General features: G+C 44.4%; 1 protein-coding gene across 6 annotated transcripts; it reads left to right on the top strand.

The window, feature by feature from the left end:
* Nucleotides 1-44,303: 44,303 nt before the first annotated feature.
* On the top strand, nucleotides 44,304-121,684 carry dpep2 (dipeptidase 2). Of its 6 annotated transcripts, XM_078544238.1 has the most exons (12): nucleotides 44,309-44,613; nucleotides 46,716-46,915; nucleotides 47,777-47,903; nucleotides 61,853-61,982; nucleotides 62,091-62,232; nucleotides 77,686-77,752; nucleotides 88,369-88,545; nucleotides 90,599-90,683; nucleotides 91,853-91,928; nucleotides 92,015-92,150; nucleotides 115,809-115,867; nucleotides 121,214-121,316. In XM_078544238.1, the coding sequence occupies exons 1-11, from the start codon at nucleotides 44,611-44,613 to the stop codon at nucleotides 115,833-115,835; spliced, it is 1,170 nt and encodes a 389-aa protein (XP_078400364.1). In that variant the 5' UTR covers nucleotides 44,309-44,610; the 3' UTR covers nucleotides 115,836-115,867; nucleotides 121,214-121,316. The 6 variants fall into 6 exon arrangements, with proteins under 6 accessions (XP_078400363.1, XP_078400364.1, XP_078400359.1 ...); XM_078544237.1 differs by lacking the exon at nucleotides 115,809-115,867 and having other exon boundaries at nucleotides 44,304-44,377; nucleotides 121,214-121,684; XM_078544233.1 differs by lacking the exon at nucleotides 115,809-115,867 and having other exon boundaries at nucleotides 44,309-44,663; nucleotides 121,214-121,684.
* Nucleotides 121,685-121,896: the final 212 nt, after the last annotated feature.

The following is a 121,896-nucleotide window of genomic DNA, read 5'->3' on the forward strand; positions in this document are numbered from 1 at the left end:
CTTTGCTAATTTTTGTTGCTGCTGTTGCTTTAATATTGTTGTCGCGGAAATCGGAGTGAACACTCAGACCCAGGAGGTTTGTCTCGGAAGCCTTTATTAAATCGTGATATCACGGAGAGCCCAGCAGCATACAATGGAGCTAGCTGACACTCTGAGGAAGCATCAGACTACACAAATACTTATAGTAGAAGTTGTACATATCAAAAGAGCTTGAAGGTGATAAGACTGTCTAACTTTCAATGATCAATTACATTGAGCTTTGGCATGCAACACACAATTAGTCTACTCTAAATTTATGACTATACAGGATATTGGGGGAAGCTCACGTAGTAATAAAAAGTGAGACAGAGAATAGATAACCATGCTTGACCTTATCTTTAGTGCTAGGGGGTGTACACACTAGAGAATAGATAACCATTGCTAGATCCTGGGGGCAGACATCCTAGCCTTGTCTCAAGGATTCTAGGAAGCTTGTTTATGATACTCCTTTTCTCCTTTCCTGCTCAGTTAGCTGGCAGCTGCAGGTGTACCTGCTATAACAAAAGAGGGAACTGTGCTGTAGTATTCCACTACGGTTTTAACTGTTTAACCCTTAGTTGTCCTGTAGATGTATTTTATTCTTCCACAATCCCTCCTTGTTAATCTTTCAGATTAATACCAATGAGGAATAGTATCTTCATCATCATAAGGGGGCTCATAACCATAAGGAAAAGGCCGATCCCTGGCAGGGTAAACCTTTTCTCTCCACCAGTGGGTTTCACTGGGGCCAGTGCGCATCAATTGAGGGACAACTGGAGCTCCTCCTGATCCAGTAGAGACACTGTTAATAACCTGGGAACAGCAAATCCGCAAAGCAATACATGCACAACATCCTATAACACATGCTACGACCAACCCAATTAAAACGTATAGCAACCAACTTCCCCAACCGGAGAACCAACCTAGTATTACAGACCACCAAGAATCTTTTTTATAAAAATTACTCAAACTTTCCGTTTCAATACATAATACAAGTTAGATCACTTGGTAACAGCTGCTATATTGTTGCCAGACAATGTCTTTTACAGCGAGTGGCGTGGACCCAGTCTTCCTTCCCTTTAATCTTCAGAGCCGTTCGAGTTGTTAGCAGCACAAGGTAGGGTCCTTTCCACCCTCTCACGCAATTCAGCTGCTGTTTTGCATAGAGGAAAATGAGTACAAATCCAACATTTAGTCCGATTAACTTGCGAGGCTACGGCCTGCATTCGTTGAACCACAGAATTGGTAGTCCATGCCCCCGCAAAGACCACGCAGGACAGGATCCAAATCAGAGTCAGCATTCTGACGGCTCAGTTAAAGTTCTTGCACAAGCACTTCCGTCCAAGGACAGCGTCCGCTTGACGTGCGATGCATGGATTCACAAGGGCATCCTTCAACCTTCACGGCCGTATGGGTGGTGAGCAGGACTTGGAAAGGCCCTTCCCATCGAGGTTCCAAACAGCTCTTTCTCCTGAAGGTCTTTACTAGGAGTAGGTCCCTGGGCTGGTATTGATGGCAGTCTTCAATGGTGGGCTTTTTCTGAGCTTCTACTACCTGTATATGCAAGCTCTTGAGAGAATTAGTGAGCGCTATACAGTATGTAATCATTCCCTCATCCATAGCGTGGATGTCCATTTCCATAGCAGACAAGGGTGGGGTCACTGGGAGGCGCATAGGACATCCCATTACAACTTCATAAGGAGAGAGGGAGGTGGTACAGTTAGGGTGAGAGTGCATAGCCATGAGCGCCAAGGGTAGAGCTTCAGGCCATTTCAAACCAGTTTCTTCACATAATTTAGTTTGTTTTTCAGAATACCATTTTGTCTTTCCACCGCCCCAGTAGACTGGGAGTGGTATGGGCAGGAAAGGTGATGGTTGCATTGTAAGGCCTTCAACAGTTCCTTTATCACTTTAGCCGTAAAATGAGCAACAATTTTACAACAACAACAGCATCATTTCATCGGGTGGGATACACCTCCACCCATTGCGAGAACAAACATACTTGAACTAAAACATAATTATATTCCATACATTTAGGCATTTGTATAAAGTCCATTTGTAGGTGTACAAATGGGCCCCATGGCTGGGGTCCCGTACCAGCAGTCACTGTGGGCGTCTTGCCTGGGTTATGTCATTGACATAGGTATGACAGGTATTACTAATACAATGCCTATTAGCATATTACTATTCACTATACATTCAACATTCATTCTACATACACGTGTTAAACCCCTGAGCTGGCAACCGGTTAAGTCATGATTCTTGTGTCGTGAGAGATTCAATAGATGTTCATTCGTTACCCATGAAGGGACTACCCCTTCTTTAGTCTGTCTTAAATTTTCTCGGGCTTGTTCCAGTGCCCATAGGTGTTGCATACATCATTTCTGCTCGCTTTGTCTGAAATATTTTTTCCTATTTCAATTAATTTATTGATGGTCCCCGCATGACTTTCGAGCACGGTAGCCAGACTTTGGATTAACCAATGATGTCCCTATATTGAATATCATAGTGGCATCATTTATCAGGCTGCGCTTAACACAGTTCCCTCCCAAACCTGATCGCATCTCGCCACTGAACTGAACTGCTTCAGTCATCAATTGGCGCGTCAGAGCCGTATAGAGTGCTTGGGTATGGGTTGAGCACCACTGGGGCAGGACGACACCGGATACATTCAAGAATACGGGTACCAGCTCATGGTGTACATTATCATACAAAACTTCTGATTAACCAGTACCAAACCATTCGTCGGTCCTGGATGCATAGTCAGACAAGATGGATCAGTCGGTGTGGTTTGAGGGGCTTCAATTATCTCTACTCAGACTGTGAAAGTAGAGGTGGGAGGTGGCTGGGTAGTGGCGGACCTCCCATGCTCGATCTGAAGCAAACCCTTACTACAATTTGAAAGCACTTGTTCTCCTACTGTTACATTTATCGTTCCCCGTTGCATGTCGCATTCGGCACTGTCCATGCTGTACCAAAGTTCCTCCTGCGGTGCAGGATGAGCAGTGATGATCCCCGACCTTGTTGCCAGTACTGATACGCCCACGACCAGGATCGTAGATCTGTGGAGACATTAACATCGGCTCCCATTCTCTGGGTTACCGCTTGGTCAATTGTCATGTATCTTTCTCTTTGGATTTGCCTGCTTCCATATCCTTAATCATCTGTCAGTCTCTAACTTCCTCTCTCAACTTATGTAATTGCCTACTTAATTCCCTTACATTGTGCTGTATTTTTCCTTTCAGTGGCCCTACACCTCCTACTATGATACCTTCAGGTAATAGCATGGCTCTTACCTGTTATCATTTCAAATGGGGTGAACCTGTCGGTACTGCTTGGGGTAGCCCACAGCGCATTAGAATATTGGGCTGTTCCCTGTCTCTTGATTGATGTTTTTTTTTAAAGTTCAGTTCATCCTTTCCACCATCCCTGGACTCTGGGAGTGGTAAGGAATATGGAATTTCTGTTTAATCTCCATAAGATTACACACTTCTTTAATGACTCTCCCTGTTGCACCCCCACTCCTTCCAGTCTACTCCCTCCTGCTGCTGTCTCATGTCAGGCCTCAATTCCTTAAACAACTCAACAATGCACCTTCTTATCCTATCTTTCAATGGCTCAGTATTTTCACTTCCAGTGATGGTTCTCTCTGGGAACCGCTTAACTCTGCCTGTCATCAAGGTGTTAATCCTGTGGTTTTACTTTTTGTAGCTCACAGGCACATTAATATAATCAGTAATACATCTATTTAGCCTTTTTCCAGCTTTCCCTTTACCTGTATCCATCTTGTGGTAAATTGTTGTTAAGTATTATTTCTCCTTACATTTCAATTCCTGAACTACAGATTCCACGTAGTTTTACCTCTAGCTTTCTTTCCTGACCAAGATCATCCTAAGATTCTCTTGAGTTCAGTTTCTCTATTGTCTTGATTGTTTAAAATGTTTCCTTACTCTTTAAGCCATATTAACTATTCCATTTCAACGGGGATCTGTCTCTAGATCTTTGCTTATCTTCCCTGTGCAGTTCCAATGCCTCAGTTGATGGCCAGATTATCAATTCATTTCCCTTAAAACAGTTTGTACATTATGTCCTCTTTCCCTAACTCATTCTCCTACTTGCCTCATACCATATTACACTTGCAACAGCTACCACCTTATCTTGTTCAGGTTGTCTGGAGAGACTTTAAAATATTCTCATAACAGTTTTAAAAACAGAAATCAGGTATTGACAAGTTTTGCTTCCTTTTCTTCTTCTCAAAGATTTTATTGTCTTAAAAGAAACCCACTAAATTGTGTCTGACCCTTTTCTTTTAGAATTATCCCAGATGCATTAACTCGGCCAAAAATTGGATTTCTGCCAAACTTTGTCAAGGTCTTGAGCTTAGCTTCATATTTTGGGAACAGACTTACAAACACAAAAGCTTGCAGCATTTGAATTAGTGCCAATTGTTGTCAGACCTTTTAAAATGAAAATTCCCTTTTGAAAACTTTATCAAGAACCAAACCTCAAATTTTTAAACTTTGTAAGAACTGTAATTTACACTATCAAAATTAAAACAACCTCTTTTTCATGTGTAACGATTTGTATCCAAGTTATAATTTCCGTATGTTTATCAACACATTATTTATCTTAGATAGCATCCTAGTGATTCAAAAGTAACCTGTTAAATTACACTGCATTTTACATCTCAAGATTGTCCCAAATTCAAATTCCAGTGCTTTTGGAAAGCAGATTTCCTTTAATATTTAATTCATCTCTTCTTAAGAAACCCCTTTTTATCCATTGGAACCATCTAGACCTTGTGTTTGTGTCTTTTTGTTTTCCTAGAATCCTTCTGAATTTTAAGTAATTTCTTTTTCTCAGAATTTTAGAATACTAACTCGTATGTATTAATCCCAATCAGCTTGGAAGCTGATGATAAGGGTTATTCCCTACTAGTCTGAAAGGGGGTGGTGCAAGGGTTGGTTCATCTCAAACAAAGGCAAGCCCTGTTTAATCTTTACACTACCTTCAAATTACGATTTTTGCCAGAAACCTCAACTCAAACCTTATACTCAAAACTTTGGAATATTTAAATAAACTTTTCCTTTAATCTAATATGGGGCTTTCGACTCTAAAGTGCTCAACTACACACACATAAGACAATTCAGGGAAGAAAACACATTAAAGCTCACATACAAATGCTTCATTGCACACAAACAAACACATAGATAAAGGTATGTATCAGTACTCCTATAATATTGAACTTAACTCTAAACGAAGCTTCGAGTAGCAGTGGGGGGAATAAAGGGATCTTGAAGGCTCCACCTATAGGGACCTTCAAACTGACGAAAGCTCACATTTTCTCTGCTGCTGCTTGTGAGTTGCTCATTAACCCCCTAGGGGTACCCTTTCTCTCTCTCTCTCTTCAGCACAAACAGCTCTTGTAACTTAGATCAATTCAATTTTTTTTTTAAGTTACAGAAAATTCATTCGCGGACTATCTACCTCCCTTAAAACATATTATAAGCGCTCAAATCTGTCCCGATTAAAAGTTCCAGCTGGTGGGAAGCTCTCTCCTTTACTTTGAGTCCATTTAACCCAATCAGAAACATATTGGACAATTTCAGGACTGTAATGGACATACATATAAGCATTTGGGGTTCCCTTCAAAGGGGGAACCTGGGGTTTCTTTGATGTCATATTTCCCATTTTACTTAATAATATACACAAAAGAAAACACAGAAGTTACTTACTTTTCACCTCCATGGGACTTGAACCCCTGGGTATACTACTACTACTTTTTTTTTATACCTCCATCCATTTTTCATTCTGTTTTCTTGCCCATCTTCAAAGTTCCTGATTTAAGCTCCGGTTTCACCGGTTTCGGTTTGTTCTTAGTACTTTGCGAAGCGGGGGAGTGGCAGAGCCCGCTCTGCTGTTGCGACCTCCCATTTATCTGAAAAGGAAACACAGTTAGCAGCGCGGCGCGTTTCCTACCCTATGCGCTCACCGGTGTTTAAGAGTTCCTTGACAAGTCCTCCGATTCTTTGGGTCACTTAAGTCTCTTTGGTCGGTAGCTACCCTTTTACTCGCAGTCCCTTCTCAGCTGGGACGCTGATTCACTGCAATCCCCTTTTCAGCTAGGATGCAGTTCGCACTCTCCCTAACTTGGGAGAGGTATTCCTCCCTTTTTTCCGCGAGGGTTCTTTTTTAGAGATCCGACGGCCCAGGATTTCAATCACCTCTCTAACTTAAGAGGTTACTGGACTTCAGTCGGATCCCATCCTCGTCGCCAATTTGTCGCGGAAATCGGAGTGAACACTCAGACCCAGGAGGTTTGTCTCGGAAGCCTTTATTAAATCGTGATATCACGGAGAGCCCAGCAGCATACAATGGAGCTAGCTGACACTCTGAGGAAGCATCAGACTACACAAATACTTATAGTAGAAGTTGTACATATCAAAAGAGCTTGAAGGTGATAAGACTGTCTAACTTTCAATGATCAATTACATTGAGCTTTGGCATGCAACATACAATTAGTCTACTCTAAATTTATGACTATACAGGATATTGGGGGAAGCTCACGTAGTAATAAAAAGTGAGACAGAGAATAGATAACCATGCTTGACCTTATCTTTAGTGCTAGGGGGTGTACACACTAGAGAATAGATAACCATTGCTAGATCCTGGGGGCAGACATCCTAGCCTTGTCTCAAGGATTCTAGGAAGCTTGTTTATGATACTCCTTTTCTCCTTTCCTGCTCAGTTAGCTGGCAGCTGCAGGTGTACCTGCTATAACAAAAGAGGGAACTGTGCTGTAGTATTCCACTACGGTTTTAACTGTTTAACCCTTAGTTGTCCTGTAGATGTATTTTATTCTTCCACAATTGCTAACAAGTTCTACTATATGGTACTTTGTGTTATGACCACAGCCGATGTTAATTGCTGCACAAACCAAATCCTGTGGGAAAACTTGTCTTACGGGCCATACCCCTTTGAAGAGGAGATGTTACAGTCTCCGATCCCGCAACGACCACAGAGACTCAGGCTTCCTTTAACCGGTTTTATTCAAGCATATGCAAGGGAGCTGCAATCATTCCTAAGAAGGAAGACCCAGCTCCCAGATTGATTACATTTCATTACTTTTGTACTTTTTCTTATCATAATACATTTGAGTACATTTGAATACATCCAATCGGTAACCGACACACCGGTCCCATGCTAACTCTAGCCTATTGAGTACATAAACATGTGATTTTGCTAACCAATTATTCTCAAAGATGTATACATAATTATATTATCCAATCAAAATTAAAACACGTAGACAAAGACCTTGGTCCTTACAACTCAAGACTTTGTGTTTCATCAAAGCCCCCTCTTTGCCCATTGTTCATCTTCCCATATCTAAGCTAAAACCATCTGCCCCTTCCCTATCTGAGAGAGGAGTACACTTAATCTAATTTATGTCATACTTTTGTCCCCAGTCTGACTCTCAAGGCTGTGCAGTGTTCATCTGGTAATCTTCAACTCTTAGCATGTTTAGCAGCGATGTCTGCCTAGAGATTTTAGGGGTTTTTCAGTAAATTCTAACTGTATTCTCTTTTAGCACTTTTACTTTCCCCCTAACAGTCCCCCCTTTTGGCCCTTGGCAAACCCCAAGCTAGCCACATCTTAAATTGAGAATTCCTCTTCTGGAACTTCGGGTGGCCAGTCGTCCAGACCGCCAAAGGAATCCTACACCACCTGATTGTATAACCTAACCTTCCCTTGTCCTGTCTTCTCCCTTGGAGTATGCATAGGTCGGGGAACTGATGCACACCTTTAGGTTTGTTGCTGTCTGTGCCTGAAGAGTCCCTTTCCAGGTTTTAAGTTTGTAGCAGCAGAGTCCGATAGCCCATAAGAGCATGATTCCTGTGACAATCGTCATACCCATTCTAACAATCTCCCACCCATTCATCAATCTTCCGGCCGTGGCATAGGAAGTAGCTGATTGGGCTAACCTGTTGGCCAATTGGGTGGCTAAATCCACTTGCACACGCCCCCTCACAATTTGCTCTCTAGAAGCTTCTACGTATGACTGTGCCATCCTTGTTGCCTCTTGCATGGCTGGGCATGCTATTTTGCCAGGAGTTTGGTCGGTGAACAATGTGTCATCCCACCAAGGGCTAAATAAGTAGCCTGTGGTTCTGCCTAGCAAATGGAAGTCCCCTATGGTTAAAGAATCGGTCACCTGTAGGCAGAAACTTGAGTTGGTAGCACAAATTAGATCCCCATAAAGGAAGTTAGCCTCACTGGTCATGAAGCACCATTGAGTTGAGGACACCTGAATTGCTTTAAATGCTTCCTGAATTGGTAATGTGGTGAACGTGACTCTACTAGTATTTGTAAATACCTCCAGTGTTCGACATGAGCACACAAATGTAATTTCTTGATTCTGTACAACAGTCTCTAGTACTCATCAGTACCATGTCTTTTACATAGGATATATATCCACGTAGCCCCACGTGGAATACCATCCCCCCTTTATCTACTCCTAGGGACTTGAACCTATAGCTGTTCAGGAAAGCCCCGTTTGGATGATGTCCTTGGGGAATGGCCATGATGAATTTTATGACTCCATCTTCTCCTCCACCTTGAGGTTGTGTAATCACCAATTCCTGCCTATCCTTGCGTAAATTTAATTGGTATACTGACTCGAACATGTGTTCGGGAATTGTTCCAAACCTGATATCTTCAATGTCGGATTTTACTCCATCAATTAGATTTTGTGCTAGCATATCGCGTGCCCTCCCTGTGGCTTCTGATTCGGCTTTGTCTATAATCCCGTCTGCAGTCTGCCTAAGAATCTGTAGCAGACTTTCTCCTTGTAGCTCCACGGCTGTCAGGGCATATTCTGTCCCGCACGCATTGAAATGCAAGCCTCGGGCAGTCTCGGAGGCCACCCAGGAGGCATAATCATTTTAGTCAGAGATCTGATCTGAATTAAGCATGGAATTGGCACTCCCAAATAGCCCTCTGATATCGCCTAGTATACTTTTTAACCTATCCTGTGCTTATGCTCTAATTCCCGGAACGATTCGAAATTTATAGTCTTTGACTATCCTCTTCAGTTGGCTTTTAGCCCACTTTATGGAATTCTGGTGGCTGTGACAAGTCATATGCAATACTGACAGTAGTCCTGAGATATTATATGTCACTTCCAGGGAGACCATAGTTACATCATGCAGTAACGGTTTTGACTTTCCTATCCTGACTATCCGATCTGGGGGGCCGGGGGGGGTGGGGGTACTTACTACATCTGGACATTGAGTAGTCAAAGCAAAACATTGTGTATCATAACAACCCTGCCTATTACACATTTACATGTTTCTTGACAATATTGTCCCTCAAGACCCGGTTCCCAAACAAAGGGAGGTAGGTCTGTCCATCCGGCGGTCACATTAATCTCTTGATACGCCCAAATGTCTGTTGGCGAAAAGCTGGTAAGAGGCGCATGCATTTCACATCCTCCATACCACCAACCCAGTCCAGTCATATTGTTATAAATCCCAGTTATTGTTACTCCGCCATTCTTGTCTGTGCTTATGCTTAGCGAGATATTATTGGGCGAGGGTATGAGTATATCCCATTGGGGTAAGTTCCCAAGAGTGCATCTGCTCTTTTTATCCTTGTCCTTGCCCCTGGGTAGGTACCACCACCCCACGAAGTTCCCTTTCCCGCACTTAAGAGGTGTTAGTCGAATCGGCTGTCCTGGCGCTGTTAAACGTAAAGTACCCTTTCAACCCTTTGTGTGATCACATGTGGGATCCTGCTCCCAATTGCTCGTTTGATGTGTATGTATAGTGACTTGATCCCTAATCCAGATATTGGGCTTCCTTATCCATTCCCCAGTTCCTCCTCGGGGGAGTAGTACGTATTGTCCAGGGTGAAGGCAAGTGTCATTGTTGATTTTGACTGTGGGTGCTGCCAATGCCAGCGCTGATGCTCCCATAGTCAGGATCACAAACCTGCGAAAACATTAACATTGGTTCCCGTTACCCGGGTTACCATTACTTCCTTGATATGTTTTAATTGAGAATAATGTTTCCATTTGCTTCCCGTTTTTGTATCCACGAGTGTGCACATATCACCTGTCATAATTACTTCGTATGGTCCGTGCCATCTGGGTGCGAACCCAGTTCGTTCTAGGTTCATCTTGACCATTATCCTAGTCCCCACCTGAGGGGTTCGCTGCTGCTCTTCATACATATCTACCTCTATGTCCCTAATCATCTGTCTGTCTCTAACTTCCTCTCTCAACTCGTGTAATTGCTTACTTAATTCCCTTATATAGTCCTGTATTCTTCCTTTCAGTGGCCCTACACTTCCTCCTCCTACTATAATGCCTTCAGGTAATTGCATGGCCCTGCCTGTCATCAATTCAAATGGGGTGAACCCAGTGGTTCTATTTGGTGTAGCCCTAAGTCGCATCAGAATGCTGGGCAGCACTGTGGTCCAGCTGTTCCCTGTCTCCTGAATTGCTTTGGCTATAGATGTTTTTAAAGTTCGGTTCATCCTTTCCGCCATCCCTGGACTCTGGGGGTGCTAAGGAATATGGAATTTCTGTTTAATCTCCATAAGTTTACACATTTCTTTAATGACTCTCCCTGTGAAATGAGTTCCCTGATCTGAATCCATCTGGGTAGGCACCCCCACTCCTTCCAGTTTACTATCTCCTGCTGCTGTCACATGTTGGACCTCAATTGCTTAAGCTGTCCACACAACTCTACAATGCACCTTCTTATCCTCTCTTTCAATGGCTCACTATTTTCACTTCCAGTGGCAGTTCTCTCTGGGAGTCGCTTAACTCTGCCTGTCATCAGGGTGTTAATCCTGTGGTTTTACCTTTTGTAGCTTGCAGCACACTAATATAATCAGTATTATATTTACTTAGCCTTTTTCCAGCTTTCCCTTTACCTGTATCCATTTGTAGTAAATTGTTGTTAAGTATTATTTCTCCTTACCCTTCAATTGCCTCAACTACAGATTCCGAATAATTTTACCTCTAAGGTTTTTTTCTCCTGACCACGATCATCCTAAGATTCTCTTGAGGCCAGTTTCTCTATTGCCTTGATTGTTTAAAATGTTTCCTTACTCTTTAGGCCATATTAACTATTCCATGTCAACGAGGATCTCTGTCTCTAGATCTTTGCTTATCTCCCCCTGTGCGGTTCCAATGTCTCAGTTGATGGCCAGATTATCAAATTCAGTTCCCTTAAAGCAATTTGTACATTGTGTCCTCTTTCCCTAACTCTTTCGCCTACTTTCCTCATGTCATTTTGCACATGCAACAGCTACCATCTTAAAAAAGAGATAAAAACAAAAAACTACTGCGGATGCTGGAAATCCAAAACAAAAACAGAATTACCTGGAAAAACTCAGCAGGTCTGGCAGCATCGGCGGAGAAGAAAAGAGTTGACGTTTCGAGTCCTCATGACCCTTCAGCAGAACTGAGTATAGTTAGGAGAGGGGTGAAATATAAGCTGGTTTAAGGCTGGTTGGGGGGGGGGGGTGGTGGGGGGTAGAGAAGTTGAGGTGGGGGGGTGGTTGTAGGGACAAGCAAGCAGTGATAGGAGCAGATAATCAAAAGATGTCACAGACAAAAGGATCAAAGAGGTGTTGAAGGTGGTGATATTATCTAAGAAAATGTGCTAATTAAGAATGGATGGCAGGACACTCAAAGTACAGCTCTAGTGGGGGTGGGGTGGAAAGACTGACAAGGTATTAGTTGTAGTTGAGAACTCAAAACGTCAACTCTTTTCTTCTCCGCCGATGCTGCCAGACCTGCTGAGTTTTTCCAGGTAATTCTGTTTTTGTTTTGGAGCTATCATCTTATCTCGTTCAGGTTGTCTGGAGAGACTTTACAGTCCAATAAAGTATTCTCATAACAGTTTTAAAACAGATATCAGGCATTGACATGTTTTGCTTCCTTATCTTCTTCTCAAACAACATCTTATTGTCTCAAAAGTAACCCACCAAATTATGTCTGACTTTTTTTAGCGTTATCCCAGAGTCATTAACTTGGCCAAAAATTAGATTTCTGCCAAACTTTGTCAAGCTTAACTTCACATTTTGGGAACAGACTTACAAATACAAAAGCTTGCAGCATTTGGATTAGTGCTCATTGTTGTCAAAAAACCCTTTAAAATGAAAATTCCCTTTTGAGAACTTTATCAAGAACCAAATCTCAAATTTTTAAACTTTGTAAGAACTGTAATTTATTCAATCAAAATTAAAACAACCCCTTTTTCATGTATAATGATTTGTATCCAGATTAGAAGTCCCATATGTTTATCGATATATTCTTTATCTTTAAATAGCATCCTCGTTATTCAAAAGCAACCTGTTAAATTACACTGCACTTTACATCTCAAGATTGTCCCAAATTCAAATTACAGTGCTGTTGGAATGCAGATTCCTTTAATATTTAATTCACCTCTTCAAAAGAAACCCCTTTTTATCCATTGGAACCAACTAGACCATGTGTTTATGCCTTTTGGTTTCCCTAGAATCCTTTTGAATTTCAGGTAATCTTTTTTTCCCCTCAGAATTTTAGAATACCAACTCGTATGTATCAATCCCAATCAGCTTGGAAGCTGGTGATAAGGGTTATTCCCTACTAGTCTGCAAGGGGGTGGTACAAGGGTTGGTTCACCTCAAACAAAGGCAAGCCCTGTTTTATCTTTACAATACCTTCAAATTTGATTTTTGCCAGAAATCTCAACTCAATTCTTATACTCAAAACTTTGGAATGTTTGAATAAACTTTTCCTTTAATCTAATATGAGTCTTTTGACTCTAAAGTGCTGAACTACACAAACAAATAACAATTTAGGGAAGAAAACATATTAAAGCTCACATACAAATGCTTCCTTGCACACAAACAAACACATATATAAAGGTATGTATTTATATTCCTATAATATTGAACTTAACTCTAAACGAAACTTCAAGTAGCGGCGGGGGTGGGGGGGCATAAACGGGCCTTGGAGGCTCCACCTATAGGGACAATTAAACTGGCTGAAGTTCACATTTCCTCTGCTCCTGCCTGTCACTGCTCACTAACTTCCCTAGGGGTACCTCCTTTCTCTCTCTCTCTTCAGCACAAGCAGTTCTTGAAACTTAGATCAATTCATTTCTTTTAAGTTACAAAATTTCAGTAGGGGACATTTCAGGTCCCCATTATCCTTCCACATATTCCCAATATCTGTTGGTGGCCTCTGGGAGAAATCGATCTGCCACTGCAACGGGCGCAACCTGACCAAGATATTTCTGTATTAGTTTAGTTTGTTGCAGGTACAGACTCAAAATGAGCACTTTAGCTTTGTCAGTTTTGTCGTTAATCTAAGATTTCCACCATTCCTTAGAGTGTAACGGCGGATCACCCGGCTGCCAACCTTGTTGTTTCGTTTGGCTTTTTATGCTTCCTGGCGAGGTGAAGGGACATGGTTCCTTCACCTCCCCATTCTGCAATGAACTCAAGTTCACCCTTCTCAGTCATACTCACATTCACACATTAAACAGGGACCCACCGAGATCTGAGTCTCCCAAGGCTCAATCGCCCCAACTGTCCACCTGAGTCTCCCTGGCTGAAACATTTGGATTCGCCCAATTAGACCTCTGTTCTAATCTGACGCGAACAACTGGAGAGTATCTTTCAAATGAAAATACTCACCTTCACAGAGGTCCACCTTCACAGAGGTCCGGGCGAATCCTGCCGACTACGCCACTGAAGAGACTAGAGATGTTACACTCTCCAATCCCACAACGACCACAGAGACTCAGGCTTCCTTTTAACCGGTTTTATTCAAGCATATGCAAGGGAGCCGCAATCATTGCTAAGAAGGAAGACCCAGCTCCCTGATTGATTACATTTCATTACTTTTGTACTTTTTCTTATTATAATACATTTGAGTACATTTGAATACATCCAATCGGTAACCGACACACCAGTTCCATACTAACTCTATCCTATTGAGCACATGAACATGTGATTTTTCTAACCAATTATTCTAAAAGATGTATACATAATTATATTACCCAATCAAAATTAAACAAGTACATAAAGACCTTGGTTCTTAAAACTCAAGACTGTTTGTATTTCATCAAAGCCCCCTCTTTGTCCTTTGTTCATCTTCTCATATCTAAGCTAAAACCATCTGCCCCTTCCCTATCTGAGAGTGGCGTACACTTAATCTAATTTACTTTTGTCTCCAGTCTGACTCTCAAAGCTGTGCAATGTTCATCTGGTAATCTTCAACTCTTAATATGTTTAGCAGCCATGTCTGCCTGGAGGTTTTTGGGGTTTTTCAGTAAATTTTAACTGTATTCTCTTTTAGCATTTTTAATTTCCCCCGAACACCTTTTTACTATATTCTGAAAATGAGAAGGAGTCCCACTGATTTCAACTGCAAGAAGTCCAGTAACACTTATGTGATTTTAAAAATTCAAAGTAAAGATTTTATTAACAAGAATAAAAGAAAACTTAAGCACACAAGATTACAGTTGCACAGTTTAACATAGGGCAGAATAGTCCCAGATTTGCATTGGAAAAATGACCTTATACCCGTCAGCCGCAATGGTGGCTTTTCCCACCGTATCACCCCAAACCTACTGCATTAATGATGTATTACTGGGAGACACACTGTTTCAATGGCGGGCGGGCTCTGATTCGCCTGCCATGCCATCACTTGGCTGCTTCATCACGCCAGACACCACATTTAAAGCCGCACTCAGTGCTTCCAGCCCAGGAAAGAAGACACAGCCCCAAAAGGCAAGAAGACTGCAGCCCTCAAGTGCCTTTTGGACACTGTGGAGGCCCGCTGTGTTGTCCTCTACCCCCCACTCTGGCCGCAGGAGGGTCAGCAACATTACCACTCCGGCTTGGGAGGCGGTGGCAGTGGTGATCAGTGCCAACCAAGAGGTTGGCCATCCAATGCAGATAGAGAATGAATGATCTCATCCGTGCAGCCAGGGTATGGCAACCATCTCATCACTCTAAACTCACACACCCAAGCGCATCACACATTCACTGGCATCTCACCCACTGCCAGCTCGAGGGGCATCATCACCCATTCTCACACACATACCCTCATATCCCTAACTAGCCTCATCTCCTCTGGAGACTGCCTCCTCAGCCTTCACCATCTTGAGGCCACTTGCACAAATCAACATGTGCCCTCACACAAACCCTGGGTTGCTCCCCTTCCCGAGTAGAATCCTCATCCTGCAGCCTCTTCCCTTGCCTAAGGCCATTTCTCCCACTTCCCCAACCAAGCCCTAGCCCTGCAGCAGTTGAAAAGCCACCATCGCCTTATGGGTCTTCTGGTAGGTAGAGACCTGCCCATGAAGCCCCCTAAAAGTGATTTGGTGCTGTCTGTGAAGCCTGGCACTGATGACTGTGAGTTAAACTTGATATAAAGAGGAAGAGAAAAAGAAAGAGGTCACACCCAAATCAAGGAAACCAAAGCAAGGTAGGCAATCAAACCTTGAAGTCCCGAGAGAAGTGAAGCCCACCAATGCATGCCTCATATATGCTGCTAGTGAAACACGTTGGCATGTTTTTCTGCCAACATGAGTGGACGATCCAGTGGCTGGGGGTGGGGATGAGTCTGGCAGGCTGGCCTTATAATGGAATGCTGATGTATTCCAACCAGGTTCCCGACGTCCAATGGCGGGGAACGTAGCCCACCATCGACGGGCTGAGCAGATGATTGCAAACTGGTTTCACAACGTCATGAAACCGATTTTTGGCCTTCTCTCCATATTGTCCACTCATGCCACCAAACACATTCAATGCCAGAGGGCACGGAAAATCCCGGCCTTAGCTTCACAACACATTCCTCCAAAAAGACTCTCTATTTGGTCAGACCCACAGGTAAACACCTTCCAGGCAACACTCCATTATGGATGTTTAACTATAAAAATCCAGTAATGTTACCCAAGGCACACTGCTGTAGCTTTAATAAAGGCTTACCACATGACTTGTAACTCTCTTCCCCTCTGCTGTGGAAAGCTCAAGACTTTTCTGCCTTGACTGGATGGCTGATTCAAACCTGCATCTTCTCCCACCCCAGAGCTACAGTTCCCAACTCAGCTCCAGCTCGCCCACTATAGCTCACAACTATGGTAACTCTAAAATACCTTTTTTTTAAACCCTTTCATTTCAGATTCTATTGTTCTCACACCTCTTTGGAACTCAAATCCTTCCAAATATAAAATCTGTATGTCTCTATTTTGTCTTTGCTTTTGGAGCTCCTGCAAGATGCAAACATGTTTCTTATTACCTCTGGCTTCCCTTTGATGTTCAGACAAACTATCCATTTATCTAAAAATGCAAATGATAGATCTAACCTGCTCACTTGCATCTCAAACTTAATGTCTCTATACTTTTCATGTTTTAAAGTACCCATACAACCTGCCTCCTATTAATCTCTGCCAAGCTTAATTAAATGATACACATACATACACACACACACAGACACACACAGCCTTCTTCACAGAATAACACAATATTCCCCAAAAATATTTTTTAAAAACACCCATTTCTCACACTTTGTCAATTGTTTCACTTACAGTGAAGTGTTCTCAAAATTCCCACATTTTTCATATCATCAGCAAAGATATGACTTTTGGACTTTTATGGCAGAGGACCCAACTGCTGAGTTAAGTGTAGAACCCTGCAGACAGGAGGCTAGGCCCATGAAGGACTGGGAATGGACATGCCCGGACTTGTTGAATGCAGTATGGATTGTTGCCTGAAACCAGACAATAAGAGGAAACAGAATATGCATTCTTCCCTTTAAAATAATCAACCCAGAGAAAGACTTCATCTTACACGAAACTAAAGCCCATCAAAATCTTGCATAAATAATCGCTACTACCTATTAAGGCAGGAAGGCAGCAATCAATGCAATTATGCAAACCTATCAATACTCCACATATACAATGGCTTTCAGTTCAAGACTAGTTATGGGGGCAGGAAGACAATGATAAACATCATGCGAGCCCATTAAAAACAATGAGACAACAATCACCTGAAGAAGCCCACCAAAATTAGACAAAGAACTAACCTTGATTTGGATTCGGATAAGAAATTCGAAAAACAGTATAACTGGGCCACCAGTTACGAAGGGGAGGAGGGTGAGCAGTTTTGGAGCAGTTGAAGCAGAGTTTAAGCAGGAAGAGGTAGCTGAGCCAAGCAGAGGGAGGAGATCTGGAGGTTTGCAGGCCCGCAGGCAACATCACTGCAAGGGGCACGGGGTGGCAGGCTCAACCGAAGACAACAAGGCCGCAACCGCAGCCCTCCACGAAGATCGACCACCCACAACTGCGCCCTCCACCCAACTGAAGAACCTTCGCAGATTCCACAGACCAGGACCACGTGGGGATGGCAAGCCCCAGAGGACACAGAGAGCGTACCCCAAAACTGCAACCAGCTTACCTGGCTGGATTTCAAACTGTCAAGGAACATGGTGAGCATGATCGCTGACCTCTCCTAGTTCAATTTAGTTAGGTTTTGGGGGTGGGACAAGGGTAAGGGGATTAGTAGCGTGATTTTCCCTCGTTATGCCGTGTGTTCCCATTCTTAACTAAGTGTACTTTGTAGGTCTGTATAATCTCAGTCTAATCCTAATGTTATAAATTCATTTGTGACTTCAATAAACCCAGTTTTTTTTTTCTTGCACCAAAATCAGTTGTCTGCTGCACTTTGTCACAACCCCCAAATAAGTCCAAGGTCTAGAACCCAGGGAGTGGGAGTGATTTGGACCGCTCAGAAGTCAGAGGTGAAGCTGACACACATCACCTACACAGTGGATTGTCTTTAAGTCACTACATAAATGCAAGTTGTTTTCGCATGTTCTGCAGGTAAGGATGCAAGGTGTACATCAATATGTTATTCGCCATTTTCAAATATTGTGCAGGCCATGTGGTTAAGTGATAATAAGCTATTTTAGTTCCTAATATTTAATTTAAACAATTACATTGAACACATAATATAGCTCGCCTGACCGCACAATTAGATATACATTATTCATAGGACAAATTTCCCTGGAGACATTAAACTCAAGCAAATTTGTATCAGATTGGCATAAACAGCTTGCCGTGAGTCTTCTGCTTCCTTATATGAAGAGCACATTAAGAGGAGCATCTCCACTAGAAAGGTCTTGCCGTAACTTAGTGGCTGTGTGTGCAATTATGAAATGTAGTGATGGTATTAGTATCACAAAAACATCAAAACATGACTTGGTTGTGACAATGTGATAGAAACAACTTCCACACTTTAAATGGCTGATGATGATGCTTTCTAAATTTCTCTCTGAATCAATTACTTGATTTGTAGCTGGAGAATGAATTGATTTTCAATCTTAGAAAACCACATGTGCTACACAGGCACATCACAAGGAATGCCTTTTTACTTAGTATTTACTTATTAGTGTTACCAGTATATGCTCATTATGTGAGTCAAATAGTAGATTAATGGTCCTATCAACTCCAAGACTGGTTGACTGAATCAGAAAAAATTAAAAGTGGAGGTTTGCCAATAAAGCATTCATCAATCAGGAACAAAATGTTAAAATATCAGATAAGGAATCTTGAATAATATTTCTTCACAATCTTATTGTTCGAGGATCATAATATGTCATTGTTACCAATCAGAAGTAATATCACATTGGCTCCCAAATACATCAGTTGTGACCCTCAAATCCGTGTGGCTAGCATGAACTGTGGGATTTTGGCTGTGTGTCTATAGATTTGGAATATTGCTTGTATGACCCGGGCCACCACCGGGATCATCCAGTCTTGCCGAAAATCAATGGACTTATGGCTGAGCCGCCAAATCTCCCGGACGGGGCCGGAAAACACCAGCCCATGAGTTTAGGATATCAGTTTATTGTCTGTATGGTTATAATTTGTCATAAAAACATTAATCATCATATTTCCATGTGCTAAACATTTCGTGGAATGCAGCACATTTTCAGTGAAAATTCCACAATCTCCAACAACCAGCCAAAAATTCAAAATCATTGACCACTCTTTTTCACTAGTTCTAATAAGAGGTCATTGAACTGAAATATTAGGCTGCATTTTAACCTTCAGACCAGCTCAAAGTGGGCATAAGGCTGGCAGTGCATTGGAAATCTAAAAGTTGTAGCAATGTACTTGTCTGTAGCTTTATAACCCAGCCACTGTCCTTGTCATAGAGTCGTAGAGTCATAGAGTTATACAGCGCAGAAACAGGCCCTTTGGCCCATCGTATCCATGCCAGCCATCAAGCACCTATCTATTCTAATCCTATTTTCCAGCACTTGGCCCATAGCCCTGTGTGCTAAGGCATTTCAAGTGCTCATCTAAATACTTCTTAAATGTTGTGAGGGTTCCTGCTTCTACCACCCCCTCAGGCAGTTCCAGATTCCAACCACGTTCTGGGTGAAAACATTTTTCCTCAAATCCCCTCTAAACCTCCTACCCCTTGCCTTAAATCTATTCCCCGCTCGTTATTGACACCTCCGCTAAGGGGAAAAGTTTCTTCCTATCTACCCTATTTATGCCCCTATAACATTGTATACCTCTATCAGGTCCCCCCTCAGCCTTCTCTGCTCTGAGAAAAACAATGCTAGCCTATCCAGTCTCTCTTCATAGCTGAAACGCTCCATTCCAGGCAACATCCTGGTGAATCTCCTCGGCACCCTCTCAAGTGTAATCACATCCTTCCTGGAGTGTGGCAACCGGAACTGCACACAGTACTGTAGCTGTGGCCTAACTAAAATTTTATACAACTCCAACATAACCACCCTGCTCTTATATTCAATGCCTCGCCTAATAAAGGCAAGTATTCCATATGCCTTCTTAACTACCTTATCTACCTGTGCTGCTGCCTTCAGGGATCTATGGACATGTACACCAAGGTCCCTCCGATCCTCTGTACTTCCTAGGGTCCTACCATTCATTGTGTATTCCCTTGCCGTGTCAGTCCTCCCAAAATGCATCACCTCACACTTCTCAGGATTAAATTCCATTTGTCACTGCTCTGCCCATCTTACCAGCCCATCTATATTGTCCTGTAATCACAGAATCACAAAATTGTTATGGTGTTGAAAGGTCCGAGGAATACTCTGGTACAAAATTTCAACACTCGGAGTCCAGACGCAATATTCAAGTGGTTCCTTTATTACGCGTGTGGGGAGCAAACGCTGGGCAATCCAGGTGCTTCTCCATCGAGGTTCAAATGAGCAGAGTTTATATATCTTTTACTATCAGTTACAACTTAATGGAATTAGTTAGACAAAGGCCACAGCACAATGACCCCCCGGTGGGCTGATAATTGTGTTCCTGGACAGTAATTGCAGTGCAGAGACTGGGCATTGTCTTTTTTGAAGATGGTTATCAGACGGTGCGAAATGGCCTTCCCCATTTCTTGATTGAGTTATCCCGTGTCCCTGTCCATGTGTCTCCCATTTCCTAATTGCAAATTTACAGCAAAGCCCTTTGTACAAGTTTATAGCTTTCATGTAAGGCTGTGATTGTCTGTGTATGCTTTGGTGCCTTAGCTGCTGGTCCTGGCTGGCACTTTAAAATAAATCCAAATTTTCTGCATCTTCAGTCCCCCCCTTTTGGGTGCGTAACCATTAGGTTAAGCTAGCCAATTAATCTGCGTCCGATGGTTCTGCCATGGCTCCGGTGGTACCGATCTGAGCAAGTCCTACGGGTCATGGCATCACCCGGACCTCTCCCCAAGTTTTTAAGCTTCCTAATGTCCAAGACTCCTGTCTTTCTGGTGATGCGCGGCCACAAGACGGGAGGCTGAGACCCTACTACATTAATATCGTGTCCTGTCCCAGCTGCCGTTGTTGCTCTTTTAACTTTTTTTTGCGCTATCTCTAAGGGCTTTCTTCTTACAGGTGTGACATGGTGCAATTCCCCATGCCAATGCTAACACTAGCTGCACTGCGACAAGTATATGAGAGATTATTCTTATCCAGGGGTGTATATCCACATTCAGCCCCCTGTCCCACACTTGCTTCCACCATGTCGGATTGCTCTTCCGTATCATTGATTAGCCTTTTAAACACCGCCTGTAACTCGTAATACTGTTTCATCACCTTTCGGAAGTCACCTTTAATCTTTGTCAAACTTTCAGGAAGGTGGGGAATTGGGGCCTGATTAGGTTCCTTATACTGTTCCAGGGTATCGTGGACTCTGTTGGAGGCATTGACTGAGACCTAACCCCATTGTTGGATGTACCCCATTCGCGTGTGTCCGATAGTAACTGGTAGCTGGGGTTTAAAGCAGAAGTTGGAGGTGGTAATGTTGCAATGTAGGCTCCCGTATATGTATGACTGCTCAGTAGTTGTCACACAATATTCCCCCTTTCCCTTGTATCCTGAGTGGGTGTGATGGTTTTCTCTGTGGGTAATTTCTAACATACAACCCTCCGTTCGGTTGTATCCACATTCGTCCAGCCCCCCCATTCCGACTGGATGGGGGCAAATTGTGAGGCTACCTTTCCTCCTGCACCCGCTCAGTGATACCCCGTATATGCCCTCATTCTTGCGTATGGCATGCGTGTCTATGGGGTAGTACCAGAGGGAGTCATTGACTCGAATTAACCCAATGTTCTCCACTTGTTACTGAGGGTGCGGTCCAGTGTCTGCTGTGACTAAGGAGATTGCCAATACCATGCCTATCACGTTCATTTGGTTTGTGGTGCACTTCTGAATCACCGGATACACCCTGGTCATTCCTTTCAATGTACAGGCGTCGATGACACCTGGGTTTTTGGCCATCCCCCGCGACCGGGTACTGTTGATCCAGCTCGGTACCTCCCCACTTTGGATCTGGGCCAGATTGTGTCTTAATTGCCCGATCATCCACTGGCCGTAAGCATGGCACAGCTGGCTTTTTTGGGTGCTGTCCTCATGTCTTTCCTCCCTTTCTATTAATTGGTTGCTGGTTTTAGCATGGGTGTCTATAATGTGTACACTTTCCAATAGAGATGCCACACTCTTGCCCCCCAAGGGCCGCTGCCATTTCTCCGCCCCTCGCTGCTCTTATGAGCAGCTGCCTCATGATCCCTTTAAGATTCGTGACCTCGGAGTTGATTCCTTGAATGCCGAGAGAATTTACCAGGGAAGTCCCTGTGTTCACCCCTGTCAGTACATTGTTAACTAACTCTCTCTTCTGGCGGTGGAAAGCAGCATGTCCCCTGAATCTAGTGGCGCCCGTGGCATCGGCTGCCTGATTAATCACAGCCTTACTCAGTAATTTGTATAGTTTTCGTAGGGGTGCTTGGTTACTGCAATACTCAGGCTGTTGTATACCTGCCAGGTTCACAATTACAGGTACAATTTCATGTTTAACGTTATCATACAATAGTTCCTCATTCGTATACAGTACCAGTCCATTCTGTGGCCCAGGGGCCATGTCTGGGTAAGATATTCTCTATGATGTCGTTGTGTCCTGTGATAGCGGGGTGGTGTCAGTCCAGGGGTCCGCCGTTGTAGTCAACTCTGCGTGTTTGGGCCTCAAGATCCAATGCCAGGTATCTGTCATTCCCAAGTCCTCCTCCCTGGGCCAGTGACCCCCATTGTTGTTTTCCCAGGGTGTGAAGGTAAATTGCGAAAAATCTCTCACACATTGTATCTGGACCTGTGCCCCCTTTGCACATGTCCAAGGTCCGTCCGAACCATCGCTGATCTGGAAGCATGCTGGGCCCTCATTTTTCCATCGGAGTTCTATTCCCATATGCGAGCTCTGTCCTAGACTCTCTCCATCGCTCATTCCAACAGATAGTTGCATAAGTCAGGTGCCACACTTGAAGAGCATTGACTTTTCCGTTGTGACATTCACACCTCCTTTCATGCAATATCCGTTGCTGACATTCTTGTAGTATAAGCCCATACTGGCTGCTGCTTCACGGTTTATGTTCTGTATGCTGGTGGCTGCGATAGCCAGGGCCCTGGTAATGATTATCGACAACCAGCTTTTTTCCATCTTGGTGTGGAGGTTACCCGGTTATTGTTATTTCTGTAATGAAGCATACTGCTGGTGATCAGCAGGGGTTAGGTCATATGTAAGAGGCAGCTTTCTCTTTTTCACCCCTCCTTGTGCACAGCCCACGGTGACCCTGCTCGTAGTTGAGGATTCCCCCGTTGTCTTTCGGATGGCCAGTCCTCCAGATCGGGAATGAATCCTAAACCACTTGGCTAACACAGTATGGACTGCTCGTTGCCCATTTTCCCCCCACTGCCCGGTAATTCAGTCTTTCTTACTTATATCATACCTTTTCAGTTGCGACCAGTGTTTCCACCTACCTTTTCCCTTCATACTGACGCAGGCACACGAATCGCTGGTCAAAATAATTTCGTACGGTCCAGTCCATTCAGGGGCAAAACCTGGTTGGCTAGGGGTGATTTGAACAAACACCATGTCTCCGACCTCAGCCGCTGGTTATGGGGGCCCCCCCTTTTGTCCTCTCTGCTAAATCCCTGATAGCCTGTTGGTCCTTCACTTCCTGTTGTAATTCCTTTAGCTGTCCATCCAATTGCTTAATGTAGTTTTTAATTTTATCTCTGATGGGTCCCATATCCTCGCTTCTGGTGGCTATGCCCTCCTGGTCATTAACTAATAAAAGGGTTAACGCAGTTGTTCTGTTAGAGGTAGCCCTCAGCTGCATCAATATGCAGGGGAGCACATCCACCCATCCCCTACCAGTTGCTGTGACTGCCTTTCCAATAGCATTTTTTAATGTGTGGTTCATACGTTCTACTATTCCTGGGCTTTGTGGATAGTAAGGTACATGAAATTTCTGTTTTACTCCGAGCAGCTCACACGTCCTTTTCATAACGCTGCCCATAAAATGTATTCCTTGATCCGAATCTATCTGTAAAGGGATTCCCCACCTTGGTACTACTTCAAAAGTGAGGATTTTTGTGACCGTGGTGGCGCTGCAGTCCCTGGTGGGGAAAGCCTCCACCCATCTAGTGAACTGCTCGATTATGACCAGGCAGTATTTCTTTCCCCTGCTGTCGGGAAGGGGTCCCGTAAAATCTATCTGTAGGTTTTCCCATGGGCCCTTGGGGCGCAGCTGGTGTGACAGCCTTACCTTAATCGGTGCAAATGATGCATCTCTGACAATACTTGGCTATATCCCTGCCAATGCCAGTCCACCACCAGTTCTGAAGCAGTCTACTGAGCATACTGCCCCTTCCGCTGTGGTCTGATTCACGATACAGTTTCAACAGGGTGTATTGTATACAATTCGGGGCCATTTTCCTGTCCTGTGGTAGAATCTTGTTTCCCTGACTGATCTTGTGTCCTAAGTACCTAACCAGTGTTTGCCCTACTTGCGCCTTTTTGGGGCTTATCATAAATCCAGCATTTTTCAGTGTCCTTAAGACTACCAAGAGGGCTCCGATGTGGCCCCTTTCTGATTCTGACGCTATTATGATATCACCTACATATTATAAGATTGTACTGTTGTAAGACTCTACGTCACACTGACTCAGCTTCTCACTAGTGACCGAATGGAAGATATTCGGGCTGTTGTGGAATCCCTGTGGGTGCCTCACCCAGGTATACTGTCTCCCTCCCACTGTGAAAGTAAATTTATCTTGGGATTCCTGGTCCAGTGGTATCGGACAAAATCCATTGGCTATATCTAAAACTGTAAATATTTTATGTTCGGGTTTTTACAATGAAAGCACACCTCGGGTTTAGGGATGGCTGTCGCGGTGGCCACCGTTTCAGTGGGGTCTGTAACCTCCACTGCCGACACCCTTATCTACGTTTTCCCTATGTGGTTATCTACCCCGGTGGCCCATCTTCCTAGCTCATCATATGTGTTCTTGTCTACTAGCCCGGTGTCAAGGATTGCCTGGTGAGCTGGGCTAAGGCAATTATACAATTGCATAAACTGTACATCGTCTCGATTCAGCGCAGCACCTACACCCCCATAGTTACAATATGCCTCAAACTTCTGATTGGCATATTCATGGGCCCCCTTGCCCTTTTCTTGTTTTCTCCAGTCACTATATTCCAAATAACTGGGGCTTGGTCTAAGACTTGTGCTATTTCTGCTCTAAAGGCTCGGAAATCGGCTTGCTGCTGTGCCTGGTCTGCCTGGTTGTCTGGGCACCAGGGGCATATGCTCTATCTTAATTGGGGCCACGGGTTATGGGGGTGCTGATTCCCAACCCACTTCACATTGTTCCTCATATCCTGCTCTCTGTTCCGCCAGCCCGTTCCAATCTACAGTATCTGTGTATTGTGGAGCTACTGGTGGCTGTGTTATAGCTGGCGAAACTGACATATGAGATTTTTTGCCTGTACCAGCTCTTCATTTTGGGATTTGTTGGCCAACATTCTGTTTACTTTCTTACTTAACTCTACATGTTGTCTTAACATTAGGATCCATGCTTTATCATCTTTGTCTTCTTTTTAGATTATCCCACCATTTTCTCTGATCAGTGGGTGAGTCAAATGAGTTCCAATTGTTCTTTATCATTTTGCCTATCAATTTCTTATTTTGTCAGCTAAATGCTGTGTCAGGGATCCCTCTGGTCCCTACTCGAGTTTGTCACTGCTGGCCATCTCTGGGTAAGACGGTCAGGGTATAGTTGCCGTCAGCGGTACGGTTCTTACCTGGGTCCTTTCTGACTGAACTCATTACTTGCAACTAATACCGGATGTAATTATAACAATCTATAATACAAGCGTTTCTACCCCATCCTTACCACCCCTTGAACTATTGCCTGGAGCCTGGGTTTCGGATACGCGGGGCGCCTGACGCTTCCTGGGTTGGAATGGAGTCAGATTTAGTATGAATAAAAATGTACTCACGCTGTGACTTGCCCCAGTTCCCATTCGGTGTCCTGCGTCCTTTGTACCCTGCTCGCAGCGCCAATTGAAAGGTCCGAGGAATACTCTGGTACAAAATTTCAACACTCGGAGTCCAGATGCAATATTCAAGTGGTTCCTTTATTATGCATGCAGGGAGCAAACGCTGGGCAATCCAGGCGCTTCACCACTGAGGTTCAAATGAGCAGAGTTTATATATCTTTTACTATCAGTTGCAACTTAATGGTATTAGTTACACAAAGGCCACAGCACAATGACCCTCCCGGTGGGCTGATAATTGTGTTCCTGGACAGTAATTGCAGTGCAGAGACTGGGCATTGTCCTTTTTGAAGATAGCTATCAGACAGTGTGAAATGGCCTTCCCCATTTCTTGATCGAGTTATCCCGTGCCCCCGCCCGTGTGTCTCCCATTTCCTAATTGCAAATTTACAGCTAAGCCCTTTGTACAAGTTTTTAGCTTTCATGTAAGGCTGTGATTGTCTTTGTATGCTTTGGTGCCTTAGCTGCTGGTCCTGCTGGCACTTCTAAAAAAAATCCAAATTTTCTGCATCTTCAGTGTAGAAGGAGGCCATTCGGCCCATCGTGTCAGCACCAGCTCTCTGAGCATTTTAACTTAGCACCAATCCCCTGCCTTTTCCCTGAAACCCTGCACATTGTTTCTATTTAGATAATCATCTAATGCCCTCTTGAATGCCTCAGTTGAACCTGACTCCACCACACTTCCAGGCTGTGCATTCCAAACTTTAACTACTCGCTGTGTGAAAAAGATTTTTCTCACCTCGCATTTGCTTCTTTTGCAAAACACTTTAAAACTGTGCCCTCCGGTTTTCGATCCATTTACGAGCGGAAACAATTTCTTCCTATCTACTCTGTCCAGGCCCCTCATGGTTTTGAAAACTTCTAACAAGTCTCCTCTCTGTCTTCTCCTCTCCAAGGAAAACAGCCCAAACTTCTCCAATCTTTCCTCATAACTGAAGTGCCTCATCCCTGGAACCATTCTCATAAACCTCTTCTAGCATTCTCTCTAATGCGTTCACATCCTTCCTATAGTGTGGCACCCAGAACTGTGCATAATACACCAGCTGAGGTCTAACCAGTGTCTTATATAACTTCATCATAACTTCCTTGCTCTTGTACTCTATGCCCCTATTAATGAAGCCTAGAATATGTACGCTTTAGAAATAGGTCTCTCTACCTGTCCTGCCACCTTTAATGACTTATGTACATATATACCCAGGTCTCTCTGCTCCTGCAGACCCTTTAGAATAGTATCCTTTATTTTATACTGTCTCTCCATGTTCTTTATACCAAAGTGTATCACCTCACACTTCTCCGCATTGAATTTCATCTGCTACCTATCTGCCCACTCCACCAATGTGTCAATGTCCTTTTGAAATTTTACACTGTCCTCCTCACAGTTTACAATTCTCCCAAGTTTTGTGTCATCCGCAATCTTTGAAATTGACCCCTGCACCCAAGATCTAGATCATTTAGATATATTAGGAGGAGCAAGGGTCCCAATACCGACCCCAGGGGAGCTCCGCTACAAACCTTCTTCCAGGCCGAAAAATCTAAGGCTTTCCTTCTCACTATTTACAACATCATCAATTTTCATGTCATCTTTGCATTTATGTCATTTTCATGACGTACCACTGACTAAGATGTTTTCCCTGATTGGGGAGCCTAGAACCAGGGGACACAATTTCAAAATAAGGGGGAAGCCACTTAAGAACGAGATGAGGAGAATTTTTCTTTTACTCCGAGTGTTGTTAATTTTTGGAATTCATCACCTGCATGTTCCCATTCAAGTCACACACCAAACTGACTTGGAAATATATTGTTGTTCCTTCACTGTCACTGGATCAAAAACAGGGAACTCCCTTCCTAACAATGGCAGTGTACCTACACCAAGTGGACTTTAGCAGTTCAAGAAGGCAGCTTATCACCCACCTACTCAAGGACAACTAGGTAACAAATACCTGCCTTGCCCATGACCCTCACATCTCATGAATGAATATAAAATAAAAGTTGACCTCCCTGGCCACCTCTTCTCTTTGCTTTTGGAGGGTGATCCTTGAGTGCCTCTTGGCTCTCTCAGCAAACGTGGCATCTCTCCCCATGTTCACCTTCCTGATTAAGGCCTCCAGCACCTCAACTACAAACCATGGAGCTCTCTCTGCCCTGGTGCTACATTTCCTTTCTCTCCAATTGCATTAATTGCAGCCTCCTTTTAAGAGGGACGGACTGCCTTTAAGAGCTGGAGGCTAGCTGAAACATGGGCCAAGCTTGCCTGCTGTTAGGTCCCAGATGAGTCTGTTAAAGGATTGTAAAAGGTGACTAGAAAATATTGATTCCCTCTGAGTAGGGAGTCTCAAATGAATGGTCATCAAATTAAAATAGTCACTGAGAATGAAGAAAGAGATGAAATGAAGTTTCTTTGTGCAGAGTTGTTAGAGCATGGAATGTTATGATACAGCATAGATAAGAATGAATTTTATCTTTTATGGATAAAGGAGATAGAGACATGAGGCAGAGTGTGACACAGGACGTCAAGAAAAGTGCAAGGTAATGGGATTAGTTTATGATTGCTCTAGCAAAGCTGGAACAGGAATGATGGAGTGAATAGGCTCCTTCTATTGTGCTGTAAAACTCTATGCTTCTATGAATTGAAATGCTGGTTGCATGTTATGACCACACGGCTGGCATTTACAAGCAGGGAATTATTGACTTACAGCAAGGATTTCAGAGTTTCAATGAATTATTAATTTATTTATTAGACTACTAATTTATTAGAATTAATTGGATATTTGTGTTATTGTAACTTTGTTTTTATATATTGTGTTTAGATATATAAAATTAAAAAAATTGAAATCCAGCCAAGCATTGCATTGACTGCTCTGTAGGGTCTTTTAAGCCATACATAACTTCATATAAAATTTGTAAATTGTAAGGAATTTTCACGTCAACTTACAAGGATATCAAAGAGTGGCTGAAAATATTTGGTTCAAGCCAACTTTGACTCATTCAGCATGTCTTAGTGCTTTTGGCATCTGCACTGCTTATAGTCTTTTTCAGTTGCTCCAGGGCGATATTCTATTTGTTTTGTACTTGTTTTAAGTTTGGGACAAATCATATGCATCAGGATAATGCTGACTTAGCATTCCTTCCAATATTTCAGATTCTGGCATCTAAATATTAGATTTTCATAGCTTTGGGATGATGCATCAAACTGCTTCTGCAAGGGTTTTCAGATGATGAAGGAAATGTGTTAATAATGAGTTTTCAGATGAAGGAAACAATGACCTTTAGTCAGAAAGCCCTTCTGAGGGAGGCGTTGGGTGTGATTCTGATTACATCATTTAAATGTTTTCTTGGATCTGTAATACTGAAGTGTGGAAATGTCTGCTTTTGATGCCAGTGCTTTTCAGGATGAGAGGGCACTTAGGATGAGAATTTCACTTGAAAGACAGAAATCAGAAATTTTAAAAGGAGTGGCCAAACACCTAGAGGTGGAAATTGAAGACACTGAAATGGATTAATTAGCGGCAGAGAAATTAAGATTGGAACAGTGGAAATTAGAAGTAGAATTTCAGGAAAGGGAAAAACAGGCAGGAAAGAGAACGGAGAGAAGAGAGACAATTCCAGGAAAGGGACAGGGAGTTTAAGCTCATACTGGGAAGAGGGATCCCACTATGTCCCTTGAAGACAACATTAGCTCAGGCATAAGGCCTGAGGCACTCAAGTTTTCCCATTTAATCTCTAAGTTTAATGAAGCAGAGTTGGACACCTTCTTTATCTTCTTCGAATGGTTAACACAGCAGTTAAAATGACCAGTCCAACTCTGGTCACATTTGTTGCAGCTGATAGGAAAAGCTCACGAGGTTTACTCCCTCTTGCCTGAGGAAAGTGCCACAAGCTATGAGGCAACAAAAAAAGGCTACTTTAAGTGCGTTCCAGTTAATGCCAGAAGGCATACCATCAGAAATTTTGTGTCCTCAGGAAATGGCCTGACCAGGTGTGCCTGGAATTTGAAAGCCTTAAGCAGCTTGCTTTTGACCAATGGGCATGGGCACTTAAAATAGAAGCCACTTACGAAAACATTTGTGAAATAATTCTCCACGTGGAGTTTAAAAACTCAATACCCTTCCCAATAAGAACACACATAGAGGAACAGAGTGTAAAAGTGGCCAAACAGGAGCAATACTGGCTAATGTTTATGAGCTGATTCACAAACCCTTATCCCAAAGGAAACCCTTCCCTAGTTGCCCTCAACCAACTGAAAAGGATAGAAAGTGGAAGAGTGATAGGAAACTGAGGGCCCATGGGAGAGAAGGGCCCTCCTCAGGCCAGAAAGGATGGTGCTGAGAAGCAATAAGAGGCCAGGAAGCCTGTGTAGGCCACTTTGTGCTGACTGTTGAACGTCATGGGAAAAACCCATGGGATTTATTGAGGCACATAAACCCCATGCAGAGAATGTGTGTCAGCCAGAGAACATAGCAGACCAGGCCTTGGCTCTGATTGAGGCAGCAAATCCCCATAGATGCACTACTGAGAATGCAGATGAGTTTAAACAAATCCCTGAGAGTTACAAGAATTTTGTACCAGAAGGAAGAGTGGCCACATTTCTCCAGGGTGAGGTGAGTAAGCCTATAAGTGATACTGAGGGATACAGGGACCAACCAAACACTACTGCTGGGAAAAGGCATGGCCTTTCCACCAGAGAGTGCAGTATATGCCAAGGTGTTGGTAAAGGGGATTGAAGGATGGTACATGGCCATCCCTTCATACCGGGTGCACCTGGAGTGCAACCTTGCGTCAGAACCGGTGACCATGTGAGTCATCACTAGTTTGCCTGTGGATGGGGTCGACCTGCTCCTCGGTAATGACCTGGTGGGATCAAAAGTGATAGCATCCCCAGTATTCCCAGAAAAGCCGACCAAGGCCAGGAAGACAGAGCAGCTGCAGGAGAATGTGCCTGGCACTTTCCCTGACTGTGTGGTAACCCAGTTTATGGCCAGACAAACTCTGTCAGAGGAGGCTGAAGTGGCACTGCAGACAGACGACCCTACTGTCTCGTTACTTGAGACCTTTTTCAGGAGTTTAGAGGACCTTAAGGAGATAATAAATAGATCTTCCTCGGTTGCAGCTCAGCAAATTAGCTCAGACTGTCCAAACTGAAGCTGAGGCAGAGGCAATCCTTGAATGATCCACCAGGTAGTGGTGCCACAGAGGTATTGTGGGGAAATATTACAGCTAGCACACAAAATTCTGATGGCTAGGCATGTCGGTATATGAGAAACCCAAGTCCACATCAACCAGCATTTTTATAGACCGTACCACCATGGGGATGTAGTAAGGTTTTGCAGAAACTGCTACACCTGCCAGATTGCGGGGAAACCTCCACCCGCAGTAAAACTTGCATCTATGATTCCTGTGCCAACTTTTAGGGACCCATTCAGCAAGGTGCTAGTGGACTGTGTGGGACCCCTGCCCAAAATAAAAAGAGGCTACCAATATACCCTTACTATCATGGGCGTGGCCACCTGCTTCCCAGAGGCTGTTCCCCTGAAAACCATAACTGCCAAAATAGTGGCGAGGGAACTAACCCAATTCTTTACCAGATATCAACCGTCCACTGAGATCCAGTTAGATCACAGTTCAAATTTTGTGTCCAAAATATTTCAGGAGGTCCTGGTTAACCTGTGTGTGACACACAACAAAAGGGAGAGGTCACAGACCTGTGGAGGAATACCCGATATCAAGGTCCTCATTGACTTTGAAAATAGAATCATCCAGCTGGCCAGCGAGGGTCTGGACCAGTCCTGTGCTGATGGTGAGGTTGGCGCTGCTATACCAAGTCCAGCAGTGCATCACCCATCAGACGACCATGCTGTGAGTGGTGTGTCCTGCTTCACAGGTCACTGCCATGCACTAATTATCTCTCCTTGCTTTCACAGGCACATCTGGGAAACAGGTGAGGGAGTCCGCAACCCAGGTCCTCGACAAGCCCCGAAGACACCTCAGAAGAGGAATTTGCTGAAACCGTCATTGAAGTCCCATCACAGTGCTCACCCACACCTCTACCAATGCAGAAATGCACACCTTGGTGGGATCCAGCTTTAGAGTAGCCTCGGGGTCACATTCTAACGAGCACATTGCACTGCCTGATCGACAGCAGGCGGCTGCACCAACTTCCCCGTTTTCTGGCACTTGAAGGACTACTGGAGACCAGAAATCTGCTGAGTCTGAGTCAGATGACGAGCCTCTGGACTCAGTTGCTGGAACTGTAAATGTAAGCTTGAGATCATCAGGAAGGGATGTCCACTGCACTCCTCAGATTGCAAAGCGCATTGGAGGAGTCCATCCGCCTTCAGTCCGAGGTGATAATGCGTCATGCCAATCCACTGAGGTCAACACTGGTAGGATGGTGGCCACCATGGAGACTTTGGTCCAGGACATCGGTCCTGCACTGCTGAGCGGGCTCAACCCCATCGCTGATGCCATGGATTGCCTCTAACAGTGTCAACGCGAGCAGGGTGCAGGGCAGCTAGATCTCACTCCAGCTTCCCCTTCTCCTCAAGCAGTCAGCCAGGGGCCCTCGGACACCCATAGGGAAGAGGATCAGCAGGTGCACACTCTGGGGCCATCCACCCATGTGGCTCCGGGAATGTCCGGCCCATCCGAATCCCCTCTTCCTGTGACCCCAGCATTTCCAGCTCCACAGGCCAAGGAGGGTGCCACTGCCACACAGCAGGACCCCAAATGCAGGGCGGAGCCCTCCAGGTCTTGGACCTCCAAGGGACGCCTTTCGAGGTCATCACAGACAGGGTGTAACAGTCAGCAGGCTGCCTCCACCTCCGCTGTGAATGTTGGGGGAGCACCAAGACGTAGCGGCAGGGTTAGGAAGGCTAAGAAGAAGTAACTTTTTCGAGTTATCAACAGATCTCATGTAACTCTTTCGAGTACATTCACAGTTCTTGGTTTCCGGGAGTGGGACATGAATCCACAACCTCCTGATTCAAAGGCGAGGGTGCTATGAACTGAGCCACAGCTGACTGTACAGCCTGTGCATGGGTGTTAATTCCTTGTACATAATTTGTACTTTGTTAATAATCTCCCAAGAATGTCCCCTTGCCTATGGCTCCTTGTTCTGATGAGCAATGTTCGTGTCACTAAGATGTGAAATCTTGATCTCTGCACAAGGTAAAGGCAGGTGTCTCAGTCCAGGGCCTCTTCCCTGTGCTTTGTGCAATCTTCCCAGCACACTGCTGGTGTGCTTTCACTGTGAGTGGTCACATAAGTCAAGCCTGCACCTCAATGGGGCTTATCATTGCTGCCAGAATGTCCTGGGCCGGCAGCACAGAGTTCCGTCATTCTCTCTGTGTGCTCTCAGCACCTTTGAGGTGGGGCTGGCCCCCCATCTCATCAGCATCTGTGTCCAGTGACAGTGTGGTCCTAAAGGGTTCAGCTCATGAAGGATACCATAGTGTTAGGGGAAAATTAAAAATGCTAAAAGGGAACACTGTAAGAATTTACTGAAGAACACTTCAAATCTCCAAGCAGCCATGGATGTTAAACATATTGACAGCTGAGGGTAAGCAGAAGGACATTGCGCACGAAGGCGTTTTGAGTTTGTATGATTTACACATTTTCAAGAGATGAGCTAATGTCCAGTCACAGGCAGAACCATTCAAGTGGTGCAACGATGCAGTGAAGCCTTGAGAGCTGGACTGGAGATAAAACTAACACAACATTAGTTTAGATATACTCCTCTTTCACACAGGGACAGGGCAGATGGTTTAGTTTAGATATGGAAGGACATACAAAGACAAGAGAGGTCTTTGATGAAACACAAGCAGTCTTGAGTTGTGAGAACGAAGGTCTTTGCGTACGTGTTTTAATTTTGACTGGATAATATAATTATGTATACACCCTTTAGAATAAGTGGTTAGCAAAATCACATGTTTATGTACTCAATAGGATAGTTTTAACATGGTACCTATGTGTCGGTTACGGATTGGATGTGTTCAAATGTACTCAAATGTATTATGATAGGAAAAAGTACAGAAGTAATGAAATGTAATCAGTCTGGGAGCTGGGACTTCATTCTTAGGAATGATTGCGGCTCCATTGCATATGCTTGAATAAAACTGGTAAAGGAAGCCTGAGTCTGTGTGGTCACTATGTGGTCGGGGATTGTAGTTTCTCCTCTTCAACTGGCCTATGTGGTAGTTGCAGGATGGGAGGGAATACCCTCTTCAAATAGCGCAGTCGGCAGGATCCGCCTGGACCTCTGTGAAGGTGGAACAATGATCTGGTGAGTATTTCCCTTTTGAAAGATACTCTCCAGTTGTTCGCGACAGACTAGAACGGAGGTCTATTATGGCGGATCCGAACGTTTAGGCCAGGGAGACTCAGGTGCGGGGGAACTGTGGGTCCCTGTTGTTGGAGATGGTGTGTCTCGGGGAACTGTGGGTCCCTGGTGTTGGAGACGGTGTGTCTCGGGGGAACTGTGGGTCCCTGGTGTTGGAGACGGTGTGTCTCGGGGGAACTGTGGGTCCCTGTTATTGGAGACGGTGTGTCTCGGGGGAACTGTGGGTCCCTGTTGTTGGAGACGGTGTGTCTCGGGGAACTGTGAGTCCCTGTTGTTGGAGACGGTGTGTCTTGGGGGAACTGTGGGTCCCTGTTGTTGAAAATGGTGTGTCTCGGGGGAACTGTGGGTCCCTGTTGTTGGAGACGGTGTGTCTCGGGGGAACTGTGGGTCCCTGTTATTGGAGACGGTGTGTCTCGGGGGAACTGCGGGTCCCTGTTATTGGAGACGGTGTGTCTCGGGGGAACTGTGGGTCCCTGTTGTTGGAGACGGTGTGTCTTGGGGGAACTGCGGGTCCCTGTTGTTGGAGACGGTGTGTCTCGGGGGAACTGCGGGTCCCTGTTGTTGGAGACGGTGTGTCTCGGGGGAACTGTCAGCCCCTGTTGTTGCAGACGGTGTGTCTCGGGGGAACTGCGGGTCCCTGTTGTTGGAGACGGTGTGTCTCGGGGGAACTGTGGGTCCCTGTTGTTGGAGACGGTGTGTCTCGGGGGAACTGTGGGTCCCTGTTATTGGAGACGGTGTGTCTCGGGGGAACTGCGGGTCCCTGTTGTTGGAGACGGTGTGTCTCGGGGGAACTGCGGGTCCCTGTTATTGGAGACGGTGTGTCTCGGGGGAACTGTGAGTCCCTGTTGTTGCAGACGGTGTGTCTCGGGGGAACTGTGGGTCCCTGTTATTGGAGACGGTGTGTCTCGGGGGAACTGTGAGTCCCTGTTGTTGCAGACGGTGTGTCTCAGGGGAACTGTGGGTCCCTGTTGTTGGAGACGGTGTGTCTCGGGGAACTGTGAGTCCCTGTTATTGGAGACGGTGTGTCTCGGGGGAACTGTGGGTCCCTGTTGTTGCAGACGGTGTGTCTCGGGGAACTGTGGGTCCCTGTTGTTGGAGACGGTGTGTCTCGGGGAACTGTGGGTCCCTGTTGTTGGAGACGGTGTGTCTCGGGGAACTGTGGGTCCCTGTTATTGGAGACGGTGTGTCTCGGGGGAACTGCGGGTCCCTGTTGTTGGAGACGTTGTGTCTCGGGGGAAATGCGGGTCCCTGTTGTTGGAGACGGTGTGTCTCGGGGGAACTGCGGGTCCCTGTTGTTGGAGACGGTGTGTCTCGGGGGAACTGTGTGTCCCTGTTGTTGGAGACGGTGTGTCTCGGGGGAACTGCGGGTCCCTGTTGTTGGAGACGGTGTGTCTCGGGGGAACTGTGGGTCCCTGTTGTTGGAGACGGTGTGTCTCGGGGGAACTGCGGGTCCCTGTTGTTGGAGACGTTGTGTCTCGGGGGAACTGTGGGTCCCTGTTGTTGGAGACGGTGTGTCTCGGGGGAACTGTGGGTCCCTGTTGTTGGAGACGGTGTGTCTCAGGGGAACTGTCAGCCCCTGTTGTTGGAGACGGTGTGTCTCGGGGGAACTGTGGGTCCCTGTTGTTGGAGACGGTGTGTCTTGGGGGAACTGTGGGTCCCTGTTGTTGCAGACGGTGTGTCTCGGGGGAACTGTGGGTCCCTGTTGTTGGAGACGGTGTGTCTCGGGGGAACTGTGGGTCCCTGTTTAACGTGTGAATGTGAGTATGACTGAGAAGGGTGAACCTGAGTTCGTTGCAGAATGGGGAGGTGAAGGAACCATGTCCCTCCACCTCACCAGGAAGCATAAAAGCTGATCAGCAAAATGAAACAACAAAGTTAGCAGCCAAGTGACCCACCTTTACGATCCAAGAAGTGGTGGTGAACTTAGACTAAAGATAAAACTGACAAAGCTACAGTACTCATTCTGAGTCTGTATCTGCAACAAACTAAACTAATACAGAAACACCTCGGGGAAGTTGCGCCGGTCACAGTAGCAGGGGACCTGAAATGTCCCCTACTGAATTTTTGTAACTTAAAGAAAGGAATTGATCTAATTTTCAAGAGCTGTTTGTGCTGAGGAGAGAGAGAGAACAGGGGTACCCCTAGAGGGTTAATGAGCAAGTGACAGGCAGTAGCAATGTGAGCTTCAGCCAGTTTGATTGTCCCCATAGGTGGAGCCTCCAAGATCCCTTTATTCCCCCCACCGCCCCCCGCTACTTGAAGTTTCGTTTTGAGTTAAGTTCAATATTATAGGAATATAAATATATACCTTTATATATGTGTTTGTTTGTGTGCAAGGAGCATTTGTATGTGAGCTTAAATGTGTTTTCGTCCCTAAATTGTCTTTTGTGTGTGTGGTTGAGCACTTTAGAGTCGAAAGCCCCATATTAGATTAAAGGAAAAGTTTATTCAAAAATTCCAAAGTTTTGAGTATAAGGTTTGATTTGAGATTTCTGGCAAAAATCACAATTTGAAGGTAGTGTAAAGATAAAACAGGGCTTGCCTTTGTTTGAGATGAACCAACCCTTGTACCACCCCCTTGCAGACTAGTAGGGAATAACCCTTATCACCAGCTTCCAGGCTGATTGGGATTCATACATACGAGTTGGTATTCTAAAATTCTGAGGGAAAAAATATTTGAAATTCAGAACAATTCTAGGAAAACCAAAAGACAGAAACATGGTCTAGATGGTTCCAATGGATTAAAAGGGGTTTCTTTTGAAGAGATTAGTTAAATATTGAAGGAAATCTGCATTCCAAAAGCACTGTAATTTGAATTTGGGACAATCTTGAGATGTAAAGTGCAGTGTAATTTAACAGGTTATTTTGAATAACGAGGATGCTATCCAAAGATAAAGAATGTGTCGATAAACATTTGGGACTTCTAATCTGGATACAAATCATTACACGTGAAAAAAAAAAGGTTGTTTTAATTTTGATAGTGTAAATTACAGTTCTTACAAAGTTTAAAATTTTGAGGTTTGGTTCTTGATAAAGTTCTCAAAGGGGAATTTTCATTTTAAAGGGTTTTTTGACAACAATTGGCACAAATTCAAATGCTGCAAGCTTTTGTATTTGTAAGTTTGTTCACAAAATGTGAAGTTAAGCTCAAGACCTTGACAAAGTTTGGCAGAAATCCAAATTTTGACTGAGTTAATGAATCTAGGATAGTGCTGAAAATAAAGGTCAGACATAATTTAGTGGGTTACTTTTGAGACAATAAGATGTTGTTTGAGGAGAAGAAGATAAGGAAGCAAAACATGTCAATGGTTGATTTCTGTTTTAAAACTGTTATGAGAATACCTTATTGGACTGTAAAGTCTCTCCAGACACCTGAACAAGGTAAGATGGTAAATATTGCATGTGTAAAATGGTATGAGGAAAGTAGGCGAAAGAGTTAGGGAAAGAGGATACAATGTACAAACTGCTTTAAGGGAACTGAATTTGATAATCTGGCCATCAAATGAGACATTGGAACCACACAGGGGGAGATAAGCAAAGATCTAGAGACAGAGATCCCCGTTGACATGGAATAGTTAAAATGGCCTAAAGAGTAAGGAAACATTTTAAACAATCAAGACGATAGTGAAACTGGCCTCAAGAGAATCTTAGGATGATCGTGGTCAGAAAAAAAAAAACCTTAAAGGTAAAACTATTCAGAACCTGTAGTTGACGGTACAAGTATCACTTATCAATGCAATTTTTCATTTGCAGGAGAAGAATTCTCATAACAGTGCCGAGCGGCTGAGGACTGGCGGTGGACCAGGCCAAATATTGATGCTCAGCCGCTTTGAGCAGGAGGCATTGGACCTGGAGAGGCAGCACGTGCTCAGGTGCACTGGGGCCGGAGAGGCTGGGGTTTCACGGGCAGGTATGTATGTCCAGCACTCACGTCACCAGTAGCCTCCCAACATCCATGCCATTGCTGATTGTTCAGTGAGTGACGTTACCAATGTGGCTTGCCCAGTGCGTGTGGAATGATGAGCACTTGATGAGCCGGGGGACAGGCATGTACATTGACATTGCCCGCAGGCTAACTGATCGAATTTACTTACTCTTCCTTTCAGCACCATCGGCACACAGCTGGGAGCAGGTGCAGCAGGGTCCCCCCTCTGACACCTGAGGGTCATGAAGTGTCACCATCATAAGCGTCACACCATCTCTGCCAGGCAGGCACCTCACAGATACTGGCGCCTCGGTGAGCATCATATCTTCGGCAAGTGTCCCAGGTCACAGCAGCGAGGGCACTTCACATTCGCTGGAGGAGTTGGCGGAGACAGAGACTGCCGATGGCACCTGCAGTCGGAGGACTGAAGGGGCCCAGGTACATGCTCAGTCCGTGGCAGATGATGAGCCTCTGGAGTTGTCGGCGATGCAGCCAAGTGCTGACATGTGCCCAGGTGTTCAGGTGGAGATACATGAGGCTCTGCTTGGCTTGGTGTCAGTGGTGGAGGAGTCTACACGGGCTGTAGCTGATGCATTGAGCATCATGACTGAGCGCCAAGCTTCCTCCACGGAAAGAGTGGCGACTCTCATAGGGAGGCAGCTCCAGGGACAGGATCAGGGGTCCCTGGGATTGCGCTCGGACCTGCAAGCCCTCACAGTGGCATTGACCTTGTCTGGTCAGTGCCCGTGTGGCGGTGGTTTGGGCACCAGTTCTCCCGCCTCGGTGCCCATCCATCTACAGTAGCAGGGAGGGCCAAATGGACCTCATGTCAGCAGAGCAGCTGCCTGTCGTCTCTGCGGGCGCCTCTCAGGGTGCTGCAGATGAGGGCAGCAGCTCCTCCGCCCCTCTGCCAGTGACCGCGGCACCCAATGAGGCTGCGACAACTGGGGAGATGCCAGCTGTGGAGTTGGCAGCTCCCTCCCAGGTGGGTCCATCACATGCTCGACGGGCCAGAGGACGTCCGCCAGGGTCATCGAGGCCAACAGGACATCAGAGAGAGCAGGCTGTCTTAGATGCCACTGTCAGTGACAGGGCACCACAAAGATGTAGCACCTTAGGCACACCCTGGGTTCATCACTGGTGCTTTTGTGTTGCTCCCCCGCCAAGAGTTGTTTAGAACTTTGTGTGAAGTCCAACACAATTTTATTTCTGTTAAGTGAAGAAATTTGGGATACTATATTAAATTCATGTCATCTCAAATGGCTGTGGGTGCCTCTTTATTTGGAATGGTGCATGGATTCCTGAGACTTGATGACTGATTTGTGTGTCTTTTAGATTTATTCACTGCACCCATCACCAATCCTTCTATTCAGACAGATGAGGTCTCCAGGATGGAGAATACATGCCAGGCTTATGTTGCAGGTCCATATGTGCTGTGCTAGTTAAAGGTTCCTTGGATTAGAGTGTCCTGGGTGTCCCTGCCTCCCTGGAGCATGCCCGGGTCAGCCTGTGCCCCCTCATCATTTCCCTGTGCGTGCTCATCCTCAGACTCACTGCTGGACTAATCGTGCTCAGCCCCAGCCACTCTGTCTACATCTTCTTTGTCAACAGCGCCCCTCCCTTTGCAGAGCTAGATTGTGCAGAGCGCAGCATGCAACCACTATAAGCAACACTCGATCTGGGGGGTACTGGAGTGCGCCCCTGGAATGGTTCAGGCATCTGAAGTGCATTTTCAGAAGGCCGATGGCTCTCTCCACCACAGCCCTTGTGGAGGCATGACTTCTATTATACCGCTGCTCAGCTTCTGATCTTGGATGGCGGAGAGGCGTCATGAGCCACCTTCTGAGGCAATAGCCCTTGTCGCCCAGCAGCCATCCATCCAACCGGGCTGGAGCACTGAAGAGCCCCGGCACCTGGGAGTGTCTGAGGATGTAGGCATTGTAGGAGCTGCCTGCGTACCTTGCGCAGACTTGTAAAATCTGTGTCTTGTGGTCACACACTATCTGCACGTTCATGGAGTGGAAGCCCTTCCTGTTGACGAAGGCACTAGGCTCACCTGCTGGCACCTTGATGGCCACATGTGTGCAGTCTATTGCACCCTGGACGCGGGGGAAACCAGCAATGGCCGCGAAGCCTCTGGCTTACTCTGTCTGGCTGGCCTCGTCCCAGTGGTAATGGATGAAGGTCAGTGCATGCCTGAACAGAGCGTTTGTCACCTGCTTGACACAAGTGGGACAGCTGATTGGGAGACACCACAAAGATCACCCACCAAGCCCTGGAAAGAGCCAGAGGCATAGAAGTTGAAGGCAGCTGTGACCCTTAGAGCCACTGGCATGGGGTGTCCACCCACATAGTTAGCTGATATCTCTGGACCAATCATCTGACAGATAGTGTTGACTGTCTCCCTTGGTGGATGGAGCCTCCTTCAACACTGCACCTCAGACATATTGAGGTAGCTGCTTCGTGCTCTGTATATCCTGGCAGCAGGATAGTGGCGTCTTCTGCGGCCCCTTCTGCCTTGGGCTACCTCTTGGCCCTGTGCCCCTTGTGCCTGCACCTGTCCTCCCAAAAGTGGCTCCCCTGGAGACTGAATGTGCACTCCTGGCCTCCTCCCCCTTCTAGCTCTTCCTTCCTCCTCGGATGAGGTGCCTCCAGTGGAGAGATCACCTCCCAATCCCAGGCTCAGGGAGGCTTGCTGAAACCTACAGGCCGCAAAACAAATCCTCACTGAAAAGCGCTGACCTGAAGGTTATGGGTGCAGCCCAAGCAGCTGCTATGTGTTTGAGACTTCTCCACCTCACACATGCAACTTTCAATAACTTCTGAGCACTAACTGTTAAATGTCAGGATTCGCAAAAACAATGATCCCTCTTTCCCACCCGTGGATGAGGCTCATTAAAGTTTCGGATAGCCGCGAGCCCGAACACCTTAAAATCCACAATAATTGGAACCTCAATTACCTTAATTGGTCAGGTAATGACTGGTGGCCGCGCAACAGACATCGTCACGTGCCTGCCCAGTGAAATATCGTGATGGTGCGCGGTGACATCAGGACGCACGCCCGACATCACCGCGCATCATTTTACGCGTCAGCATGCGGGTCCCGCCCCCTGCACGCCGACGGAAAAATTCTGCCCCATGTCTGGCAGTGTGGGGCTGAGTGGAGTGGAAAATTAGAAAATGGCAGCTCTGGTGTCAAATCAACAATTTTTTTGCAAAAATGTACTTTATTCATAAAATATTTAAAAGAACATTACAAAACATTTCAAAATGGCTATCAAAGAAAGCGCAATGATATTCAAATTTTCCACATAGATCAGGTTGCACTCTAAGGTGCTTCAATACAATTGCGATACATGTAATATTTACTGTATACATTCAATGTGAGTTACACTGCCCAAAGGGTCCTACACCATTTCCAGCTGAAAGAGCTTACACATCGACCTTTCCCCATTGTGCTTCTGCGGTGGCTGGCCCAAGCTTCAGTGCGTCCCTCAGCATGTAGTCCTGGACCTTGGAATGTGCCACCTCGAGGGCAACGAGTGGAGGAGGTAAGACTCGGGGCATGTAGGAAGGATCTAATGGGGAGGGCCTTTCTCACCACCAGCCAAGATACATCTTGGTGTTTGTTTGAAAGTTCTGGTGGTGAGGCATTCTGCCAACTGACTTTGACAGTTTGCTCAGGGAACCAATCGACAGGATCCACCATCTCCTTTTCCCACAGGGCCTCTAGGAATTTATGTGCCGACCACTACCTGATGGACTTGTGGTCGCAGGTGTTTCTCTGCATAAATGTTTCCATGAGGGACAGGTGATATGGCACGGTCCAACTACTTGGAGCGTTCCATGACAGCGTGGCCAGACCCATCCTTCACAACACTGGGGACAGGTAGGACATCTGCACAAGTAATGTTTGGTGTTTGCATACTGAGGGTGTACGCATAGTTTGATGCAGCCACATACAAAGGTGCCTGTCAGGATGAGGGTGATGATGGGCATGTTTTTCCCCCTTTATCTAGAGGTTTGTACATTGTGTTCACACGAACACAGTCTATCTTTGACCTCAGATAAAGTGGAAGATGACGTGGGTGATCGCCACAGCACAGGAGTGAAGAATAGGTCAGACCTTGTACAGCAACGGCAAGAGTTCCTCATACTTAATGACCAGGTTCCCACCGCCAATAGCGAGGGAGCGTTGCCCACACATGCCCAGTTTTTCTTTTCCCCATAGCTACTCAGTCCTCCCAGTTTCTAATGCATGCCCTGGTCCCTCCAAACCATATCCTCAGCACCTTCAGGCAGTCTGACTGGACAGCGAAGGGGACAAAGGATCAGTCATCACAGTTCCCAAAAAACATGGCCTCACTCTTGCCACAATTTACCTGGGCTCTCGAGGCCAGTTCAAATGGTCGCAGATGTTGATTGGTCTACGCACTGACAGTGGATCCACGCAGAAGACAGTGGTATTGTCCATGTACTTTGGCTTTGACCTGAGTGCCTCCACTGCCTGGGATTATCACTCCTCTTTTGCCTGAATCCTTCCCGATGGACTCAGCAAAGGGTTCTATGCAACACATGGACAGGGCAGGGGAGAGAGGGGAGCCCTCCTGACTCCAGATTTAATTAGAAAACTTTCTGATTCCCACCCATTGATTGAAACTGCCCTACTGATGTTTGTGTAGAGCAGTTGGATCTGGTTGTGGATTCCTCCCCCCAAGCTCCATTTTGGAGAGCAGATCCAGGCTGATGAGGCAGGTGTCCACACCCCTGTCCCGTACATAAGCAATCATATCCCTGGGTAGCACAAGGCTATCAGAGATCTTCCTGTCGGCTACAGCACAGGTGTCAAATCAGCATTATACACTGGTTGACATGACAGCATAATCTGCCTACTCTGCATGTTGCCAGCAGTCTTTCAGTGCATGCGCACAAGCCCCTTTACCAAGATGGCATCTGGTGCATTTCGGATCGGAAGTGTGCATGCACATCTCAGGCCCCATTTTTGAGCATTAGGTGGCCGTAGAGCCCAAAAAAATGGCACAGGATGGGGTGAGGGTGGGGGGAGTCCAGTCAGAGTTTAATTAGCCACAACCATGTTTAAAGCAGATGACCAAGGTATCTGTAGAAGAAATGTAAGCATCGAAGAGAGATGCTTTCATTTCTCTATGGTTTGTTCAATTAAGGATTCCACTGGCAAAGTTCAATGGCAGACTCACTGCTGAGAACCATTCAACCACGACTGCACAGATCCATACTATTTACCACAACTCACTATATTTTGCACAAACTCAAGTGACTTGTAGGTGATGCTACTTTGGAAGCAGACCCGTTGAGGTCTGAAACCCTAGGAACTTCAGCAGGGACAGAAATTGTGAAACAAAATCAAAAACTGCTGGAAAAACTCAGCAGGTCTGACAGCATCTGTGGAGAGAAAGACAGAGTTAACGTTTCGAGTCCGCATGACTTCTTCAGAGCAACTTTTGTTTTTGTTTAAGGTTTCCAGCATCCGCAGTATTTTGCTTTTATCCTGGGGCAGGAATTGCGTTGGGCCTGCAGTCGGCAGGTGGCTAGTTGGCAGGTAACACAACTTGCTCCTCCTCCTGAACTGTGTGCTGTGACTCACCCTGTGTTCTTCCTTAACCTTGCTACCCACAAGCAGCAGAGTGCCTGTAGCTGTTGGGCTGCGTGGCAGCAACTCTGACGGCAGTGCAGGATGTGGTGAAGTTCATTTTAGAGCAATCTGCTCTACCAGTCCTAAGCGGAAAAAAACAAAAAAACTGCGGATGCTGGAAATCCAAAACAAAAAACAGAATTACCTGGAAAAACTCAGCAGGTCCGGCAGCATCGGCGGAGAAGAAAAGAGTTGACGTTTCGAGTCCTCATGACCATGAGGGCTCGAAACGTCAACTTTATTCTTCTCCGCCGATGCTGCCGGACCTGCTGAGTTTTTCCAGGTAATTCTGTTTTTGTCTAAGTGGAAAAATGTCAACACACTGCCTCAAAAAAGGGCAAAGCAAAACACTTCTCCGATCGAATGACGCCGTCAATGCAACAGCGCCTGTGCAACAAGTTAAGTCAACACAAACTGACAGGAACAACTAGCCACCACCAAACAACGTACCTCTGGTTCAACTTACTGCTTGCACTCATTCAACGCTTCCCTAACCTACACCTCCCAAGGTGGTCAACTCACAGAATGTTAGTGAGAAATTAACCAAGCTGGGTAGCTGCCACAACAGCACTCAGTATAGCTGCAGCAAATAATCTAATTCACACCAGGCGCTTCAGACGATTTTCAAACCATCTTTGTGAGAGGCACAGCTGCAGTAAGTCCTGCTTCGGGGCTGGACTAGGAGTGATGTCAGTGGAAATGTAGGCGTTTTATAACACAGGAACGTGCCCAGCAGAGTTCCATGGTTAGTGGTTCGGAGATTTAATAGTTGGCGGCAAGAGCGCCCGGGACAAGGTGTTAGCGAAGTGCATAGTCCTTTGCCAGCCTGTGAGCGGGTGGTGCAGCGGCACAGGTACAGAGTGTAAGCGATGCCTGGAGATCTCTTTATCAACTGCGGCGCTGTGTTTAACATGACTGCTACTATCTCCCCTGCCGCTCCCTGTCAGGGACCTTGATTAATGTGAGCTTGCTAACCCTCCAAGGATTGTCCGGGAGTCTCTAGCGAACTGATGTGAGCAACTCAGGAGACAATCAAAGGAGCATTAAAAATTACGTGTTTTTTTAAAAAAAAATCTTTGAATACTTTGGGCGATTCGATATAGATGTTTTGGAGACGAGAAAGTGGTATTTGACCAGGCCAGTCAGGAAACGGAAGGTCATCTGATAAAAGTTCTAGTGATACGTCCAACTAGAATTCGTTACAATGTGCCTTGTCTTTGGGTGAATGGGAAAAAGCCTGAAACCGGAATCTTTTACAAAGTTCTGCTGCTACACCGAACTAAAAAAGGCTTTGCGACTTATGTCTTCTAACATCTTTCCCCTTGGGGAAACGCTTCATCCTTAGTTCGTGGCTATAAAACAAAGGGCGCTGGAGACTGAAAAAGGGACAAAATAACATGCGGTGCCGAGACTGCTGCAGCCGCTCACAGCCTCCAGCTCAGTTGATAACACTCACAGCCCCACTCCACCCAAAGTCCAGGCTGATACTTCAGTGCAGTGCTGAGCCTGAGGTGCCATGGCAAATAGGTCCTTCAGGGCTCGGTCAGTAGAGGTGCTACCGAGCCAATCTTGGTGATGGACATTGAAGTCCCACAACCAGAATACATCACATGCCTTTGCTACCATCAGTACTTCTTCCAAGTGGTGCCCGATGTGGAAGAGTACTGATTCAAAAGTTGAGGGAAAGCAGTAGGTGGCAGTAAGCAGCAAGTTTCTTTGCCCACGTTTGACCTGATGCCATGAGATTTCATGGGGCCTGGAGTCAATGTTGGGGACTCCCAGGACTGCTTCCTCCCGACTGTATACCACTGTGCCGCCACCTCTGCTGAGTCTGTCCTATCAATGGGACAGGACATACTGAGAGAAGGAGATGGTGGTGTCTGGGATATTGTGTGTAAGGTCTGATTCTGTGAGTATGACTATGTCAGCTTGTTGCTTATCTGGTCCATGGGACAGCTCTCCCAATTTTGGCAAAGCCCCCAGATGTTAGGAGGAATTTACATGGTTTGCTGGGCTGGGTTTGCCGTTGTCGTTTCTGGTGCCTAGGTTGATGGCGGGTAGTCTGTCTTGTTTCATTCCGTTATAAATTTTCTGTAGTAGTTTGATACAATTGTGTAGCTTGCTCAGCCATTTCAGAGGGCATTTAAGAGTCAACCACATCACTGTGGTTCTGGAGTCACTTTGCATGCTAGACCAGATAAGGATGTCTGATTTTCTTATCTGAAGATGATTAGTGAACAAGAAGGGTTTTTGCAACAATCTGATAGTTTCATGGTCACCATTACTGAGACTATCTTTTTTCATTCCAGATTTATTAATTAATTGAATTCAAAATTCCACTCATATCCCTCAAGCATTTGCCTGGATTACTACTAGTCCAGTACTGTTCCCACGATGCCTCTGGAGTCTTGCCCAATATTTATCCCTCAAAGAACAGTACTAAAAATATGGATGACCTGGTCGATTGCTGTTTGTGGGATGTGGCTGTGTGTAATTTGGCTGCCGCATTTCCTAAATTACAACAGTGACTATTACATAAGACTTTATTGGCTGTAAAGTGCTTTGGATAATGAAAGAAGCAATAAAAATGCAAGTCGTTCTCTCACTTTCTCTCTCTAAAGTGCACTGAGACTTCATTAAGATGGATCCCTGACGTAGTATCAGGCAGGAGTATCTTGCTTGCAGTTATCTACTGTTCAGCTGTGTTTTGTCTGACCCTTCTCCTCACCCCCACCATGAAAGTAAAGTGAAAACGTTTCCAACAGTTCCAATGCAGCATCTGTCTCAGAATGAATGGGTTGTGGCACTTTTTTAATTCCACATTTTGTTTTCTATTTTTCCTAACAGCTGTCTGTGTCTGATTGTCATACAGAATGTTATTTATCTCACCTCTACAATTCTGAGATACAAGCTTCATCCTACAAGATGGATTTCTGGGCATCGCTTCACCCAATTTTATTTCTACTCTTACTACTGTCTACCTCGCTGGTGTCCCCAAGAGATGAGAAAGTAAATGAAATAATGAAATCTGCACCATTAATCGATGGGTATGTTTTCCATTATCACCTTACTTCCTTGCTCAGCATTCACTATTTAGAAGACTGTTAATTTAGAGGAACGTAAAGCAGTCAAAATGAAAAGCAAATTGAAATCGGACAACAGAAAATGGTGAACTAATTAAACAAAGCAGTGGAGACAAGAGAAGGGAACACAGGCTCAAACCGGTAAACTGAGGCGGAAGTAGGTGCTCTTTGTGATGGAGCGTATATAGGGTCGGAAGCTCAGCTTAGAGTCAAATAGGGCATCAAGACTGTGTATGGCCTGGTTCAGCCTCAGTCAGTGACCAATGAAAGGGAAGAAATCAGTGGATAGGGATTGGAGTTCATGGTGAGGATCAAAGACAATGACCTTGGTCTTCCCAATATTTAGTTGGAGGAAATTTTTGCTCATCCACGCAGTGCCAGATAAGAGTGTGATGAATCAGAGGAAGTGGAGGGGTTGAAAGAAAGGGTGATGATGTCGAGCTGAGTGGTGTCAGAGTAAATGTGGAAACTGACATTGTTGCAATATGTAGATGAGAAATAGGAGGGAGACAAGGATAGATCCTTGGGGGACATCAGAGGTCATGGTGCGGGCGTGGGAAGAGACCCCATTGCAAGTGATTCCACAAGTGGAAAGATAAGAATCGAACTAGGTAAGAATGACAAGGAATGATCAACACATGAAGTACACTTGTGGGTAGAATAGTGAAGACAAAACAACATTTAAGGAACAATTGGATTCAATAACGGGAGACTGTAAATTGGAGGGACATTAATTGGTAAAATGGTATCAACCAGAATTAAAGCAATTTAACTTACACAGGTAGCATTTAGAATAAACTGATAATCATTTGTTATTGTTTCCAGCCACAATGATTTAGCACTACAGCTGAGAAGATACTTTAACAACAACCTGACTGCAGTTGACTTGAAAACTTGGAACAAGACATATACAAATATTAACAAACTAAAAGAAGGAAATGTGGGAGCCCAGGTATATTTTCTCAATGTTCTTTTTTCATTCTCCTTTTATTGCTCTTTTTTTCTTCTCTCTCGCCACCTCATGTAATCCTAGTACATTCTGCGTGGCACAAATTATTGAGAAGATGAAGTGGCTGGTAGATACATTGAACTTTCATAATAAACAGTAATTTTATCATTTAAAATTAAAGGAAGCTTTAGTTGGATGTTGTAGCTTGGGCCATGACTTGGTCAAAGCCATCACACACTTGATTTGTTGTATTAACATGCAGTCATTTCATTCCATGCTGGGATATTTTTATTATAATTCATCCATGGGATATGGGTGTCGCTGGCAAGGCCAGCATTTATTGTACCTGCCTAATTGTCCATGAGAAGGTCTTGGTGAATTGCCTTCTGGAATACAACTGAGTGGCTTGCTAGGCCATTTCTGAGGGCAGTTAAAGAATTGCAAGGTGAGTATCTTAAACTGTAGGCTGCTGAGCGGCTGGTAACTACAACCTTTGAAAACACATATCAACCCAAAAACCTGGACAATCACAGCCAATTTCACCATGATTAAAGGAATATTCATGCCAGGTAACTAGAAATGGAAAATCTCCAAACCATTACCATGCGTTCATTATATTCATCATATCTGTTCACTTTACTTCAAAAAATAAATAAATATGGGCCTTAATGCTATATCAGTCTGACATTTTCCCCAGTCTAGCCAAGCATGTGACCTTTCTGAGTGAGACTCTCCACTTTACTTCTAAACCATTGACAGTGGATTTGTACATACTTGGAAGTGGTTGGCCAGAGTTGTACATTTTAGACAAATTTTGCAGACAAGACAAAAAGGCGACAGAAAGATATTTTAGTTCAGCAGTTCAGAAGAATGTATTAAACATTAACATATAGCAAAACTTAACAAACCATGCAGTGGTTTACAGATTGCTCCAGGCTTTACTTTCTGTTTTATCTGTGGACAGTGGAGCATGCCAGGACTTATCATGTGGTCTGCTCGTGCTGTAGTTTCACACCACTGAGAGACTGGCCTTTGCAATGGTCTCCTTCTCCGCTGTGACGAGGGTTTTTGGCTCACTCAATTTCTAAAGGTTCTAGTGCCTGGGTCTCCTTGGTGTGACATGATTTGTACTTGATGTGATTAAGTTAGTCCTGGCTCCTTCCAGAGTGATGTAATTTATCCATACTATTAGTGAAGGATCACTTCTAACCAGTTCAATTGGTCTTTGCAGTTATATGAATCATTCTTTTAAGCCAATGTGAGCTATTTCAGGTAAGTACACAGGTTACAGCCAAAAAAATTATTCAGAACTTAAAATCAACATTTAAAATCAAATATTTGCATGATTTTCCCACAGAACTAAAGTACCGTGGGCATCACCCCATGTTATTTCCCTATGTGGTCACTTGATTAATTAAAGCTATTCTCCTGGGTCAGTAGTCCTGGGTATCCTAAGATCCCACTTCAAACAAAGTCCACGTAGCTTCTTGATCACACAATTAAAATCAGGGGTCAAGGTTTGCAATCATGCTTTAGCAATTGTAGTCCGTTACCTGAGTTTGTTAAACAGACATGGGCATAAAACTAATCACCATGAGAACCCTTAGTGCTCTCAGTATTTACAAAATGGAACATTAACATGACTATAATTAAATAAACACTGACTATAATTGAACACAATCCCTTTAAATGTTAACATAATTAGTACAATTGAAGGCCAAGCATAATTCCCTTACATTACGTAAAGTCACTTTAATTAGGACCTTTATGCTTAGCAGAAAGAGAAAGAAGATTTAGGTGATATGCTGTGATTGCAGGATGTGGCAGCTTCTCGAAGCCACTGTAGCCCAAGGCAAACACATGTGCAGTGGAGTGTCTGCGGCTGCAGGAACTTCGGCTCAGAGTTTATGAGCTGGAGGCCGAGCTGCGAACACTGCTTGACATCAGGGATAGGGAAAGTTACCTGGATGCTTTGTACCAGGGAGTTGTCACACCCCTTAGGACAGGGCCTTCTGATTTGGTTAGTGGTCAGGGACAAGGATAGGGTGACCACGAGTAAGGAGGTTATGGGGACCCAGAGGGCAGGGGTATGGGAGCCTCAGCCGCTGCAATTGTCCAACAGGTTTGAGGTTCTTTTTGCTTGTTTGGATGAGAGTGAGGGCTGCATGGTGGATGAGCTAACTGATCATGGCACCGTGGTACAGGAAGCCATTCAAGTGGGGGGAGCTAAAAGGAATGTAGTGGTGGTAGGGGATAGTATAGTAAGGGAGATAGACACTGTCCTGTGCAGCCAAGAGCATGAGCCCAGAAGACTATGTTGCCTGCTGGGTGCCAGGGTTCAGGATATCTGCTCAGGGTTGGACAGGAACTTGGAGTAAGAGAGGGTGGATCCAATTGTTTTGGTTCATGTAAGTACCAAAAACATAGGTAGGACTAGGAAAGAGGTTCTGCTTAAACAATATGAAGAGCTAGGCACCAAATTGAAGAGCAGAACCTCAAGGGTAATAACGTCTGGATTATTACCTGAGCCACATGCTAATTGGCAGTGGGGACATAAGGTTAGTGAAATGAATGTGTGACCCAATGACTGGTGTGGGGGAATTGGTTCCAGTTTGTGGGGCACTGGCACCAGCACTGGGGAAAGTGGGGCTGATCCGTTGGGACGGTTTACCCTTGAACTATGCTAGGACCAGCGATCTAGAAAACTGTATAACTAGGGTAGTAGAGCAGGCTTTGAACTAAGTACAGGCGGGGTGGGGTGGGAGGAATCGAGCTTTGGAAGAAGTAGGAAATCAAGGGATAGGGTCAAGGCAGGAGATCAAACTAGTAACATGGGAAATGAGGTCAAAGAATGGCAGGAAGGGACAGAGAGAAACACACCTAAGAATACACCAACAGTCAAGACTAGATGTTACAATGATAACAAAAAGACAAACTAAAGGCTCTGAATCTGAATGCACGTAGAATTCATAACAAAGGAAATTAATTGATAATGCACAATGAAGCAGATAAATATGATCTGATAGCCATTATGGAGACATAGCTGCAGGATGACAAGGATTGGTTCCTGAATATTGAAGGGTAAATGACATTCAAGAAGAATAGGAAGCTAGGTAAAGGTGGAGGGGTAGCACTGTTGATAAAGGATGGCATTTGTGCAATGTTAGAGATGACCTTGGTTTAGGAGATCAGGACGTAGAATTGGTTTGGGTGGAGATGAGGAATAGTAGGGGAAAGAAGGCGCTTTGGGAATGGTCAACAGACCTAACTAACCATAAGGTAGGACGAAATATACTATAAGAAATATTGGGTGCTTGTGATAAATGGACGGCAATAAACATGGGTGATTTTAATCTACATAGAAACTGGGAAAATCATTGGCAACAGTAGCCTGGATGAGGAGTTCATAGAATGCTTCCGAGATAGTTTCTTAGAGCAGCACATTCTGGAACCAACCAGATTTTAGGGGGAGAATTTTCTCCCCGTTGGGGGGGTGCTGATTGGGAGCGGGCACGGGTGCGCGCGCAGCTGATCGCCGCCATTTTACGTGGGCAGGCCTTAATTGGCCCGCTCAGCATGACGCGCACCCAGAAGCGCTGAGTGCTCCCTGTGCGGGTGGGGGGGAAGAGGCTGAGTCGGGACCTGCACTCTATCGTGCATGTGTGTGAAAGAGCGCAAAAATCTCCCTGAGGTAAGGAGCTGCATGGAAGCATGGAGCTGCCTCAGGGAGTTTAATTTCATTATGATAAATTTAAATAAAGAAAAAAACATTTTTCAGACATGTCCCCTCATATGTTGATGTCACATAAGCTGGGACATGCCAATGAATTTTAATTAAAAAATTTATTTGATTTATAAGTCCTTCATGAAACCTCATCCCGCCCATGGATGAGGTTTCATGATAAATGCAAAGGCCGCCTGGGCTCTTCGCCTGCCCCCCAACGTTAAAGTTGGAAGGGCAGCTCTGTTAATTAGTTTTTAAATGGCCTTAATAGGCCTGTGACTCTGGTGCGTGCCCGCCAAACTGAAGATTGGAATGATGTGCGGTGACATCGAGACACACACCCGACGTCACCTTGCATCATTTTATGCATCGGTGAGCGGGGCATACACCCACTCGCCAACCCGAAGATTCAGGTGTAGGTTATATTAGGCTTGGTATTGTATAATGTGACAGGATTAATTAATGACCTCAGGGTAAAGGCTAGGTATCAGTGACCACAATATGATTGAATTTTACATCCAGTTTGAAAGGGAGAAGAGTGGGTCTAAGACTAGTATTTGAAACTTAAATAAGGGCAACTAAGTGGGCATGAACGCTGAGGTAGCTGAAATGAACTGGGATACTATGCTAGGGGATAGTTCAATAGAGAAGCAGTGATAGTCATTTGAGGGGATATTTCAGAATACTCAGAATAAATATATTACTACTATAAAGAAAAATGGTAAAAGGAGGACCCACTATCTGTGGTTAACTAAATGAGTTCAGGAAAGCATCAAACTTAAGGAAAAAGCATACAACTGCGAAGATCAGTGACAGGTCAGATGACTGGTCAGAATACAAAGAACAACAGAGAATGACAAAAAGATTAATCAGGAGAAAGAAATTAGAGTATGAGAGGAAGCTAGCTAGAAATGTAAAAACAGATAGCAAGAGATTCTACAGGTATTGTTATGATCCCAGCTGATGTTACTACTGGACAAGTCAGATCTCAGGGTGGAACCTGGTTTGATAGATCCCAACTTTTATTTTTTGCTTAGAAACATGGAAAGCGGCTACTGAACAGAGTCACAGGAGTCAGACGATGAACTTTTAACAAAAGAATAAAAGATTTATTAAACAGGAAAAGATGAACTATATTGCAACACTCCTTCACCCACAACTATACCTTTACAGATATGTACAGATTTGTAAGGATAACTCAAGTTACAAAAGCTATCTTATACTCCATTGTTCACAGTAAGTACACAGTCCATGTAAACCAATAGGCGACCTGTGGTCAGACACACCACACTCTGACAGATGCCATTCCAAACAGATACAATGAATTTCTCAGCAACCCCACCCCCCCCAGATGCTTGCCACACTGTGAGCCAACCAGTCTCACTGAGCTCTGTCCTCTGTCTTTCACACGGGGGTATCAAATCTCCACTCTCGAAGAACTTGCTTTGAAATCTTCTCTCAAATCGACGGTTTCTCTCAGACATCTTCCACAAGGGTGCGCCTCCAAGGTTTTGAACTCTCTTTCCGATGTTCTTCCCCCCAGGATCACATTCAAGCTTTCTTCCACACACATTCTCTCAGGCTCAGCTGTTCCCACTGCTTCACATGCCCATAATAAACAGTTACAGACCTTCAGCTGTCTTCTTGGATCTTCTGGTTTCTCACAAGCTTATTTTGCTTTAAGTCTGCATCCTGCAGCTTTCTCCCTTTAAGCTTGGAGTCTTCCTCTTGGCTCCTTGCTTTCACTTCCACTGAACAGAATCTTTCCAAGGTTCCTGTTCTTCCTTTGACTAGAAGGTCTTCTTGGGACCTATCTCTTTTCCTTTTAGGACCTGTTCCCTGCAGTTCTTCTCCCAGTAGACTGCTGACAACTTGATATCTCCCTTGAGATCCAGAACTCACCTGACATTTACTGTTACTTTAACTTTAGAGCAACTCATTTAAGATTCTTAGACTTATTTTCCTCAGCAATCTGCTAGTATGGCAGCTAGAGAGAGACTTAAACTGCTGCCTCCACCTTAGAGCATAATCACCAACTGAACTCAAACTGCTTTCAGTTTCTCTGTGTCTGTAAGAGGCCTCTCTCTCTGGACCCCTGTTGGTAGGCAACAGCACAGTTTTTTTCTACCTTATTTGTTTGTTTTAACTCTCCTTCAAGAGTTGTAAACCTCATTAAAATGCACGCATCTTTTAAGGTGAAACTAAAACTCAAGTTCTCCCTTTCTTAACACACAAGTACAGAAATACAAATCAAACTTAAACATTAAAACTAAAACTCATCCCAAACACCCACAAATACAAATATAACTTACTTAAACTATCTCTAGTTCCTAACAGTATATAAAAGGAAAAGAGTAAGTAAAGTGAGTGGAAGTCCTGTCGGAGAGAAGAGCAGTACTTCTTCAAGGTAGGCATTCCTGGAAGAGAAGTGGCAGTGAATTAAACACTAAGATAAAGGCAAAATACTACAGATGCTGGAGATCTGAAACAAAAACAAAAAATGCTGGACAAACTCAGCAGGTCTGACAGCATCTGTGGAGAGAAAGGCAGAGTTAACGTTTCAAGATGTCAAAAATGAAAGGAATTTTGTTGAAAACGCCTTATGTTTATGACATCTTTCGCAATCTCTCCTTTGTCTCCACCTATCGCTGGCCTTCTATCCAGTATCACTTATTCCACCCCCTTAAACAATATATATTTCACCACATTTCTACTTCCTTTCAGCTCTGAAGAAGAGTCATACGGACTCGAAATGTTAACTCTGTCTTTCTCTCCACAGATGTAAGACCTGTTGAGTTTTTCCAGCATTTTTTATTTTTGTTTCAGGTTTCCAGCATCCGCAGTATTTTGCCTTTATCTAAGTAAAGTGAGTGTTGGTCCTCTAGAGAGTGAGAATGGGGAGTTAATAGTAGATAATAAGGAAATGGTGGATGAAGTGAACAAATATTTTGCTTCTGTCTTCACTATATAAGATACAGAAAACATTCCAGTAATAGCTGTAAATCAGGAGGTGGAAGGGAAAGAGGAACTTGGTGAAATTACAATCACTAGGGAAGCAGTACCAAGCAAACTGCTGGAGCTGTGGGCTGACAAGTCTCTGGGTCCAGATGGATTTCATCGTAGGGTCTTAAAAGAGGTGGCTAATGAGGTAGTAAATGCGTTGGTGTTAATTTTCCAAAATTCACCAGATTCTGGAAAGGTTCCATCAGACTGGAAATGAGCAAAAATAACCCCTCTATTCAAGAAGGGAGGGAGGCAGAAAATGGGAAACTATAGGCCAGTTAGCTTGACATCTGTCAGGGGAAGGTGTTAGAGTCAATCATTAAGGAGGTTTTGGTGGGCACTTAAAGAAACTCAAGGTAATCTGGAAGCATCAGCATGGTTTTGTGAAATGGAAATCATGTTTGACCAATTTATTGGAGTTCTCTGAAGGAGCGACATGTGCTGTGGATAAACGGGAGGCTGTACTTGGATTTCCTGAAGGCATTTGACAAGGTGCCAAATGAAAGGTTATTGCGCATAGTAGGAGCTCATGGTGAAGGAGGTAATATTTGCATGGATAGAAGATTGGCTGGCTGACAGAAAATACAGGCAGTATGCATAAATGCGTCTTTTCCTGAGTGGCAGGATGTGACAAGTGGAGTCCCACAGGAGCCTGTGCTGGGGCCCCAGCCTTTTACAATTTATATCAATGACTTAAATGAGGGTAGCAAAAGCACGGTAGCTAAATCTGCAGATGACACAAAGATGGGTAGGAAAGTATGTTGTGAAGAGGACAAAAAGAGGTTGCAAATGGATATAGATAGGTTGAGTGAGTGAACAAAAATTTGGCAGATGGAGTAGAATGCAGGAAAACGTAAAGTTGTTCACTTTGGCAGGAAGAATAAGAAAGCATAATATTTATTAAATGGAGAATGGCTGCAGAATACCGAGATACAGAATGTCAAGTGCATGAGTCACAAAAAGTTAGTATGAAAGTCCAGCATGTAATCATGAAGGTTAATGGAATTCCATCCTTTATTATGAGAAGAATTAAACATTAAAGTAAGGATGTTATGCTTCAGTTATACAGGACATTGGCAAGAGTGCATCTCGAATACTCTGCACAGTTTTGGTCTCCTTATTTAAGGAAGGATGTAAATGTGCAGGAGGCAGTTCAGATTAGGTTTACTAGATTGATACCTGGATTGAACGGGTTGTCTTACAAGGAAAGGTTGGACAGACTGGGCTTGTTTCCACTGGAGTTTAGAAGAGTGAGGGACGACTTGATTGAAGTATATAAGATCCTGAACGGTCTTGACAAGGTGAACATGGAAAGGATGTTTCCTCTTCTGTGTGAGTCCAGAACTAGGGGGCACTGTTTTAAAATTAGGAGTCGCCCTTTTAGGACAGAGATGAAGAGAATTTTTTTTCTCTCAGAGGGTTGTGCAGCTTTGGAATTCTCTGCCACAGGAGGTGGTGGAGGTGGGGTCATTGAACATTTTTATAGCGGAGGTAGATAGATTCTTGTTAGGCAAGGGAATCAAAGGTTATCGGGGGTAGATGGGAAATGTGGAATTCAAAACACAAACAGGTCAGCCATGATCTTATTAAATGGCGGAGCAGGCTTGGTGAGCTGAATGGCCTACTTCTGCTCCTAATTCGTATGTTCATATGCCTGTATCCAGGCTCTTCCGTCTAGCCTGGATTCAAACTGTAGCCTCAGAAATGAAAGGATAGCATGCAAACTGACTGCATCAACCTTGTCCCCCTAAATTGAAGTTCCCAGAATGATATATTTTATGTCATACGCCTAAATTACAGAATCCTATGCAACATGTTTTAATTTTAATGTCTGTTGAAATACCATAAATTAAAAGTAATAAAGAACATTTTACATTCTCAAATGAATTTCCGTTACAATTATACAAGAAAGTACCTCACTGTGAAATGATTCTAAGTAAATGCAGTGTTGGGGTAATCAGGTTTTTCATGTAACACACATTTAATTTTTGACCAATTTGAAAAGAAATATTGGCCTGGATCTTCCGGGCAGTGGCAATGATCATCAGATTGTCACTGCGACCGAAAATTCCCCCGATTCGACACTGCTGCACATTTCTCCTGGGGTCTTCCAAGTCCGGCTTCCACAGAAATGCAGAACGCAGCGTAAATTGGAGAACTCTGTCAGACCAGAGTAGAGTCGGGGAAAGACAGGACCCCCCCCCACCTTTTTACAGCATTAGCTGCCATATGGTAAGTTCAAAAGTCCAATTTGAATGTTAGTGAATGGATAGGTGAGTGGATCCGTGGATGAATGTGTGATTGAGTGAATGGGTAGGTGGGTGAGGTGGATAAGTGGGTAGAGGGTAGGTGATTGAGGTGGGGAAGTGGGTAGAGGGTAGTTAGGTGAGGTGGGTAAGTGGGTAGAGGGTAGGTGGGTGAGGTGGGTAACGGTAGGGGGTAGATGGGTGGTCAATGAGGTGGGTAGGTGGGTGAGGTGGGTAGCTGGGTGTATAAGTAGGCCTGGGCAGTGGGTTTTAGTTTAACTTAACCATTTTTAGGAAATGTTCACATTATATTCACTGTTCTAAGCTAACGCCATTTTGTACTGAGCCAAAGAAGCCATTTTACATTCTGTACTTAATGATCTTCCACATGCAGCCAGAATCAGATGATTGAATAAGTAGTGTACCTCAATTATGTTATGATTGAAGAATAGGAAATTAATCAAGTAGTTATTAAGGCTGGGAATATACTAATGTCTGCAAGTTTAAAAGTATTAATTTGCTGCTGTAAGCTTCGTCTGTGGGAAACGGAGCAACCAGGTACCACTAAGCATGATCTCCATTCTGTCCTTGGCTGTGTGGAGCAGATGCCAGGTAATAAGTAGAGACTTGTACAAATTTGGATAAGGGAAACATCATAAACAGTCTCATTGTTCCATTTCTTGGGACAATGTGTGCAAATGGCTAAATCCAATAAAATTAACCCAGTAACAACAATTGACCAATTGGCTAATTACACCAGGCTCAATTTGAAATGAGGTAATGCTAATTCAAAGATTAAAAATTGAGGTTTTGAGAACCAACTTTGCTAATTAGTCATGAAAGTTTTATGTCTTGGGTAAATAAGTTCGAGGTGTCAGCTGTGGCTCAGTCCATAGCACCCTCGCCTTTGAATCAGAGGGTTGTGGGTTCATGTCCCACTCCCGGAAACCAAGAACTGTGATTGTACTTGAAAGAGTTGCAATCTGTGACTGTTGATAACTCGAAAGGAGGTGTCAGCTGTGGCTCAGTTCATAGCACCCTCGCCTTTGAATCAGAAGGTTGTGGGTTCATGTCCCACTCCCAGAAACCAAGAACTGTGAATGTACTCAAAAGAGTTACAATCCGTGACTGTTGATAACTCGAAAGAGTTACTACCCAACAAGACTTTCCTATGTTCTCCGGGAGGTGTCAGCTGTGGCTCAGTTCATAGCATCCTCGCCTTTGAATCAGAGAGTTGTGGGTTCATGTCCCACTCCCGGAAAACCAAGAACTGTGATTGTACTCGAAAGAAGTTGCAATCTGTGACTGTTGGTAACTTGAAAGAGTTTCCTATGTTCTCATCAATGGCTGCTTGCAATCAATAATGGGGAGAGACTGACGTAAGAATAAACAGTGATGGTTTATTGAGACATAGGGCAGAGCACCAGATCATACGTGCTCACTCAGAAACCTCCAGAACTTGACTTACATTTCCCAGTTGCCCATGCTGTACAGTGATTTGTCAGTGCTGTCACATGATCAGTACACTTGCATTCTCTTAAAGGGACAGGGTACCTCACTTTACCACAGAAAGAGAGAGCCTATAATTGTAAGAGGTAATGAGTGCTCCCTGGGGCAAGATTTCAGTGAAATCACTATCAATGAGGGAACCTGATGTCGATTTACATTTCTACCTGGATTGATCACCCAACTGAAGTTGTAAAAGATTTGATAAGTATACATATTTTTCTTTTAAAAATAAACTTCTTTTAAAATTTCTATCCGTTCTGCTTTTAGCTTAATTGGTTAAAATCTTGTCAGAACCAAAGTGAATCTACTAAGTTACAGAGGATAAGGTCAGATAACATAAATCTTTTGTAGAAGTTTACAGTGAGGTGAGTAGTTGGGTGAGGTGGGTAAGTGGGTGATGTGGGTAAATAGGTAGGGGCCAGGTTGATGAGATGGGTAAATTGGCTAGGCGGGTAAGTGGGTGAGGTGGGTGAGTGGGTAGTTAGGTTGGGGGGTAGTCAGATGGCTGGGTGGTAGTTGGGTCTGGGTGGGTGGAAATTGATTGGTCGGGGGTTGGTCGGGTCTGGTTGGACGGGTAGTAAGGTCAGGGGTGTAGTTGGGGTCGGGGGGTAGTTGGGGGTGACGGTCAGGAGGTAGATTGTGGGGAGGCAGAGGTCAGCTACCCAGGTATTAGACTAGGTTTTAATCTGTCTAACATTTCCTGGGTAATTATACAGTGGCAGTGTCCAAAGTCTCTGATTCCAACTCAGAGTCAGAGGCATTCATGTAGGGCCCTGGACAGCAGGGGAATTGTTTGTCTGAAGTGTAAACTTCCCAGATAATTCCCATGGAGTTCCACACATCAGGGCTTCCACAGAGTCTGGATGCACATCTTCAGTTGTATGATGATTCGGAGGCCAGACGCTTTGGCCCACTGAGTTTGGACTGGATGGGGATTTTTGGTAAAGGACTGAACAAGAATTTAATGTTGATATTTTCTGAATGAATCTAGATTTTTGAGTAAAGGAGAGAATGGGAATTATAACAGGGTCCAAATGTTACTTCAGTTAAAAATGTCCTTCCTATCAACCCTCATTAGGAGGATAAAGAGTAGAAGTAATAGGCCATTCAGCCCTTTGATCCTGTTCCCCATTTAATAAGATCATGACTGATCTTCTACCTCAGCTCCACATTCCTGCACTATCCTCATACCCCTTAATATCCTTAGAATCAAAAAATCTATTGATCTCTGTTTTGAACATACTCAAAGACTGAGTCCACAGCTCTCTGGGATGCAGAATTCCAAAGGTTCGCAACTCTTTGAATGAAGAAAATGCTTCCCATCTTATTCCGAAATGGCTCGCCCCTCGTTCTGAGATTGTGACCCCTAAGCCTAGAATCCCCATCTAAGGGAACATTCTCCCAGCACTTACTCTGTCAAGCCTCTTAAGAATTTCATAAGCTTCATTGAGATCACCTCTCATTTTCTTAAACTATTAATAATAATGATTAGCGATCCTTCACTAAAAGTATATTGGAATTCACCAGTCTGGCTTTTCTCAGGCAATAATATGCAGTAACAGAAATATAAAAATAAGGTAAATAATCAAGATGTTTCATTTGAAAGCTGTTCTTCATTTTTGCTAATTCTTGAAAAATAACTGACTGAACCTTTGCTTCTATGTAATCCCATTTTTTCCATAATGTCAGCCATTGCTCAGTAAGTTTATTCAATTAGTAGGCTACGCCATACAGATCAGGAAGTCCCAGGTTTGAGCTGAATTAGCTACGGCAGTAGGAGTGCTCCAATCTGCCTCAGCATCTCTGGGTTTGACAGGAGAAAATTAACCAGGGTCCTGACTCCTGCTTGCTACGTTGAACCTGTGCTGAAATCCATTCGTGTAGTTATTGGAACAGAAAAGGATTGGGCTCGGCTGCAGTGCTTACCCTAGAAACCCAGTCTGCCACCTGCAATTATCTGGACTCATGCAAGAAGAATGGGTACTTGGGTAAAACAGACGGGGTAGGCCAGAGTCTGTGGAACTACACTACAACAAAGAATCAACACCTTCAGGACAAGGGGTGCTGGGTGGTTAATAAAGGGAGAAAATGGCAGGAGAGGCAAGGAAAAAAAAAGTTATAATTTTTAAATAAGAAAACATGGAATGAGAAATGGCAGTTCAGTCCATCAAGCTACCCAGATGTGTAAAGTCTCACCATTTATTTAATCTTCTGAGGGAAAGTTCAATGTTTAATTTTCCCAATTCCCAAAAATAATCAAGCAAAGCACCTAGATGTTTATCTGACTCACATCTCCACAATTTAATCTCGACATTCCTCTTCTGTCTGACAACACAAGCATCTATTGTTCGACATGGAATATTTGATCATCTCAGCTACGTTTATCATCAGCGATCCATTGAGATATTTATCCAAAATAAATAACAGAAAAGGAAATCGATGGCTGGAAAAGTAAGATGTACCATTGCGTAATAAATACAGGAAACCTGTAATAAACTCCCAGCCATGGCACCATCTGCGATTCTGCTTGTAGGAGAGGGTTCACAAGGTACAGACGAACAACTAGACATCCATGCCAAAGGTTGGGAGTGGTTAGCAAGGTTTGTGTCAGCTCAGGTCAGAGACTTCCCGTGTTAAAGATTGGGTGGGGTTGGTGAAGTTTATGTCGACTCACATCAGAGACTTCCCACACTAAAGGTTGGGTACAGTCAGTGAGGTTGGTGTCAGCTTGGGTCACAGACTTCCTGCACTAAAGGTCAGGTGCAGTCAGTGAGGTTTGTGTTGGCTCGGATCATGTTGGCTCGGGTCACAGACTTCCCACACTAAAGACTGGCTGCGGTCAGCGAGGCTCGTGTCAACTTGGGTCGTGTCGGCTCGGGTCACAGGCTTCCCGCACTAAAGGTTGGGTGCTGTCAGCGAGGTTTGTGTTGGCTCGGGTCATGTTGATTTGGGTATGAGACTTCCCGCACTAAAGGTTGGGTGTGCAGTCAGTGTTGGCTTGGGCTGTGTCGGTTCAGATCATGTTGGCTTGGGTCACAGACTTTCCGTGCTAAAGGTCAATGAGGTACAAAAAAGTGCAATTTTTGAATGTGCTTTTGGATTTACGGATAAAGGGTACTCAACCTACACTTAGCTATGCGCTTGAAATGCTGTAGTTAGAGGGCTACAGACCAAGAGCGGGAAAGTAGGATTTGGTCTTATAGCTCTTTTTTGGTTGGCATAAATATGATGGGTTAAATGGCCTTCCATGCCATTAATTTCTATGATTCTGTGGAACGGAGTTTGTAGAGGTGACCAAAGACAATGGCTTTGGTTTTTCCAATATTTAATACAGCAACTTTTTCAGTGTGTCTGCTCTGCACATGCATCGCTCTAGGGCAATGTTCCTTCTTACCTTTCACTGAGGCTTATTATTTTTAAAAGGCACAATGCATGCAATAAATACAACCTAGTTTTATTATTCATTACAGTTGTGGTCTGCATATGTACTGTGCTCAGCCCAATACAAAGATGCTGTTCGCCTGACCCTGGAACAAATCGATGTTATCAAACGGATGTGTATGAAGTATCCAGAATTTAAATTGGTTACATCTTCAAAAGGTACCAGTTGTGAATATCTCAATAAGCTCATCTGAGAATTGAACATTTCTGAATTTATATATACGATAAGGAATATTAATGTCAATTTGTTGATTTCTTTAAATCTAGGCATTGAAAATACTGAAAAAATATCTTGTCTAATCAGTATTGAAGGAGGACACTCAATCGATAGCAGTTTGGCAGCCTTAAGGATGTTTTATGAACTTGGAGTACGCTCTATGTCTTTGACGCACAATTGTCACACACCATGGTAATAAACTTTGATAAATATCCTTTGTGCTGAGAAAGAGGGATGATTCTTTTGTGCTCAGATTGGAGAGTTTCATCGGTATGATTTGGAGGTTTGCAATCTTGGAACCCACTGTCAGCATTGAGCACTCCCTGATCATGTGGGATGTAAGAGAGATTCAGATTATGTTCCTTCTACAGAGGTAACAACATATCTTAACTTCAAACTCATAAAATCACCTGGACTGAATTTATTTCCATTTTTCTAACTTTGAAGGCAAATTTTCCCAAATCACGGGCAGATTTATGCTTTGGGCTTGTACTGGGAACGAGGTTCAGATTATTTTTCACAGGATTCTTACAGTTCTCAGAGAGGAGATATTTTTATTCAAATAGCCCTTTGGCAGTACAGAACTTGAGTATTGCTGAAAAGAGAGATTTTTCCTTGAAGCTTTTTGTCTTGCACTCATGAGGACAATTTGCAAGAAAATACCAATGTCAGGGAAAACAACATATTTGTATAAGAAGAGAGTGCTGATTGGTTGGCAAGTGGACTCTGACTGGTAGAAGCATCATCATGGTGAATGCACCAGTTGAAGGTGATTGACAGTTAACTGTCAAGCATTGTTTGAAATTTAAACCAGGCATCTTGACTCTGATTGGTCAAGACATTGCCCTGGGGAATGTACTGTATACATGTACAATGAGTTTTCACATTCTGGAAGCTACATATGTTAGTACACAGGGCCCAGTTCTTTGCAGACAGAAAGAACATGTACGTACATTGCGCCTGTTTCAGCTAAACAGAATAAATGAAAGACATTCGCTGGTTCATTCCTTCCTGACCAATCCCAATAGATTTTATTACAGGTGATGCACATAATGATACAAAGGCTGCAGGAGGCCTTATATTACAGTTGCTGAGTTCAGTCACAGCCTGATTAGCCCTTCAGATCTTCACTAGCTTCCTGGCAATGTTCCCACTTTTTAAGATCATCTTAAAGACCATTGCAATATGTCCTCCCTGATCTTCATTCTTGGGTTTACGCTAACTTACATCAATTAGCATTCTAGAAAATGTGTTATTTTACATAAGTTGCTATTTCAAGTGCAGAAAATGTCAACATATTATTGCCAACAGATAAATATATCTATTAGAAGTTTAAAGCTACCCAAGGCTATGTTGCATGACAAATTTGGCACAGTCTTGGAGCAGGGGCAGGCATGGGCACACTTTCAACAGCAAGTCCAGTCATGGCTGCCATCTGCTTTTGAGAACTGTATTTCAGAGCCATTTCCCACCTCCTGGCAGTGCTTCACGCCATTAGTTGGGTGCCAAGCTCGCCTCTGGCCTGATTAAGGGGTCTGCATTTAAAAATAACGTTGCATTAGTGATGCACACACAGGGCAGGGTTGGGACCTGCAAATTATATGGGTATTGGGTTCCTGACCCTGGATTCACAGACCCAGAGTTAGGCTGGATAACTTAAATTTTAAAGACAAATTCTTTTTAAAGACCCAAATGAAGGATTATCTAGTGTATGAACCTTTATATTTGTTCATAAAATAATTTTTTGTTATGTTTAATAACATACAATGTCATAGGTCGTTTCAAGTTAGCAGTTTGTGGGACAAACGGAGATGATCTCCCATTACTATATTGTTCATCCTTCAAAGTGATGATGACCGCCTTCATCATCTGGCGCGTTTAGTAGGGTTCTGGTGGGTACGTAGGTGACTGATAAGGCCAATCTGAAACCATTGCAAAGAGGACAGCATATTGCAGACAACTGAGATTTGAATGAATTGCTGGCTCAGGATTTCCTCTCCTTGCATCTTCTCTCTGCCTCTAATATGTGCTTGCTTTCGAAGGAGGCTGCACCAGCTGTTTTTTTATTTGGTTGCGCCAGGTGCAGCTCACCAGGGCGAGCTTCCTCCAGGACTTGAAGTCAATACCAAAACTCCTAAGTAAAGCCTGCAGAGTATCCTTGTGGCACTTCCTTTGACTGCCATGAGAGCATACCCCAGACTCCAGCTCTCCATTAAAGATTCGCTTTGGCAAGTGCATGTCAGGCATTCTGGCTGCATGACCAGCCCAACTTAGTTGTGACTGTCTCAATGTGATATGGATACTTGGCATGCATTACTATAGAAAATATAAAGAACTTGCCTTCATGTAGCACATTTCTCAGAAATGTTTTAAGGCACTTCATACAATTAATTACCTAGAATTATAGTTACTGGTGCTATGTAGTTAAGTGTGCTCAGTAAAGTTCCACAAGCTGCTGTGGTATGTTTATCTGTTTCAGTTATTAATAGTTGGCAATGGAATGTTGCGCAGGACACCACTTTTGTCTGTATGATTGTGTTGTCCAATGGTATAAGAGAAGCCAATAACATTCTCAGTAAAAAGATGTGTCCACTTCTGTTCTCAAATTTTACAACAGTTACACCGAGAAAAAGAAAGAATGAAATTTAAGGTATAAATTCAGAAAAGAAAAATATCCTGAAATATAAAATTAAGAAAGTCACAATTGTTAAATCATGTTTTTGTGTGACAATTGTCACCATAGAAAAAATTTGTTTTATTTCTGGTCTAAAAAGTATTCATTTAATTTCTAGTGCAGTACCGGAAGGGATGAGTTCATTGAAATGTTAATATCAATGTGTTTTTTTAAACTGGAGAAATTACATCACTGATAGCGCAAGCATACATAGGGCGGAATTTGTGTAAAATGGAGTCCTACCCACCAACGTAAATGGCGGGTTTTCACGCCGTATCATCCTGAGCCCGCCTCGTTATTTATTCACTCCTGTGAAACGTGTCGTTTCCATGGCGGGCGAGCTCTCATTTGTCCGTCCGCGATCAACCCGCTGTTGCATCGTGCCAGCCGCCATCTTTAAAAGGCAGTGGCCAGCAAAGCGCTCATCGCCACCAGCTCACCACCACTGCCCGTAAGACGTGGGAGCAAAAGAAAAATGACCTCAGCCCCCCCATTTTCAATGACGGGTCCCTTGAGCAACTGCTGGATGCCGTGGAGGCCCGCCGGTTTGTGCTCTACCCCTGCTCTGGCAGCAGGATGGGCAGTAAAGTCACCAACACAACTTGGGAGGTGGTGGCAGCAGTGGTCAGTGTAAATGCCCTGCAGAGGCGGACAGCCACCCAGTGCCACAAAAGGATGAATGATCTCCGTTCCGCCAGGGTAAGTTACTCTTTTCATCATTTCCAACTCACACACTCACAAACCCATCACTCACTGCCAGTGCAAGGGACATCACCATTCACTCTTTCACACACACAATCATTGTCCTCCTCCCATCCATGGGACCACTCACCACCCACACTGCCCAGGCATACTTATCATATGGCCCGACAGGCATGCAGATGCACTCTCCCCATCTCTATCCATGCTGGACAAACTGGCTTACAACAGGAGGGAAAGGTCACAGACAGGTGGAGGGATGCCAGAGATCAAAGTTCTGACAGAATTCAAAAACAGAGCCATCCAGCTGGCCAGCGATGACCGGGACCGGTCCTGTGCTGACAGTGAGGTCAGCGCTGCTCTACCAAGTGAGGATCCAGCAGTGAAACATCCATCAGACAACCATGCTGTGAGTGATGTGTCCTGTTTCACAAGCCACTGCCAGGCACTAATTATCTCCTCTTGCTTTCGCAGGCACATCTGCCAAACAGCCGACAGAGTCCATGATCCAGGGCCTCCAATCAAACCCTGAAGAAACCTCTGAAGAGGAATCTGAAGGCACTCTCCCTGAAGTCCCATCACAGCGCTCACCCACACCCTCCACCAGCGCAGAGACACACACCTCGGTGGGACCTAGTTTTAAAGTAGCCTTGGGATCACAATATGGTGAGCACGTTGCACTGTCTGATCCACTGCAGGCGGAGGCAGGGACTTCCCAGGTCCCCAGCACCCGGACGACTGCTGGAGGCCAGACATTTGCTGAGTCCGAGTCATGTGATGAGCCTCTGGACTCTGTCCTGTCTCAGTTGCTGGAGCTGCAAAGACAAGCTCGGAAACATCAGGAAGTGATGTCTGCTGCACTCCTCAGATTGCAAGGCATGATGGAGGAGTCTGTCCGTCTTCAGGCTGAGGTGATAGCACCGGCATTGCAACGCACCAAGGTCAACGCTGGCAGGATGGCGGCCGCCATGGAGACCTTGGTCCAGGATGTGACTCCAGCACTGCTGAGCGGGCTGAACTCTATCGCTGATGTCATAGTTGGCCTCCAACGGTGTGTATGCGAGAAGGGTGCCGGGCGGCTCGATCTCACTCCACCTACCTCTTCCACTCACGGAGTCAGCCAGGGGCCCTTGGACACCCACAGGTAGGAGGATCAGCAGGTGCACACTGCGGGGCCATCCACCCAGGTGACTTTGAGAATGACCGACCCATCCGAATCCCCTCTTCTTGTGACCTCCGCAGCTCCAGCTTCACAGGCCGAGGAGGGTGCCTCTGCCACACAACAGGACATTGAAAGCAGGCCTGGGCCCTCCAAGTCTCAGTCCTCCAGAGGATGCCTGTCAAAGTCATCACAGACAGGGCGTCACAGTCAGCAGGCTGCCTCCACCTCTGCTGTGGATGTCCGGGGAGCACCAAGACACAGCGGCAGGGTTAGGAAAGTTAGGTAAAAGTAGTTGCACAGCCTGGGCACAGCCTGTTCACTATTGTCAATAAACTCCTAAGAATGTCTCCCTGCCTGTGGCTTGTTCTGATGAGTAGTGTTCTTGTCACTCAGATGTGAAACCTTTCTGCACAAGATAAAAGGCAGGTGTCTCAGTCCAGGGCCTCTTCCCTGTGCTCTGTGCAGCCTTCAGACCACAGTGATGGTCCAGCCTCACACTCCCTGGAAACATTACTGATGGCTGCACCTCGGCAGTACTGGTCATTGCTGCCAGAATGTAGCAGGCAGGCGCCACAGAGTTCTCTCATTCTCACTATGTGCTCTCAGACTTTTAAGATGGAGCTGGCCCCCATTACACCAGCATCTGCGACCAATGATGCTGTGCACCAGCTCCTGAAGGGCTGAGGTGCTGAAGGTGGACACAGCATCAGGTGCATTTGAAGTTTCATGGCTGCGTCTCTGAGATGGCCCTGATCATGGAGATCAAGCGAGCAGCCCTCAGCCAGACAGGAGTCAGACATTCTCAGAGGCTATGTGAAGATCTATGGAGTGTCCTCACTGCATGTTGACATCATCCTCCTGCAATTGAGTGACTGTTAAGGCCTCCACTGCATCTCCATGACAGGAGCATTCTCATAGATAGTATTGGAGCTGCCATAAGCCAGACTGGAGTCAAACTGCGATGTGAGGATCTACGGTGACACCTCAGTGCATGTCATCATCATCCTCTACAAATCTGGCAGCCTCCCGAGCACGCCTGCTTTGTCTAGCCTGTGCGAGAGCCTCATCCCCATCATCGTCACCACCGAGGACTCCCTCACCCTCATCCCCGTCGGCATCCTCCTCATCCAAGGAGACCTCCAGCTCCTGCATCTCCTCCTCAGTAAGCTCCTCTCCCCGTTGCAGTGCCAGGTTGTAAAGGGTGCTGTAGAAGATGATGATGCATGACGCCCTCTGCGGACTGTATTGCAGGACTCCACCAGACCGGTCCAGGCATCAGATCCGTATCTTCAGCATCCCGATGGTCTGCTCCACCAAGTTACGAGTTGTAACATGAGCCTCGTTATACCTTCACTCTGCTGCAGTCTGAGGCCGCCACACGGGTGTCATCAGCCATGGCCTCTGTGGGTAGCCCTTGTCCCCAAGGAGCCAACCCTGCAGCATCTATGGACCCTGGAAGACTGCAGGGATCTGCGAGCGACTCAGGATGTAGGCGTCATGCACACTCCCTGGAAACCGTGCGCATACCTGCAGGATACGTTTCTGGTGGTCGCATACCAGCTACACGTTCAGTGAGTGGAAGCCCTTGTGGTTGATGTAGTCCACTGAGTGTAGCGATGGAGACCTGAGAGCCACATGGGTGCAGTCAATCACACCCTGCACCTGTGGGAATCCCGAGATCAGGGCGAATCCAATGGCCCTTGTATCCTGGCTGTCCCGGTCCTGGGTGAAATGCACAAAGTTGTGTGCCATGGAGAAGATGGCATCTGTGACCTCATGGATGCATTTGTGGGTGGCGGATTGTGAAATCCCACAGAGGTCACCTGTGGAGCCCTGAAAGGAGCCACTGGCATAGAAATTGAGCACCGTGGTCACTTTCACAGCCATTGGCAGTGGATGCCCTCCATGACCCCTTGCATCAAGTCCTGCAGTAAGTGGCAGATGTGAGCCACCAAGTCCCTAGACATGCACAGTCATCGGTGACACTGGTTCTCAGTCATCTACAGGAATGGCAGGCGGCGTCTATAGACCCTGGGTGTCACTAGGGGCCAACCAGCCCTGGTTCGTTGTCGCTCCTGGGTAGTGTGTACGGGAGCAAAAACAAAAATATCTGGAAAAACTCAGCAGGTCTGACAGCATCTGCGGAGAGGAGCACAGTTAATGTTTCGAGTCCGTAAGACTCTTCAACAGAACTAAGGAAAAATAGAAAAGAGGTGAAATATAAGCTGGTTTAAGGGGGGATGGGACAAGTAGAGCTGGATAGAGGGCCAATGATAGGTGGAGATAACCAAAAGATGTCATAGACAGAAGGACAAAGAGGTGTTGAAGGTGGTGATATTATCTAAGGAATGTGCTAAAAGTAATAGGTGACATTAAGGGTAGAAAGCAGGACGAGCAAGGTACAGATAGCCCTAATGGGGGTGGGGTGGGGGGTCAGATGAGACGAAGAATAAAGTGAAACTGGGGGCACAGGCAACTTAGAAATAGGGTGCGGCGGTGCTGCTGGAGGGAGAGGTCGAGTGTGTTCATATGGTGTGTTTATATACCTCTAGCCAGCTCTACCTGTCCCACCCACCTTGAACCAGTTTATATTTCACCTCTTTTCTATTTTTCCTTAGTTCTGTTGAAGAGTCATACGGACTCGAAACATTAACTGTGTTCCTCTCCGCAGATGCTGTCAGACCTGCTGAGTTTTTTCAGGTATTTTTGTTTTTGTTTTGGATTTCCAGCATCTGCAGTTTTTTGCTTTTATCTTAGTGTGTGCGGGAGCCCCTGCTGCCCCTTCTTCATGAGGTTCCTACTCCTGCCTTTGCACATCCAGGAGCCTCAGTCGCTCTATCCTCCGTCTTCTACAGTCTCTGTTGGCCATCAGACAAACAGCTAGGTCACCAGGATCGATGATCCTGATGTGGTCCTCCTGCAGCATGAAAGAGAGAGAGACGTGGTTATCATGGTTGTACTTAGCACCTTTCCTGGCCCTGTGTGACCGCCCCTTAGTGCTTCCTGGAGAGTGATGATCACCCCTCGGATGGCCAGAGATGAGTGCGCTGCATGGCTGCCCTGTCAACCTGTGACATGGGGGTCACTGTCCAAACCGGGATGCTGAGATTGGAAGGGGCTGTGAGCGCCTCCAGCAGTGACTGCTACATGACCAGTGTTGGCGAGGAGATTGTACAATGTGTGCAGTCCAACTGCTCCGCGGTCCAATAAAGTGGTGGTGGACTCGAAGTCTGTGACGGGGGGTGGGGGGCACAAGGATTAGGTATGGAGCCCCTGATGGCCCTTTGGTGTCTCCGCGATGCTTGCATGGGCGGGCAGGCTTGGAGCCTGACACCAAACAAATCACTTTGGCTGTGTCTGATCTGTCTCAGTTGCAGAGGCATGGTCAGTTTATACAGGTGTCCCTAATGTGTAGCCACTTCCTTTGCTTACCCTGACCCCCACCTCGATTGTCTGTGCGCGGGATGCAGCACCAGGGCAGCACTTGACCGCCCCACCCACACCCCACTGACAATGGTTCCCTCCAAGGCTGGCCAGCATTTTCCCCCACCCCCCTGGCACCCCTGAGGCCTGCCAGTACCCGCTCTTCGTGACCATTCCCGGGCCCACCCGCCATGCGGACCGACAAGGGCAAAATTCTGCCCCTAGGTGTCGCATTCTGGCAAAACCTGGTTGTATTTTATTTCTGTTTCTACATAATATTTGTATTGCTTGATGTCTACATACCCATCAATATTTTTATATATTCTGCTGACACAATGTTACACCAGTGTCTATGTTCTGACTTACAGTTAGGTGGTAAGTCACAGTCTAGATGTTAAGGTTACTTTGGGCTGATTAATGTCAGTTACACATAAATGTCTATGTTTTATCCCAGCAAATCATTTCATTAGTTATGGGGCTAGTGCAGCTGAGTGAAATAGCATTGAAAATTCTGCATCTTGAACTCATGAGCAGCACTAAAAGATATGTTACTTTCCAAAATAATACAAGCCCCTCGTACTTGAGTTAGTGCTTAAAAAGTGATTTCCATATATGTTTGCAGCCACTGTGCTGATGTTGCTACATTGAAATCATAGAATCTGAGAATGGTTACAGCAGAAAAGGAGGCCATTCAGCCAGTCGGATCCATGCCCGCCCAGCGTGGATCGCAAGCGGTGCTACCTGTGCGGGCAGGAGCAGGAGGGAGAGTCGGGTCCAGTGCTCTTTCGCGCATGCGTGCAGAAGGGTGCTTCAATCTCCCTGAGGCACGGAGATGCCTAAGGGAGACTGAAGCACTTTTTGAAGAAATTATTAAAAATTTAATGATACATGTCCCCTCATGTGACTGTGTCACATGAGATGTGACATGTTTTTAATTTTCAAAAAAAGTTTTTAATCAATTTGTAAAAGCTTTAGGAAACCTCATTCCGCTCATGGATGAGGTTTCCTAAAAAATGTAAAGGCCGCTTGGCCTTTTCGCCTGCCCGTCAACCGTTAGGTTGGACGGGGGAGTGTAAATTTCAAGTTAATGGGGTTGCTAATGGCCTTAATAGGCCTTTCAATTATCGGCGGGTGCACAGCCAACTCCGGCGCATGCCCGCCGAACAAAACATCATCAGACTGCTCAATGAAGTCAGGACGCACGCCCAACATCATCGCACGTCATTTTACATTCCGGGGTGTCAGACCTACCTCCGCACGCCGAATATAAAATCCTGGCTGAGGTGATCATTACAATGCAAATAAGAAAACTCAATGGATGAAAAATATACAGGCCGGGATTTTCCACGCCTGCCAGCATCGGACATGTTTGGTGGCGTGATTGGACAATATGGTGCGATCGGCTTCACAACAGCGTGAAACCAGTTCGCGATCGTCTGCTTAGCCCGTCGATGGCCATCGGATGTCGGGAGCCTCATTGTAATACATCAGCATATCATTATTAGGCCTGCCTGCTCAAATAGCTCCCCCCCCTCCACAGCTGGATCGTCCACCCACGTCGGTGGGAAAACATGACGGTGTAGAACACATCTTGACAGCCATGATGTGCAGAAGTCGGGACTTACCACCAGGGCCTTGCTCACATCGCGGACATCCGAGGAGCAGAAGATGCTGGAGCCCGACATCAACGGCACACTGGAGGAACGTCCATGCCATGCTGGGTGGATTCTCATGGACATGGCTCTGCCGCGAAGCAGCGCGCAGAAGTTGGATAGTCACCTTTGATGCTCACAACATGTGATGGCCGAGGGGGTGGTAAAGGAAGGGCTGGGATTGGCTGGGAGAGGAAGAGGTGTCGGGGTGGGGTAAGTTTGGGGGGGATGAAATGGATGTGCCAGAATGGGGCGAGTTTGGAAGGGGGGGAACGAAGGTGTGAGGATGGGGTGAGGTTGGGAAGGGGGAATGATGATGTCAGGGGAAGGTTGTGGGGGGAGGGAGAATGGAGGAGGAAGGGGTAATGGGGGAGAAGATGGCATCTGGGGAGGTAGGTGTAAGGGGGGCAGAAGGTGTAAGAGAAAGAATGCGGAAAGGGGAGGCTGTCCAGAGGGAGGAAGGGGTGCGGAGAGGGGAGGGTGACCGGGGGAGGAAGGGGTGTGGAGAGGGGAGGGAGTAAGGGCGGAGGAAGAAGTAAGAGTGGAGGAAGAGCTCAGGAAGGGGTAGGAGTAAGGCTGGAGGAAGAAGTGAGGCTGGAGGGAGAGGTAAGGCCGGAGGAAGAAGTTGGGAAGGGGAGTGACTAAGCATGGTGGAAGAGGTAAGGGTGGCGGAAGGAGTCAGGAAGGGGGAGGACCAAGCGGGGGTGAATCCGGTGGCAGCGGGGGGGCAGGGTATGAAGACTGGGAGGGAGGGTGGAAGGGGTTCTAGGGGGAAAGAGGTTCTGAGGGGGGGAACGGGTGTGAAAGGGTAAGGGGCACGAAGGGAAGAAGGATTGAGATGGGGGGGATGTGCAGGTGAATGTGCACGGGAGGGGTCAGATAGGTCCGTGTCTGCCTCCTGGGGAGCGAATTGAGGGCAGGTGTGGTATGGAGGAAGGGTGCGAATGACAGAGGGCAGAGTGAGGTGGTAGGGTGGGAGGGTGAGGGTTCGATGGTAGCGATAGAAGGGACAGCGAGCGTGGCTGGTGGATTTTCGGGAAGGAAGGGAGCGTGCAGGTTCACCTGGACATCCCTGAAGGAGAAGGGTTGCGGCTAGTAGGGGGAGGTGGTAGGGGAGGTGGAATGTGATGCCGGAGGGGGAGTCAACTGTGATGGGGTAAAGGAAGTGGGTGAGTGGGGGAGGGTAAAGGATTGGGGAGCGAAAGTAAAACTGAAGTAGCATCATGCTGTCCAAATCGAGAGTGAGACGAGAGTTGTGCTGGGTGAGATCATGTGCTGCATGGGAGTGTGATCAGTGGGTGGGTGGAGATGCAGGTCAGCTCAGATGGACAACTGAAAGCAAACCCCAGCACTGAAAATGGCCAGGACATTGAGGTGAATGTGAAACGTGAAGGATCTGCGTGCGTGGGAGAGTGCTTGCACGAGGCTCCAAAAAGCCCTGCACACGCACCTTTCCCTCCAGAATTACTTGTGGGTTGGCTGCTCCCTCTGTGGTGACGGGTCTTCTTGGCTGCTTATTTCCACCTCTTCACTGGAGGAGTCCTCTTGGATGCAGATGAAGATGTGGATGGAGCTGAGGGACTGGCTGGCTGAAGGTGTTGGTCCCTTGGCAGAGCTCCCTGTGAACCAAAGTAAAAATAAGTAGTTCATTGCAGCAGAGTCAAAAACAGGAGAGAGAGCACTCACAGTTGCATTGAGAGAGGGATGGTGTGGTGCAGGATCCTCAGGTGGGTGTTCCCCGCCAATCATGCTATCGCTGCAGGCAGGGCCCACATCCTCACACTCCTCCAAGTGAGTGAGGGGCCTAATGTGGGTCACTCCACCCCTGGTCTGGGACCTCTCCCAGCTCATGTGAGCCAGCTCTTCCTGCATGAAAACATATGGAGAGAGTGTGAGCAGGACACATGACACTGCATGGAATGTTTGTGTAGTGAGTGGCACCATGGACAGGAATGAGGATGTGAGCTCGAGAGGATATGAGCCTGATGGAGATGTGAGGGTGTGTGTGAGAGTTAGTGGTGTTGTCCCTTGAGGTGGTTGTGAGGTCCCTGTGGATGTGTGATGGGTTTGTGAGTTGAGAAATGTGAGAAGAGTGAGTTACCCTGGCAGAAAGGATGCGACCATTCATCCTGTAACAGTACTGGGTGGCTGTCCTCTTTTACAGGGCATTGGCACTGACCACTGCTGCCACCGCCTCCCAAGCTTGGTTGGTAATGTCGCTGCCCATCCTGCAGCCAGAGCAGGGGTAGAGGATGTTGTGGCTGGCCTTCACAGCATCCAAAAGGTGTTCCAGTGCCGCATCGCTAAACCTGGGGACTGCAGTCATCTTGCCTTTTGTGGACATTTTCCCTGCAGTAGTCATGGAGTGGTAGAACTGAGATGTGTGCACGCAGCTGGATTTTAAATATGACGCCCGGTGTGATGAAGTGGCGAGGTGATGGCAAGTGGGTGAAGAGAGTCCGCCTGCCATGGAAATGGCATGTTTCCTGGGAATGCATAAATAATGTGGTGGCGTTAAAACCCGCCATTGTGGCCTACGGGCAAAATGTCGTTTTACCTGCCTGCTACTGCACTTCGTGCAAATCTGGGATGACTCCACCCACAGTGAATGGTCACAGAGAGTGCAAATTAGCAGCATGTAGCCCTTTCACTGACATTAGGATTGATTATCATTCAATACTTTGAAAAAGAAATAAGTGGTGATATAAAGAAGACACATCGTTGAATAAATAGATACGCATATTGGATCAAAGGAAAATGTAAGAAATTGGATAAAAATGTCAGTTAAATCAGTGCAGTCAACAAGAAACAAAATGTTTGACATAAAATTGCACAAGGAAACCATAAATTTTGCTGCATAAATAAAGGTATACCACTTCTCCAAAAATATGACTAGCCCATGAGGTGAATATGACACAAGTGAGTACAATTCTGATTTCAATCTTAATGAATTTGGGTTAAATGTACTAAGTACATGGTACATGGAACCAACAACCTCTTTTATCAGTTGAAGTATTTTCTTCGACATGATTTTGGAGCCCTTCCTGCATTCTCACAACTGGGGCCAATCCTCCCTCACCCACACTTTAAATTGAAGAACTGGAGGAATGGCTTTCATAGCACTTTCCAGCCACAGGCTTCAAATGTACAGCAGTTTTATTTGTTGTGTTTGCTGTTTATAGAGTAAGGTGTACATGGGTTATTAACTCCATGGTACTGATATTTATTAGGTCCATGAAGAGAGTAGGAATGGGAAATGGAATGAACTTCCCAGATGAGAAACCCAAAAGAATGAGTTTTCCAAATGTCCTGCTGAAATTAAAATACTGGTCAGATTTATAGAACAGAAAAGAGATAAAGAATATTAAATAAAAGAAAGCAAAAGTAGCTGGAAAAACTCAGCAGGTCTGACAGCATCTGCGGAGAGGAATACAGTTAACATTTCGAGTCCATATGACTCCTCATCAGAACTGATGCTGTCAGACCTGCTGAATTTTTCCAGCTATTTTTGTTTCTGTTTTGGATTTTCAACAACCGCAGTATTTTGCTTTTAGATCTTTGAAAGATGTTGCTACATCTGAAGCTAATTTACTCCCAGTCAGCAGTCATCCTGAAGACGTCATAGACAGACAAAGGTCAGAACACTGGATTGTTTTGCAGTTAACTGTTACACAGATTTTAGTATTTCTATTTGAATAATTGAGAACAAAATGCTTCTGCGCTGATCCTTACTGTAAGCTGGACTGAAAGCATGATCCCTGATGATGTGTAACAGTTAAACTGCAAAACAATCCAGTGTTCTGACCTTTGTCTGTCTATGATGTCTTCAGGATGACTGCTGACTGGGAGTAAATTAGCTTTAGATGTAGCAACATCCTTCAAAGATCTAAAAGCAAAATACTGCGGTTGTTGAAAATCCAAAACAGAAACAAAAATAACTGGAAAAATTGTTTTGTTGTTGAATTCGGCAAGATCTGCAACAATGCAGGGTTCCTCTAGCGATAGGCATTGCAGGAGATGTTGCATAGTCTGTGGCTCAGTTCCACATTCATAAGTTGTCGGGCAGGTTGTGTATCCCCATTTGCTTAGTGACACCTTTGAATGACCTACACCAGTCCTAAGTCTGTTAAGACACTTCCAGGTTGCCCAGTTGCAATTAGCTCCTGGGGGAAGGCTTTCATCCGGTAGAATTTCCATCGCTGGGGGTTGTTCGAGACTGGCGAGCCGGTCTTTCCACGAGGCGATGCGGGCTTCAGGTTGCGGGGTTGATTGTAATGGAACTACACTGTTCATGAAGCTCTTCCTTGACTTTAGGCAGCTGGGTGTAGGTGTATGACCATGTAGAGGGTGCCTCTCATCTGATGTTTGACGAAGTCACTCTTTCTTGCTGGCTACCATTCTTCTAATATCAGGGGGAGCGATACCCACCAGGATATATAGGCTGTTGGTGTTTGTTGGCCATTAGTAACCATACCTTATAAACAATGGTGCAGGCAAACAGGCACAGAGTTCCATATCTCTACTAATGGTTTGCATTTATGTGATGCTTTTCATGTAGAAAAATGTCCCAAGCTGCTTCACAGAATCACAAGTCAAAAAGCATGTCAAGCCAAAGAAAATACTGGAAGGAGTGATCAAAATGTAGTTTAATTCCAGAACATGGGGTTTTGATAATTGAAAGCACAGCTGGTAAATGGTGAGAAAATGAAGGACAGAGACGGAGGGTGGCAGGAAGATGTAACACTGGAGAAGAATACAAAGATAGGATGGGATGAGGCCGTGTAGGGATTTACACACAAGGATAAGAATTTTTAGCTTAACACATGTAGAACAAGGAGTCAATGTGGATAACTGAGAACAAGGGGAATGGGTGAGTGGACTGTGAACACATACATAAGAACATAAGAAATAGGAACAGGATTATACCATTCGGCACCTCGAGCCTGCTCCACCATTCAATAAGATCATGGCTGATCTTCTTGTGTTTCGATTTCCACATTCCCAGCTAACCCCGATAACCTTAGATTCCCTCGCCTAACAAGAATCTATCTATCTCTGTCTTAAAAATAGTCAATGACCCCGCCTCCACCACCTTCTGAGACAGAGAATTCCAAAGTCGCACAACCCTCTGAGAGAAAAAAATTCTCTTCATCTCTGTCTTAAAAGGGCAACCCCTAATTTTAAAACAGTGCCCCCTAATTCTGGACTCACCCACAAGAAGAAACATCCTTTCGATGTCCACCTTGTCAAGGCCGTTCAGGATCTTATATACTTCAATCCAGCCGCCCCTCACTCTTCTAAACGCCAGTGGAAACAAGCCCAGTCTGTCCAACCTTTCCTCATAAGACAACCCACTCATTCCAGGTATCAATCTAATAAACCTCCTTTGAACCACCTCCAACACATATGTTTCCTTATCATTTACATTAGAATTTCATCTGCCTATATTTATAGTAGTAATAAAAAATTTTTCTTCAAGGGAACTTTAATTATAACCCTGTATTTACCCACAAACGTATGAATTAGGAGCAGGAGTAGGTCATTTGGACCCTCGAGTCTGCTCTACTATTTGATAAGATCATGTCTGATCTGACTGTGGCCACAACTCCACTTCCCCGTACCCTTTGACTCCCTTATCAACCAAGAATCTATCTAACTCAGCCTTAAAAATGTTCAGTGACCCTGCCTCCACTGCTCTCTGGGGAAGAGAATTATAGTGAAACAAGAAAAGAGAATAAAATAATGTCCCACGGACTTTGTTTTTACCACACAATGCACCTAATCCACTGAACTATCAGGGCATTAACCTGAAGCAAAATTGAAAGCTTCTCCACGTAATCGTTTTCTGATGGCTTCTAATCTGTTGCTTATGTCTGTATGGGTCCTGCATATTATAATTGATGATCGGACAGATTACTGTTCTAACCTGAAGTGCATTTAGAAATGTGTAAACTTCTTGCAATATGTTGGTAATCTTGTAGATTTGAACTCTGGTTAAAATTGGAAAATACAATAATTGGTATTTACTTTTCCAGGGCAAGGAGTGCAATACCACATGCTGGCAGTGTGTCTCCCAAAACCAGTTTAACTGATTTTGGTCAGGTAAGATTCATGTTTTAAATGTATCTTTATGTTTTACCTTTCCTGGACAGTGATGATGGTGCTATCACTGACTCTTCCCCATCCCCATTGATTAACCTGTGTAAAACCATCTGAAAACCAGCAGTGTCCAAAAACCAGACAATTTTCAAAGCGGGCCATGCAAGAATTTTAAATGGGTGAAAAAACTTACTGACTTGTTCGGGGAGTGGTGTGCCAAGTAATTACCCGCTTTGCCCGCCTGACGTTTTGAGTGGCTCTGTGACCCTTGTCCCCACCTGACCCAGCTCGGAAAAGTTCGGTGAGTTGCTGCATTCGCGCGGCTTCACGCGCCTGTCATTTCCCATGCTCCAAGTGGTTGAAGATGTGGCAGAAACGGTTGAACTCACCCAGGAAGAACCAAATACCCTTGCAGAATCCAATGAGGTAGAATATTTGTCTATGTATTGTACTTGGGATCAGGACCTATGCCTATTCTTGCTACAGTACTGAGTTTTGTTGCCATTAAGACCACCCAAATAGAAGCCCACAGGCTTAAATTCAAACATTGCACTTGATTCCCAAAAGCCTTTAATTTCCACGGGCACTGGTTATCTTCTTGCAGCTGGCCCAAGCCAGTTCAAACCCAGTTATTAAAGAGTACTGTGCAATCTTGCCTGATTAAAAACAAAACATAGTTTTCAGTTACAACTGTTTTTAACGTCATTTCAGTTTGATTGATCTTTTCTCATTTTAATCAGGGTGAGCTGATGTAGGGAAGTGGGGGAGACACGAACGTGTTATTAAATCCAATATTTGGGAAGTGAATTAATATCAGCAGAAACATGGCCGTTAACCTATAGTGGTTTGCAATCATACTTGGTGCTTGTGTGTCCCCTAATTACTGAATTAAGGGGTTCCAATTTTTTTTCGGAAAACCAGCACAGACTTAGCCACAAAGTTGCTGGTTTTGAGACACTCTGCCTGTACATTCATTTTGTACTTGTACCATAATATTTCTTGCAATGTACATCAACAGTAAGGAAAGCTCACCAGAGGGATACAACATTAGTCTAAAGTACTGATGCAGAAGTCCCACCCCCATTTCCAACAGATCCCATTTTTGCCAGCATGGGGTAGGGGCAGGGCATGAATGACACAAGAGGGAAACCCAAACTCAGCAGGACCATTTAGGATTAGTGCCAAGTTCAAACAGATGCCACTTTCACTGTTTCAAGGGCCTTAACCCAAAGCATGGTAGTCACAAATGTATGGAGGAGGCAGGGATGCTTATGAAGTACTAATAAGGTTTTTTAGTGTTGTGGTCTGAAGTGAATTAAATCTCCAGCCCTTTAAAAATAAAAAAAAAAACAGGCTGCAGATGTCAGTTAGACTAAAACACAAACAGCTGCTGCTGAAGTGTATTGATTGACAGGCCGTCTGGTGAGAAAGAAAACAGTTTCTCTGTCGAGGTGGCCTTATGTTATGCCTAACAATTCCATAAGAATTCTATATTTATTCTGGAAAGTGTCTTGTATTTAAGTGTCATGTATCAATGCACTTCAGCAGCAGCCGTCTGTGTTTTAGTCTAACTGACATCTGCAGCCTGTTTTTTTTTTATTTTTACAGGGCTGGAGATTTAATTCACTTCAGACCAAAACACTAAAAAAAACCTTATCTGTCCTTCACAAGCATTTCTTACACCACCCTCTTCTGGGTGAAAAACTCCCCCTTGAATCCCCTCAAAACCTTCCAACTCTTACCCCAAATCTATACCTCCAGGGATGAGACCTCTCAATCAAGAGGAATAGGGCCTTCCTATCCACTCTATCGAGACCCCTCAAAACTTTATACACTTCTATTAGGTCTCCCCTCCTCCTCTGGTAAGGCAACTTCCTTGTACATCTTCCCTGTACTCTCTCTAGTGCAATCACATCTTTCCTATAGTGCTTTGGCTAGAACTGTCTGTACTATTCCATCTCTGGCCTCACTAGCGTTTCATATAGTTCCATCATAAGCTCCATGCTCTTATATCCTTGTACTCCTTTGTCTTCTTGACCACCTTGTTACCTGTCTGGCCACCTTCAGGGATCTGTGGACATGTATCAAGATTCCCTCGTTCCTCTATATTTGTCAGTATCCTACCTTTTATTGTGTATTCCCTTGCCTTGTTAGCCTTCCCCAAATGCATTACTTCTCCAGATTAAACTCTATTTGCCACCATTTGACCTACCCGACTAGTCCATTGATAATTTCCTGCAGTCTACAAGTTTCTTCTTTCTTATCAACCACACAGTCAATTTTTGTACCATCTGCAAACTTCGTAATTGTGCCCTCGTCCAGAGTGCCCTGAGAAAAGCCCATAGAGACGGCAAGCAGCTCTTCTGTCAGTGTGAGTGCGTTTGCACCTCCCTGCTCATCATTAATGGACAGGGACCTAGTAGGGAGACTAGGCGCCTCATCCATCTCTCACACTGTCAGTGACCTCCTGAGGTCATTGCCCGTGTGAGGGTTTGCAGGTCCAGTGTAACCCCAGGAACCCCTGAGTCTGCTCCTGAAGCTGCCTCTCCATGAGAGTCGCCATTCTCTCAATGGAGGAGACTGTGCGCTTGGTGCTCAGGGTCAATGCAGAACTCATGCTCCACATGGACTCCTCCATGATGGAGACCATGGCACGCAGACCCTCTTGGATCTCTGCTGGTTCTCCCTGCACATCCCACTGGACATCCAGCATCTGCCACCTGATGGGCGACTCCAGAGGCTCGTCATCGGCCTTGGACGCAGCATGGTCCTGGTCTCCAGCTGTTTGTTGGATTGCTTCCAGACAGCTCCCTCAGCCACCCAGGCAACTCTGGGCAGCCTTCAGGGAGCAGCCTCTTCCATTTTTTGAACACCCCGCTGAGTCCCCATTGGACCCGGTGCCCAACACGTTCCCACCCCTGTACACGGAAAACACATCCGGCAGTCCTGTTTCACGCTGGGTGGGCTTTAATTGGCCACCCAGTCTAAGAGTGCATTCACAGCGCAAACTCGGCCGGGAGCAGGTTTTACATCTTTGGGCGCATCCTGAGGGTAAAATTCAGGCCCATGTCCCAGAAGAGGTAGTAAGTATGTTTCCTCTTATTTATTACGCTCACTATTAGTCAATAAGTGCCATTCTGTCTCATTTGGAGAAAGAAACAGTTTTTTTACAGCCAGTCTGTTATTATATAGAAATATAAAAAATAAAATAAAATAAAAATAAAATAAAAACAGGAAGTGCTGGAGAAATCATCATGACAGGCAGAACTGGCTATCCTTGATTTAACTGGGCTGCTGGGTGCAATCTAGCTGGAGAAGAGTGAATTTGTTCAAGTGCACAATAACTTTTTAAAAGAATGCCACATTCAAGAAAAGTATTTGGTTAAATAAACTTGAATTGGAAAGGAGGGGGAGGAGGCAGGAGGTCCAGGTGTAATTTTTGTCATGGTGATATTCCACCCGTGACTGAATGATGTGTTTCAGTGACATTTAACTAATTGTCAAAGAACAAAGAACAAAGAAAAGTACACCACAGGAACAGGCCCTTCTGCCCTCCAAGCCTGTGCCGATCATATTGCCCGTCAACTGAAACATTTTGCACTTCCGGGGTCCGTATCCCTCTATTCCCATTCCTATTCATGTATTTGTCAAGCTGCCTCTTAAACACCACTATTGTACCTGCTTCCACCATCTCCTCTGGCAGCGAATTCCAGACACTCACTACCCTCTGCGTAAAAAACTTGCCCCGCACATCTCCTCTATAGTTTTCTCCTCTCACCTTAAATCTATGTCCCCTAGTAATTGACTCTTCCACCCTGGGAAAAAGCTTCTGACTATCTACTCTGTCCATGCCACTCATAATTTTGTAAACTTCTATCAAGTCGCCCCTCAATCTCCGTCGCTCTAGTGAGAACAATCCGAGTTTCTCCAACCTCTCCTCATAGCTAATAACCTCCAGACCAGGCAGCATCCTGGTAAACCTCCTCTGCACCTTCTCCAACACCTCCATATCCTTCTGGTAATGTGGCAACTTGAATTGCACGCAATATTCCAAGTGTGGCCCAACCAAGTTTCTATACAGCTGCAGCATGACTTCCCAGCTTTTATACTCAATACCCCTGCCAATGAAGGCAAGCATGCCATATGCCTTCCTGACTACCTTATCCACCTGCGTTGCCACTTTTAGTGACCTGTGGACCTGTACACCCAGATCCCTCTGCCCGTCGATGCACTTAAGGGTTCTGCCATTTACTGTATAATTCCTGCCTGTATTAGACCTTCCAAAATGCATTACCTCGCATTTGTCCAGATTAAACTCCATCTGCCATTTCTCCACCCAAGTCTCCAACCGATCTATATCCTGTTGTATCCTTTGACAATCCTCTTCACTATCTGCAACTCCTCCAACCTTAGTGTCGTCTGCAAACTTACTAATTAGCCCAGTTACATTTTCCTCCAAATCATTTATGTATACTACAAACAGCAAAGGTCCCAGCACTGATCCCTGAGGAACTCCACTAGTCACAGCTCTCCATTCAGAAAAGCATCCTTCCACTGCTACCCTCTGTCTTCTGTGACCAAGCCAATTCTGTATCCATCTTGCCAGCTCACCTCTGATCCCGTGCGACTTTACCTTTTGTACCAGTCTGCCACGAGGGACCTTGTCAAAGGCCTTACTGAAATCCATGTATATAACATCCACTGCCCTTCCATCGTCGATCATCTTTGTCACTTCCTCGAAAAACTCGATCAAGTTAGTGAGACATGACCTCCCCTTCACAAAACCATGCTGCCTCTCACTAATACGCCCATTTGCTTCCAAATGGTAGTAAATCGTGTCACGAAGAATCTTCTCCAATAATTTCCCTACCACTGACGTAAGGCTCACCGGCCTGTAATTTCCTGGATTATCCCTGCTACCTTTCTTAAACAATGGAACAACATTGGCCATTCTCCAGTCCTCTGGGACCTCACCCATAGCCAGTGAGGATACAAAGATTTCTGACAAGGCCCCAGCAATCTCCTCCCTTGCCTCCCTCAGTACTCTGGGGTAGATCCCGTCTGGCCCTGGGGACTTAATATTCTTCAAGATGCCTAACACCTCTTTTTTGACCTCAACATGATCCAGGCTATCTACACACTCTTCCCTAGACAAATCGACTGCTAAGTCCTTCTCTTTGGTGAATACTGATGAGAAGTATTCATTTAGTATCTCTCCCATTTCTTCTGGCTCCACACACAGATTCCCACCTCTGTCCCTGAGTGGGTCTACCCTTTCCCTGGCTACCCTCTTGCTTTTTACATATGTATAAAAGGCCTTGGGATTTTCCTTAATCCTGGTTGCCAGTGACTTTTCATGACCCCTTTTAGCCCTCCTGACTCCTTGTTTAAGTTTCCTCCTACTTTCTTTATATTCTCCACAGGCTTCATCTGTTCCCAGCCTTCTAGCCCTTATGAATGCTTCCCTTTTCTTTTTGACTAATCTCACAATATCCTTCGTTATCCAAGGTTCCTGAAACTTGTCATGCTTATCCTTCATCCTAGCAGGAACATGCCGGCCCTGAATTCTTATCAACTGACATTTGAAAGCCCCCCACATGTCAGTTGTTGATTTGCCCTCAAACATCCAACTCCAGTCTAGATTCCTCAGTTCCTGCCTAATATTGTTATAATTAGCCTTCCCCCAATTAAGCACCTTAACCCAAGGACTCCTGTTATCCTTATCCACCAGTACCTTGAAACTTACTGAATTATGGTCACTTTTCCCGAAATGTTCCCCTACTGAAACTTCGACCACCTGGTCCATCAGGGAATCATTGGAAATGGTGAATTAATATAGCGAAGATGCCGAGAAAGTGAAGGAATGGGACAGGGTAAACTGTAATGTTGTGCGCTGGGACTCGCTCCTTCTGTGATCTTCAATAAGTTATTATTTAACTTCAATAAGTTATTGAAAATTTACTGCTCATCCCATTCACAGTTGTGAGCTGACGTGGCAGAAGAACTTCAAATAATAATGCAGATCACTCTGGTATATCAATACTACTTACAGATCTTGATACTGTTTAAGGGATGATCAGACTGTTGTTCATACTTAAATAACTAAAAGGTAACTGAAATAATAGCATCGCAGTCACTGATTCTGTGTAATGTTAGGTAAATAGAACACCACTGTAATAGGTCAGGATGTGGTAAACATATTTTCATAGTCTTGAGTAATATTGTCACTGTTCATTTCTGTCTTCCTTACAAAAGTAGCAGTATAAATCTACCTTGGCTGCTTCAGGAAATACTTTAGAAGGAGAAAATAAATTGTAAACGGAAGAGGAAAGAGAGGAAATGTTGTGACACAAGTTATCGGAAATCTATTCCAGCAATAATGTTATTATAACAGGAGCAATAACACTACAGACTGAGCTTTCTTTGCAGGGGTAAAACAGCAACAGTCGTCAACTGCAACCTCACTGCTTTATCGGAACCTAAGTAAGCAGCGTCATTGAACTTTGCACTCACAGCAATACCACTAAATGGCCAAGTCATGTTTCTCCATCACAACATTTCCACACTTCATTTTTTACCTTTCACTCATTATCTACTATTAGCAATCCACACATTGTGCAAACATCCTGTCCATTTAGTAGTTTCGCTGTAAAGGGAATGTTTAGTAGCTTAGTTGTGTCCCATAGGCTGCTTCTTGCTTTACTGCTGAGCTGAAACTTTGTATGTGTAATATTCAGCACCCAAATTAAGGCAAAGAAGCGCTAGATGTGTTTTCAGCAATGTGTACCTCAAGCTCAAAGGAATAATACAGGGAAATTGAGTGGCAATCCCTTGGGGGAAAAAGAGAAGCGGTATGAATTTATTCAAGTAACAGTTCTAGTCTTTGTAATTGATACTTATAAAAAGCCTACAATTTCCGGTGAGCAAATGCTGTATTACGATAAAAGGGTTTTAACATTTTCCACATCTAAACACCACCATGCTGAATATAGTGCAGCTTTAATTTTTGGATAAAAAAACTTTCTAACAGAAAAGAGTCATCTCAGAGTACTTTTGTTTGAGGGTACAACCTACCCCATGTCCAAGTCAATTTTCCCCTTTTATCTCGAACTTACTGTGATTGGGAGGATGGATGAGCTCTGCAAAACAAACTGCAAGGAACTGCACACCAGTGATTACTGATGTGCTGGATAGATAGGAAATTGCCTGGTTTCCTCCCAGCTCTAATCAGGAATTTAGTGATTAGAGAATGCCACATTTTGGATTCGAAAGCTAGATTTTTTTCCGGCATTCATGATCACCAGATATTCTAATAGTGGGCCTCATGACCTCTACAAACTGGAGTGCATATCCAGGTAAAGGAAAGTGATTAAATGTAATGGCTCTGGCCAGGTAAACAGTTAACTGCTTGGACACACTATTGTGTTTTCTTTGAAAACTATAGTGAAAGTCTCTTCAGCTAACCCGTGGTTTCTCTGTTGAGAAATACTCTGTGGGGTTTTAATCCTTTGGCCACTGACTCTGTCTGAAAATTAAAATCAGAAATCTAACTTTTCTTATGATGTGGCAGATGATGTGTGCCAGGTGGACCAAATCCACAAGAGAAATTTGGTCATGCTTTCACAATGATTTTGCAATTTGTATTTATTATGGGAAGATGTGTGTACTGAATTCAGATGTAATGAGTCCAGTAAGACCTTTAGAGATTTTAAAAATCAAATTAAAATATTTATTAACAAAATAAAATATTTCAAGCACATACATAAGACTACAATTATTTAATACTATAATAACTTCTAAAATTCCTAATTAACCTGACTCCCAGTTAGATACCGTCTTTAAGGCAATAGTCCAAAATAAATTTAGGTTAAAAAAAAAGCAAGTTAACACTGTACCCACTTGACAGTAGAATTCCAAATGGCTTTCTCCAACTTCAGTTATTGGACACAACAGACTTCTGCACAGATGGCTAGAGGCTTCTTCAAGGCTGTTACGCACACTCGCATTAAATTGTACATGACCTCCAACATAGCCTTTCATTCTCCTTTATATATGTTTCTCCTTCTTTAATATGTAAATTCTATTGTTCCATTTACCTTTGGAACTGTACCTTTCCCATAATATAAAAACTTTCATGTTTCCAATATTGTCAGTAACCTTTGGGAAAAATAAACACACTCCTTAGCCTTGCTTATCTGACTAGTTATAAACAGTTAACATCCCTTTGAAATCCAAACAATCCCTTCACTTATCTAAAAATGCAAATTCCTTTCACACCTTACATGCTAAAACAGCATCCATTTTTATTTATTTGCATTTCAAGTACATTTCTACACCTAGCTCCTTTGATAATTTCAAACTTGCTGTCTACCTGACTCCAAATGTAATTAACTCACACAGACAGAACCATCTACATACACACCCATAAACCTACTTTACAACAAACCAGAAAAATATAATGAAAATTATTATACTTTTGTAACACTTTACACAAAGTACATTTTGTAACAGGCATAAAGCCATATCCCACTGACTCGCAGGGCTGCTTATTGCTGCTCTTGACCACAAATTTCCTCACAGCAATTATGGTTCCAGACCCTTGGTGGGACATGACATCTCTCCTGCTTGTTATTTGCATCCCTGACCCTAACACGCTTTCGTGGCCCAGAATCTTTATGTGTTTCATAATTGTGTCTTCTTTGGGAGCTCTCTAACTCAGAAGGTTGTGGGCTCACGTCCCACTCCAGGACGTGAGCACAAAAATCTAGGCTGAGACTCCAGTGCATTACTGAGGGGATTCTATACTGTTGGAGGTGTCATCTTTCTGGTGTGATGTTACACGAGACCTCTTCTTATGTCTCAGGTGGGCGCAAAATACACTATGGCACTATTTTAACGAGCAGGGAGTTATCCCCAGTGTCCTGGCAAATATTATTCTCTCAATTTTATTGTTGGAGCTTGCTGTGTGCAAATTGGCAAATTTTCTACATTACAACAGTGATGGCACTTCAAAAAATCATTGAATGTGAAATGCTTTGGGATGTTCTGAGGTTGTGAACAGCGCCATATAAATGTAAGGCTTTTTCAGACAAGCATCTTTGCTATTTTCAGTGTAACTGGGGCATCAAGTCAGAAGATGGAAGCTCATTGTGGAGCTTTACTGCAGCAGAGGTGGTCGGCTGTATTAAACAAGGAGGATGCAGGAATGGAACGGTGAAATAGGGAGTTAAGAAAGAGAGGAAAGGAGGAATAGGAAGAGGAAAATGGGCAGATGAGGAAAGGAAGAAGGGAAGAAGGGTGGAGAAAAGTCGACGAAGGGAAGGAAGATTTTAAAAAATCAAGCTTGTCATCTTTATAATTTTGTTACAATCATAAAATGTAAGATGAAATCATGATCTCAGCTTCAATTTTCTCAGCTCTCACAATGCCAACCCTCCCACTGAACCCTATACAGATCAGATGTGATCCATTTCCTATCTCTGTCATTTAATGCTGTGAACTGATATGGGGAGATGTCAGCAACTTAACAACAGTCTAGTTATATTTGCTTCGAAAGAAAGCACTCACCATCAACTTAATACTTCATGCCAGCAAAACAACTGTAGGTGCAAAACCATGGAGCATAATGATTTTGCTGCCCCATAAATCAAGTGGGTAAGTTAATGGTGTTGTTAATGGTCTATTAACTGTCATATTTGTTCAAATTACCATGACCCTGGGGTCAGGGGTTCAGGAATTAGGGCATGAAAGTTTCGATGTACTGAAGATCTGTCATGGCTGCTGCACTGGGGGAAAAAAAATCACTTCTTTGATGTATTAAATTTGTAAAAAAGAACTGAGGAACTGGATGACGCAATGCATTTGGAAAGAAAGACTTGCAAATATGGCACCATACACAACTTCTGGACATACCTGAAGTGCAGTCACTGTTGTAATGCAGGAAACGCAGTGGATAATTTGTGCAAGCTTCTAGAAACAACATAATGAGTGATAATGGCGAGTTTATCAGTTATTTAGTTTTGGCTGAAGGATAAATATTGGTCAGGGCACTAGGAAAAACACTCTTGCTCTTCTTCAAAAACATGCCATATAATCTTTTACGCTCACCTGAGAGGATTAGACACTAGCACCTCCGAGAAGTTCAGATCCAGCCCAGACTGATAGATGTATTCTATGTTTGGTGACTGTAAAAATTCTATGTGAACTATGTTTGGGTAGTCTTAGTCCAGTTCCTACTGGGAATGGGTCTATAGCACTAACTGGCAACTTCACTCAAATGGGCTTAAGGATCATTGGCGAGACAACTATAAGACTGTCATATTGTTACAGTAAAGAGTGGCCACCTGAGTTTGGGGCAGAGCTGAATGCTATATCTGGCTGGGGTTTACCTGGTCTGGGAGCGCTTGATACCTGAAATGGAAAGTCGCTCCTTCTCTGGCACTGGAAGACACATGTGATGAGCATGAGAGAAAAAGTTAAAAGGTGAAAAAGTTGAAAACAATGCATTTTTCTTTAATCTAATTTCAGTTAAGCACTTTAGTTATCGCAACAGTTTTACATATGAGCTTTCAATCAAAGGTACAGCAATAAACTTTAAAACTACAATGTTGAATTTTTAGGAGGTTGTGTGGGAGATGAACCGACTAGGAATGATAATAGATTTGTCGCACACTGCCATCGACACAGCGAAAGCTGTCCTTAAAATCTCCAAGGCACCGGTTATATTCAGTCATTCGTCTGCTTATGCCATCTGCCAGCATCCCAGGAATGTTCCAGATGAACTTCTTAAGATGATTGTGAGCAATTTAAACTCAACTCTAGTATGTGTGTAATTGTTTATAGAACACATTAAATTACTGATCTCTCTATATCATAGCCTTCCAGGAGCAGTGATGTACATTTACATAAGAGAATCAATTATTGGGTGGTACTGGTAGGGATCAGCGTAAAATATTATATAACACATAGGGTGGGAATTTCCTCAGAGCATCTCCTGCTCTGCTGCAGTAACTTTGGCACAAGTGCAGCAAAACCTCTGATCACACCACTAAACATGGGGTTTTATGGCAACTCACTTGTATTGGGCTAGCTACTAGAACCAAGCCACTTATTGTTCTGCTTTTATAAAATATGGCATGAGAGTGTTGGGTGGCACAATGTTAGAGTCATAGGACTGGACTTTATGTGCCCCGCTGGATGTGCTTTCGGCAGGGGACCACGTTAAATATGGCAGGTTCCCACCCCACCAACTTCCCTCCCACCCCTGAGCTCACCCCACCTAACACGGTAAGTAACCAGGCACAGAAACTGGCAGCCTGCCTGCCATATTTCAATAAATAATCAAGGATCCATTGAGTTTGTTAACAAGCCAATTGATCCCAATAATACACTGCCCATGCCATAAACAGCTGGCATGGGGAGACAGGCGGATGTAGACAGGCCATTTTAAAAAAAGTCTTTGAAAGGGTGAGAAGAACGGGGGTGGGGGTACTATTTTCAGGAAGGTACCCTTTGTGTATCGGGGGTAGCCTCCCTAAGATAGTACCTCCCCATTCCTATTCGCCTGCTCTCTAAACACCCCCCCCCCCCCCCCCCCGACCCCATACTCTGGACTTAACTTGCTCCGGGGTCCATTATGTCGCCTTCTTTGGCCTGCTTGCAATCCCAGCAACACCCACTAATGCATTCTTGGTGCTGCCAGGACTGCTGATTGGCCAGCAGCTCCCGAGGGTGGGACTTCCTCCCCAGTGAGGGTCGGATGTCCCACTGGCAGGCAATCTAGCCCACCTGTAGGGCATTAAGGCTGCAGGGTGGGCTAGAATAGCGTGTGTTGGCTCCACACTGACTTTGCTTCCTGGGATGAGGAGGCGGGGGAGGGGGGGAGATGGGGGGGTGGTGGCGAGCCATCTGCACCCCCCTGCCCCCTTTAACGCACAGCCCATGAAGTCATAACAGCGCAGAAGGAAGCCATTCTGCCTATTGAGTCCATACCAGCTCTCTGTAGAGCAATCTAATCAATCCCATTCCCCTGCTGTATTCCCATAGCCCTACAGGATTATTTTGCTCAAGTGCCTATCTAATTTGCTTTTGAAATCATTCATCATCTCTGCTCCCACCAGCCACATAGGCAGAGTTCCTGTACAACTCACTCTGTAAAAAAGTTTTCATCACAATCTCTCCTTATCTCTTGCCCAGAACCTTAAATGTGTGTCTGCTAGTCATTGTACCGTCAGCTAGTGGATACAGTTTTTCTTTGAATAACTTATCTAAACCTGTCATCAGACCTTCCAACTTATCTAAACCTTTATCAGATCTCCCCTCAACCCCATTTGCTCCAAGGAGAACAACCTCAGATTCTCCAACCTAACCTTGTAGCTAAAATCCCTTATCCCTGGAGCCATCTTGGTAAATCTCCTCTGCACCCTCTTAAAGACCCTCCTCACATTCCTCACAAAGCACAATGAAATTTCAGCGAACTATTGCTCCAAATGCTATGCCACAGAGGGGAAGAATATGCTTCTGCACTGACCACTTCCCCACGCAGAGTTCCTGATCTCAGCTGTGTTATCAGAAGGAAGATGTCAAATGGAAGTCAATAGATGCTTTGCAAGGAGCGAAGAAACGCCCAAAGAATTGTCCCAGACTTCACACATGCCTCATTTAATGACAAGTTAAAATAAAATATTGGCAGAAGCCTGGGAGTGGGTTATATGTCCCACCCCTGAACCAGAGTCTGTAGAGGAAGATTTGAAGATTAGGTAGAAAATAATTGAAACATTAAAAATAAGGATTAAATAAGAAATTAAGTGTTCAGATCAGCTGTGATTTTCTTTTCCACATGTTTCACAGAAACAGGATGATAGCCTCGTGATGGTGAACTTCCACTCTGGTTTTGTGGCTTGTCAGAAGCTTTCCAATATTTCTAGAGTTGCAGGTAAATGATTTGAACAGTTTTATTGGGATAAAGAAATGGTGTTAAGTTGATCTGCCCCTTTGCCCTTTAAAAAGGGATAAAATCTTTGACGTTCCAATATTTTCAGCCAAATTAAAAATCTTGTCTTTTGATTAAATAATTTTTTTATGCATTTGTTCATAAAATGTTTCAGGGTGGAGGTACTCATAAGATGTTGAAGTGATGTGGAGAAAAGCTACACTTTGATTTTAGATAAAAAAAACTTTAGATTAAAATCAAAGGCCACATCCTTTAAAGAACAGAACAGAGTCTCTTTTATTTATTCATTGTTAAGTTGTATTCTTTTATAAAATGAATATGAATGTAAATCCCTGATCATAGAAGATCATATTTGAGGGATAGGTACAAGATCAAGTGAACTGCTCAGGAGTATGTCAATTTTCATGGAATAGACAGAAACATAGAAAGATTTAGGATACAGAAGGAAGCCATTTGGCCCATCATGTCTCTGCCAGCCCTAAAAGAACTATCCAGTCTAAACTCACCTTCCAATAGATATATAGATGTGCCTAGGGCATGAGGCTTCTGCAGGTAAGATGCTGTGAAAGATAAATGATAGACTGTAATGAACATCTATCTCTGCTGCATTGCTGTGATAAGTATATAGTAGAGCCTTAAGCAGCATCTCACACCGTAACTGACATTTGCAGAGCTTCCGTCCCTCACAGAGCTGTAAATACACTGGGACTTTTTCACAAAATCGACCACAAGACCATGTCACAATATCTGGTGTCATAGTCTCTGCCTCAATAAAGAGAACTGGATGAGTATTTGGAAAGAAAAAATATGAAAGTATTGGGAGGTCATTAGGGATTTAGTTGGACTTGAAGAGTCAGCAATGGCTTAGGTGCAATGGGCTGAATGGCTTCCTACTGTGCTGTATATTCTTTAAGTTCTGAGTCTGTTAATTACGTGGAACAGCTTAAATCAACACAAGCAAATTAAAAATGTGAATTTCATGCGCTCAGTAACTGACACCAAACAGCAGGCACTTCGTTAAAAACAATTTTAATTACTATTGATTTCTTTGCATGAACAACTTGAATTTTGAACCTCACTGAGGATAAAATTCGGAGAATGTTGAAGCTTTGTGTTAGAGTCGGTGTTACAATTTGCACCTGCTGTTACAGATCATTTCGACCACATCAAGAAGATTGCTGGTTATGAGTCGGTTGGAATCGGTGGAGATTATGATGGGGCCATTGGGTTTGTATGCAGTGTCAGTGTTATTCCAACAGTTACTTCTTTTGATATGTTGCCTAATATCTCCTGACATTTGTGGTGGATTGTAGGTTTCCCCAGGGTCTAGAAGATGTGTCAAAATACCCTGCACTAATTGAGGAACTGCTGAGGCGCAACTGGACGGAGGAAGAATTAAAAGCTGTACTACGAGATAACTTTCTCCGGGTTTTCCGCAAAGTTGAAGCGGTAAGAAGATTAAATATGAAAAGTTTGTGGGTGTGTGTGTTACCTCATTGTCACTGTGTTTGTAATGAGGCTTATGCCAGTAGCCAAAGTTCCTCTGGAGAAAGTGTTGGGAGTAAGCCTCAACAATGAAAACATTGCTACGCCCCCACCCCTCTGCACCTCAAATATATCACTACGATTAAGGTGGCAATGTGCATTGGTATATGAAATTTGCCCTGAGTGATGGGACATGACCTGCAGTCTCAGCCATATCAGGGAATGAAGGAAAATTCAAAGGGAGAGTCAGTGTCATTTCCTCCAAGTGCTCAGCGCCAGGTGGTATTTTCAGCAGTTTAGTAGCAGCCTCTTGTTTGGCAGTGTTATGACCAATGCAGTTGGTAAAGTGGAGTTATTTTAAAAATCCCACAGGGAAACTTTTAACAACTGTCATAATCAATAATTTTAAGTGTTATGTTTGAGATGCGACTCTAAACTCAGGAATCAGACGTCTAGTTCTCGAGGCTTTACATTAAACTAAATGAAACATTTTATTAGTTACACAGGTTAAAATATAAGCACATGGTTTCATATTACTACTATCATAACTTTTAACAAATTCCCAAACTTGCAGCTTGCAGCTCAACGCAAACTGGAGGAACAGCACCTCATCTTCCGACTAGGCACTTTACAGCCTTCCGTACTGAATATTGAGTTCAACAATTTTAGATCATGAACTCTCTCCTCCATCTCCACCCCCTTTCCGATCCCCCTTTTTTCCAATAATTTACATAGATTTTTCTTTTCCCACCTATTTCCATTATTTTTAAATGTATTTCCATCCATTGTTTTATCTCTACCTTTTAGCCTTTTTCGATTCCTTCACCCCACCCCACCCCCACTAGGGCTATCTGTACCTTGCTCGTCCTGCTTTCTACCCTTAATTAGCACATTCCTTAGATAATATCACCACCTTCAACACCTCTTTGACCTTTTGTCTGTGACAGCTTTTGTTTTGGATTTCCAGCATCCGCAGTAGCTTTTAGCTTTTTGTTTTTAGCTGGCTTTAATCCATTTAAGACATACTCACAGACCAAACCTCTGTTTTAAAAAAAATATTTTCCAAAATATTTTATACATTAATAGCTTCATGATGGGCAGTGAGAAATAACATCTAGCTACTTATGAAAGAATATAACTAAAATAATGAGATAGAAGTACAACATCACACCCAATCCGCACAGGAAGTACTTTTGATGTTGCTTCCATCTATCAAGCTGTGAACAAAAGCCACATTCTTCAAAACCAAGCCAAAATTCACACTTGGTTATTTAAGATCAAGAAGCAGGAGGATGTCAGAGGTAAAAAGCTACCCACAAGCGTCATTTTAAAATGAGAGGCCACATTTCCCTGGGAACCTATCTCCAGGCCCATTGGAAATAATCTAACTGTTGCTTCATTACAAAAGGGGGTGGATAACATTTGAAGGACTATTTTAGGTTGCTAAATTTGCTGTCTGTAGCCCTAACTGGAATTATTTTATGCTCAATAAGAATGAGTGAAGTGCCCCCTTTGTTATAGGGCAGTTTAAGAAAAAAAGGAAATTAATTCAATCCCTTTTTGTTCCCTCATAGTCACCTGTTTGTTGCTACTGGGAGAAATAAATTTTAAAACTGAAGAGAAATAATTAATTTCTAAGTGGAATAGCTAGGGAATAGTTTTCAATAAAATTGAGGAAAACCCCCTTTCCTTTTATTCAAGGCCCATGTTCATTGTAAATTCCAAAATACTGGGAAAAGCACCAAATAAAGTCAAAAATGAAACTTCTTCCAGGCAAGGTGGGAAATAATCCCAGATATTTCCCCCCAGAAAATGAATATTGAGTCTTCAAACACGTGAAGATTTTGGGGTTCTTTTTCCCTAACATGAGTGAAGGAATGCTATATAAAGCTGGATGAATTTACACCACAGAAAAAGGCCATTTGGTCCAATTGGTCTATGTTCCACACGAGCCTCTTCGCACCCCTCTTTATCCAACCCTGTCAGCATAACCTTCAGTTTCTTCCTCTCCTGTTTTTATTCAACTTCCCCTTAAAATTGTCTGTGCCATTCAGCTTAACTATGCCTTATGGTAGTGAGTTCCACATTCTTACCACTTTCTGGGTAAAGAGCTTCTCCAGAATTCTCTACTTGATTTATTGGCAGGTATACATACATTTTAATTACATGTCCACTTTTCACTTCACTTGCAGTACCGTACTGCAACAGGCTCACATTCAGCATCATTTCTAAGTACTTAGCTTTTTTGACACCGTTAATGATCTTTTTCTAATTTCCTAGGCTGTACTGTATGCTGACGGAATCCATTCTGATCAGTTTTAGTCTTTAGACAGTCCTCCCTCCCTTCCTATACTGTTAATGACTGTTATCATTATAAGAAAATTTTGCCCAGTTGGCAGGTTCTATAAACTTTGATAGAAATCTTCATTTGAAAGCTGCCTGAAAAAGTTAAGAGGCTGTACTCTGTTCTCCTGATACTGTTCAAAGTATTATTCCTAACAGCATACATGTCAGTGATTATTATTTAGTCATACGTGATGATTCATCAGGGAAGCTGAAGCAATGGAAATTTCCTTTACTGGGGTGAGAAATCAGAACATGTATTAGTCAAAGTAGATCAATATTACAAACCATCCCCCAGGCACAAGGGAGAACTTGACAATATTATTCAAAGAAATAAAGAGGATTTTCACAGAATAGAAGGCATCACAGAAGCTGATGCAAGAGGAAGGTTACAAATGCTATGGTTCACTAAACAGCCACTTGGATTGCATTAAAAATACACCTCCCCTCAAGTTCCTCTAATGATTTAGTTGGTTAAGGCAGTTGGAAGTTGACCATAAGGATTAAACAAGGACCATGTCTGATTACAATCACCAGGGAAAATGTACTGAGAAAATTATTAGAACTAAAAGCTGACAAGTCCTAAGGTCCTGATGGACTTCATCCTAGGGACTTAAAGGAAGTAGCTGCTGAGTTAGTAGACACCTTGGTTTTAATTTTACAAAATTCCCTAGATTCTGGAAAGGTCCCATCAGATTAGAAAATAGCAGATGTAACTCTTTTATTCGAGAAAGAAGAGAGACAGAAAGCGGGAAACTACAGTTAGCTTAACATCTGTCATAGGGTAAAATTTGGAATCTATTATTAAGGAGGTTGTAGCAGGGCACATCAGGCAGAGTCAACATGGTTTTGAGGAAATAGCTAGCAACATGGATAAAGGGGAACCTGTGGTTGTAATGTACTCACATTTCCAGAAGGCATTTGATAAGGTGCTACAGCAAAGATTATGACAAAAAATAAGAGCTCATGTTGTAGGGGGTAACATATTAGCACGAATAGAGGATTGGTTAGCTAACAGGAAACAGAATAGTAAGCATAAATAGGCAATTTTTGGGTGATCAAGATGTTAAGGACCGGAGTGCCATAGGGATCAGTGTCTGGCCCTCAAGTATTTACAACCTATATCAATGATGTGGATGAAGGGACCGAATGTATGGTTGCTAAATTTGCTGATGACACAATGATAGATAGGAAAGTAAGTTGTGAAGAAGACATAAGGGGCAAAGGGACATAGGTTAAGTGAATGGGTGAAAATTTGGCATGTGGAGTATAATGTGAAAATGTGAGCTTGTCCTCCTTGGCAGGAAGAATAGAAAAGCAGCATGTTATTTAAATGGAGAGAGATTACAGAACTCTGAGGTAGAGCAGGATCTGGTGTCCTGGTACATGAATCACAATAAGTTAGTATATAGGTACTGCAAGTGATTAGGAAGGCAAATGGAATGTTGTTGCTAATTGCAAGGGGAATGGAATATAAAAGTAGAGATGTTTTGCTACAGTTGTACAGGGCATTGGTGAGACCAGACCTGGAGCACTGTATACAATTTTGGTCTCCTTAGGGCATAATTGCATTGGAAGCATTTCAGAGAATGTTCACTTGATTGATTCCTGGGATGAGGGGGTTATCTTATGAGGAAAGGTTGGAAAGGTCGGGCCTGCAACCATTGGAGTTTAGAAGAATGAGTGTGATCCTATTGAAACATATAAGATCCACAGGGGGCATGAGAGAATTGATGCTGAAAGGATATTTCTCCTTGTGGGAGAGACCAGAATTTGAGACACAGCTTAAAAATAAGGGGCATCCCATTTAAGATGGAGATGAGGAGAATTTTTTTCTCACAGAGGGTCGTGAGCCTTTGGAACTCTCTTCCCCAGAGAGTGATAGAGGCAGGGTCATTGAATATTTTTAAGGCAGAGGTAGATAGATTCTTGGTTAACAAGGGAATCAAAGGGTATCGTGGGGGTAGGCTGAATAGTGGTATTCAAGCCACAGTCATATCAGCCAGGATTGTATTGAATGGCAGAGCAGGCTCGAGGGGCCGAATGGCCTACTCCTGCTCCTAATTTGTATGTTTGTATGATCCCAGGTATGTCATTTGCTGTTCTCAGTGGTCGATGTAACAGTAGACTTTGGCAGCCCTGAGTCATAGAGGGAAAAATTAGCCAGGGCTCCTGCTTGTGATCATTATTCAGCAATCCCTAATGGCAAGGCCATATCTGCGACCATCATGTGAGGGAAGGGTTAGCTCAGATTGATATTGCCATAGCTGAATACTCGATTAACACTCACTGTCAAGGTTAACACATGAAAAATAGGCACACGGATGAGTTACTTAGGTACAGATCTCTGGCAAGAAGTCAGCGTTTTCAGTGGTGGTGTTGTGGGGTGGGGTAGGGGGAAGAGAAAACTGGTAAGATCCAATACCCACCCACGCCCCCCCACCCCCCCCACCCTTCCACAACTACACTTGGTTAGGAACAGAGCAGATAAACTGACATCACTGCTGAATGCTATGCAAATAGTTTCTTTTATTGACAAATATATGTTTCCTATCACTTCAAATTGCAGCAGTCCTGTAAATTTTTTGGGATGTTATTTGTTGGGCGGTTCCTCTCCCCATTCACTTTCCTAAACACCAATCTTCTGCCTGTCTCTATTGCCCGACTGGAAGACGTTACCAGCCAGTGTTACAGTCAGCAGGCCAATGACATTTTAAATGTGCTTTGTTCAAAGTTGGAATCCAGTTGAAGTTTAAGTGGCTTGAGCATTTGCTGTAAAACCAGCGGCCAACTTCCTCATGGGGTTCTGACTGGTAATCGATAACTAATAACTTTCCGCACATTTGATGGGTGGGGGAAAATGCCAAGCATCAGGACTGAATCCTGATTCTCAGCCAGTCTTGCAAGGATGATACCAAAATGTATTTGTGGGTTTAAGCCAAATGCGCACGCTTGTCCACATTGGAAATAGAGAGGAAATGGTTTACAGCAAACAATATTCTTCTGAACCATTCCAATATAAATGTCTAGCAAATGGTATTGAAGAAATTGACATAAAGACATGGTGAACAGCTAGATAGTTACTAATAAATCCAATAGGAAAATTAGGAGAAATTTCTTTACTCAGAGAGTGGTTAGGATGTGAAATAATTACCACAGAAGATCGTCAAGGCAAATAGCTTTAATGCTTTCAAACAGAAGCTAGAGAAGTACATGAGAGAAAAGGGAATAGAAAGATATGATGAAAGGGTGAGTTGGGGTAGATGGAACTGGAAGGAAATTTGTGCAGCGTATAAACACCAATATAGACTAGTTGGGCCAATGGCATATTTCTGGGATGTATGTTCTATGTAATTCTATCTAAACAATTACTGTTCAAAATGCTTACCATTAAGATTCTTATGACTAAGACAGAATACTAAAATTACGTAGATTAGTACCTACTGAAAGAATTAGCAACACTGAAGGAATGTTGTACTGTCATGGGTGCTAGATGGGATGGGGTTTAGGTCTGGCTTAAAACATGAAGGAATGAAGCCCAGATTTTCACCACGACAGAGAAAATAGTGGAACTGCCCAAGTCCCACCCCAAAACATGGCATTTCCCATTTTTGCGAGAATGGGAATGGAGGTGGGTATGTGTTTCACACATGTGCGTTTTATGGAGGAAGATGGCCATTTGAGTAATCAGCTGCCTCAACCCTAGTCAGATTTTGATAGCCAAAGAATGTGGAAACTAAGGTGTGCAAAGTCGACCTGTAATAACAGGTCTGAACTTGGTGTCTTTCTTTGGATAGCCAGAGGGTCCCTTTGAAGAGGTAGGGTAACCCTGTTGAATTTGCTTAAATATTTTATTCACAGTTCCAGAAGTGGCATAAAATAAATTCTAACTGCCTTCCCTTAACCCATGGGTGTAGGATGGTGGGGTTCCTGGTCTTGCAGAGCAATTATTTTTGCCCGTACTGACTCGTGCACCCAGATTCCAGGAAGAACTTTGTGCTGGAGGAGGGTGCATAGCACTTTGTGTGAAGGAACATAGAAGCCGGGCATGGCACCCTCAAACAGAGACCTTAGAAGCCAGTCACTGTGAGCAGCCAGAGGCCAGAGAGAGGGCAGAAGATCAGGAGGAAGAGACCGCTGCACACATACCAAGAAGGAGGAGGAGAAGAGGCAGGGTAAGCAAGTACTAGCCTGTGGGAAGGGTTTATAGACCTAGGACATCCTACTCAATATGATCCATCGACCCCCATTCCCTGCCAGTGGCTGTGAAGGTAACCGTCGCTCTCAACTTCTATGTCTCAGGATCTTTCCATGGATCATCAGGAGATCCGTCTGTCATATCTCAGTCAATAGCCCACAGCTGCATTAAGGCAGTAACTGATGTCCTGTTTGCTCATGTGGGGGATCACATTAATTTCCCAATAGGTTTGACATCTCAGACACAGAAAGCCATGGTCTTTGCCCAATTAGCAGGCTTTCCATGTTGCCATAAAGGCCCAAACCCAACACGCGGACACCTCTGTCAGCCACAAGGTCTTCCTTCATGTGTATGTGCAGCAAAATTCCCTGGTAGCCACCGTGACTCCTTCATTTTAAAAGAAATCCCAATTCCTCAGCTATTTCAGGCACCAATGCCAATCTGTGACTGACTTCTAGGGAACAAGGGCTATCCCTTAAGAACTTGGATATTGACCCCTTTAAGATCCCACAAATGGAGGTACAGCGCAACTACGACAGCAGCCACATCGTCACCAGGAGTACCATCGAGCAGACAATTGACATTTTAAAGAAGCACTTCAGGTGCCTCAAATGTTCAGATGGAGCTCTGAAATATGCCCCAAGCAAGGGTATCAAGAATAGTAGTGGTGTGCTGCATGCTGCACAACATTGCGCAGCAGAGGGGCATATAAAGTGATGACAATAACGCCATGGGCAGAGCTCCGACCTCTGAGGAGGAAGATGATGAGGAGGAAGCCCCGGTCTGTTTGGAAGATTCCATAATGGATGAGGATGAGGAGGCCCCGATGGCAGAGCAGCTGGGAGGCATGTCCCTGTAGCCAGGACTGATTCTGTGCAGGAAGAGATCATCACCAAACAGGCTCTTGTCCAAAATAGATTCTCATAAGGTCCTCTGATATCACAATTGCCATCAGCCAGCCCCTGGTGACATACTTTTACCTAAAGAACCTTGTACATGACTCCTTAATTACTCAAGGGACTGCCCAACCCAACAAGGGAGACAATAAACATCAATGAGTTGGACTCAGTCACATTCACATGGCTGAAACCCTCACTGTCATAACCTTAGGCCTCATCGTATTACAAACAAACATGATAATAAGTCATGGCCCCCTCAAATGAACACCAATGACTGTAAATGAGATGCCCATGCCACCAAATTGTCCAGAATTAAACCATGTCCAGAATTAAACCATGCCCACAATGCTGAGAGTGACACAACATCAGGCATACGAACATACGAATTAGGAGCAGGAGTAGGCACAGGCCCCTCGAGCCTGCTCCACCATTCAATATTATCATGGCTGATCTGAATGTAACTTCAACCCCACATCCCTGTCTACCCCCGATAATCTTTCACCCCCTTGTTAATCAAGAATCTATCTAGCTTTGCTTTAAAAATATTCAAAGACTCTGCTTCCAATGCTGTTTGAGGAAGTGAGTTGCAAAGACTCACAACCCTCTGAGAGAAAAAATTTCTCCTCATCCCTGTCTTAACTGAGCAACCCTTATTTTCAAACAGTGACCCCTAGTTCTAGGTTCTCCCAGAAGAGGAAACATCCTCTCCACATCCACCCTGTCAAGACCCCTCAGGATCTTAAAGGTTTCAATCAAGCTGCCTCTTACTCTTCTAAACTCCAGTGGATACAAGCCTAACCTGCCCAGCCTTTCCTCATAAGACAACCCGCAGATTCTTGGTATCAGTCTAATAAATCTTCTCTGAACTGCTTCTCATGCATTTACATCTTTCTTTAAATAAGGAGAGCAGTACTGTACACAGTACTCCAGATGTGGCCTCACCAATGCCCTGTACAACTGAAGCATAAATTCCCTACTTTTGTAATCAATTCCCCTCACAATAAATGATAACATGCTATTAACTTTCCTAATTACCTGCTGTATCTGCATTCTAACATTTTGTGATTCATGCACTAGGATACCCAGATCCCTCTGTATCTCGGAGCTCCTCAAACTCTCACCATCTTTTTTATTCTTCCTGCCAAAATGAGCGATTTCACATTTGCCCACATTATACTCCATTTTCCAGATCTTTGGGCACTCACTTAACCTTTCTATATCACTTTGTAGCCACCTTATGTCCTCTTCACAATTTACTTTCCTACCTCTCTTTGTGTCATCAGCAAATTCAGCAACCATTCCTTCAGTCCCGTCATCCAAGTCATTTATATAGATTATAAAAAGTTGAGGCCCCAGCACTGATCCATGTGGCACACCACTCGTCACATCCTGACAACCAGAAAAAGACACATTTATACCAACTCTCTGCTTCCTGGTAGCTAGCCAATCTTCTATCCATGTCATTATGTTACCCCATAAAACCAGGCACTTTTATTTTCTGCAATGCGCTTTGATGTAGCACTTTACCAAATGCTTTCTGGAAATTTAAGTACGGTACATCCACTGGTTCCCCTTTATCCACAGCACATGTGACTCCTTCAAAGACTCAATATATTGGTTAAACATGATTTCCCTTTTACAAAACCATGTCGACTCTGCCTGATTGCCTTGAATTTTTCTAAGTGCCCTGTTATAACATTTTTAATAATAGCTTAATCGGACTTCAAACCCAGACATGCTGATAGGATTGTATGTTGTAACATACTTGTAGATAAAGCATCTTGCACATGAGGAGTCCATAACTGTGCAACAACAGCTCTTTGAAAGAACTTGCACACCATCTATTCCAGCCAATGGCCCAGTTTTTGATGTGGGCGCCACATGCAACATTCCTGGCTTCCACATATCCCTGCTTACTGCACAAAGCACACCCTGTGAGACCTGGAATGCAAATGCAAAAGTAGTGGGCACAGCAGACAACCAATGTTACCTGGACAATACATGGCTCTTGAGCTGTGATGCCTACACCTAGGCCAATGTGTAACACTGCAGTGCAGATGAAGGCCTTGCACCCAGCACTCGTGCTTGAGATACACCTGCTGCCTAGCGTCTGCTCATGGAATCTGATCATTGAGCCTCCCTTAAAGCTAAGCTTGGATGAACAATGAAAGGTACAAGCAACATCTCAATGCTTGAGCCTTTGAATTCTGGAATCTTATGTGATGCGGCAGGGAAGGAAGAAGCACTCTAAAGCATCACAAATCAGCCGGCAATGTTAATGACAGCACATTGAGATGGACCTCAGCATGCAGCCCTTATTATTACTGGTAAAAACTGCCTTCATAATGTTGCCACTCATCTTGAGCTCTCTCATGTACAAACACACAGACCAAGTCATGTACAAGTGTAAATATATTCAAGAAGTGCTCAAATGTGCTATATATATTGTGAAAAGTGTAACCACGGTGAACCCACCTGTACTCTAGGTGAGACAGCACCCTTCACTCTCGCACACTCCTACAAAGTGCCCCTCATGTTGCCTCGGAGGAGGTGGAGGCTTGCTGCCCACTTCTCTGTCTAAGCAGCAGTGAGGAACGCGGTGGCCTGCCTCATTGTGCAGTTACCTGTTGGAGACTCCTTCAGACTGCAGCCTCTGCATTTCTGCATGGGCGGCCATGATCACTGGCACACATGCAGCAGACAGGTCTCTAGCAGAAGGGCTGCTGAAGTGGAAGAAGATGAGGCTGCTGAGGATCTCTAGGTACTTTCACCCTTTTCATTGACCTCCACAGCCCTGGGCTGGCCTTCAGGTGGGGCTGGCTACTGGTGTGCAGCAGTCGTCCATTCCAGCAATCACTGTGCCAACAGTGTGACTGTCCTGTTAAGGGTATGGATGTCAGCGCTCATACTCTGAGTGGGCTGATCCCAGCTACTGAGGGAGGCTTGCACCCTTTTCTGGCTGAGACACTGCACTTGCATCCACTCCGAGTGTTGCTGCATGTGTCCCTCCATGAGTTTGGCCAATCCCTCATGGTCAGAGCTCATGCGATTGAGCCCCCAGAACAATGTAGAGCCCATGACGGTGATGAACTCCTCCATTCACAGTCCAAGAGCTCCCCCTCCCTCAAGGAACTCTGCCAGATATCCACACATCTGCTGCGGATTATCCAAATACTGTGTTCCAAAAATGAATCCTGAGGCTGCATGTTCCTGCACACTGGACCATCATTGTATCTTTCTTCCCTCCTCTGAGTGAGACACAAAAGGAGTTATTTAGATATGGCCTTTCTCATTGTGAAAACAGACCCTGATGCACACCATTGCATTAACCACACTTGCGCTGTCTTTATAACACAACCCCATCCTTGTGCTCCCTCTCATACCAACCTCCCATTGTGCTCGGTGAACTGACATCATGATTCCCACTATTCTCTCTATGTGCTAAGGTAATTTCAACACCTTCACCAACAGGCAGCTCTTCAGGCATCCTGACACTCTCCATGGTCATATGTTCCCTGGGATGGATGTGTCTCAACCAGGCTGACCCATCCCCAATCTGGGCCATCCCCGTGACATTTTACTCCCTTTTGGTCTGCAACAACAACATGAATTGATATTAGCCAGGTATATAGTGCATGGAGGGATATTGCTCTTCACTGGTCTGTGCATCACAGTGCTCATTCACATGAGATATGTGTGCACCTGCATGAGTTGTGTGCACAGACAAGCCTCAATGCTGCAGCAGAGGTTTGTGCCATTTCTCACATCTTAGCTGCAGAATGCACATATGACCCTTCCCTTGGAGCTCTGTGTGGATGAGCCAAGCTACTCACCTTGCTGGAACACAACAGGTCAGTGAACCTTTTCCTGCACTGAATCCATGAGCACTGATAGTCTCCTGCTGCTACAGCCACTATTTGAAGTCGGGCCTTCTTGGTTGTTTCAGGGGCCCTGGTGGCCAGCAGAGTAGAGGACTGGTCTCCTAATCTCTTCCATCAAACCTTGAAGACACTGATCAGTAAAGAATGGGGCAGCTGGACCCACCCCTTCCCCCCACCTCTCCTCTGTGTGACATTCTATGGTATGTGGAGTCAAGGACGATGCCATTCAGCACCGACTGCTTGCTGAGGTTGGTATTGATTTTTAAACGCACCCTAGAAATCTCCTTCACCATGGAAAGTGCTGTGAGAGACTCGCAGGCTTTGCAACACATGGATAATGGCGCCAAACTTTATGTTGGATGGCAACTTGCCACCGAGTGTAGCATAAAAACCAGAGCTGCAGAATTAAAGCCCGATTCAATGGCCACTGTGAGAAACATCAAGAAGCTAAACAGAAATGCTTCATCATCAGTTTAAAGACAAATTGCTATAGATGTGGAGGTGACCACGGAGCAAATACCAGTAAATTCAAAGAGGCAGAGTGCCATTGCTGTCATAAGAAGGATCATGTGGTTAGGCAATGCCGGACGAAGTCAAAACAGTCTGCAAAACAGCAAACAAACAAACAAAAGAAGTAACAGGTACAGCAAAGGCTGAAGCTGCTGCTACAGACACTTACTCCTTATATGATGTGACTGCTGTGAAGACTGAGCCTATTAGAGTGACAGTACAAGTGAATGAGAAGCCACTGACAATGGAAGTGGATACTGGTGCCTCAACTACCATGGTAAGAGAGCACACTTTCAGGTACCTTAATGAAGGAAGACAGCCAATAAACCTGGAGAGGACAACCGTTAAATTAAGAACATACATGGGAGAATCTATTTAAGCAAAGGGCATTGCCACTGTCCCAGTCTCTTACAAGTGATAGACAGCACAACTGCCTGTAATACTAGTGAAAGGAAAAGTACACAGTCTTTTAAGTCGGGATTGGCCACAAAAGATCAAACTCAACTGGTCCGAGATATTTCACCTAAAATCAGATCGAATCCCAGAACTTCTAAGAAATACAACATGGGTTCTCAGGGCGCGTTAGGAAAATGGAAGGACCGTCACATGCTACAAGGATCGTTCAGGTCTAAGTTTGTTCCTCTGGATAATTATGAAGAGAAGCAAGATGAATTTAATACCGCTCTGAACAAACTGAAGAAACAGTTGGCAGAGAAGACGCAGCAATGTTCATTAGTCCAGGTGGAGGTTAAGAGATACAAGGAAGAGACTGAAGAACCGAAGAACCAGCCGAATGAAAGAAAAGAGGCCTTGAAAGGAAAATCCATGGAACTTTCCAAGATGCGAGTGGATAATGAAGCCATGAGTAGCACAATTACAGAACTGAAGCAAGCTAAGAATTTACAGGGAGAGACCTGGCCAACTGTGAAACCAAAGTGAAGGACAAGGACGAGCTCTGCTGCAGACAGAGAAAGAAAAGACAGAAATAAGATTGGGAAACACCAAACCAACAAAGTCCCCCAAATCAATTGAAAGTACCGTACCTCCAAGCGTGACGTAAGGTATTCCGGAAGGATTGTCTGGACACTGGGAACCATTGTTTCAGAGGCCTGCCCATTATCTTTCCAAGTGCAAGTGGGAGATAGAATCATTTGTAAGCATGTGGATCACATCCGTGCCAGGCATTCCAACAATTAACTGCTCCACCTGTGACTAACATTGAACTGTCGACTTCTGAGGTGTGTGATCGATCCAGAACAGACATTCCAGATGTTTCAGAAAAGTTGCCAATTCCTGAACTGCCTAGTTCTGATGATGTCTCAGTGCAACTCCAGATCCTGTCGATCCTGTTCAGAAGCGTCCAGTGATAGAGCAATGCCACTTTAGCTGTATAAGAAGAGCACCTCAGAGGCTTGATTTATAGTCCTCTAAAATTGTATATATGTTTCCTGGATTGGTTAAATGTTTTTCTGTAAAGAGTAACTGTAAAAAAACTAAAGGGGAAGGAAATATGGCAACTGGATGTATTGTCACTCCCTCCTACCAATCACAGGTCATGTGACATACCGCAGAGTCTCTGACCAGTGAGCTGTGAGTGTGGCAATCCACAAGCGTGGCTTTTTGGACAAGAGAACTGGTCAAGCGTGCAAGAACTGAAAATGCCTCTGTAATAAAGTTCAAATGTTTCTTGACAAAACCAGTCTGCTCCACAGAGTCACCACATATTATAAATATCAGATACAAAATTGGCTGAAAAATAGGAAGCAGAGAGTAATGGTCAATGGATGTTTTTCGGGATGGAGGAAGGTTTGTAGTGGAGTTCCCCAGGGGTCAGTATTGGGACCCTTGCTTTTCCTGATATGTATTAATGATCTAGATCTTGGTGTTCAGGGGACAGTTTCAAAGTTTGCGAATGATATAAAGCTTGGGAGTGTTGTGAACTGCGAGGAGGACAATGTGGAACTTCAAGAGGACATAGACAAGTTGGTGGAGTGGGCAGATAGGTGGCAGATGAAGTTCAATGTGGAGAAGTGAGGTGATGCATTTTGGTAGAAAGAAAATGTAGAGGCAATATAAAATAAGGGGTGGAATTTTGAAGGGGGTGCAGGAGCAGAAAGACCTGGGTGTATATGTGCATGGATCATTGAAGGTGGTATGACAGGTGGACAGAGCAGTTAATAAAGCATTTAGTATCCTGAGCTTTATTACTAGGGGCATAGAGTACAGGAGCAGGGAGGTTATGCTGAATTTATATAAGACCCTTGTTAGACCTCAGCTGGAACATTGTGTACAGTTCTGGGCACCATATTATAGGGAGGATGTGAACACATTGGAGAGAGTGCAGCAGAGGTTTACAAGAATGGTCCCAGGGATGAGAAACTTCAGCTATGAGGATAGATTGGAGAAGTTGGGACTGTTTTCCTTGGAGAGGAGAAGGCTGAGAGGAGACTTGAAAGAAGTTTTCAAAATCATGAGGGGGCTGGATAGAGTAGATAGGGAGAAGCTGTTCCCACTTGTAAAATGATCAAGAATGAAAGGGCACAGATTTAAAGTGATTTGCAAAAGAAGCAAATGTGACATGAAAAAAAGCTTTTTCACTCAACGAGTGGTTTGGGTCTGGCAAGCGCTGCCTGGAAGTGTGGTGGAGGCATTCAAGAGGGCAGTTAGATGATTATTTGAATAGAAAGAAGGTGCAGGGGTACAGGGAAAAGGCAGGGCAATGGCACTAGGTCATAATGCTCATTTGGAGAGCCGGCACAGACATGATAGGCCGAATGGCCTCCTTCTGTACAGTTAAGATTCAGTGATTCTGTGATAAATGCTATTCTTAGTCATATACAGTGGGATGTTTTAGTGAAGAAAGCTGGTCAGTCAAATTCATGGAAAAGCAAAATACTGCGGATGCTGGAAACCTGAAGTAAAAACAGAAATTACTGGAAATATTCAGCAGGTCTGGCAGCATCTGCGGAGAGAAAAATAAAAATAAAGTTAACATTTCAGGTCAATGGCCTTTCATTAGAACTGAGTTTGATATAAGATCATTGACTTAAGGTCATAAGACATGGGACCAGGAGTAGGCCATTTGGCTCCTGGGGTATGCTCCACCATTTAATGAGATCATGGCTGATATGATTGTGGTCTTAACTCTATTTTCCTGCCTGTCCCCCATAACCCTTGACTCCCGTGTTGATTAAAAATCTGACTAACTTAGCCTTGTACATATTTAATAACCCAGTCCCCACTATTCTCTGGGGAAGAGAATTTCAAAGACTCACAACCCTCAGAGGAGAAATTTCTCCTAATCTCAGTCTTACATTTGAGATCCTTTATTTTTAAACTGCAGCCCCCTAGTTTTGGATTTTCGCACGAGTGGAAAGATCCTCTCAGCATCTACCCTTTCAAGCTCCCTCAGAATCTCCTATATTTCATTAAGGTCATGTCTCATGCTTCTAAACTTCAATGAGTATAGGCCCAACCTGCTCAAGCTTTCCTCATTCAACAACCCCTTCATCTGAGGAATCAACCTAGCGAACCTTCTCTGAACTTTTTTTTTTGTAAAAATATACTTTATTCATAAAATATCTTCAATCACATTCAAAACCATTTCAAAAACAACATTACAAGGGTACAATCCAGGTTAAACTTTTACAAAATGTATCACCAGGTGCATCAGTACAAACAATATTACAATCATTTACAGCCTTTCATTTTGATCTGTACAGCCCGAGGGGCTCTAAACAGTTCCCAGTCTCTCGGTGCACTGTGGTAGAAAGGTCTTAGACAGCGACCCTTCCCCATTGCGCCTTTGCGGCAGCTGCCCCAAGCTTTAGTGCGTCCCTCAGCACGTAGTCCTGGACTTTGGATTGTGCCAGTCCGCAACAATCGGTCGGGGACAACTCTTTGTGCTGGAAGACCAACAAGTTTCGGGCAGACCAAAGCGCGTCTTTCACCGAGTTGATGATCCTCCAGCTGCAGTTGATGTTTGTCTCGGTGTGTGTCCCTGGGAACAGCCCGTAGAGCACAGAGTCCTGTGTCACAGAACTGCTCGGGATGAACCTCGACAGCAACCACTGCATCTCTCTCCAGACTTTCTTTGCAAAGGCACAATCCACAAGGAGGTGAACAACGGTCTCTTCCCCACCACAGCCACCTCGAGGGCAACGTGCAGAATGGGTGAGCCTCCTGGCGTGTAGGAAGGATCTGACGGGGAGGGCCTTTCTCACCACCAGCCAAGCTACGTCTTGGTGCTTGTTGGAAAGTTCTGGCGATGAGGCATTCTGCCAAATGACTTTGACAGTCTGCTCGGGGAACCATCCCACAGGGTCCACCCTCTCCTTTTCCCTCAGGGCCTCTAGGACGTTACGTGCTGACCACTGCCTGATGGACTTGTGGTCAAAGGTGTTTTTCTGCATAAATTTTTCCACCAGGGACAGGTGGTACAGCACGGTCCAACTACTTGGAGCGTTCCGCGGCAGCGTGGCCAGACCCATCCTTCGCAACACCGGGGACAGGTAGAACCTCAGCACGTAGTGACACTTGGTGTTTGCGTACTGAGGGTCTACGCACCGCTTGATGCAGCCACACACAAAGGTGGCCATCAGTATGAGGGCGATGTTGGGCACGTTTTTTCCCCCTTTATCTAGAGGCTTGTACATCGCGTCCCTGCGGACACGATCCATTTTCGACCTCCAGATAAAGCGGAAGATGGCTCGAGTGATCGCCATCGCGCAGGAGTCTGGAATGGGCCAGACCTGCGCCACGTACAGCAACAGCGAGAGTACCTCACACCTGATGACCAGGTTCTTTCCCGCAATGGAGAGGGAGCGTCGCTCCCACATGCCCAGTTTCCTTTTCACCATAGCCACTCGCTCCTTCCAGTTTCTAACGCATGCCCCGGTCCCTCCGAACCATATCCCCAGCACCTTCAGGCCGTCAGCCCTGACAGTGAAGGGGACAAAGGATCGGTCAGCCCAGTTCCCAAAGAACATGGCCTCGCTCTTCCCACGATTTACCTTGGCTCCCGAGGCCAGTTCGAACTGGTCGCAGATGTGCATCAGTCTACGCACCGACAGCGGATCCGAGCAGAAGACGGCGACGTCGTCCATGTACAGGGAGGCTTTTACCTGAGTGCCTCCACTGCCTGGGATCGTCACTCCTCTTATGCCCGGATCCTTCCTGATGGACTCGGCAAAGGGTTCTATGCAACACACGAAAAGGACAGGCGAGAGAGGACAGCCCTGCCTGACTCCTGATTTAATCGGAAAGCTATCTGTTTCCCACCCATTGATTGAGACTGCGCTACTGATGTTAGTGTAAAGCAGTTGGATCCAATTTCGAATTCCCTCCCCAAACCCCATTTTGGAGAGCACATCCCCCATGTAGGTGTGCGATATTCTGTCAAAGGCCTTCTCCTGATCCAAGCTGATGAGGCAGGTATCCACACCCCTGTCCTGTACATAGGCAATCGTATCCCTGAGCAGCGCCAGGCTGTCAGAGATCTTCCTGCCTGGCACAGAGCAGGTCTGGTCAGGGTGAATCACCAATTCCAGAGCGGATTTGACCCGATTGGCGATGACCTTGGACAGAATCTTATAGTCCATATTCAACAGTGAAATGGGTCGCCAATTTCTAATTTCCTCCCTTTCCCCCTTGTGCTTGTAGATGAGGGTGATGATGCCTTTCCTCATGGATTCTGACATACTACCGGCCAGGAGCATACTCTCGTACACTCCTAGCAGGTCTGGGCCGATCAAGTCCCACAGAGCCGAATACAACTCCGCTGGCAAGCCGTCGCTTCCGGGAGTTTTACTCTTCTCGAAGGACTCAAGGGCCTTAGTCAGTTCATCAGGAGTTAGCGGTTTGTCTAGGCTCTCCCGCGTACTGTGGTCTAAGACCTCCGTGATAGAGGACAGGAAGGACTGGGAGGCCGTGCTGTCCGTGGGCTTCACGTCATACAGTCCGGCATAAAAGGATTTGCTGATCCTCAGAATGTCGGACCGTGATGACTTTACTGAGCCGTCTTCTTCCTTCAGGCTGCTGATCACAGAGCGTTCTCTGTGTACCTTTTGGAAGAAGAAACGTGAGCACGTCTCATCCTGCTCCACGGAGCGGACTCTGGAACGGAAGATGATCTTGGAGGCCTCCGAGGCAAAGTGCGAGGCTTGCTGGCCCTTCACCTCTTGGAGCTCCTCCTTGACATCGACCCCCATCGACTGCAGCCGGAGCAGATTCTGCATCTTTTTCTGGAGTCGGGACATTTCCCTCTGTTCCTTTCTAGCTTTCTGGGTGCCTTTGAGGATGAAAAACCTCTTGATGCTTCCCTTGATCGCTTCCCACCAGTGTGTCAGGGACTCAAAGAGGGGTTTCACGGTTCTCCAACCTTTGTAATCCCTCTTGAGCTCCTCAATGTTCTCTGGGGTCAGCAGTTGCACATTTAGCTTCCATGCCCCCCTGCCCACCCTCAGGTCCTTCTCCAAGTGGCAGTCCGCCAGTAGGAGGCAGTGGTCAGAGAAGAACACCGGCTTGACCTCGGTGGATCTGACTGTGAATGCACGGGACACAAACAGGAAGTCTATCCTGGAACGAATGGACCCGTCTGGCCGCGACCAGGTGTATCTACGCTGCGCTCCGTCTGCAGGGTTGCTGAAGACGTCGTGCAGCTTGGCATCCTTAACTGTTTCCATCAGGGATCTGGACGTAGCGTCCAATCTGCTTCCGGCCCTGCCGGATCGTCCAGCCGCATCGATGATGCAGTTGAAGTCCCCGCCCAGAATGACCGGCCTGGAGGTCGCCAGCAGCAGTGGGAGCTGCTGAAAAACCTCCAGCCGCTCAGCCCCTTGTGCCGGGCCATACACGTTAATTAACCGGAGTGGAGCGTTCTTGTACATTACGTCTGCTACGAGGAGTCGCCCGCCCACCACCTCCTTGACCTCGGAGACGGTGAAGTTGCCTCCCCGCAGCAGAATACCCAGGCCGGAGGAACGAGAGTCGTTTCCGCCCGACCAGATCGATGGCCCATGGGACCACCATCGTGACCATTGCCTGTAGGAGCTGAGGTGCGGTATCGCACACTCCTGCAGAAACAACAGGTCAGCTTTGACCTTGGCTAGGTAGTCCAAGGTCGCAACACATCGCGTAGTAGATTTAATGCTACGCACATTTATGGATACAATCTTTAAACCCATTTTAAAGCATTTATTCTCCTACCAAACCCACTGTCTCTGAGAGTCCCAGACCTTTAGTCTGCTCCTTCATACCCGTAGTGAGCTCAAATTCCTTCACTTTGGATGGGCTGAGGTAGATCTCCTTGGCCGTGTTCTGCTCTGGTGGCATATGGAGGTTCACGTACAGAGCGGGTTTTGAGATGACCTTTGCTGGAGAAGCTTCTCCAAAACTCACCCCCTCTGGGGTGTTGCTGTTCCCGGCTTCCTGGAGCTGGGGTGCGATGATTGCCTCACTGCTCCCAGATTCCAGGGGCTGTGGTGCACTGGCCTCCTCAGGTTGCAGGCAAAGTTGGGGTGCGCTGGTCTCCTTGTTGTCTCCAATTTTCTGGAGCTCGTGTGTCTCGTCCTCCAACGCCCTGGAGCTTTGCCGCCTCTTCTGTCGGTGCCGCTCTGGCACTTCATCATCCGAAGAGCTGCTGCCCTTGTCATCCGTGTCGGATGGGAGACGCCTCTTGCCGCTTCTCTGGGAAACGCCTTTGCTTCTTCTTCGCTCCCTCTTACTTTTCTTGTTCTTCACCGTCCGCCACTCCCCCTGCTGCTTTTCCACTGCTGCCTCCTCCTCCATTGATTCGCTGTCCTGAGGACTGGGAGGTTCGGGGGGTAGTGCTGTTGATTGGCTCTCTGTTGCCTCGATCTCTTTCTCCACCTTGTCTCTCTCTGTGTCCTCCTTTGTCCCGTTGAGCTCCCTGGGGGCCTTGGTGGTTGGAGTGACACGGAACATTTCTTCTGCTTCCCCCTGGTCGGCTTTGGCTGCCTGTGCGTAAGTACGGCAGCGTTTGGGGCAGGTCCTGTAGAGGTGACTTGCCTCGCCACACAGGTTGCAGCACTTGGCCTGTTTGCAGTCTTTTGTCTGGTGCCCTTCCTGTTTGCAGATCTTGCAGAGGGAGGCGCTGCAGTTGGCCGCCACATGACCAGCCTTGCCGCATGAGCGACAATGCTTGGGTTGCCCAGCGTAGACCAGGTAGCCACGGTTTCCCCCGATAGCGAAACTGGAAGGAGGGTGGAAAATGGCTCCCTTACCATCGGTCTTTAGCGTGACCTTAAACAGGCGTTTGCCTGTCCAGATCCCCAAGTCGTCTCGAATCTCGGTGCCGCTCCCCACCTTATCGAAGTACCTGGTGAGGAAGGTGACCACGTCGGCGACAGGGACGAAGGGGTTGTACACATGCACCATCACCACACGTTCCCGTTGCAACGGCAGAGAAAAGTGCGGCTCCGCCGTCAGGATCTTCATCTCCGGCAGGTCTCTCTTCTCCTCGAACACCCTCAGGAGCCGGACGCAGTCTGCCACCCGCTTGAACGTCACGTCAAAATAACCACCTTTGCGGGAGTCATGCAGGGTGAAGATCTCCGGAGCTTGGAAGCCACACGCCTTCAACAGGATCCTCCTGGTGAAGAAGCCCCGATCCATAGGTGATCCTCCTTCGCTGTGGTTCACCGTGACTCGGACGGTGATAGGTAACCCACGGTATGGATTTGGATTGCGATTGGTTATAGCCCTTCCATCCCGACCTTGCCTTGGCAGGACCATGGTGTCGCCCCTGCAACACTTGATCTTAGCCAAAAGGCCGAGAAGCGATAAAGTCGTGATATCATGGAGAGCCTAGTCGCATACAACAGAGCGAGCGAACCTTCTCTGAACTGCTTCGAATGCAGGTAAACCCCTCCTTAAGTAAGGAGACCAAAACTGTGCGCAGTACTCGAGGCAAGCTCTCACCAATGCCCTGTACAGCTGTAGCAAGCATTCCCTACTTTTATACTCCATCCCCCCTGCAGTAGGAGCCAACATTCCTAATTACCTGTTGTACCTGCATGCTAACCTTTTGTGATTCATGTACAAGAACACAAGGATCCCATTGTGCAGCAGCCTCTCTCCATTTAAATAATCTGCTTGTATATACTTCTGCCAAAGTAGACAACTTCACATTTTCCCACATTATATTCCATCTGCCAAATTTTTGCCCACTCACATAACCTATCTTTGTTGCTTTGCAGACTCTTTGTATTCTCCTCACAACTTACTTTCCTAATTTATCCTTGTATCATCAGCAAATTTGGCTATAATAGTCAGTCCATCATCCAAGTCATTAATATAGATTGTAAATAACAGAGGCCCCAGCACTGATCCATGTGGCACTCCACTATTTACAGTATTCCAAGTTGAAAATGACCCGTTTATCCCTATTCTCTGCTTCTTGTTAGTTAGCCAATCCCTTATCCACACTAATTATATCACCCCTAACACCATGAGATTTATCTTTTGTAGTAACCTTTTACGTGGCACTTTATCAAATGCCTTTTGGAAATCCAAATACACTAAATCTACTGGTTCCCCTTTATCCACCTTGTTTATTACATGCTTAAGAATTCTCATAAATTTGTCTAACATAATTCCCCTTTCCGAAAAGAATGTTGACTCTGCCTCATTTTATTATGATTTTCTAAATGTCCTGCTATACTTCCTTACTAATAAGTTCTAGCATTTTCCCAATGACAGATATTAGGCTAACTGGCCCAAATATTTCCTGCTTTCTGTCTTCCTCCTTTCTTGAATAGAGGTGTTACATTTACCATTTTTCAGTTTGCTGTAACCTTTCTAAAAATCTGGGAGATTTTGGAAGATTATAACCAATGCATCCATTATCTTTACAACCACTTCTTTTAAGATCCTAGGAAGCAGGCCTTAGTCTAATTAGTTTATCTAGTACAAGTTCCTCCCTTCCTTTTGCCTCTTGATTTTCTACTACTCTTGGGATGCATTTAGTGTCTTCTACTGTGAAGACAGATACAAAATACTTGTTTAAAGTCCCCGCCATTTCCTTGTTATCAATTCACCAGTCTAATCTTCTAACAGACCAGCTCCTACATTAGTTATTCATTTCCTTCTTATATACTTGAAGAAGCTTTTACTCTCAGTTTTTATCTTTCTTGCTAGTTTTCTCATGTACTCTAATTTTTCCCTTTGTATTCTGAACCTGAAACATGAAATTTGTTTCTCTTTCTCTTCAGATGCTGACATATCTCCTCAGTATTTCCAGCATTTTCTATTTTTATTTGGTTTATAGGTAGCAGCTGTGAAGCAGTTGGTTATCTAAATGCAGAAATTAGTCAAGCATGTAGCAAAGGCAGAGTGGTTTTAATGGGGGATTTTAACTTTCATATAGATTGGGATAAACAGTCTAGCACCAGTCAGAAAACTAGTGAATTCCTCGAGTGTGCTGAGGATATCTGTCCTCAACAATCGGGGGAACAATAACATCATGATATTTACAAAAAACTGCGGATGCTGGAAATCCAAAACAAAAACAGAAATACATGGAAAAACTCAGCAGGTCTGGCAGCATCGGCGGAGAAGAGCAAAGTTGACGTTTCGAGTCCTCATGACCCTTCAACAGAACTAAGTAGAAATAGGAAAGGGGTGAAATATAAGCTTATATTTCACCCCTTTCCTATTTCTACTTAGTTCTGTTGAAGTGTCATGAGGACTCAAAACGTCAACTTTGCTCTTCTCCGCCGATGCTGCCAGACCTGCTGAGTTTTTCCTGGTATTTCTGTTTTTACATCATGATATTTTATTGGACCAGTAATCCAGGGGCCCAGACTAATGCTTTGGAAACACAAGTTCAAATCTTACCCCGGCAGCTGGGGGAATTTACAGTCAATTAATTGAAAAATCCTTAATTCCACATTTATTAATGATCATGAAACTACCAGATTGTCGTGAAAATCTATCTAGTTCACTAAAATCCTTCAGGGGAGGAAATTTGTCAAATTAGGCAATCAAGTAAAAAACATAGAATAATGACTCTGAGGGAATTCAATTACCCTGATATTAATTGGACAGAAGAGGTAGGTAAAGGGGATAAGGGAATGGTGTTACTATAACATGTAGAGGACTCCTTTCTAAACCAAGATGTAAAAAGCCCATCATGGGAAAATTCACTATTGGATCTAGTAATAGGAATGAACCAGAACAGATAAGAGAAGTAAAAGTAGTGGAACACCTAGGAAATAGTGACGATAATATAAAGTACTTGAAGATGTTAATAGAAAAGGACATAAGTATGACGAAAACCAGGGTAATTGAGAAAAGTTGATCTTGTTGGGATGAGTATAAAATTTGGGAAAATAAAATGGGCAACTATATTGGCAAAAAACTAATAGAGCAAGAATAGGAAACATTTAAAAATGTAATTAGAGTGTGGAAGGAATATGTTCCACTGAAAGGAAAGAAGGAACTAAAGGCTAGTGAGACTCTAGGGATGAATAAAGACAGAAGAAAACAATTCAGGGTAAGGAAAGAGACAAACATTAAGTACATAGGCAGGAGAGGAGTGCATGATAAAAGAGAATACAGAGACATTAGGAGAGAAGTAAAAAAAATTAGAAAGGCAAAGATGAATTATGGAATCGAATTATCAAGGAACAAAAAACAAAATAGTAAAATATTTAGCAGGCAGTAAAAGGAGGGAGGCTGGGATGGAAATGGGACCATTAAAAGATAGACAGGAAAATATCACAGGTAATGATAGAGATGAAAATGATATTAAATAATCATTTTGCTTCAGTATTTACCAGGGAGACAGAACAGATGAACATGGTATCGAATGATGAGATGCATAATGATGTAAGTGCATTAAAAATAAAAATGGGAATGTATTGAATACACTAAAACCAAATTCAAAAAAGATAAAATCTCTGGTCAAGATGGATTGCATCCATGCATTTTAAAACAATCTAGGGAAGAGTAGCAGAGGCATTACCACATATATTTGATAATTAGTTAAACAAAATGGTGTAGCGCCATAGGGCTGGCAGATAGGCAATATAATACTTACATCAAGGAAGGGAGGTAGAACATATCTGATCTGAGAGTGTTGTTTTGAGGCAGTGAACTAGGATAACATCTGGCTGCTTCAGGGCTTGCACTGGGACCTGCTGGTGGACACTGGCCTGGGCCCGAGCAGCCTCTCTGATTACCTGCACTGTGCCGGATTGACTGGCTCCCAGCTGCGCCTCACCATCACTACCCACATCCACTTTGACCACACGGGCGGCCTGCACCACTTCAAGAGCATAGGCTTGCATGGCACCAAGGCTGTGTCCCTGTCCTGAAGATAACTTTGAGGTAGTAATCTGGCTGAGCAAGCTGAAAGCCTGGCAGATACATAGACATGTGGTTCAACTAGTTATTGAAGGATGGGATATCATCAATCTGGGGGACTGGTAGCTTATCCTGCATTAAACAGTATTTTACAGTGATTCAGGTAGTTGTGAAAGCTAAAGACGTTGATACTGAAACTAAATTTTTGCGTGCTTCTTAATACGTGCGCAGCAATAACTTATATATCATGCTAAATCGAAAATCGAGGATGTGGCTGACAATAGGATGCCACATATTTAAATTTGTTAATGGCACAAAGATAGGCAGTATTGCTTACAATGCAGATGGAAGCATAAAATTATTGATTGAGTGAATGGGAAAACCTATCGCAACTTGATTTCCCTGTACACAAATGTGACAAACGGACTTAAAAAGGATAGAACAGGGTACTTCCTAAATTGTGAAAAGCTAGAAACAGTGGAACTCCAAAGAGACTTGGAAGTCTAGCTACATAGATAATTAAAATGTCATGAACAGGTACAGAAAATGATCAAAAAGGCTAATGGAATGCTGACCTTTATAGTTAGAACGCAAGGGGATAAGAAGCCTTGCTTCAGCAGTGCAAGGCTGTGGTTACCACACTTCCAGAATTGTGAGCAGCTCTGGGCTCCACATGTTAGGAAGGATATATTGATCTTGGAGGACGTACAGCATAGATTTACCAGCTACCTGGTCTCCGAAGGTTAAATTACGAAGAGTACACAAACCAGGGCTGTATTCCTTGCAATTTAGAAGGCTAAGGATTGATGTTTTCAAGATATTAAGGGGAACAGATAGCTAGAGAGAAACTATTCTATTTCTGTTGGTTGGGGAGTCTATGACTAGGGGGCACAGTCTAAATATTAGAGTCAGACCTTTCAGGAGTGAGTTTAGGAAACACTCCTACATACAAAGGGTGACTCTCTTTCACAAATGTCAATTAATGCTAGATCAAATGGATTCATTTTTTTAACTAATGCAGCACCAGTACTTGTAATGCAAATAGTTAAAAAAAATGAAGTCACACAGGGAAAGGTGGACTAGACTGCCGATTGAACCAACAGTTCTGTATCACTATTAGTAGCATTAGTAATCATTTAAAAATAAACTGCATATGATTTTTAGAATAGTTATCTCAGTAGTTTGTTTTTAATTCCAGTATAACAGTAATATAATTATAATCTATAAACACTATGTTTTGATAAGTAATGGTCAAAATATGAAGGGAAGGCACATTAGGAAGTGTTGCTTTAAACCAGACAGTGGGTGTTAGGTACTAGTTAGCATTTCCTGCAGTTAGAGAATTAACATATTTTTAAAAGATACTATTTCTAAAAGATGCTAATCAGAGGAAGTGTATAACTGTTGCGGTATACTGTTCTTGTTCCGTTTTGCATTAAGCATAAATGAACAGCTGGAAACTTTGCTACCTACTGTTCTGCCCTCAGCTCCTGACACTTTAAAATCAGGAGTTAATATTTATTGGGACACAGAACTTTCATACCAATATATCTGTACAATTATGTGCAGAACTGCTGGGAAATGTAACTGCTCACGATGCAGAATTATATAAAATGTACAGCACAGGAATTTAGCAGCCAGTGTTGATGCACAATGTAAGCCTTCTTCCATCCCTCATCGTCTAAACCTATTAGCATAAGTTTTTTTTTCTCCCTCATGCATTTATCTAACTTCCTTGTAAATGCATCAGTGCTATTCACCTATTCATCACAGAATACCACATATTCATCTGCTCCCTAGCATCAGGTTTCCTTGTGCCTTCAAATTGAGGCTTGATTATTCAGAATTACATCACATTGTGTTCTCCATGAGAGATAGTAAAAGAATGAGAGTGATACTGTGCTTATGAATATCCTAGTAACATATAGGCCAGAATTCCGCCCCCCCCCCCCCCCCCCCCCCCACCGCCCTGCAATAGGTTTTGTGGCAGGAGTGGGAATCTGGAGTGCTCACCACCGATGAGCGCTGGGCCATCATGTGCAATCGTGCAACCCCTGCCTCATTAAGTATGCATGCGTGTCTTATGGTCGGGTGGACAGGAAGTTGCGCACACTGCCGTCCTTTCTGGGCGCCATATTTAAAATGCAATTCTTGTAATTTGTATTGAAAATATACAATACTAAAATGCCCGTAAATACATAAAGAAAACTTTGTTGTTGTTCAACTTTAAATATCAATGGTTTATCAGCAACTAGACCTGGTAATTAGGTGATAGGAATCTGATTATTCAATGGCTTTATGCCTAGAATCCATTTTGTTAATATTGTGTTTATTTTCTTTCTTTAAAAATCAATTTAAATTCATTTAGAACTTGCAGCTAAGGTAATGGGTTTCATAGTAGGTAAGGATTCAACTCTCAGAGAGCCATGTTCAAATTCAGTTTCGATGGATAGAATAAAATACTCACCATTTGCCTGGACATAGATCCGGTTTCTATCAGCTGGTATCATAAAAGAAATTTGCCCAAGCTTCTGCTGAATGTCAGGTTTGTGAGAAAGAAGTGTCATATAGTACTGTCGGCCAGCTCTTCTGAAACTGGGGTAGGATGCATTTTTGGGGAAGAATAGATAAGTATTGTGCTCAGCACCTGCATCAAAAGGGTACCTGAAATCCATGCATGTTGGAGGGATAACTGTTATCTTAAAACATGAAAAACATTTACCAATTACCAGTAAGCCACACCATCTGTCAGCTTAGCATCGGTAGCCGTAGCCCAGATTTCTTCTTGGATACAGCAAGGGAAAAACCACCATGTTCCACTGTAAATAAAGATTTACCTCGCACTTTAACATACATTAATTGTAGTGTCATCCTCTCCCATTGTCTCGCTAACTAACTGTTTACGGCGGTTCATCAGCTGATCGCGGAGTTTCCAGGTCAGAAACTGCTCCTGCCAACTCCACCCTCAAAACTAGCCAAAAAAGTAGCCGAATTGAAAAAAATTATTTCTCCTTTCAAACAGTTTAATAAGATGCACTGTGAATTGTGGTAGCTGAGGATGATGTGAAACAAGTATTTTTATTATTGAATTTTTATTTATGAAATAATAACCTTCATGGAGACAGACATTAATGTGTACACTAAATTTGTCGAAATAAAATCATATACAAATTTTATTCAGATTTTATCACAGTGCAGAAAAGAATACTACTTAGCATTGAACAAGTATTTTAATTCATAAAAATCACCCTCCTTGTCTTCAGAACCAAATAACTTGTCCCAATCCTCTTCTTGAATGGCATCCTCGTGTTGATCATCAACATCAATTTAATCATCAGCAGTCATGTCATCATCAGCCATATCATTCCACAAATAACCACCTTCTGTCCCAGCAAGTGCATCGGATATCCCACATTTCTTGAATGATTTGATGACAATCTCCATTCTGATTTCATCCCAGGCTTCTATAACCCATTCACACATGGTTGCTAACATCAGAGCCCATCTGCTGCCTCCTTTGGTGAATGTTTTCCCCCCTCCAATCACCCAGTTATTCCACTTTTTTTTCTCATGAAGGGCTTGTTTAGAGTGACATCCAATGGTTGAACAAGGCTGGTAGACTACCAGGAATCACTGCAATATTAGTGTTTTGCGATCTAACTTCAGCAACAACATCAATGACAAGGTGCCATCTGAATATTCCCAGATGAGAAGACTTTTTCTTTACATAATCCTGGCAACATTGTTGGTTGCTCTGTTGCATTTTGCTGGTGTCCCCCCGTGAATGAATTTATAACTGCTGTATTTCTCATCATAAGACATAATATGTGGCATGGTATGAAAGGATATTGTGATTAAAGTGTAGGTAGTCTAATAGTGTTGGTACCACAACTATAACATCAGGAAATTATAATTACTGGTAGTAACTTGTGTTTACACTATTTTGGTAGAGCGTTATACACCAAAAAACAATGTTTTACTATCCCTCAAAACTAGGGTCAACTTATACGCAGGATATATAAAAAATTAAGGATTTTTTGGCCAGAAGTCAGGGGTTGACTTTTACACAAGATCAACTGTTACTCAAGTCTGTACGGTATTTCAGTTTTCCAGCATCTGCAGTATTTTGCTTAATCTGTCTATTCGGCCTAAAAATGGATGAGCTTCACTGTTCTGCATCAATATTTCTCATCTATATAACTGCAAAAAAAAATAAAATGCAATGAGAATTTACAATATTTTTAAGTTCTGTTATGGATAGATGTTTAATGGACAAGTCGGCAGCTTGAAACCGCTAAAGAAAACTGAATGCATTTGTATAGAATATTTCACACCCTTAAGATTTCCCTAAGTGCTTCACAATTAATGGCTTACTTTTGAAGTGTAGTCACTGTTGAAATGTGGGCAAATGCAGCAGTTATAATTTGCACACAGCAAGGTTCTACAAACAGCTATGATATAAATGACCAGATCATCTGTTTTGCCTGGATTGTACTGGTTGAGAACAAAAGTTGGGCAGGGCACCTTCCCTGCTTTTTTTGGAACAGTGACATAGAATGTTTTATTCCACCAGATAACATCCTGTCTGAAAGAGAGACACACGTCTTATAGTGGCACAGACTCTCAATATTGTACTATGCCCACACATTTTGGATTAGGACTTAAACACATGCCTTTCAGACTCAGAGGTAAAAGTGCTTAATACTTCAGCTGTGCCCCAGTATTGCCAGAATTGGCCATTAACATTAAAAAAGAAAATCATGATCATCATGTGTGTTCCATTGAAATGGATGATCAACATTTAAACATTCCAAATAGCTTCAAAGATAGCAATCGTAAGTTGCTAACAAAATTATTTATTTTAAACAGGTAAAGGAAAAACTGAAGGATGATACAGCCAGTGAAGTGGAGATTCCCTTTAAGGACATTATTAACACTTCCTGTCGCTTGAATCTCAAGGATCCATTTCCACCTTCCAACTTAGGACACACACTAAGCAAAACAATGCCTCCTGCTTTTACTATTATATGTACAGTTATATGCTACATAATTTCTATCATTTTAACTGGATAGTGAATCCAGTCCAAGGTCATTCAGCTGCAAAGCCATCTCCAAGCAATTATGTGGCTGGGACAAAAATCTTGTAACGATCTCGTTTGTCAGCAGAGTGATGATAGATGGAGATAAATTAACTCCCACCGATATAGAATGTGTGACTTGAATTTATTTTTCTCTGATTTCCAGAATGAAATGTGAAGTTTTAAAATATTAAGCACAACTGTTTCTACTAGCGTGTTTATCGGTTGCATTGCTGACTAAACCAGATATTCTTATAAGTATCCTAATAAATAGAGGAGGTGTTTGAGTTACTTCACAAGTCACTAAGGACTCAATATTAGAAGTAAAATCCCTTGACAAAAACTAGTTTAAAGGTTAAAGGGTTATGTTTTTCATCATCTCACTACCTCATTTTCCACTTTAGGCCTTTAAGATATTCCTTCAATACCATCACTTTAACCAAACTTTCGGTCATGTTAACTAATCTCTTCATA

Source organism: Cetorhinus maximus, chromosome 6, assembly GCF_964194155.1.
Source record: "Cetorhinus maximus chromosome 6, sCetMax3.hap1.1, whole genome shotgun sequence".
In the NCBI taxonomy this organism is placed as follows: Eukaryota; Metazoa; Chordata; class Chondrichthyes; order Lamniformes; family Cetorhinidae; genus Cetorhinus; species Cetorhinus maximus.

Coding starts and splice junctions, on each gene's coding strand:
- dpep2 (XM_078544232.1), top strand. Junction 46,916..47,776: donor TCTGCACCATTAATCGATGG/GTATGTTTTCCA, acceptor TATTGTTTCCAG/CCACAATGATTTAGCACTAC. Junction 47,904..61,852: donor AAGGAAATGTGGGAGCCCAG/GTATATTTTCTC, acceptor TATTCATTACAG/TTGTGGTCTGCATATGTACT.